This window comes from Ceratotherium simum, chromosome 20 (genome assembly GCF_057802395.1).
Source record: "Ceratotherium simum simum isolate JZ-2026a chromosome 20, ASM5780239v1, whole genome shotgun sequence".
In the NCBI taxonomy this organism is placed as follows: domain Eukaryota; kingdom Metazoa; phylum Chordata; class Mammalia; order Perissodactyla; family Rhinocerotidae; genus Ceratotherium; species Ceratotherium simum.
This window is the reverse complement of record NC_141919.1, coordinates 18,765,989-18,910,167: the sequence shown is the minus strand read 5'-3', so window position 1 is coordinate 18,910,167 and position 144,179 is coordinate 18,765,989. Positions and strand designations below refer to the sequence as shown.

General features: G+C 37.4%; 2 protein-coding genes across 6 annotated transcripts; one reads left to right on the top strand and one right to left on the bottom strand.

Annotated features, from left to right (window-relative positions):
• Positions 1-44,219: 44,219 nt before the first annotated feature.
• ABHD17B (abhydrolase domain containing 17B, depalmitoylase) lies at positions 44,220-90,604 on the bottom strand. 5 transcript variants are annotated; one of them, XM_087444484.1, is made up of 6 exons: positions 90,009-90,604; positions 82,079-82,218; positions 75,353-75,425; positions 53,166-53,635; positions 48,615-48,794; positions 44,220-45,768 (listed from the first exon to the last, which is right to left on the bottom strand). In XM_087444484.1, exons 3-6 carry the CDS (start codon positions 75,377-75,379, stop codon positions 45,549-45,551), a joined length of 897 nt encoding a protein of 298 aa, XP_087300610.1. In that variant the 5' UTR covers positions 75,380-75,425; positions 82,079-82,218; positions 90,009-90,604; the 3' UTR covers positions 44,220-45,548. The 5 variants fall into 5 exon arrangements, with proteins under 5 accessions (XP_087300610.1, XP_087300611.1, XP_087300612.1 ...); XM_087444485.1 differs by lacking the exon at positions 82,079-82,218; XM_087444486.1 differs by lacking the exons at positions 75,353-75,425; positions 82,079-82,218 and having other exon boundaries at positions 90,009-90,603.
• Positions 90,605-91,013: 409 nt separating this feature from the next.
• Positions 91,014-143,410, top strand: C20H9orf85 (chromosome 20 C9orf85 homolog). Its single transcript, XM_004440601.3, has 4 exons — positions 91,014-91,212; positions 122,094-122,200; positions 142,619-142,732; positions 143,242-143,410. The coding sequence occupies exons 1-4, from the start codon at positions 91,111-91,113 to the stop codon at positions 143,372-143,374; spliced, it is 456 nt and encodes a 151-aa protein (XP_004440658.2). The 5' UTR covers positions 91,014-91,110; the 3' UTR covers positions 143,375-143,410.
• The last annotated feature ends 769 nt before the right edge of the window (positions 143,411-144,179 follow it).

Here is a 144,179-nt window from a genome sequence, read left to right as displayed (position 1 = left end):
TTGAGAAACTCAGTGTCCCTGGTTTCTCCCATGTATACATGTTATTAAACTTGGTATTATTTTCTCCTGCTAACCTGTCTTGTTAATTATTTGGCCAACCAGAAGAACCTTAAGGGAAAGGGCGGAGGGAGATTCTCCCTCTTCCCTCACAGTTTCATGGAATGTTTCCATGATTCCAAGAAGCATAATTGTATTTTGCTGAAATTGTTGAAAGTATAAATATTTTAAGCTTGAAGACTATATCATAACCCAATTTTTTTTCTCTTTTCCTTTAAATTACACACTTAACTTCACCTATGGTGGGGCATTTATTTCTAAATTCAATCAAAGAGAGCTAGTTCAAGCAGTGCCATTTGAAGTAGAAAAAGTAAGAAGCCAACAGCTCTCAGCATGTAATGAGTTATGTGGACTTCAGCAAATTACTTGGTTTTCTTGAATATTAGTCACCACATTAGTAAGGTGGAGATGCTATTGTCTGCCCTGTAAATCTTCCAAGAATATTAAAGGATCAAAAGAATTCTTAGTCTCTAGAAATGGCATTGCTGATTATTTAGTGGCTTAAATCAGAAATGGAGGAGCCATCCTTGGCTTTCCACATCAGGTCCATCACCCATTACTATCAAGTTTATCATTTCTCTCAAAACCTTCCATTTCTTTTATCCTCACTGCTACTAATGTGGACCAAGCCACCACCATATTTAGCCTAAACCATGGCCTCCTCTGGGTGACCACTGCCTCTACTGCCCTTTAAATCATCACTTACCTTGAAACTAGAGGGACTTTTTTAAGAGCACAATTTTGATCACAAAATTCTCCTACCTAGAATTCTTCACTGGATTCCAGGGCCTTTAAGGGTAAGTCCCAAATCCTCAGGACTTATTCTGCCTTCAGATCTGGTCCTTGCCACCTTCTCTACAATCTCCTCTCTTGCTGCTCTCTAGTTATATCCATTTTAAAAATCAAGACTCATAGAACGTTATCAGGAAACAGCTTCATAGCTGTCTCTCACTGTCCCTTTAACCTTTCATGTGACTGTCTCTTCTCTCACACTTAGATGAAAGTGCCAGCAGTGTCAATGTCTTTTCGATCCCCTATTGGGTAATAGAAAATATGATGCCAACCAGTGTCAACCACATTCTCAGTTTAATATTTCAAAGTATCTAGTCCCACATAACACTGAAAACACCAAAAATTGATTTAAAATTAAATTGCACCCCTCCCCATGCTGGAGACCAATGTGGGCTGGCCACTTGTGGAGGAAGGGTCGAGTCATAGTCCACCTCCCCCAGTCCCCTCCATCTTGCAAATATGGTCTCTGACTCCACCAGAGGATTGAAGCTGGGAAAGAGAGAAGAGGTATGAAAGGATTAAAGTTCTTTTCTGGCTGATATTATAGAAAGATGTCACACCAAATGTAGAAGTCAAGCTGTTCCCACTGCTGGCCTCTCTCCTAGTCTGTAACTGCAGATAACTCCAGTCATTCCACCAGGAGACTTTTTAAAGCATGAGTTGACATCAGTCCACCATGTCCCCCAAACTCCTTAGGGTATATATCAAATTCTCCTACTGGTGCCTTCGAAGCTCTTCTCTCTAATCTTTTTTTGTGTGTGTGTGTGTGTGAGGAAGATCAACCCTGAGGTAACATCCATGCTAATCCTCCTCTTTTTGCTGAGGAAGACTGGCTCTGAGCTAACATCTATTGCCAATCCTCCTCCTTTTTTCCCCCCAAAGCCCCAGTAGATAGTTGTATGTCATAGTTGCACATCCTTCTAGTTGCTGTATGTGAGACGCGGCCTCAGCATGGCCGGAGAAGCGGTGCTTTGGTGCGTGCCCAGGATCCGAACCCGGGCCGCCAGTAGTGGAGCGCGCGCACTTAACTGCTAAGCCACGGGGCCGGCCCATCTTCTCGCTAATCTTGAGGTGAAAGGGTAGCACCTCATCCTCTTCCCATACCTTGGAGGAGTTGGAGGAAACAGCTCTCCCTCCAAAAACTCATCTCCACAAATCATTCTTGCATTTCCATTCTCTCAATCATTTTATATTCTTAAGTGGCTGAGGGACTCAAGAGCAGTGTAGCAGTTTCTGGATATCTACTTCGAAATTATTATGGGGTGTTCTCTCTCGGAACTTGCTTCAATTTCAGACCTATCTCACTTTAAAGTCAAAGGTTGCATTTCAACATCATGCTGCATGAGATTTCTGTTGGTTTCTCAAACACGCCACATTCTCGTTGATATCTGGGTTTTCAAATACAGTGTTTCCTCTTCTTGGAACACACATTCTGCCCCATTCCTCTTCATGTGCCTCACCACTACTCATGTGTCTGCAACTTCTCATCCTCGTTGTGGATATAAGAGGGTTGAGAGAGTAAAGATAAAGAGAGGATTTGTAGGCAAAGATATGAATAGTATTTATTTCATAGATGAGGAAATCAGAAAAGCTAATAAACCAATGAAAAGATGTTCAACCAAATTAATTATGGAGGAACTAAAAATTAAAACTGTAAAACACAATTTTTCACCCACCAGACTGGCAAACATAAAAAAGTGTGACAATAGCAAATGTTGGGAAGATATACAAACACATAACTATTGCTGGTAGCAATGTAAACTGGCCCAGTCTAAACTGGTCCAAATTCTTTAGAAAATAATTTGTCACTGCCTTATCAAGGTGAACATGTGCATACCCTACAACTTAGCAATTTACTTCTAGGTAGTGTATACCTAGAGAAACATACATGTGATCAGGAGACATATTCAAGAGCATTCATGGTGGAACTGCTGGTGAGGGTCAAAAAATGGAAACAATCCAAATTTCCATTGACAGAATGAGCAACAGATTATTGTATGTTCATACAATGGAATATTATACAGCAGTGAAGACGAATGAACCACAGCTCTATGCAGCAAAATGGAGCAATCTCAGGAACAAAATGTTAAATAAAAAAAAAAAAGTTGTAGAAGAATACTTGCAGTATAATACTGTTGGGGAAGAAGGGAGAATCCTCCCCTCCCCCACCTCTTCCCTTAAGGTTTTTATGGCTGGTCAAATAATTTAACAGGCAGGTTAGCAGGAGAAAATAAAACAAAGTTTAATAACATGTATACATTGGAGAACCTCAGGAAAAACTGAGCAACTCACCAAAATGGTGGAGGTTCTCATTTTAAATACTATCTTCAGCTAAAGACAAAGGAGGATTTGGGGGGTGGGGGTGATTCAGCTGTGGGAGAGTACCAGAAAAACACAGTAAACCAGAGTAAGGTTAATATGCATATTTAAGTCCTTGCCTTCCACACTGATAGGAGTTTCTAGAGATAAGATCATCCCCACCTTCTTCCTGGTAGAGAGAGGAAGATACCTTTACAAATAGAGATTTCTCTTACAAATGCAAATGTCTCTTACAAAGGATAACTTCTACTTTTACTTGATTTTCAGAGCTTTGATAAGAATGGGCTTAGCCAGGACCCTCCCAGTCTATCCATACCCAGAGTTATCTATGGTGATAGATAACTGTCTAGATAACTGTCAGATAACTGTTCCCTGGACAGGTCATCTATTCTTAAATTCTTTTAGGCAGTTAGTGAAGAGGGAGGTCAAAGTTTCTTTCAGAGTCTTTTGTTCTTGAAAATAATCAAGATAAAGAGACATATTTTGAGGTGGCCAATTCTGATCCCCCACAATACCTTACGTATAAAGTTTAAAAACAAAGTTAATAGTATGTTTTGTACATACCTCTACAAAAATATGTAAAAAAAAACATACAGCGAAGCAAAGGAAGGCTAAACAAAAAATTTAAGATAGTGGTTATTTCTGGGTCAAAAGATACAGTGAAGAAATTATACATACAACTGGGTGATGGGCACATGAGTGTTTGTTTTATTATATTTTTATAACTAATCTATATTTTATATATATATATGACATATCCATAAATTATTTTATATGTATAAAATATTTGATGAAACAAACAAACAGAAAGTATGAGTTTACTTATTTCCCCCTTTATCTGCCATAATCAGCTGTCTCTTTTGTTATTACAAAGTACGGCCTATGATTCTTGAACATCAACCTGTTTCAAGGCCACAGTCTGAGCCCCAATTCTGAGGAGGCATTTTACCCACACACTAAGTCCAGTATTAGATAGTGGGGAAAGTAGGAGGAGAAGAACTGTGTTCCAATTCCGACTCCGCCATTTATCAGCTGTGCGATTTTAGGAACCTCAGCCTTAGTTTTCTTGCCTACAAAATGGGACTAACAACTCCAACCTCACAGGGTTGCTGTGAGGATTAAATGAGACAACACGCGCCAAGTCCTCTGGGCTCAGTAAGTGCTCAGAGCATGTTAATTTCCTTCCCCATCCTGAAAGAAATAGGCAAGAGTGTGTGCTCCAAACGGTGTACAACCATCACTTTATTGACAAACCAAATTTAAGCTTGGGCACACTTTAGTCAACTCATTCTTTCATTCGACAGACGTTCATTGAATGGTTTCTATGCACCAGACATTTTGATGATCAATTGGTAGCTTCAACCTCCCAAGAGAAAAATGGCATCTTTTCTAACCTCAGGTCTAGGCTGAATGGAGAGATTTCTTTTTTTATTTATTTATTTATTTATTTATTTATTTATTTATTTTTTTATTTTTTTAATTTTTTGTTTATTGCAGTAACATTGGTTTATAACATTGTAAAAATTTCAGGTGTACATCATTGTACTTCTATTTCTGCATGGACTACATCATGTTCACCACCAAAATACTAATTACAACCCATCACCACACACATGTACCGAATTATCCCTTTCACCCTCCACCCTCCCCCCTTCCCCTCTGGTAACCACCAATCCAATCTCTGTCCCTACGTGTTTGTTTATTGTTGTTATTATCTACTAATTAATGAAGGAAATCATACGGTATTTGACCTTCTCCCTCTGACTTATTTCACTTTGCATTATACCCTCAATGTCCATCCATGTTGTCACAAATGGGTGGATTTCGTCGTTTCTTATGGCTGAGTAGTATTCCATTGTGTATATATACCACAGCTTCTTTATCCATTCGTCCCTTGATGGGCACTTAGGTTGCTTCCAAGTCTTGGCTATCGTGAATAAGGCTGCAATGAACACAGGGGTGCATGTACCTTTGCAAATTGGTGTTTTCAAGTTCTTTGGATAAATACCCAACAGTGGAATAGCTGGATCATATGGTAGTTCTATCGTTGATTTTTTGAGGAATCTCCATACTGTTTTCCATAGTGGCTGCACCAGTTTGCACTCCCACCAGCAGTGTATGAGAGTTCCCTTCTCTCCACAACCTCTCCAACACATGTTGTTTCCTGTCTTGTTAATTATAGCCATTCTGACAGGCGTGAGGTGATATCTCATTGTAGTTTTGATTTGCATTTCCCTGATAGTTAGTGATTTTGAACATCTTTTCATGTGTCTGTTGGCCATCTGTATATCTTCTTTGGAGAAATGTCTGTTCAGGTCTTTTGCCCATTTTTTAATTGGGTTGGTAGTTTTTGTTGTTGAGATGCATGAGTTCTTTATATATTTTGGAGATTAAGCCCTTATCAGATGTATGGTTTGCAAATATCTTCTCCCAATTGTTAGGTTGTCTTTTCGTTTTGTTGATGGTTTCCTTTGCTGTGCAGAAGGTTTTTAGTTTGATGTAGTCCCATTTGTTTATTTTTTCTATTGTTTCTCTTGCCTGGTCAGATGTGGTGTTTGAAAAGATGTTGCTAAGACTGATGTGGAAGAGCGTACTGCCTATGTTTTCTTCTAGAAGTTTCACAGTTTCAGGTCTTACATTCAAGTCTTTAATCCATTTGGAGTTAATTTTTGTGTATGGTGTAAGGTAAGGGTCTACTTTCATTTTTTGCATGTGGCTATCCAGTTTTCCCAACACCATTTGTTGAAGAGACTTTCTTTTCCCCATTGTATGTTCTTGGCTCCTTTGTCGAAGATTAGCTGTCCATAGATGTGTGGGTTTATTTCTGGGCTTTTGATTCTATTCCATTGATCTGTGTGTCTGTTTTTGTGCCAGTACCATGCTGTTTTGGTTACTATAGCTTTGTAGTATATTTTGAAATCAGGGAGTGTGATACCTCCAGCTTTGTTCTTTTTTCTCAGGATTCCTTTAGCTATTCGCGGTCTTTTGTTGTTCCATATAAATTTTAGGATTCTTTGTTCTATTTCTATGAAAAATGTTGTTGGAACTTTGATAGGGATTGCATTGAATCTATAGATGGCTTTAGGAAGTATGGACATCTTAACTATGTTAATTCTTCCAATCCAAGAGCACGGAATATCTTTCCATTTCTTTGTGTCCTCTTCAATTTCTTTCAGCAATGTTTTATAGTTTTCGATTGTACAGATCTTTCTTCTCTTTGGTTAAGTTTATTCCTAGGTATTTTATTCTTTTTGTTGCAATTGTAAATGGGATGGTATTCTTAATTTCTCTTTCTGCTACTTCGTTGTTAGTGTACAGAAATGCAACTGATTTTTGTATGTTGATTTTGTATCCTGCAACTTTACCATAGTCGTTTATTACTTCTAAAAGTTTTCTGGTGGATTCTTTAGGGTTTTCTATATATAAAATCATGTCATCTGCAAATAGTGACAGTTTCACTTCTTCCTTTCCAATTTGGATCCCTTTTATTTCTTTCTCTTGCCTGATTGCTCTGGCTAGGACTTCCAATACTATGTTAAATAGGAGTGGTGACAGTGGGCATCCTTGTCTGGTTCCTGTTCTTAGAGGGATAGCTTTCAGTTTTTCACCATTGAGGATGATATTAGCTGTGGGTTTCTCATATATGGTCTTTATTATGTTGAGGTACTTTCCTTCTATACCCATTTTATTCAGAGTTTTTATCATAAATGGATGCTGTATCTTGTCAAATGCTTTCTCTGCATCTATTGAGATGATCATGTGATTTTTATTCTTCATTTTATTAATGTGGTGTATTACGTTGATTGATTTGTGAATGTTAAACCATCCCTGTATACCTGGAATAAATCCCACTTGATCATGGTGTATAATCTTTTAATGTATTGTTGTATGCGATTTGCTAGTATTTTGTTGAGGATTTTTGCGTCAATGTTCATCAGTGATATTGGCCTGTAATTTTCTTTTTTTGTGTTGTCCTTGTCTGGTTTTGGTATCAGGGTAATGTCAGCTTCGTAGAATGAGTTAGGGAGCTTCCCCCCCTCCTCAATTGTTTGGAAGAGTTTGAGAAGGATAGGTATTAACTCTTCTTTGAATGTTTGGTAGAATTCACCAGGGAAGCCATCTGGTCCTGGACTTTTATTTTTGGGGAGGTTTTGATTACTGTTTCGATCTCCTTACTGGTGATTGGTCTATTCAAATTCTCTACTTCTTCTTGATCCAGTTTTGGAAGGTTGTATGATTCTAAGAATTTATCCATTTCTTCCAGATTGTCGAATTGGTTGGCATATAGTTTTTCATAGTATTCTCTTATAATCTTTTGTATTTCTGAGGTGTCTGTTGTAACCTCTCCTCTTTCATTTCTGATTTTACTTATTTGTGCCTTCTCTCTTTTTTCTTGGTGAGTCTAGCTAAAGGTTTGTCAATTTTGTTTATCTTTTCAAAGAACCAGCTCTTGGTTTTATTAATTTTTCTATTGTTTTTTTGGTCTCTATTTCATTTATTTCTGCTCTGATTTTTATTATTTCCCTTCTTCTACTGATTTTGGGCTTTGTTTGTTCTTCTTTTTCCAGTTCCTTTAGGTGCATTGTTAGATTGTTTATATGAGATTTTTCTTGTTTGTTGAGATAGGCCTGTATTGCTATAAACTTCCCTCTTAGAACCGCTTTTGCTGTATCCCATAAATTCTGGCATGTCGTATTTTCATTTTCATTTGTCTCCAGGTATTTTTTGATTTCTTCTTTGATTTCTTCATTAACCCAATCGTTGTTCAGTAGCATTTTGTTTAATCTCCATGTATTTGTGGCTTTTCTGATTTTCTTCCTATAGTTGATTTCTAGTTTCATACCGTTGTGGTCAGAAAAGATGGTTGGTATTATTTCAATCTTCTTAAATTTATGGAGACTTGTTTTGTGGCCTAATATGTGATCAATCCTGGAGAATGTTCCATGTGCATTTGAAAAGAACGTGTATTCTTCGGTTTTTGGATGGAATGCTCTGTATATATCTACTAGGTCCATCTGTTCTAGTGTGTCGTTTAAGGCCAATGTTTCCTTATTGATCTTCTGTTTGGATGATCTATCCATGGGTGTAAGTGGAGTGTTAAAGTCCCCTACTATTATTGTGTTACTGTCTATTTCTGTTTTTATGTCTGTTAATAATTGCTTTATATATTTAGATGCACCTACATTGGGTGCGTAGATATTTACAAGTGTTATATCCTCTTGTTGGATTGTTCCCTTGATCATTATGTAATGCCCTTCTTTGTCTCGTTTTACAGTTTTTGTTTTAAAGTCTATTTTGTCTGATATGAGTACTGCTACCCCTGCTTTCTTTTCATTGCCATTTGCGTGGAGTATCTTTTTCCATCCCTTCACTTTCAGTTTGTGAGTGTCTTTAGGTCTGAAGTGTGTCTCTTGTATGCAGCATATATATGGGTCTTGTTTTTATCCAGTCAGCCACCCTATGCCTTTTAATTGGAGCATTTCTTCCCTTGACGTTTAAAGTAGCTATTGATAAGTATGTACTTACTGCCATTTTTTAACTTTTTTTTTTTTTCCCTCAGTGTTTTAGTAGTCCTTCTCTGTTCCTTACTTCTTCTATACAGAATTGATGGTCACTTTAGTTTGACCTCTGTCTGAAAGCTGTACTCTTTAACTACCCTCCTCCCTCCTTTTATGTTTTTGATATCATATCCAACTTCTTTTTTGTGCATTTGTATCCATTACGTTCTAATCGTGGAAATAGATAATTTTTCCTATTTGTGGTCTTCTCTTTTCCCCTTAAATCAGTCCCTCTAACATTTCTTGTAACACTGGTTTCTTGGTGACAAACTCCTTTAATTTTTGCTTGTCTGGGAAATTTTTGATCTCTCCTTCCATTTTGAACGATAACCTTGCTGGGTAGAGTATTCTTGGCTGTAAGTTTTTTCCTTTTAGCACTTTAAATATATCATGCCATTCTCTTCTAGCCTGTAAGGTTTCTGCTGAGAAGTCAGCTGATAGCCTTATGGGGTTTCCTTTGTATGTAACTTGACATTCTCTTGTGGCTTTTAGGATTCTCTCTTTATCTTTAATTCTGGACATTTTGATTATGATGTGTCTTGGTGTGGGCCTCTTTGGGTTTATCTTGTTTGGGGCTCTCTGTGCCTCCTGTACCTGGATGTCTGTTTCCTTCCTTAGGTTAGGGAAGTTTTCATCTATTATTTCTTGAAATAGATTCTCTGCCCCCTTGTCTCGCTCTTCTCCTTCCGGGACACCTATAACACGGATGTTAGTGCGCTTGATGTTGTCCCAGAGGTCCCTTAGACTGTCCTCACTCTTTTTAATTCTTTTCTCTTTTACCTGTTCACCTTGGGTAATTTCTTCTAGTCTTTCTTCCAGCTCACAGATCCGTTCTTCTGTATCCTCTACTCTGCTTTTGAGTCCCTCTAATGAATTTTTCATTTCCAGTATTGTATTCTTCATTTCTGATTGGTTCTTTTTTATATCTTCCATTTCTTTGTTGACATTCTCACTGAGTTCATCTATTCTTCTCCCCAGATCAGTTAGCATCCTTAACACTCTTAGTTTGAACTCTCTGTCGGGTAGGTTGCTCATTTCTGTTTCACTTAGTTCCTTTTCTGGGGTTTTGTCCTGTTCCCTTACTTGGAATGTATTCTTTTGCCTCCTCATTTTGCCTCTTTCCCTGTGCTTGTGTCTATGTATTAGGTAGGTCAGCTACCTCTCCTGCTCTTGGATAGGTGACCTTATGTAAGTGATGGCTTAGGAGGCTTCCAGTGTGCTTCCCTCAGTTCTCAATGTTCCAAGGGTGGCCCCTATGTGGGCTACGTGTGTGCTTCTATTGTGGCCTGTTAGCTCTCCCTATAGGCGCCCAGGGAGGCTGAGTTATGCTCCTGGCCAGCTGTTGTAATGCTCAGCTGCTTGTAGTTGTTGTGGGCCCTTCAGTCTCTTTATCAGGTGTGAGGAGCCCCAGCACAGTTGGCTGCAAGTTCTAATACCACATCTGTGTTGCAGTATTTCTTTTAAGTGAGTAGGCCCCCAGCGTGGCAGGTTGTTAGGCTCAGGGCCTTAGAATTGCTGTAAACCTCTAGCCTATTAGGTCTCTTGTCAGCTCTCTGAGGATTGCAGCTGGGTGGGGCTGGCCTCAGGCACAGGAGCACCCAATTGTTTCAGGCTTTGGAAGGTGGGGCAAACCTCCTATGTGGGTCTTTGAGAAGCACAAGTCTTCTGCAGCTGACAAGCCCTGCCGCCCACAGGTCCACACACACAGTCAACACAGTCCTGCCCCGTGTGGCGCCCGACCTCCCAAGCGGACCCAGTCTCTCCACGGCGGGAGCCCCACACACTCCGCCACCACCCCACACTCTCCACCCGCTCCTTGTGCACACTCTGCCCCGCTCAAGTCAGCTCAGTTGCCAGGCTGCAGAAAATCCAGTCACCAATCTATGCAGGCCCACACGTTGCCTGAGGGTTTGTTGTTAGGTGGGGCCAGTCTCTAGGGTGGGCTGCCTGCCCTGGCTGAGCTGCATTAAATCGGTGCTCTAGCGGGTGGAGCAGACCCTGGGCTAGCAGGTCTCAGGGAAAACTCCAATGGCGTCTGTGTCAGCACGCTCACACCAGGCCACAACAATGGCCGCCGCCAATGTCCCAGTCCCTGGAGAGGTCTCACCCCTCACCGAGATGCACTCAGGGCCTATTAGGTGAGTCTCTTGTCACCAAAGCAGTGTGCACCTTTCTTTCTGGTGATTTTAGGATGCTTTCTGGAACGGGTGAGTTTGTGCGCGGGCCCTTTAAGAGCCAGTTTTAGTTTCTTTGTGAGCCGGGTTTTCTGGGGATGCTACCCAATGCTTTAGTAGCAGCAAAGTCAGATATTATGCTGCTGGTCTCGATTGTGCTGGGTCCACACAATGCCCACAGCGGGGGCGCTCCCGGCTCAGGGCCCCGCGCCTCCAGGGAGGCTGCGTACCTCTGAGCTGCTCCCGGCGGCCGTGAAGCTGGCGGCTTGTGAAGGCGGCGTTTTTCCTCTCCGGAAGGGAGTCTCTGCCTCTTCCACCCCAGTTAGGATTGTCCGTTGTTGCAGGAGTTCCTCTTATCCAGTTTTCAGCTCTGTCTCAGGGGTAATTTTTCCACGAGTAGTTGTAAATTGGCTGTGTCCACGGGAGGAGGTGAGTTCAGAGTCTGCCTACGCCGCCATCTTGACTCCCTCTGAATGGAGAGATTTCTGACCCAAGCCATGCACTACCTAAGAATGGAGTTACACAGACTTAGGCTGTGGGGAGGAAAAAATGTTTAATAAATAATGAAAATACGACCCTTGGCGCCAGTATGTAGTTAAGGCCATTCATACTCCCTGCCATCTGCTGAGTCATTGCTAAGCTGGGGAAACATGAGTCCCTGAAGCTACCTGGAAGGCTGGTTATGTCATCTCTGGTTGAAATGGATCCTGAAATAAGTGTCATCTCCTGGGGGGTGGGGAAGGGGTGAGAGATTTTACCTCCTGGGAAGTGAGATATTATTTTGTTCCAGTTTGCAAAAAAAGATCTATTAGACTCCATTGCCAGAAACTGTCTCCTGAATGACTTAAAGCAGGGCTAGGGAAACAGAATGCATATTTTTAATTGACTCTTTCTTTGAGCTGAGCTCCAAGTCATCTAATAAATTTTTAAATTCCCCAAGAGCTAGTTGCAATCAGAGTGACTCCCAAAAATATGTTCTAATTTGGGATGTCAGAGGCATCACTGCCATAAATCATCACACACAAAATTGCTGCTTTGACTAACTGGATGCTGTATGAAAAGCTGTCTTCTTCGTCCTCCTCATCTGCCTTCACCTTCTTCACTTTATTGGGTATCGGTTCTTAAAATTAGGAATATGAATCTGACCTATGTTCCTATTAATAATTAAGATGTTAGGTCATGGAAAGACCATAGGATTTCAGAGCCGGCACTGGAGCTCAGAGCTCTTGCATGCATTTCTCAAGGTCACACATCTTCATGCAGTGGTTCTCAAACTGTAGTGTATAATAGAATCACCTGGAGGGCTTGTTAAAACACAGATTGCTGGGCCCCATTCCCAGAGTTTCTGATTCAGTATGTACGCGGTGAGGCCTGAGAATCTGCATTTCTGGAAATTTTTTAGGTGTTAAGGGTCCTAACAGGGACCACAGTTTGAGAACCACTGTCTCAGTTAATTGAAGGACAAGGTATAGAATTCAACCCTTAAGCAGTCCAGTACTTTCTCCAAGGGGGCTCTTCTATATGGTATAAATTTTATGCTAAAGTTATGGTAACTAGAGTTTCTTCTCCTCTGTGCCTGAAAGGTGAGAAGGGGAGAATTGCGTTGGAGGTAGAGCTAAAATCTTGAGCTTCAGAGTCAGACAGACCTGGGTAAGAGATCAGCCAGTCCAAAGTTTAGCTTTGTGACTTTGGGCAAGTTACTTAGCTTGTTCAAATCCCAGTTTCTTCATCTGTAAACTAGGAATTATTAGTTCTTCTAATGATTTGAGACTTCCAAAGAATATTCCAAGAACCATTGGACATAGAGTTGTAGGACTGTAAGCCATTAATAGAGCATCTAATTTACCTTCTTCACTTTTCAGATGTGGAAACAAAGGTCCAGGGAAAGGAAGTGTCTCAGCTAAGATCTCATAGCATATGGGAGAATGAGGACCAGAATCCTGGTCTCTTAATGAGTTTTGTTTTATTTTAATCCTTTATATTGGGTGAATATTTCCAAAGCAAACACTTCAAAACTAAAGACTTTAATGGTGGAAGCCCATTCATACAGCAAGATGTAGACTTATAACAAGCATTTTAGAGAGCCATATTAGCCAAGTTCTGTGCTTTAATCTACTTTTCAAAATACTGTTTCTTGTACAATGTTACACATCAGATTTATAAAATGGGACACATTATACAGGAAGATAATAAAAAATTTATTCTGCTCACCCTTAACTACTGAAAGAAAACTCATAACCTCTCCAAAATTGATTTTATTTTTCTTTACAGTGGATTTTCAAATGAGTCTTCCGTGTGGGATAATAGTGTTTTGCACAGGAGATGTGGCTATTTATAGAATTCTTGTCTTTGCTGTTAGAAATGAGTACATTTGAAAAAGGAGAGTTTAATAGATGAAAAATCAATTTCTACATGAAGAAGAAAAAAGTTTTAAATGTGTTAGGAAAATTATAGTAAACGTTTAAAAGAAAAAAATGCCACTCAAAGGACATTATTCACTCAAGCTGTACTTGTCTGGTATGTATAAACATTAGAGTGTTGTAGAGCTAGCTACCATCCTCATCTCGTAGACATGGACCCTGGGGTGCAGTGGTGTTGAGAGATTTGCTGAACTGAGTGAATGGCATTGGCAAAGCTCAGTTCAGTGCTTTTGGCACTGTGACCAGCTCATCGCCAATTCCATTTTTGAAGATATTAATGGTAATTAATATCAAAATGTTAATTAATATCTTGGTGAAGCCAAGAAATAAAGGGTCAGAGCTGTGGATTAAGAAACCAAGGTATGCTTTGGTGCTCTCTTGTTATTTGTCTTGATGTGAGCCAACTGTTTACATCTAAATCACTACTTGGTTTATAGTAAGACTAGGACCAATGGTATATTTTATAAAGTTTATTTGATCCAAGGAATTTAAAGCTCTTATTCCGAGAAGAGAGATAGCCACTAAGTGGCCACTAGCTGGTTAAGTAGACAAGTAATAGGCCTCTTCTCACAACTCTTTAGTTACCTGTTTCAACCTTCACCATCCAGATTTAATCCATGATGCAGCCATTCCAAGATGGCAGGGATTTTCAGTTATCTTGGAAGAACATACTGATGTGTCACAGATCAGTCGGGGGGAGAGCTGTCCTCCTCAAAGCTAAAGGACAGGGGATTGTCCATATCAGGAGGCCTATCTTATCTGCCCAGCACATGATAGTTAACAACCCTCACTAATGGGATGGTACAGTCCCAGGGAGATAATGGAAAATCCCTTTAAAAAACCAATTTGACTCTGGCCAAAATTCGCAATGTGTCCTACCTCAGATGATCTGGAGCTCATCTTAACAGGCCTGAAAATCTGAAAATAAACAATTTTGAAGTGATGATATAAATTATGTATGAGTATCAATTGAATGTTCAAATATATTGAGTTTATGGAATACAAGAGAGTATTTCTTTTGAGATGCTGCAATACTGCTATTGTTAGGTTCAGAGCTCAGCTGATTGTTTACAGGGAGCCTTTGTGCAAATTTGAAAAAGGCACCCCCTCTGGGTGATGTAGACCTTTGGGTACATGATTTGGCAAGCAGAGCCTGGGCTGGATCTTAGCTCCCTTTTGTCCCACTGGCTGCATGCCTTTGTGCAATGCACAGACTGTACTTCCTTAAGTAGCAGCCCCAATTGCTTATTTGAAATGTGTGTCAGCAGAAAGGATTTCAAGGCTTGAAGTACTTGTGTTGGTTGTTAGAGAGTACATTTGAAATATATAAAAGGGATGGTTCCTTCTTTTATCCCAACACGGAATTTATCAGGAAGAGATAAATTGTCAATTAAGCTCTATAATGCCATGAAAGCAGGTGGAGCCTTCGTGATAGAGAATAGAGATCTTGTCTTGCCAGGTGTGTTCCCTGAAGAAGCACAACTGGTGGGGCCACACTTTCCAAGCCAGAAGCAAACAAGCCAACACCTGGGACATTTAGATTTCTGGCACCAGAATGGTCTCATTTGCCACCTGTTACATTGACACTGGAAGAGGAAAACTGTGTTGTGTTGGGTGTGGAGCTAAAACCCTTTACAGCCACCTAGGTGGACTGGAACTTAGGGGTGGTGAGTGTGGGCAATAAAAAGTATATGGGCTTGATTGTCCATTTTCCATCCTAGAACCATGGTCTTACGGTGTCATGGCAGTGAAAGCAGGACCACAGGAACCCGATATTGAGTTTCCAGTTCCGGGACAAAATGGAGTAGACACACATCTCCTTATTCCATGGCTAAGTGCAGCTAAAGCCCCTGGACGTTGTACATAAAACAAATATAAAGAGATTCTAAAGGATAGAGAGAAGAAAATAGACTTGCTCAGGATCTCAGGACCCAAGGAACGACATGGGAACATGGGTTTTCTTCCTGACTCATACAGCCTGGACTGGGTTCTGAAGAAGCAGGCAGCCTGGAAAAGCCAACAGGTGCAGACAAAAAAGTCCCAAGAAAAGTCAGCTCTCTCTAGCTACAGGACAAGGAAAGGAGTAGCCTAGCAAAACAGATAACTTTTAGATGATAATTGTTCTACTCAAGCCAAATACCACAGAAAAAATGTGAGTGGAGAGCCTAGACTTAATGCTCTTGCCCATCTATGCCAAGGCACTCCTCTTCCTCACTCTCTGGGTGGTGGTAAGAAGGCCGAGTGGGGTATCAGGACTTTTATCTTCCCCTTGCAATAAGGAGACCACCCCCAACCTCTGCCCCAGGTTGTCAGTAAAGACCATGTGGGAAGCCAAGGCTTCCACCCCTGCCCGGTGGTAATGAAGTGCCCATCCCTGCCAAGGTCATGTCAGAGAGGACTGAGTGGGAGGCTGGGAGTTTTACCACATTCCAGTGGTAAGTAGGCTTCTCTGCTCTCTATAGTGTCAGCAGAGGCCTAGTAGCGAGCCTGAACTCCCACCTCTGCCCAGCAATAATGAGATGCTCTTCTGCTTCCCTGGGTTCAGTGGACGCCAAGTGGGGAAACTGGGCTTCCACACCATTTGGCAGTAACATAATAGGCATCACCACCCTCCTCCCACTGGTGTCATAGGAGGCCTGCCAAAACAGAAGATTTAAATATGATCCAAATCTCACACCATATTAGCAAAAATGTCCAAGATACAATTGAAAATCACTCATATCAGAAACCAGGAAAATCTCAATAGAGGAGAAGAGATAATCAACAGACATCAATACCAAGATTATGTAGACACTGGAATTATCTGACAAGGATTTTAAAACAGCCATCATTAAAAAATGCTTCAACAAGCAATTACAAACACACTCGAAACAAATGAAAAAATCAAAAACCTCAGCAAAGAAATAGAAGCTATAAAGAAGAACCAAATAGAAATTTTAGACTGAAAAATGCAAGAACCAAAATAAAAACTCAATCAATGGGATTGATGGTAGAATGCAGCAACCAGAGGAAAGGATCAAGGACCTTCAAGAGAAACGATAGAAATTACCCAATTTGAACAACAGAAAGAAAATAAACTGTAAAACATAAAAAGACTCTCAGGGTCTTGTGGAAGTATAACAAAAGATACAATATTCATATCATCAGAGTCTGAGAAGGAGAGGAAAAAGAGGGCGAGGCTGAAAAAGTATTCAAGGAAATAATTGCTAAAAATTCCCTACAGTTGGCAAAAGACATAAACATATAGATTTAAGAAACCGACAGAACCCTAAACAGGAGAGCCTTGTCTTTGGAAGGGGCCCTAAAATAGAAGGCAACTACACAGTCACGTTAAAAAAAAAAAAGAAGTGTGAGAACAGTGCTTTATAGCATCACTGTCATAGTGTTAGGCATAGCAGGTTTAAAAAAACTTGAGGATCGATGGCTTAGTTTCAGAGAAGTTTACATCTGCTAAGCACACATACAGTACTATCATTCATTCAATCAGTTAGCCACTGAAGTGGTTTGGGGGATCGTTTTTGGGAAGAGACTGGTTTTCATAAGCCACCAGTATGACACTTCACAACTTTCAAATTTCTTTTCTATCCTCATAAGCAGGTTGAGAGCAAAATTAGGATGCAAACATTTAAAAACGAATTCATTGTTATGTATTTAATGTATTTAGTATTTAAAATTGTTCAAATTTAACATTCTAGTGAAAATACCATTCAGAATTATTTTTTTCCAACTAAATACAATAACCACACATACCATTAATTCCATCTGGAAGTAAGACCAGCCCCTTTGCCAGCTCCTAGAATCAAATGACCCAAAGGGATAAGATCTCTCTGACAAGGTACACTTGTTTATTTATTTTTCAATGTGTACTGAATATTTATTTTTCAATGTGTATTGCAAAGAGTATAGCTAATTTTCTCATAAAAATGACATATGAAAGTGCTTGTTGGTTTATAAAAATCTTTATTCAAACATTATTTCCTTTAGTCCTCATAGCAACCCAACAGGAAGACATTAACCTTCTCTTCATAGAGAAGAACAAAGAGATTCAGAAAGATGAAGGTTTGTGCTGGACCCCTCCCAGCTGGAACAATCACACAATTGACACAAATCTGATGCCTTTTCCACTAGACGGCTTTGGTATCGCATAAAGCTACAAACCTCATTTTGATTTCTTTATTCGTGTGTGTGAGGAAGATCAGCCCTGAGCTAACATCTGTGCCAATCCTCCTCTTTTGCTGAGGAAGACCCGCCCTGAGCTAACATCTATTGCCAATCCTCCTCCTTTTTTTATTTTTCCTTCCCCTTTTTCTCCCCAAAGCCCCAGTAGACGGTTGTATGTCATAGTTGCACATCCTTCTAGTTGCTGTATGTGGGACGCGGCCTCAGCATGGCCGGACAAGCGGTGCGTCGGTGCGCGCCCAGGATCTGGACAGGGCCGCCAGTAGCAGAGCACGCACACTTAACCCCTAAGCCATGGGGCCGGCTCCGTCATTTTGATTTCTTAGGTACTAATGTATGGAGAAAATATCACGCGATTTTATTTTAATCAAACGGAAGTCTTTCGTTGAAAGACATAGACTATAAATGAGAATAGTGTTCCAGAATATGTATTCTTATCCCAAAGCTATGTTTTATTCAATGTTTAATAGCTTTAAAGATTACACTTCTCGAAGATTTTCCCTCCTTTTAACAAACATTTGTGTTTACTATGTGCCAGGCGCATAAATGCTCCTTGCCCTTGAGGAGACTGAAAATTTGGGGGAGAATAGGGACTTACCATCTGTTGTATTTCTGGGCATATTGAGTCTTTTATCAGTTTTAGTCTAATATTCTCAGTAATGGGAGCTTTGACTGGATGTTTCTGATTCTTTGAATAATGTTCTTTAATTTTTCCTCCCAAACCATTAGGAATCAATTCCTCATGTGATCCCCTGTTTAGTATTCACAATACTCCTAAATACCTTCAACCAGAAGCCTGGTGAACAGCTCAGAAATCCAAATAAATCTTTGTACATATGTCATAAAACCTCACCTCTCCCTTCCCCAGCCAGTCATAATGGCCCAGCTAGAAACTGAGCAAGAACTTATCAATCCTTCCCTCCCCCAAGAATCAAAACTAACCTCTCTACTATATGTCTATTTCTTCTCTTCCTCCTCCCCTCCTCCTCCTCCTCTCCTCCTCCTCCTCCACCTTCCCCCTCCTCCTTCCCTTTCTCTCTCTCCTTCTTCTTCTTTTTTTTTTTTTTGTGAGGAAGATCAGCCCTGAACTAACATCCATGCCAGTCCTCCTCTTTTTTCGCTGAGGAAGACTGGCCCTGGGCTAACATCTGTGCCCATCTTCCTCTACTTTATATGGGACACCGCCACAGCATGGCCTGACAAGCGGTGCATCGGTGTGCACCCGGGATCCGAACCCGGGCCGCCAGCAGCAGAGCGCATGCACTTGACTGCTATGCCACAGGGCCGGCCCCCTCTGTCCTTTTTGGCTCTTCTTCCCTCTCTCTTCTCCCATTCAAATGAGTTTCGCCATTTGGTATTTCCCCGATGTTTTCCTCTCCCCATCCATGCCCGATTTGATAACAGGAATTGCAGGAACAGGCTGTAATCCGCAAGGTGTATGCAGAAGACTTTCACAAGGGTTCAGCTGGTTTCTCATCTTGTTCACAAGAGGTTAATCTGGGAGAGCCTTTGGTCCCTTCCAAGAGAGTGTGACCTGCATCTGCTGAGGTCTGTGGCAAACAGCTTCATTTGAATTTGATTTTGCTTTTTGGCATCTTCTTCAGAATCTCTTCAATCTCCAAAGTTATGTTTAAAAATGCTAAAGCTTGGGCATGGTTAATTGTGTTTGAATTAAAAATATGATGTAATCCAATGTTATATTGGACATGATAGTGAGAAGGAAATGTCCTTTTTCCTTTATTCACCAACCTAATCAAAGTTTGGCAACAGAAAAAAATGTATTCTCTTGGCACTGTGCCTACCACGTGTTTCTTAGAACATACTTTTTGGGGGACCCAAATTTCAGTAAGTTAATTTAAATAAACAGAACCTGGCTGGCCCCACCCCACCATCACAGCTGTGTCAGAGCATGTTGGACCCTGTTTAACCTCATGACGAATCAACAGATCAGTCAGTTATTTCCTGATACAAGAGATTTCACTTTTCACCGTGAGATAATAAGCATGCATTATTTAGTGGTTACTGTTTATTTTTATTTTCCAAGTTAGAAAGATATAACAGCTTGGTAAAATTATCTATTGTTGATTTAGGAGAGAAAATTTTGAATGGGATTCAAATGAAGGGAAAGAGAGGAAAGAGAAAGAGGAAAGGGATTGAGATACGGGGTAAAATGGTGAGGTTAAAGATGAAGCACACGGATTTTCATGTGTTTCAAGGGGAAAGTGGAAAGAAAACAGCTATAGAGAATAATATGGAAGCTAAGCCAAAACTTCCTTGATACAAATTATATGCCTTTAGCAGCAAAAATATATTTCTTTTTAACCTGATTAAAAAGCACCAATGAATCCTTCTTCACATGCATTTGAAATAGCTGAATAAGCCAAATGCAAAACAAATCATGCACCTGCCTGTAACATAGAGGAGAAAACACTTACAAGCTTATCTGCGACCTAATGTGTATAAGCCCCATGCCGTCCTACCTCCTCTGCAATCACGATGTAAACTAAGTTCTACAGCCACCTATCTCCATCTCTAAAATAGAAGGAGCGATTCTGAGCACAAGCTTATTTTTCAGATCTGCATTTTGATTTACGGTAGAAAGTTGACTATTTTCTTGTGAGCTCAGAGAAGGAACTCTTTAAGAGAAATTCAATCTTCTCTGGATTACCCCCACTTTTTCTATGGATGTCCTCTAGCAAATGATGAATCAGTTTTTTCCTGCCTTCATGTGCTGTTAGGTGGTGTGTGCTGAAGGTATACAATATCAGCCTCAAGGGAACTGGCATTAGGAAAGTAAATCGTTTGCCCAATTTGTATCTTTAATAGTTTTGATTTTCTTCTCATTTTATTTGTTTTCCTTTAAATCCTTGAACAAATTTATAATAACTGTTTTACATCCCTTGTTAGCTAATTCCATCATTTCAGTCATTTTTGGTCAGTCTATGATTTTTCTTCTGGTTATGGGCCAGAATTTGCTACATTTTGCAAATCTAGTAACTTTCAATTAGATGCTGGATATTATAAATATTGTATTGTTGAGTGTTGAGATTTTGTTATCCTCTTTGAAAAGTGTTGAAATTCATTTTGGTGGGCAGTTAATTTACTTGCACTTCACCTTGACTCTTTTGAGACTTGGCTTAAAGCTTCCTTACAGTGGGTCTAGTGTTGCCCTTATTCTAGGGCCAATGCAGCCCAATTACTACGGTGAGACCCTTCTCAGACCTCCTTTGATGGCCCCAAATGTTCAAAGAAGTCTCTCTGACCTGGATGGATAGAATTCAAATGTCCCTAAGTCCTATGTGAACTCTTTAGTCTCTGTGCTTTGCTTGGCCTTGTGGAATTCATCCTATGCATACACTGAGGAGTATTCAGCCAAGGCACCAAGGGGACCCTTGTGAAAATTTCTGGAGCTCTTTCCCTGTATAGCTTGATCCCCTACAATTTTCTGCCTGAAAATTCCAGCCACTTCAGCCTAAGCAAACTAGAATTTTGGTCTCCTCATCCTAGTGAAATTAGCATGCACCGTGCGAATTTCCTCTTCCTCTGTTGTGGTTTAAAAATCCCTTCCAGGTAGCATTGCTGATTTAACAAGTAAAAATCCAATGTTGGGGCTGGCCCAGTGGCGCAGCGGTTAGGTGCATGCGCTCCACTTCGGCGGCCCGGGGTTCGCAGGTTTGGATCCCTGGCGCGCACTGATGCACCGCTTGTCAGGCCGTGCTGTGGTGGCATCCCACATAAAGTGGAGGAAGATGGGCACGGATGTTAGCCCAGGGCCAATCTTCCTCAACAAAAAAAAAGAGGAGGATTGGCATCGGATGTTAGCTCAGGGCTGATCTTCCTCACACACACACAAAAAAATCCAATGTTGCATTTTTATACATACTGATACTAAAAAATTATTCATTATGTATCTGAAATTCAAATTTAACTAGACTTCCTGTATTTTATCTGGCAACCCTACTTCCAGGCAGAAAACCAGGAAAATTGTGGGGCTCCCTTCAATTGTTTTTCTTCTCTTGGGAATCATAATCTTGAACATACTGTGGTCCCAGTGTCTGAAACCAGTTGTTTCATACATGTCATCCAGTTTTCTAGTTGTTTACAGTGGGCAGACAATTCTGTACCAGTTATCCCTTCTTGGCTAGAAATGGAAGTCGTAGTGCATCTTTAAAGCAAGCAAGCAAACAAACCAATAGGACAGCTGCCCTATTTGGAATTGTTCAGAGGAATCATTAAGAAATAAATAAATAATAAATGTGTCACTTCTTCTACTCAACCTGAAGTATGCTACATAGAGTTGCTCATGTGAGAAAGAGCTCAATTATAATTCTAATCATCTGCCTTTCGTTCAAGGTTCTTATTTGAAATCACCATTTCTCTTCTGCTTTACGGTCTCCGTAGGCTTTAAATTTAACTCAGTTTCATCTGCCCTAAACCATGTCAACTTATCCCGCTGGGAAGTCACAAGCATCCAGCAAGGTGATTCCAACACTTCGCACATCCTGTATTGTAGAAAGAGCATTTCAAATATACCCTCCAATGCACTACGCAGGTGTCTTCACATAAGAGAGTTCATTTTATTTACATAGATTATTACAACAATGACTCTCACCTCTTGGGGAGTTCAAAGAGATAGTGTTTATCAAACAAGAGTTACATGACATGGTAGAAAGAACCTGTGCCTTGTGAGGATAAGAGGGCAACTAATATTTATTATTTACCATATGCCAAGTATTTCCATTCAGTGGTGTGCTGGAGCCAGCCTGTGCCAGCTCACATGGGCTTGAGAGAGGCAATTGTTAAATTTTCAGGATTCTTGCCAGCCACATTTTAGACTGTTGGAAGCTTGAAATTGACAACAGGAGGAATATTTACACCATGGAAATCATCAAATGCTACAAATCATGGCTCCTCCATCAATTCCAAGAGCTGATTGTTAAGCATTTACCAGCACATCGCTGCAATCATATTTTTTCATTTTATTTTATCCTCCAAATAACTCTGTAAGGTATTTATTAGGACACAAAATTTAAAGTGGAAAAAAGACTCAGATTGTCTAAATAATATGTCCAAATTTTCCCAGAGAACAAGGAACAAAACCAATTCTGTGTAACTCTATGTCCTTTCTACTTGTGTCCCTATACCTTTGAGCCAGGAGACTTAAACAGAGTTGTTGCCTTAACACTAACTGACTGTATGATCTTGTACCAATACCTGACCACTCTGGGTCCTTATTTGTTCATCTGCAAAGTTGGGAGCACTAAACTACTTAATATCCAAGGCCTCTTTTGGATGGAACAGTCTCTGCTGTCCACTAATTCTACCTCTGCCCACTTATGGCAGAAACACTAAGAACAAGCCCCACCAAGTGGATGCTAGAAAGTGGGGTTTGTACCACTGAGGGCTTCCTGGGATTTAAAACCATGATACTACCAGATTTTCTTTGGTCAAATGTCCACCATCAAGGAGATGTAAGAGAGAAAATGTGTGTAGCAGGTTAATTTGTTGTAAATTTTAGGAGTAAAGTTAGCTGTCTTATTTTCTTATCTTTGATTGACAGTTACCCACCAGCACCCTCTGGTCCCAGAAGGATAACCAAGACTTTGCGTCATTGATGGGCTTGTCCCTGAGGACAACTATGTAGATCTTTATTTTCAAGGAATTCATTAAGGAGATTAAAAGTGGAAGAAAATGAAGGAAGAGTACTTCAAAGGTAGAAGAGAACAATCCCATTTTAGAAGATGGATATATTCCTAAAAACTGGGGAAGGATTGCAGGTTTGTAAGGTTCACAAGCCTCAGTTTGTGGATTGTTTATGGGAAGGACTGTAGGGATGCCTGTACAGACCAGGCACTAAGAGCCTTGGCCTCAGGGTTCCAGCAAAGTTTCCAATAATGGGGCAGCAATAGAGTAGAACAACCACTAGCCTTTGAGCGAACCGAGAAGTGATTTCTGAAGAAACTACTGACTGAGAACCAGGACCTCCTTATGTAGCTTAGGAAAGAGAAGTGAGTACTGAAGATTGGCTATTATTTGACTTTGGTGATTGAGACTTAGATCAAGTTTAATCTGGTTGTCATGGAGAAATGTTTACCTGTTATATACAAATAGACAACAACTGGTAATATCCAAATATCAGCAAAGAGATTCCATGATATACCTGTGTAGCAGAGAGGGGAAAAATGATCTTAAATGGTGGCATCATAATTCTTCTTAGGGAGTATTTCAGTTCAGGTGTTCCAAGAAGTAGATGGAATTATATATGCAATAGATTTACTGGAGAGAAAGATGTGAAGGATAAAGGAGAGGGGGCAGAGTAAGCAAGGAGAGCTTTCAGATTGTGATGACGATCTGATGCCTGTGAAAGGAGACCAGAAGGAAGAATTTGCATGATGAGCCTCAGACTGCAGCACAGGTCAATGGGGAGTCCCTGAGCAAAGTTCCATGGGACTCTTGCAGAGAAGTCCCAAGTCAGGCAAGAATGGCCAGCTCTGGTAGCCTCACTGTGTGCAGTCCCTGGCTGGGGGCAGCTTGAGGGAAGCATAGCCTCAGTGGGAATGCCGCAGTGGAGACAAAGGTTTGGCAGCTGGAGACTATCAGTCAACTATGCTCCTGCAGCAGGTGCGCAAGGGTGCACCTCCATGCCTGCATGTTTCAGAAAATTATGTTTTTACAAAAATACCAGGAGGTGCTGATTTGGGGTAGAAAGTGAGACCCTGAGGCATGAGTTCATCAGAGAAAGAAGTAAAAGAGTGATAAAATTTTCACCTTGATAAGATCAGAAATTTGGGGGTACAATTCAAGAATAAAGGAGAGGCAGACTGAACAATACGGTAGGAAATGGCTAAGGGATTTTTTACAAAGAGAGATATCTAACATTCAGAGTTAAATTGTTCATGTCCTAATATAAATCCTCTTTGTCACTCCAAACTTTTAATAAAATCCAACGTATGTACAAACTCCTCATGGGAGCGTGTGGGTACATAAATCAAAGAAAAAGATTGAGTTCTATCTCTGGGTCAACAAGATATAAAACAGAGATGTTGTGCATGGCAAGGAAAGACAATCCATAATTGAATTAATTCTGTAGAAACAGGAGTTCAGAGTCAGGGTAGTCTCTAGAGAGCAAAATCTCCCAGGAATTCGCAGAAATCTCAGGGAGGGCATTGGAAATTCCACAGATTGTGAAATTAGAGCATTGGATCAATCTTATCCAGCTCTTCTGGAATCCATAAAGATTCACTGTGACTGCAAGGCCTTCATGCTTAGCCACTGTCAACGCACAGATGTGTATGGAGATGTGAAACAGTGCTAAGAATAGAGAAGAGAAGCCAGGAAATTATATTGCTCTGCAAGGTTCCCATCCCTCTTTGGTCCCTGTCTTGTAGGCAATTTCTAGTATAATCTCGTTAGTATCTCTTTTCTCTTTCTGTGTACCTCTTCTACAGCACATAATGGCTTCCATGGTCTATCAAATAGAACCTTACTCTTCAGACTAGGCAGAGTGTATAATCTGTAAATGCTATACATTATTTTTCCACATTCTGCAAACAAGTTCTTTGTTTTAAATCCAGTGGGTCTATTAGCATTACTCCCATAACCAACTACCTGTCTCAGACCTAGATTGCTTCCTTTTTACATTTATCCCAATTTAAACTGGTGTCTTGAAGCTTTCCTGAATTAATAAATAAAACAGTAATAATTTCTGTGTGAATTTCTATCTATCAATCTATCAATCTATCAATCTATCAATCTATCTCTCTATCATCTCTCTCTCTACCATCTATCTCTCTCTCTATCATCTATTTATCCTTTCACGTGTAATATCTTATCAGATCTTTGAGAAGACCCAGAAAAGAAGGCTGGACAAGCGCTATTTTGCTACCACTTACCGATGAAAATATTGAGGTTTGGAGAGGATTGCATAAAGTCACACAGCTAATGAGATCATTTGAATCCAGATATTTTTTGCTCCAAATTCCCCCTTCTTACCATTGTACTACTTTTCTAAGGTTCCTTCCATGTAAGCGAATTCCGTGATTCAGTGACTCGAGGAGTTACAACTATGTTTTAAGCGAGGGCAGTATCTTTTCAGGAATCCCCCCAAAGTAGACCCTGAGACAAAAATTGGAGTGCAAGGAGCCAGCCCCGATGGCCTGGGTTCGGTTCCTTGGCATGGAACCACACCACTTGTCTGTCAGTAGCCATGCTGTGTTGGCAGCTCACATAGAAGAATCAGAAGGACTTACAACTAGAATATACAGCTACGTACTGGGGCTTTGGGGAGAAGAAAAAAAAGAGAGGGAGATTGGCAACAGATTGTTAACTCAGGGCAAATCTTTCCCAGCCAAAAAAAAAATTGGAGTGCAAGTAGTTTATTTTGGGAGGTGAAGGAGATCTAGGAGGGGAATGGGGAAGTGAGATGGGGGGAAAAGGTAGCCAATAAAGTCTACGAAATCAAGCCAGCAAGGACTGTGGTGGCGGGAGCTTAATCTCTTAATCCCTCTGGGGAAACTCTGGGATCCCGTGTAGGACACACGGCTGAGTTATCCCACCTGGGAGGCGAGGGAGCTGGAGTGTGCCTGAGCTCCAATTAGTCTTTGCTGGGGGGCTGCTCCCAGTGAGTGTTTTTCGGTAGTACCTCCAGCCAGTTGGACAGCAAAGTTGGCTCAGGTAGCAAGAGAAAGCCCTCGAGGAAAGAAATACAAATGCTGGCAGTTGGCAATTGGGCCTGTGTGCACTGACATGATAAGAATGAGGGGATATGAGTGAGGCACCAACAGCATCTTACTGGAAGCATCAATGGAATATTTATACACAGTCATCATACTCCCTTTTCTCTAATCATGATCATCAGAATGGAATACAGCATTACAATTTTAAGAGTCCTTCACATACATCATCTCGTAGAATTATCAGATAGTCCTTTGATGTAAGCAGCATTGTGTGGGCGGAAGAGTCAGATATAAAAATAACTTTGTTAATTGTACTGAACACCTTAGGATGAATACATTTTATCTCCTCCATGAGAATTTCTCATAAATTCAAAAGTACTTCTTTTCTTAATACTAGTTGATTATTCTAAGTTCCAGTTTTCCTTATTTGGGGAATTTGCAGAGCTTTTTTGGTGGGGCAGGCATGGAAGTAGGAAAATTTATGAGGTGTGAGTGATAGAGAACATTTTTGGACCCCAATCTAAAAACTTCTTTCTCAGAACTATACAAGTTAGAACAGCATATTAGAACTGCATTTTAAAAAAATGTTTTTAAAAATTTTGTTGCTGTCGTAATAGTTTATAACATTCTGAAATTTTAGTTGTACATTATTGTTTGTCAGTCACCATATAAATGCACCCCTTCACCCCCTTGTGCCCACCTCCCAACGCCCTCCCCACTGGTGACCACCAAACTGTTCTCTCTACTCGTGTGTTAGTTTATCTTCCACAGTTCAGTGAAATCATGTGGTGTGTGTCTTTCTCTGTCTAGCATATCTCCTTTAACATAATACCCTCCAGGTCCATCCATGTTGTTGTAAATGGGACGATTTTGTCTTTTCTTTATGGCTGAGTAGTATTCCATTGTATATATGTACCACATCTTCTTTATCCAATCATCAGTTGAGGGACACTTGGGTGGCTTCCAATCCTTGGCTATAGTGAATAATGCTGCAATGAACATAGGAGTGCATGAGCCTCTTTGGATTGTTGATTTCAGGTTCTTTGGATAAATACTCAGTAGTGGGATAGCTGGATCATAAGGTATTTCTATTTGTAATATTTTGAGGAATTTCCATACTGTTTTCCATAGTGGCTGCACCAGTTTGCATTCCCACCAGCAGTGTATGAGGGTTCCCTTCTCTCCACATCCTCTCCAACATTTGTTATTTTTTGTCTTGATGATTATAGCCATTCTAACGGGTGTAACGTGATATCTTAGTGTGGTTTTGATTTGCATTTCCCTGATGATTAGTGATGTTAAACATCTTGTCATGTGCCTATTGGCCATCTGTATATCTTCCTCGGAAAAATGTCTGTTCGTATCCTCTGCCCATTTTTTGATAGAGTTGTTTGTTTTTTGTAGTTCAGTTGTGTGAATTCTTTATATATTATGAAGATTAAGCCCTTGTTGGATATATGATTGCAAATATTTTCTCCCAGCTGGTGGGTTGTCTCTTCATTTTGCTCCTGGTTTTATTTGCCTTGCAGACGCTCCTTAGGCTGATAAGTCCCACTTCTTTATTTTTTCTTTTGTTTCCCTTATCTGAGTGGACATGGAATTCGAAAAGATCCCTCTATGACTGATGTCAAAGAGTGTTCTGCCTATATTTTCTTCCAGAAGTTTTATAGTTTCAGGTCTTACCTTCAAGTCTTTGATCCATTTTGAGTTAATTTTTGTGTATGGCAAAAGAAAATGGTCTACTTTCATTCTTTTGCATGTGGATGTCCAGTTTCTCCCACACCATTTATTGAAGAGACTTTCCTTTCTCCATTGTATGTTCTTAGTTCCTTTGTCGAAGATTAGTTGTCCATAGATGTGTGGTTTTATTTCTGGGCTTTCAATTCTGTTCCATTGATCTGTGTGTCTGTTCTTCTATTAGTACCATGCTGTTTTAATTATTACAGCTTTGTTGTATGTTTTGAAGTCGGGGATTGTGATGCCTCCAGCTTTGTTCTTTTTTCTCAGGATTGCTTTAGCTATTTGGGGTCTTTTTTGCCCCATATGAATTTGAGAATTCTTTGTTCTATTTCCATGAAAAACATTATGGGGATTCTGATTCTGATTGCATTGAATCTGTAGATTGCTTTAGGTAGTATGGACATTTTAACTATGTTTATTCTTCCAATCCATGTGCATGGAATATTTTTCCACTTCTTTATGTCATCATCGATTTCTTTCAATAGTATATAGTATAGTATTCATTGTATAGTTCTTTCACCTCCTTGGTTAAATTTATTGCTAGATATTTTATTCTTTTGTTGCAATTGTAAATGGGATTGTACTCTTGAGTTCTCTTTCTGTTAGTCTGTTATTAGAATATAGAAATGCAACTGATTTTTGTAAGTTGATTTTGTACCCTGCAACTTTGCTGTAGTTGTTGAATTATTTCTAACAGTTTTCCAATGGATTCTTTAGGGTTTCTAACCATAAAATCATGTCGTCTGCAAACAGCAAGAGTTTCACTTCTTTTTTTTTTTTTTAATTTTTGTTTATTGCAGTAACATTGGTTTATAACATTGTATAAATTTCAGGTGTACATCATTATACTTCTATTTCTGCATAGATTACATCATGTTCACCACCCAAATACTAATTACAACCCATCACCACACACATGTGCCGAATTATCCCTTTCGCCCTCCTCCCTCCCCCCTTCCCCTCTGGTAACCACCAATCCAATCTCTGTCTCTATGTGTTTGTTTATTGTTGTTATTATCTACTACTTAATGAAGGAAATCATACGGTATTTGACCTTCTCCCTCTGACTTATTTCGCTTTGCATAATACCCTCAGTGTCCATCCATGTTGCCACAAATGGCTGGATTTCATCGTTTCTTATGGCTGAGTAGTATTGCATTGTGTATATATACCACATCTGCTTTATCCATTCATCCCTTGATGGGCACTTAGGTTGCTTCCAAGTCTTGGCTATTGTGAATAACGCTGCAATGAACATAGAGGTGCATGTATCTTTATGCATTGGTGTTTTTCAAGTTCTTTGGATAAATACCCAGCAGTGGAATAGCTGGATCATACGGTAGTTCTATCCTTAATGTTTTGAGGAATCTCCATACTGTTTTCCATAGTGGCTGGACCAGTTTGCATTCCCACCAGCAGTGTATGAGAGTTCCCTTCTCTCCACATCCTCTCCAACATATGTTGTTTCCTGTCTTGTTAATTACAGCCATTCTGATGGGCGTGAGGTGATATCTCATTGTAGTTTTGATTTGCATTTCCCTGATAGTTAATGATTTTGAACATCTTTTCATGTGTCTGTTGGCTATCTGTATATCTTCTTTGGAGAAATGTCTGTTCAGGTCTTTTGCCCATTTTTTAATTGGGTTGGTAGTTTTTTGTTGTTGAGATGCATGAGTTCTTTATATATTTTGGAGATTGAGCCCTTATCAGATGTATGGTTTGCAAATATCTTCTCCCAATTGTTAGGTGGTCTTTTCGTTTTGTTGATGGTTTCCTTTGCTGTGCAGAAGGTTTTTAGTTTGATGTAGTCCCATTTGTTTATTTTTTCTATTGTTTCTCTTGCCTGGTCAGACATGGTGCTTGAAAATATGTTGCTAAGATCGACATCGAAGAGCGTACTGCCTATGTTTTCTTCTAGAAGTTTCATAATTTCAGGTCTTACATTCAAGTCTTTAATCCACTTGGAGTTAATTTTTGTGTATGGTGTAAGGTAAGGGTCTACTTTCATTTTTTTGCATGTGGCTATCCAGTTTTCCCAACACCATTTGTTGAAGAGACTTTCTTTTCTCCATTGTATGTTCTCGGCTCCTTTGTCAAAGACTAGCTGTCCATAGATGTATGGGTTTATTTCTGGGCTTTCAATTCTATTCCATTGATCTGTGTGTCTCTTTTTGTGCCAGTACCATGCTGTTTTGGTTAATATAGCTTTGTAGTATATTTTGAAATCAGGGAGTGTGATACCTCCAGCTTTGTTCTTTTTTCTCAGAATTCCTTTAGCTATTCGGGGGTCATTTGTTGTTCCCTATAAATTTTAGGATTCTTTGTTCTATTTTTGTGAAAAATGTTGTTGGAACTTTGATAGGGATTGCATTGAATCTATAGATTGCTTTAGGAAGTATGGACATCTTAACTATGTTAATTTTTCCAATCCAAGTGCACGGAATATCTTTCCATTTCTTTGTGTCTTCTTCAATTTCTTTCAGCAATATTTTATAGTTTTCCGTGTACAGATCTTTCACCTCTTTGGTTAAGTTTATTCCTAGGTATTTTATTCTTTTTGTTGCAATTGTAAATGGGATGGTATTCTTAATTTCTCTTTCTGCTACTTCATTGTTAGTGTATAGAAATGCAACTGATTTTTGTATGTTGATTTTGTATCCTGCAACTTTACCATATTCATTTATTACTTCTAAAAGTTTTCTGGTGGATTCTTTAGGGTTTTCTATATATAAAATCATGTCATCTGCAAACAGTGACAGTTTCACTTCTTCCTTTCCAATTTGGACCCCTTTTATTTCTTTCTCTTGCCTGATTGCTCTGGCTAGGACTTCCAGTACTATGTTAAATAGGAGTGGTGACAGTGGGCATCCTTGTCTGGTTCCTGTTCTTAGAGGGATAGCTTTCAGTTTTTCACCACTGAGGGTGATATTAGCTGTGGGTTTCTCATATGTGGTCTTTATTATGTTGAGGTACTTTCCTTCTATACCCATTTTATTCAGAGTTTTTATCATAAATGGATGCTGTATCTTGTCAAATGCTTTCTCTGCATCTATTGAGATGATCATGTGATTTTTATTCTTTATTTTATTAATGTGATGTATCACGTTGATTGATTTGTGAAAGTTAAACCATTCCTGCATACGTGGAATAAATCCCACTTGATCATGGTGTATAATCTTTTTAACGTATTGTTGTATGCGATTTGCTAGTATTTTGTTGAGGATTTTTGCATCAATGTTCATCAGTGATATTGGCCTGTAATTTTCTTTTTTGTGTTGTCCTTGTCTGGTTTTGGTATCAGGGTAATGTCGGCTTCATAGAATGAGTTAGGGAGCTTCCCCCCCCCCTCAATTTTCTGGAAGAGTTTGAGAAAGATAGGTATTAAGTCTTCTTTGAATGTTTGGTAGAATTCACCAGGGAAGCCATCTGGTCCTTGACTTTTATTTTTGGGGAGGTTTGAGATTACTGTTTCGATCTCCTTACTGGTGATTGGCCTATTCAAATTCTCTACTTCTTCTTGATCCAGTTTTGGAAGGTTGCATGATTCTAAGAATTTATCCACTTCTTCCAGATTGTCGAATTGGTTGGCATATAGCTTTTCGTAGTATTCTCTTATAATCTTTTGTATTTCTGAGGTGTCTGTTGTAATTTCTCCTCTTTCATTTCTGATTTTACCTATTTGTGTCTTCTCTTTTTGTTTCTTGGTGAGTCTAGCTAAAGGTTTGTCAATTTTGTTTATCTTTTGAAAGAACCAGCTCTTGGTTTTATTAATTTTTTCTATTGTTTTTTTGGTCTCTATTTCATTTATTTCTGCTCTGATTTTTATTATTTCCCTTCTTCTACTGATTTTGGGCTTTGTTTGTTCTTCTTTTTCGAGTTCCTTTAGGCTCATTGTTAGATTGTTTATTTGAGATTTTTCTTGTTTGTTGAGATAGGCCTGTATTGCTATAAAATTCCCTCTTAGAACCGCTTTCGCTGTATCCCATAAATTCTGGCATGTCGTATTTTCATTTTCATTTGTCTCCAGGTATTTTTTGATTTCTTCTTTGATTTCTTCATTGACCCAGTCATTGTTCAGTAGGATTTTGTTTAATCTCCACGTATTTTTGGCTTTTCTGATTTTCTTCCTATAGTTGATTTCTAGTTTTATACCATTGTGGTCAGAAAAGATGCTTGGTATTATTTCAATCTTCTTAAATTTATGGAGACTTGTTTTGTGGCCTAATATGTGATCAGTCCTGGAGAATGTTCCATGTGCATTTGAAAAGAACGCGTATTCTTCGATTTTTGGATGGAATGCTCTGTATATATCTACTAGGTCCATCTGTTCTAGTGTATCATTTAAGGCCAATGTTTCCGTATTGATCTTCTGTTTGGATGATCTATCCGTGGGTGTAAGTGGAGTGTTAAAGTCCCCTACTATTATTGTGTTGCTGTCTATTTCTGTTTTTATGTCTGTTAATAATTGCTTTATATATTTAGGTGCACCTACATTGGGTGCGTAGATATTTACAAGTGTTATATCCTCTTGTTGGATTGTTCCCTTGATCATTATGTAATGCCCTTCTTTGTCTCTTTTTACAGTTTTTGTTTTAAAGCCTATTTTGTCTGATATGAGTACTGCTATCCCAGCTTACTTTTCATTGCCATTTGCATGGAGTATCTTTTTACATCCCTTCACTTTCAGTTTGTGAGTGTCTTTAGGTCTGAAGTGTGTCTCTTGTATGCAGCATATATATGGGTCTTGTTTTTTTATCCAATCAGCCACCCTACGCCTTTTAGTTGGAGCATTTAGTCCATTGACGTTTAAAGTAGCTATTGATAAGTATGTACTTACTGCCATTTTTTAACTTTTTTTTCTCAGTGTTTTAGTAGTCCTTCTCTGTTCCTTTCTTCTTCTATACAGAATTGATGGTCTCTTTAGTTTGACCTCTGTCTGAAAGCTCTACTCTTTAACTCCCCTCCTCCCTCCTTTTATGTTTTTGATATCATATCTAAACTCTTTTTTGTGCATTTGTATCCATTACCCTCTTATCATGGAAATAGATAATTGTTCCTATTTGTGGTCTTCTTTTTTCCCCCTTAAATCAGTCCCTTTAACATTTCTTGTAGCACTGGTTTCTTGGTGACAAACTCCTTTAATTTTTGCTTGTCTGGGAAATTTTTGATCTCTCCTTCCATTTTGAATGATAATCTTGTTGGGTAGAGTATTCTTGGCTGTAAGTTTTTTCCTTTTAGCACTTTAAATATATCATGCCATTCTCTTCTAGCCTGTAAGGTTTCTGCTGAGAAGTCAGCTGATAGCCTTATGGGGTTTCCTTTGTATGTAACTTGACTTTCTCTTGCGGCTTTTAGGATTCTCTCTTTATCTTTAATTCTGGACATTTTGATTATGACGTGTCTTGGTGTGGGCCTCTTTGGGTTTATCTTGTCTGGGGCTCTCTGTGCTTCCTATACCTGGATGTCTGTTGCCTTCCTTAGGTTAGGGAAGTTTTCATCTATTATTTCTTGAAATAGATTCTCTGCCCCTTTGTCTCCCTCTTCTTCTGGGACACCTATAACACGGATGTTAGTGCGCTTGATGTTGTCCCAGAGGTCCCTTAGACTGTCCTCACTCTTTTTGATTCTTTTCTCTTTTACCTGTTCAGCTTGGGTAATTTCTTCTAGTCTTTCTTCCAGCTCGCAGATCCGTTCTTCTGTATCCTCTACTCTGCTTTTGAGTCCCCCTAGTGAATGTTTCATTTCCAGTATTGTATTCTTCATTTCTGATTGGTTCTTTTTTATATCTTCCATTTCTTTATTGACATTCTCACTGAGTTCATCTATTCTTCTCCCCAGAACAGTGAGCATCCTTAACACTCTTTGTTTGAACTCTCTGTTGGGTAGGTCATTTCTGTTTCACTTAGTTCCTTTTCTGGGGTTTCGTCCTGTTCCCTTACTTGGAATGTATTCCTTTGCCTCCTCATTTTGCCTCTTTCCCTGTGCTTGTGTCTATGTATTAGGTAGGTCAGCTACATCTCCTGCTCTTGGATAGGTGACCTTATGTAAGTGATGGCTTAGGAGGCCTTCAGTGTGCTTCCCTCAGTTCTCAGTGTTCCAGGGGTGACCCCTATGTGGGCTACGTGTGTCCTTCTGTTGTGGCCTGTTTGCTTTCCCTGTAGGCACCCAGGCAGGCCAAGTTATGCTCCTGGCCAGCTGTTGTAATGCTCAGCTGCTTGTAGTTGTTGTGGGCCCTTCAGTCTCTTTATCAGGTGTGGGGAGCCCCAGCACAGTTGGCTACAAGTTCTAATACCACATTTGTGTTGCAGTATTTCTTTTAAGTGAGTAGGCCCCCAGCATGGCAGGTTGTTAGGCTCAGGGCCTTATAATTGCTATAAGCATCCAGCCTTTAGGTCTCTTGTCAGCTCTCTGAGGATTGCAGCTCTGTGGGGCTGGCCTCAGGCACAGAAGCACCCAATTGTTTCAGGCTTTGGAAGGTGGGGCAAACCTGCTATGTGGGTCTTTGAGAAGCACAAGTCTTCTGTCGCTGACAAGCCCTGCCACCTTCAGGTCCACACACACAGTCAACACCGTCCTGCCCTGTGTGCGCGCCCCGACCTCCCAAAGCGGACCCAGTCTATCCACGGCGGGAGCCCCACACACTCCACCACCACCCCACACTCTCCACCCGCTCCTTGTGTATGCCCTGCCCCACTGAAGTGGGCTCAGTTGCCAGGCTGCAGAGAATCTAGTCACCAATCTATGCAGGCCCACAAGTTACCTGAGGGTTTGTTGTTGGGTGGGGCCAGTCTCTAGGGTGGGCTGCCTGCCCTGGCTGAGCTGGATTAAATCAGTGCTCTAGTGGGTGGGGCAGACCCTGGGCTAGCAGGCCTCAGGGAGAACTCCAATGGTGTCTGTGTCAGCACGCCCACACCAGGCCACAACAATGGCCGCTGCCAATGTCCCAGTCCCTGGAGAGGTCTCACCTCTCACCGAGATGCACACAGGGCCTATCAGGTGAGTCTCTTTTCACCAAAGCTCTGTGAACCTTTCTTTCTGGTGATTTAGGTTGCTTTTTGAAATGGGTGCGTTTGCGCGTGGGCCCTTTAAGAGCCGGTTTTAATTTCTTTATGAACCAGCTTTTCTGGGGGTACTCCCCAATGTTTTAGTAGCAGGCAAAGTCAGATATTATGCCACTCATCTCGATTGTGCTGGGTCAACAAAATGTCCACAGCAGGGGCGCTTCCCGGCTCGGGGCCTGGCTCCTGCAGGGAGGGCTGCCTACATTTGGGTTGTTCCCGGGCGGCCGTGAGGCACTGTGGCTTGTGAAGGTGGCATTTTTCCTCTCCAGAAAGGAGTTTCTGCCTCTTCTACCTCAGTTAGGATTGTCTGTTGTTGCAGGAGTTCCTCTTATCCAGTTTTCAGTTCTGTCTCGGGGGTTATTTTTCCACGAGTAGTTGTAAATTGGCTGTGTCCATGGAAGGAAGTGAGTTCAGAGTCTGCCTATGCCGCCATCCTGACTTCCTCTTGAGAGTTTCACTTCTTCGTTGCCTATTTGGATATCTTTTATTCCTTTTTCTTGCCTAATTGCTCTGGCTGAAACCTCCAGTACTATGTTGAATAAGAGTGGCAACAGTGGGCAACCTTATCTTGTTCCCATTCTCAGAAGAATGGCTTTCAGTTTTTCCCCGTTGAGTATGTTGGCTGTGGGTTTGTCATGTATGGCCTTTATTATGTTGAGGTACTTTCCTTCTATACCCATTTTATTGAGAGTTTTTATCATAAATGGATGTTGGATCTTGTCGAATGCTTTCTCTGCAGCTATTGAGAGGATCATGTGGTTTTTATTCCTCATTTTGTTAATATGGTGTATCACATTGATTGATTTGCAGACGTTGAACCATTCCTGTGTTTCTGGTATAAATCCCACTTGATCATGGTATATGATCTTTTAATGTATTGCTATATTCAGTTTGCCAATATTTTTGTTGAGGATTTTTGCATCTATCTTCATCAGTGATATCGGCCTGTAATTTTTTCTTTCTATTGTCCTTTTCTGGTTTTTGTATCAGGGTGATGTTGGCCTTGTAGAATGTGTTAGGAAGTGTTCCATCATCCTCTATTTTTTGGAATAGTTTGAGAAGGATATGTATTAAATCTTCTTTGAATGTTTGGCAAAGTTTCCAGAGAAGACATCTGGTCCTGGACTTCTATTTTTTGGGAGGTTTTTGATTACTGTTTCAATCTCTTGTGATTGGTCTATTCAGATTCTCTATTTCTTCTCGATTCAGTTTTGGGAGATTGTATGAGTCTAAGAATTTATTCATTTCTTCTAGATTGTCCAATTTGTTGGCATATAGTTTTTCATAGTATTCTCTTATAATCCTTTGTATTTCTGTGGTATCTGTTGTGATTTCTCCTCTTTCATTTCTAATTTTATAGATTTGAGCCTTCTCTCGTTTTTCTTAGTGAGTCTGGCTAAGGGTTTCTCAATTTTGTTTATCTACTCAAAGAACCAGCTTTTTCTTTCATAGATCGTTTCTACTGCTTTTTTGGTTTCAATTTCATTTGTTTCTGCTCTAATTTTTATTATTTCCCTCCTCCTGGTGACTTTGGGCTTTGTTTGTTCTTCTTTTTCTAATTTTATTAGGTGTAATTTAAGATTGCTTATTTGGGATTTTCTTGTTTGTTAAGATGGCCCTGTATTGCTATGAGTTTCCCTCTCAGGACCACTTTTGCAGCATCCCATATGAGTTGGTATGGTGCATTTTCATTTTCATTTGTCTCCAGATATTTGCTGATTTCTCCTTTAATTTCTTCAATCATCCATTGGTTGTTCAGTAGCGTGTTGTTTAGTCTCCACATCTTTGTCACTTTCCCAGTTTTTTTCTTGTAGTTGATTTCCAGTTTCATAGCATTATTGTCTGAAATGACGCTTGTTATGATTTCAATCTTCTTAAATTTATAGAAGCATGCCTTGATTCCCAACATATGGTCTATCCTTGAGAATGTTCCATGTGCGCTTGAGAAGAATGTGTAATCTGCTGTGTTTGTATGGAGTGTTCTCTATATATCTATTAAGTCCATCTCATCTAGTTTTTCATTTAAGTCCATTATTTCCTTATTGACTTTCTGTCTGGAAGATCTATCCATTGATGAAAGTGGGGTGTTAAGATCCCCTACTATTACTGTGTTGTTGTTAATATCTCCTTTTAGGTTTGTTAATAGTTGCTTTATGTACCTTGGTGCTCCTGTGTTCTAAAAGTGGATCTGTGTCTAGATCCACTTTTAGAACATAAACAATCCTTTATATTTTTATATTCCTTTAGAGTACTGAAAGTACTCCCATTTAGGAATACCATTTAATCTTCATCATAAACCTCCAAGGTCAAGTGGATATTACCAATATCCCCCTTTAACTGAAGATGAAACTGTGGCTCCAAGAGATTAATTAGTATGTCCAAAATTTCAAAAGCTACCTACCCTCCATTCCCCTCTTGTACTGTTAATTTTGCTATTTTTTCTTTTCTAACATAATAAAGGTACAAAAGGAAGCTATAAAGTCACAGCTTTGAATTATGAGTCTATCCTATTGACTTAAAACTTTCAAATGAAGAACAAAAATAAAGTCTTACTTCTTGGGAACATTTTCTTCCCTGATATTAATTCAACTGTCAAGAAGCTTTCAGTTACCAAGGGAAGGGTAAAGACATATAAAGGGGGAAAGACACATTCTCTGCCCATCAGAGACTTTCAATCTAACATATGATGGTAGCAGATAGCTTCTTGGAGGGCAGAGCTGTAATGTGGGGGTCCTGTGTCTCTGGAAATCTTTTTCTACAGTACTCTGCATGATACTGTTAAGAGAACTATAGTTGCTTAGTGACAGGGATACGTTCTGAGAAATCGTTAGGTGACTTTGTCATTGTGTGAACATCAGAGTGTACTTACACAAACCTAGATGGTATGGTACTGATCTTATGGGACCACTGTCATATGTGCAATCCGTCATTGACTGAAACATCATTATGTGGTGCATGACTGCACCTAGAACTGGTAGGATTAAAAGGCATAGTACATAGTCCAGTATCTCTCGTGTCTCATTCTAAGTTTTCTTAGAGTAGATGACCTCTGGGAAACATTGGAAAGGATCCCAAAGACTGGTGCAGCCACAATAGCTCTTGTTAGGCTTTCCTTACTTGTCCTTTTATATTCTTTTAATCATTATTTTTTGCTTATTTCTCTTAGGCACTGAAGCACAAAAATGCAGAGACCAAATGTGACCAAAATAAGGGCTTAATGAGTGCCGAAGAGGCAAGACTAATTCCTAGCTATACTCCCACCATTACAGGCTGTTTCCAGCATTCCAAAAACAGTTCCACACTATGTACTCATATTCAAATTAACTATTAACCCAGTTTTCTTTTTAATATTGTACTCCAAATATCTCATGAATTGCAAAACATTCCTTAGTTGACAGGGTGTTTGGGCTGTATTTATACCTACCCTGCCTTTCTCTCGCTCATGTCTATTTGTTTGGATATATTAGTCCTAAGGCATATTGCATTGTTCCCCCCATTCTATGTCTTTTTGGCATTGAAGAACATGTTCTTTCATTTTCAAAGTCACTTGAAAATCTATTCCATATTCCTTGATGTTTGCAACTGCTCAACTTTTTGTCTTCATGATTCTAAAGAGAACATTTTCATATCCATCATTGGTCAATGATGGCTATTAAATAGCGCTAAGCTCAAGGCTGACTGATGTCTAATACTCCTTCAAGTGTTCCCCCTCAGTTTCTCAGATTGGTGATAAGTTATTTAGAAGCCACTGGTTCAACATTGGCAAAAGTTGGAAATGGTATGTTGCTGTTTCTTGAAAATTCATGACTTAAAAAACAAAACAAAACAGCAGTAATATTCACCAGAGAAGTAGGCCCTCTGCAGCCAGCACTAGAAATCCAGATCTTCTGGGCTGAACCCAATCTCCTGGGCAGCCAGAAACTAATTTTTACCTCAGGGTGGGGGTAGCGTTGGTCTTGGCTTTGGGGCTGTAGCTCATAGCATAGCCTTTCAGGGCTTAAGCAGAGCCATTTTGCTCTTAATTGACATAATTTAACGAGTTCAGTTATCTTGTTTCCTAGATCATCTGAATAGAAACAGAGAAGCAGAAGAAACAAGATCACGGTAGCAAGTAGTGACAGTTAACAGCGTGAAAGGACAATAGTGGAAACTGGAAAGCTAACATAAGAACTTAAAAAGCAAAGTAGGCCTGGGCCTACTAACATAAGAGCAGATGACTAATTCTGTAATCCTTGCAGCCCTTGAGCTGAGAGTACCAGAAGGAGAAGAGAGAAAGAAGAAAAAATATTTGAAGAATGGAATGCTGAAAGTTAAAGACAAGGAGAAAATCCTGAAAATAGCTAGAGAAAAACAATGTCACTTACAAGGGAGCCCAATAAGATTAACAGTTGACTTCTCATCAGGAACAATGGAAGCCAGAAGGCAGTGAGAAAACATATTCAAAATGCTCAATGAAAAATACTGTCAATGAAGAATCTTATATACAGCAAAGCTATCTTTAAAACATGAAGGTGAAGTAAAGACTTTCCCAGATAAACAGAAACTGAGCGAATTTGTTGCTAGCTAACTCATCTTACAAAAAATACTGAAGCTCTTCAGGTTGAAAGCAAGTGATCCCAGACAGTAATATGAATCCACAAAAACAAAGAAAGGTAATTATTAAAGGTAATTATGTAACTATAAATGCATATTTTTTCTCCTTTCTTAACTAAAAGCAATTTCACAAAATATGTATATAATGTATTGTTGAGCCTGTAACATATAGAAATATATGTGCAATATTTTTGCCAACAGCAGCACAAAAGAGGTGAATGTGAGCAATGCTGTAATGTGCTAGGGAAATGACTACAGATGGTAAAGTAATTATAACAATGCATTGTTGGGTTTGTGATATTAACATATGTAATATGTAGGCACTGCCCAGAAAATGTTAGACTTGGTACTCAATGAGAGTAGGTTTCAGATATTATGCAATTTGTTACACTCCCTGCCCAAACCTCCCCCTCACACAAAACAAAAAAATCACCCAAATATAATAAATATAAGGAATCCTCCTCTTCTGTCTACTTTTATTTGCTTCTCTGACAGCCAGGCTAAAAACATATTTGAGTTACTTCTCCTTGGTCTATCCTGGGATCCTGACTTCAGAAGCCCAGTGTTAAAAAGAGCCAGTTACTGACAGTGAAAATAAAAACTAGACTTTTTTCTTCTTTTTTAATCATAAAAAATAACAGCAACATAAAAGATACTTTTCTAAGAAAAGGAAAAAACTCACCCATAATCCTATTACCTCAACATAATCATTTTTCATTTTATTTATTCTCTTCTAGTTTAGCAAGTTTAATTATCATTCTTGATGGCATCACATGGTATTCAGAGATATATAAGCTATTTTCTTATATCTCTCTCCCACCTCCCCATTCTATTTTCTAGTGGTGGACTCAGAAGGTTTGGAACCCAGACTTTCAGATTCAAAAGAGCTAGGGGAAAAAAAAAGCTAAATCTCGAACTTTGGTGAAGTAATATACATGGTCTCTGACTTTACCAAAGTTTTAAACCTGAATTTATTTACACAATTGGAAATTCAGTGTTTAAATACAAACGTAAGTTTCAGCTAAGATTTATAAGTTTCAGCTAAGATTTACAATGTAAAATGCTAATTAGAAGTTTGGATTTACAGTCTATGAATCCACCACACTTTGCAGGTAATTTGGAAAAGAGCAGTATATTTTAAATTTTTGATGTCCCTATATCCATAAACCTACACACTACCCTTCTTACCTCCCCAATTCAATATACTGCCGTAAGCAGTAATTTTGGGGAAAAAAATTCAACTCTGGATTAATCATGTAGTATAATAGCTTAAATTTACATTTTATCAGCAGATACAAAACATCACAAATTGTTTAAAAACAGCATTCACTCCTATTTTTCAATATAAGGATTTCATTTCTTGAAGCGTACTATTAAAACTTTTTTTTCTAAAAGTGTTATAATAGTATTATGCAAGCATGTTAATGTTATGCAAGTTCAGTACATGGCCTACAAGAGGAAATAAGGAGAGGGAGTAAAATAATTTCAAGTCCATCTGGCTTCTAATGGAAGAACCAGTTTAACAACTTTCAGCTCACTGACATTTACGAAAACTTGAGCTTTACTTCCTGTTTTTTTTTTTTTTTTTTTTAATTCTAATGTCAAGGGGGACATTTCCAGGCTAGAGGTATTTGCTTGCTTCCTTAGTACTTACTCATTCAACCACTCAGTCAGAGGCATAATTCATCAAGATGTAGTAGACAAATGTCTTCTCTCTCCATTCTGCAAATTATAACTCAAGACACAATCACATGCATAGTTCTTTTTTGGTTACCGGACATTTGGAGTGTACATTATTAGGCTGCAACATGCTCTCATGGTATTTGAATATATTGCCAGTTTTAAACCAAAGCAACAAACTAAAAGGCCATCCATCACCAATTAGTTTAACTGCTCTGATACTGTTTTCAATGTAATTGCTGATTATTGGCATGTTATAATTTGTAGTAATATGCTGCTGAAGTAAACACTTGATTGTTTATTCATGTGGCTATAGTACCATCTTCACTAGGTTTTAACATAACCAAATAGCTGTTACTGAGCCTAGTAAAATGGATTAGTGTTAAATACTTTAAACATACAAATCATTAATTTGAGAAATGTGAAAGGTACCAATTTACTATTCAATGAATAACCAGCAAATAAAGATTCTAGCAGCCATTTAAAAAATAAAATTATGATTAACATTGGAGAGCAAATAAGTTTATGTTGTATTATAGTTCAAAAGGATCATTTGTATATTAGTCTAGCCAAATTTGGTGAAGAGAAGATAATGAGATAGTATAACCATTGACAATTAGATTGTAGAGCATGGCAAAGTCACTTCTCTTGTTTGGGTTTGTTTCCTCACCTGTAAAACTAAGGGATTAGGCTATATCATATCTAAAGTTTTTAAGATTTATGAGTTTATCTGGCTTTCTATAATACCTGTTCTTGAAAAATTGTTCTTAAGTTTTTGTCATAGTGTCTAAATGCACCAAGAACATCCTATCACATGACAATTGATGTCTAGTTTACAATTTTAAAAATTCATTTTTTTTTCAAGCTTGCTTAAAATGAGCAACACCTATATACTTATGGAAATCACCAAGGAAAAAACTACTGTGAGATATATTCTTAGGTGGGATATAGAACTGGTAAATTTGAATAAGTTAGAAGTCTGGAAAAGTGCGAAGACAATAAACCAATTTATTAAAGTGCTTATTGTGCTTTTTGTACTTGTAAGATATGCTAGAAGTTATGTACGCTGCAGACCATTTTCCCAGGACTAGCGTTACCGTCCAAATTGCATCTTGTTGGCATGCACCAAACATCAAAATAAGTTATCTGGGGCTACTCTCACCAAGGTTAAAAACTGATACAAGGGGCCAGCCCTGTGGCCTAGTGGTTAAGTTCGGCGTGCGTGCTCCGCTTCAGTGGCCCGGGGTTCAGATCCCAGGCATGGACCTATGCCACTTGTCAGCCACGCTGTGGTGGCAACCCACATACAAAATAGAGGAAGATTGGCACAGATGTTAAATCAACGTGACTCTTCCTCAGCAAAAGAAAAAAAAATTGATGTGAGTCATTTCATAAGAGGGGGGATGTGAGATTTTCATATTACATTAGAAATTGAAGTATTAATCAGTTCCATCTCTTCATTTCTAGTGAGGAAACTGTGGTCCAGAAAAGTGACTTGCAAAGGTCACAGATCTAATTAGTGTCAGTTGATGAGAGCCCAGAGGTGACTCCCAACTCAGTTCTTCTACTTCATTCTGTCTTCTAGATGCAATGCTCTGAGTAAGTAGAAGAAATCTAAACGGAATATAAAATCTTAAAGGGACCTTACACACGGTCCATCTAGTTCAACTTCTCATTAAATGTGGAATTTCTTCTGTAGCACTGTGACAGGTGCCATCCAGCTTCTGCAGCTCTAGTGGCAAGATACTCATTAATCCTTAGGAAGCAATACCTTTCCTTGACGGACAAATAACCGTTAAGTTCTTTCTTACACTGAGCTCTAATCTGCCATTTTGCCACTTTCATTAGTTCTGAGAATCAAAAAGAATCAGTTTTACATGCGTCTCAAATATTTGAAGACAGCTATCATTCCGTAGTCACAAAAACGTTCAGTTAGTCTTGGGTTTCAGTTCATGGGACTCTTTCCAACTTCGTAAAACACCCCAGGATTTGCTCTAATTTGTGAACATCCTTTCACTGCATGCTGAAATGAAATTAATATTGCAGATGTGGTTTGGCCAGCACTTTGCATATTAGATTATTTCCCCCATGATGACTTTTTCAGCACCCTAAGATTACATCAATTTCTAAACAGTTGGCTCGCATGTTATTTCTAGCAAGCTAAAATCTCCAGATTTTTCTCATCTATAAACTCTTGACAAATGCACTTTCATATTTCTATCAATCGCTTTCTGTTGTGGCTAGGATAATGATCAGGGTCCATGATTCCATGTATGATTGTGCCCGTAACTAGCTTGCCAACCTCACTTTTATGCCATCCTGTCCCTTTGACCTCTGGCCAGTCTTCTTACATTTCAAATGCACCATCCTTCCTCTAGGCTTCCACATACTGTTCCCCTCAGCCAGGATGTTTCTCCTGGGCCACCCAGGTCTAGTAATTTCTTAGTCATCCTTCAAAGCTCAGTTCAAATATCACTTCAGGGTGGGACTCTTCCTTGCCCTTCTCCCTGTGTTCCCCTCCCAAGAGTACCTTTTTACCTGTTATAACATCCCACAAATCTCCTTCAGCCCTTGTCTAAACAGCTATACTCATGGAATGAGGTGTTTGTCTCCTCAGCTACACTGTGAAGTCTATGAAGACATGGTCAATGTCTATCTTTATCTGGCATAGGGTTTTGCATGATTTAGACCTTCAATAAATATTTGTTAAATGAATACTGAATTAGTAAGATCAATATTTTGAATTTCCCAGGTAATCAAAGAAAACACTTAGCTAAACTCTGGGGTGCAAGTTGTACAAAGAAGAAACTGCATAGGCTCCAAGACAATAATGAAAAGGAAAAACCTCTCCAAAAGAAAGAAGTGATGATAAAATTTAGAAAACTATAGAACTATGTTCTATAAAGATGAATGGTAATTTTTTTTCAATCTTTATAGGAGGGGGTGGAGAGCATGGAAGAAGGCAAACAAGCACAGCTGAGTGGTATATTTGTTGTTTTACTGTTAATTTGACACATCTGAACCAAAGCATTCACAATACTTGATATACTTTGAAGAGAATCATATACTATAGTCGTAGACATAACCACAGAACAAGCAGAACAATTAAAACTACATAAGGCCTTAAAATATATCCACAGTGTGTATTATTTCAATATTCATTCATTTACAAATTAGACTACATACCGTTAATTTTATTTTTATTTTTCTTTCATTGTTTTATTCAGGCAGGATTCATTCAAGTAAAGGCAACTTAGTTTTTGCGTGAACTTTATTTTTTACTACATTGGTTAATATAAAAGTTATGAATTAAATGTTTTCTCATCTCCTGCATGCAGGAGTGAATCCATGAAATTCTCAGATAGTAATCCAAAACAATGGGTCCTGTTCTTAAAAATAGCCAAAGTGAAAAGGGACAAAATAGCCAGTCTGTTTGTGGTCTTGAAGAACATCTAAACAACTTTCAGATTTTCTTATAATGAAGAGTACTTCAATTCTATGAGATTAGTCAAAATTTAAAACAACATTGCATACAAAATCATTCTCGAAGCTCTAAATGCCTTTTAAATAACCAAAATGAAAATTTTAAGTCGTTGCCTCACAGTACCAAACTTATAAATCAAAACTCGTTAAAATTCAGTGCTATCATGACTTCTCATTTACAAGGTAACTAGTTGGTAAATTAACAGATGGCAAAGAAATTAAAGACTTAATTTTTTTAAAGGAGAAAATGTATGATAATCAGGGAATACAGAAAATTCAATGTATTTTACAATAAAATAACTATTTAAACCTCTATCCCTGTACAACAGGGTTTAGGTCATCTCTTTGAACTTGAGTGTTTTCTTACAATTTATTCTATTATGAGTACTTGAATTGTTTTAGATATACAGCTTTTTATTGAAAGAATATTACATTTGTATACCAGGATAAGATTTAGTACACTGAGATGTTTTAAAAATATTTATAAATTTGTTTCTGATATGCAAAAGCATTTGGCAATACTTTTACAGCATTTGATTTCATAGAATTAAAATTTCATACAGTACTCATTTTGATGTTTAAAAAAAAATTCACAGAAAAAATATAAATTACACAGCCTGACTGCATGATACTGTTATTTCCAGTTTCTAGTTCTGGTAATTAAAACCTTCATTAAGTCTGTTAACAAATCATTACCTGTACATTTATGAAGGCAACTGACATGATTTGCAAACAAAACTTTCAGGTTTTATGTTATTTACCAAAGAGTGCAGTTCAGCAAGAAAAGAAAACCCAGTATGCAAATTTACACAATATTTTACAAATTTACCAGTTCCTGTGACACAAACTGTTTCAACCTTTCAAGGTACTGTCCATAAAGTTCCACATCATTGTGACCTGCCCCTTCAACCCACAGAGGCTCCACAGGTCTTTGGCAACGCTCAAACAGTGCGAGGCCATGTGAAAAGTCAATGACTTCATCTTCAGTCCCATGAATTATTAATACTGGAGAGGTTATCTTAGAGATTTTGTCAATGCTGTAGGGAAAGAGGAGGGGGGAAAAGTCAATAAATTAACTATGAAAAGGAACGTAAAACAAATTTTCTTGTGCTTCATCAGAGAGAGAATTCAAACATCAGAACTGTCTATCTTTGAATCAATCCAGAATGAGTAGATGCATCTTGGATTTCAAATAAGATTCACAAGTCACCTTTACATACTCCGTCCCTTAAGATTATTTGAGGAAGTTAACTTCATGCACTTCTGTTTTGAGGGAATCACTCAATGGTTACTGTCACTCTACTGCAACCTTTCTACACTGTTGATGTTGAGCACAGAGATACTGAGTTGCAAGGAGAGGAGGAAACCAAGGACCATTTCAAGTATGTGCTAACTTCATACCTCTCTGTACTCATTATATTTTCCCCCCTCCTAATCTCCTACTAAAATGGCAGCAAAATATTGTTTTTGTTTTAGAGAATTAACTCACAAAAATAGGGATAATGTAACAAAATATAACAAAATTTTAGAGCTGGAAAACAGACCAATGTGTGAGATAACAGATTATAAGTGTAGGAGAAAACACAATTTTAAGAGGATAGAAGGTAAAGAAAAGAACCGACTCAATTTATTCCACGGAATACCTCAGAAGGCTAGGAACTGACAGAAGGCTAGGGATGAAGGCATGTGACTGGAATCCACAGAATTTGTTCAAAGTCTGTTTAAGAAATAGTTTAGTTCCCCCCCCCCCCCCGCCCCAGGTTCTTTCCTCTTCTTTTTGCAGCTGGGCAACTGCCCTCCACCCCAAACTAGAGGCTTTGTGGACTAGGGAGTCACCAGACACATTTTAGGGCAGAGGTATCACAGAGATCAAGTAAACAGATACATACTGGCTGCTATGAACCCATTTTCCCTACTGGGCTCACAGAATGCTGGCAGTCAGGCCTTCATCCTCCAAGGAGGAGTTTTATAAAGAGTATTCTTTTTTTTTTTTTTTTTGAGTCTCTATTCTTTTTTTTTTCCCCCCCAAGGCCCCAGTAGATAGTTGTATGTCATAGTTGCACATCCTTCTAGTTGCTATATGTGGGACTCGGCCTCAGCATGGCCAGAGAAGTGGTGTGTCAGTGCGCGCCCAGGATCCAAACCCGGGCTGCCAGTAGCGGAGTGCACGCACTTAACGGCTAAGCCACGGGGCCTGCCCTAGAAAGAGTATTCTTTGGAGACTGTATCCACCATAAGAGGAAAGATACATAAATACTGACATGGTGGGGTGGGGATCCCCAACTAATTGGCTTTACTACATCACTCTACAGTGAAGCTCACAGTCAACGAGCCTTAATCATCCGCTTCAGACCTGCTCTTTAGTCTTTCACTCTTACATATATATGAGGAGACAACCAAGAATTATCACACATCAGAGAACACTGTAAATATGACAGAGATCAAAATAATCAGAATCAAAAAAAGGCAACTCAGAGGAGACATACACTACCTGGAGAAGAAACCTTACAAACAAATAACAATTCTTTAAGAAAATCCTTAGAGAGAGAGATTACGTATTATAACCATAAATAAAATGAGGACAGAATCTTGAAAAGGAGGAAAATCATCAATGAGAGAATTCAAGGCTGCATTTGGTAAGGAAAAAATGCTTGGGTATATTATTTGTTGTCAAATGTTCAATAGTAGAGGAATTAACAAAATTTTTCCAACAAAAAATAAAACAAATGTACCATCTTTTTACAACGGTTTACTGGTAGTGCTGTCCTCTCTGTTGGTGCAGCAGAAATGAGAGAACAAGCTAGACAGATATACAAGTTGGCAACAGCATTACCCCAAATACATCCCTAGCATTCCCACCATTCAGCTAGACAGAAGCAGTATAATTAATGCACATACCTTCCAACATACCATTATCTAAAACACAAACAACTCCCAAATAAATGTAGAAAGCAAAAACCTCCCCACAGCCTGCTCTGGTGATAAGACAATACGCTTCCATAAGCTCCCCTACGAAAATCACCCCTTCCTGGCTAATGATGAAAAAATTTGTTTTTGAAATGACTCTTGCTGTTTTTATAAAGAACCAAGTGATGACTTGGCCTTTGGCCCATCTATCATTCACAAAAACCCTTTGTATTGCTGCCAGTTAGGGAAAGAAATGACTGAAATTTGCCAGTTTCTCACTTCTTGCCTTATCCCTTTCTTTGAGAACAACAGGCCGTCAATTTTTTCCAACTATGAAGAGGACCTGGTAGGAACTACCATCCTGTAGCAAGAGTAGTAGCCCTTCTTTCAAATTTGTCTAACATTGTATGTTTGCAGACTTTGTGGCAGCAATACTTATTTTAGATAATTTAACACTCAACTTTTTTGTAATTCACTCCTTTTGTAAATCAGATATCATTAATTAGACATCCTTCACTCATTTTTATGCGCACGTGTCTCATTTTCCCTCTCCTTGTTCCTCTCGTCCAGTATTATGTGTCTCGCTGGATGGAACCATCATCCATTAGCAGCTCAAGTCAGAAACCTGGGAATTATATTCCAGTTCTTTTGTTTAGCATCCTATATCCAGTCTGACACTCAGTTCTGTCAATTTCATTTCTAACATTCATTCTCTTGTCTCCATTACTAGTGTCAATGCCTGAGGTATACGGCCCCCTTCAGCACTTTTCACCTAGATTACTACTGCTCAAACATTTCAGCCTCCTGACAGGTGGCCTGCCTCCACTCTCTTCACAAATTAATTTTTCATAATTTCTATAATATATGTAAAATAGAAACTCATGGCTGAGTGAACTGTATCATGAATACCTTAAGTGATGGAAAAAATTCCCTCAAATATTTCTTTGAATAAACTATTTTGAATATTAATACTTACTTTGGGAATGCATCAAAACAGTAGGTCTTCTTGGTATCAGGAAAAGCAACTCGCATTCCCGAGGTCAAAGGAGAATGAAGGATAACAGCAGCACTCTCATACCGAGCAGCAAGATCCACAGATGGTACTGTCCCTATACTTTGGCCATATATAATCACATTTTCAGGGCGAATGCCATATCTACAAAGTTTAGAAGTTAAAAAAAAAAAAAAAATAGAGTTGGAGAGTTGGACCGGTATGAAACGTTCAATCATTCCTAAGGACTTAATCTTATCACAGAATGACTTAGAATGAGAAAATGTCAACAAACATATTTAAAACAAAAGTTTCTTAGTTATCACTACCATATTTAAAGCAACAATAAGACCTAAATTCTTAGCTTATTTTATCTGTTTCAATTTCACCTTTTGAAAAATAATTGCTGAGGTCTTTTAAAATTTCAATCCAAAGAAATGAATTTATTCAATCACTTATGAAATTCAACGTAGCATATTGTTGACTAAATTTGGAACATATATCACTAATATTTTAATGGATTGATGTTTAATAGATATTGGGTGTTTATTTTCCATTCAATATAACAAAAGTTCTTTATTTCTCTAGATATCAAAAGTGACTCATTTTACTTTCTGAAGTTGGTCATAGAGATGAAAATACTACATATAGTTTCGGTATGGAATGAATAAAATATACGTATGATTTTAGCCAAGAACAAATTACCATTTTTCCTGAAATTTGCCTTTACTCATAAAAATGGATTAATGATTGAAAAGATAAGCAGATAAAGATTCTAAATGCCATATGGTTCAGTCAATTATTAACAGATTTCATGCTAAAATCTCAACAGTATGCTTTACTTGCTTAAAAAATGCTTCGGGGCCTGGCCTGGTGGCAAAGTGGTTAAGTGCGCACGCTCCGCTTGGGCGGCCCAGGGTTCACGGGTTTGGATCCTGGGCACGCATGGACGCACCGCCACGCTGTGGCGGTGTCCCATATAAAGCCGAGGAAGATGGGCACAGATGTTAGCCCAGGGCCAATCTTCCTCAGCAAAAAAGAAGATTGGCATCGGATGTTAGCTCAGGGCTGGTCTTCCTTACCAAAAAGAGGAGGATTGGCATCAGATGTTAGCTCAGGGCTGGTCTTTCTCACCAAAAAAACCCCAGAAAAACAAAAAAAGAAAGCAGGTCTGGCCTGGTGGCGCAGTGGTTAAGTGCCCATGCTCCGCTTCAGTGGCCCGGGGTTCACAGGTTTGGATCCCCAGCGCGCACTAATGCACCACTTGTCAAGCCATGCTGTGGTGGCGTCCCATATAAAAAGTAGAGGAAGATCGGGCACGGATGTTAGCCCAGGGCCAATCTTCCTCAGCAAAAAAGAGGAGGATTAGCATCGGATGTCAGCTCAGGGCTGGTCTTCCTCACCAAAAAAACCCCAGAAAAACAAAAAAAGAAAGTGGGTCTGGCCTGGTGGCGCAGTGGTTAAGTGCGCACGCTCCGCTTCGGTGGCCCGGGGTTCACAGGTCCGGATCCCCGGCGTGCACCAATGCACCACTTGTCAAGCCATGCTGTGGCGGTGTCCCATATAAAAAGTGGAGCAAGATGGGGCACGGATGTTAGCCCAGGGCCAATCTTCCTCAGCAAAAAAGAGGAGGATTGGCATCGGAAGTTAGCTCAGGGCTGGTCTTCCTCACAAAAAAAAAAGCTTCAGATTTAAATATGTGAACTCATTCACTCAGTAATATTGGGTACACACTATGTTCCCAGCACTGTTACTTGTCTACAGGATAATTGTCCCAACTATAAACCACTGCAAGTGTAAATGAGATGCTACAGGAGCTAATGAAGGTGGGGTTAAGGCTTAGAGTGACATCAAATATGCCTTTCCACTTTATTTTTATTTTTTTGGTGAGGAAGATCAGCCCTGAGCTAACATCCATGCCAATCTTCCTCTTTTTGCTGAGGAAGACTGGCCCTGGGCTAACATCTATGCCTATCTTCCTCCACTTTATGTGGGACGCCGCCACAGCACAGCCTGACAAGCGGTGCATCAGTGCGTGCCCGGGATCCGAACCTGGGCCGCCAGCAGCGGAGCGTGAGCACTTAACTGCTATGCCACGGGGCCGGCCCTGCCTTTCCACTTGAGAAGTCTCACAGCAGTCACTTTTGGCTAAAGGCCATTTGCCTACCAGCTTCTAGTCTTTTGAAAGGGTAACAGAGTTTTTCCAAGGATGTGAATATTCACCAGGAAAGAGCAAGACAAACCCCACATGCTCCCTATGGCCCTTTCCAGGGGCACAGGGCTATGTGAATTATCCAGATAGTGACATACCACCCCATAGTTTCTTCCAGTCAGTCCTACACAAGCATTTGGATATGTCCCAGAGTTTGGGTTCCATCTACTCCAGACTGACTCTAAATTTAAGTAAACTCAGAAAAGCTTTTTTCTTTACAACAGACCTAGCCGTACACACTACACAGGAATGAAGAAATTATGAAAATGAACTTTTGCAGCATCAGCATAACTCTTGAGGCTGCACAGCTGCTGTCAGCTGAACAGCAGCACTGTTGGTGGCAGCTATCAGTTTTAGGCTAAAGCTAGCAATGGCAAGCCTCCAGAGTAGCAGAGGCAGCTGCCAATTGAACATAAGGACTCAAAAGCAATAATAGAATTTCAGAAGAGTAGAAGTTAGAAACGACTTTAGAGACCATCAAATCTAGTTCAGCTGCTTACTGAGCAGATGTTCAAAGTCAAAGTAAGTTATTGACAGACCTATAATTAGAACCCAGGTATCCTGACTCCAAGTCCAGTGCTTTTCCCATTACAGCACACAGATAATGAGCTCAAAGACTGTGGGGGAAGGCTGCATAGTGAACATTAGTCTCTTATTTTCTGTTGATCGACCAGAAGTTCAAAAACTGAGGTTATTATAGATATTCAATTATCCTGGAAAGGAGATCATTCAAATAATAATTATCTAAGTTCATTATTTTTCCCTTTCTGGTTATATAAACCCTAACTTTTTACTTTAATCAAGTAAAGAAAATGAAAGGCATGAATTCTAATTGCATACATTTTATTAGATGACAGAATTCTAGAACTGGAAGGGATCTTAGAGATTATTTAACTCATCCTCTTCATTAAACAGACAAGGAAACAGAGGCTCAGAGAAGGTAAATAAATTTCCCAAGACTACCTATACTTACTAACTCTTCCAACCATATTTAGAGTTCATGAGAGAAAACATAAGCCTGAAATTCTACACTAAACTAGTATGTGGGACTATTTAGGAATTGATCTATTCTGACTTTGTTGCTCATTCATACTGGTCATCAAGTAAGTGTGTTTAAAAAGACTAGAAATCATTTTAGAAAGTTTCCTTCAAACTGATAATCTGACAAGATTAAAAAAATAATAATAAAGCTGACCACTTACAAGAGGGGATTTTTTTTACATAAACATAGAACATTGAGCTAGATACTACTGTTTTACTTGAATAAAGTTATCCTTTTGTGTTACTTAGAAGCATTAATCATGAAAGCTATCTGCTTTACTTTAACATCCTTAAAAACTATACCAATCCACTGAAGTTATACTCTAAAAGAATGAATTATGGTATGTGAATTGTATCTCAATGAAAACATTATTAAAAAAACATATTATCATACTTTCCTGACTGTTATTATACCACATTCAACTGGCTGACTCCGAAAAGTAGGCACTCATTTTTGTTTGTTTTTAGGCCTGAGGGGACTGACATCAGTATATCTGAAGCAGATTTTGACTTTGGCCATTTAAGGTAGTTTTCAAGTTTATAAATGTTTACCCATCCCCCCCAACAAGTTCCTTATCTACTACTTATACTACTTACCATCTATTTTTTCTTACTCATCAGATATATGTTTTTATATCATTTCAGTTGATTTAAGAATCTCCTCGTATAGAACTTTGCTATGAGACTACAGTTTTATTATATATCTTGGAGGAGTAAATGGTTCTAAAGACATTTTCTAAAAAAGGTTATGCCTACTAATAAAACTGAGGAGGTTCTCCCTAATTAACTGAAACCATTAATATTTAAACATTAAATTAGGAACAGTAAGACTTCTTTAAATAACACAAACTCTGGCATAGGATTTTATCAAAAACTATCCAGACTCTTATACTGTTAATAATAAATCAAGTGAATGATTAGCTAAAATCACTGTTTTCTCTCATCCCCTTGAAATGTTGCAACTTTGAATTATCATTTTTATATCACACTCCAATAAGGTTATAAAACCAAACATTTGTTATTGGCTTAAATTAAAGAAAATCACACACATATATGCACTAACAGACACACAAATGTGACCTGTCTTACAAAACTTTTTCACGCTATTATACAAAATTTAAGATTACAATTTAAAAATTTAACTCTTCATAGGTATATATTGGTAAATATAATCTCTACTTAGTACTTCAAGACGTGTTGTAAAAACAGCTTTTATTCTATTCTTATACAAGACAATTTTAGTTAACCATCGCTAGTGTGGAAAATCCCCAATCACCATTTACCTTGTCCTAAGAGCAAGCCAAGCAGCTTCTATGTCTGCGTAGAGGTTCTTCTCCGTTGGTTTCCCAGAACTTGCACCATATCCAGAATAATCATATGAGAATATATTACAATTAATCCGTGATCCCAGTCCTATGTAAAAGCTGCTCATCTGACCAAGATCAACAGCATTTCCATGTGAGAAGAGTAAGGTGTATTTGGCATTGGGTGAGCAACGCACAAACATGCAGGCAATTCTGTTGCCTTTACTGGTTCTAGTCATGAAACACTCAATAGCATCTTTTTCTCTAGAAGAGTACTGCCAGTCTGCTCGTTCTGATAGGTGTAAAGTCCAGCGGCTTCCACTTTCATCACACATCAGCGTGTAAGTTGGATCAGGTGGCAAAAAAGCTAATTTTGAAGCAATTTTCCCTGGACAAGGTGGACAGCAGAAGAGGCAACATAGCTCACTAAATGAAAGATTATTCATCTTCTGAAAAAGAAAAGGAGACAGCAAATGTTTTAATCACTGAATGTGGATTCTGCATTCTCATACAACGCAAGGTTAAAACAAAGACACCATTAAATTCTACTGGCGGTCAGTGTCTACAACTATTACCTTCAAGTATCTTGCCCCAAACAGATTTTTGGCATCTTTCTAGAAAAACTTTAAATCCTGAGGTGAGGCAAATATTCCTGACCAGGAGACAGACTCAAATACTATACGACATGTTTCAAATAGTAGTAATTGTATCTTATAATATTTAACCAAACTATGAAAACTAATCCAAAGAATGAAGGTAAGATTTGTTATTTCTCAACAAACAACAACATAGGCGGTATGAAATATCTTTAGTGTAGTTTTTAATTTCTATGTAACTCAGTGAGAAGTCTCAGAATCTCATGGAGAAGCTACAGATTTAACATGATACAGTAAATTTATAATAATTGCATTTATGAAGCACTTACGATTTGTCAGGCATTGTGCTAAGTGTTCTCTGTGTATTTCCATTTTTAATCCTCAAAATAACCCTGAATGTTGCTCTGGGAAAAGAAACTTGCACAAGGTGAGGCAGCAGTAGAAGCAGGACTTGACACCATGCTCAATCACTGTCCTCCATCACTGGGCTACACTGCCTCAAGGGCTCAGAAGACTATTTGTGTCAGAAGCCTATCACTTCATCCATAGTGCCAGTGGCCCAAATAACCTATAAAACATTAAAATGTATCTATATATGTAATTATTGCACAAACTAAAAAGGCTACAATATGAAGTCCATTATGGAAAAAAGGTAGTATCCGCTAAAGGTAAAATTTCCCAAACGGTTAGATGGGAAGGAGCATAAGGTTTGAAGTCAGAGAGAGCTGAGGTGGAATCCCAGCTCTACCACTTACTAGCTGTGTGCCCTTGCGCAAATTATTTACCTTTTTGACCCTCACTGTCTTCATAAGTAAACGAGGCCAATGCCTACACTGAACCCAGTGGTTGTGAAGAACAAATACAATTTATATAGTTAAGGTACATAATACAGTAATGGTCATATAGTTGGCACATTCAGGAATGATCCACTTTCTCTTCTTTTTTTTCATTAATATTTTTAAAGTATCCAGCTCATATTAACTCAGGAACAAAAATAAAGTAATACTTGTTTGCCCTACCGGCATTTCCTTCTATCTTTTCCTTTCTCAAATTCCTATCTCTTTTTAGCAGTAGGCCATTATTGCTTAGTTCCAGGAAGAAGGCATTCACAACAAACACCTTCTAGAGGTTTGGTGGCACCTAATTTTCTCCAAAAAATCTAAATACAAGGATAGGAAAAAATGTACATCATTATACCAAAAATGAGAGGAAATCACTCCAAAGAGTGACTACAGAGGTGAGAATATGTGGCAAGAAAGGAACGCCTTTTCCTCACTACTGAATCAAAATCTAGTCTATACTGCTGAATACAAATGTGTTAATTTCCCAGTGTAAACTAGTTAGATAGAGAAACAAGGGTGGGAGTGACATAAAAGGCTTTAAAAGATGAGTAAAGAAAGGGCAGAAAAGTGTCTCTTGGATATTGGGAAACATCTTTACTTGTTATTCCACCTTTATTCTTTTTCAGCCTTCAAAACAAATATATAGCCTGAATAAGTTAATGTCTCAGTCTGGTTGGAACAAGAGTTACATAGAACAGAAATGACAACCAGGTATCATCTCTAGTGCTAACTCTAATCAGCTCCCCTAAATGTTGTGCTGAGAAGGATTCTGAGGACATGCCCAAGGTTTGGCAGGCAAAGAATGTGTGATAAATTAGAGATGTATACTACAGAATTTGGCTATAAATTTATTATCCTGCTCAGGAGGATAAAGGACCTGGTGAAGATGGCAAGGAAGGGAGTTCTCAAAGGGTCAGTTCCAGAGAATGAGATGATCTAGAAAAAGAAGATGAGGTAGAAGGTACAACATATCCATGCTGTCTGTTTAATCATCTGCCTACGTTTATTTCTTGGCCCCAATTACCTTACACGCCATCAAATGCTGACCCACAACAGCCTATTAAAAGCCTGATTAATAAGTAAACTGTACATAGCTAGACTACGTTCCTATAATTTACCTCTTGAACACGAAAACTTTTATATACTATAACAAAGTAATTTTGAAATAAACCTGGCTGACTGAACATATTTAATGCTGCAGAGATGCTTCCGGGGATGAACACTGAAGGAGAGAAGCAGATAGGAGAAAAGGTGCAGTGCCAGGGCCTAGTCTAACGAAAAGACAACCTGATTTTCTTAATGGTGGCAGAAGAAATTATTCCCACCTCCACTGCCTCAAACCCAAATAACTGGTGTCGATTTAATAACAAAAACTTGTAAATTATTGCTTTCCTAATAACAGGCCTTCTATAGGGCAGCAACACAGATGTTTAAAAAAAAACCTATTTTCTCCTTTTCTGTAAGTGTGAAAAACTTCACAATAAAAAGCATAAATGAAGCAGATAAACCTAAGTTTTAGTATGATTAGAGTTGAGCAAGTTACTGAGAGAAAACATTTTATTCTTGATAAAAATTTTAAAAATCATTGAAATACTTTGTTAAATTTAAGATAAGTTTTATATAAAACAAATTGGACTTAAAATTATCTGAATAAAAATACATCATTTACTAGCTATTTCTTGGCAACAAAATTTGAAAAGACAAGGCAGTGAATAATTGTAGGGAGAAAATGAGAGACATCTAAGAGCACCCAAAAACCATAAAAGATGGACAACAAATTGAATAATTTATACCAGAATTTTCGGACTAGACAAAAAAAGGATTTAAAATAAGTTACAATAAACTTGTAAAAAAAAAAAAAAAAGAAAGAGAGAGAATACAAATGAAACAGAAAAAAAGTGTCAAAGTTAAGGATGATAGAAATAGAAATACAATATCAATACTATAGGAGTCCCAGGAAAAAAATAGAGGAGAAAATAAAGATAAGACAATCTAAGAATTTCTCAGAATTATAGAAACAAAGAAAACTCAGATTGAAATAGCTCAGAGTGCCAAACAGGTATTTAAGAAAACTCTCATAGCTAGACAAATTACAGTAAATTTTAAGACTGCCAGAAATAAAAATCTGAAAATTTCCAAAAATGAAGGACAAATTACTTGCAAAAGAACAAAAATCAGATGAACATATGACTTCTCAATAGCAACACTAGAAACCAGAAGACATTGGAGGGATAGTTTTTAAGTAATGAAAAAATAAACTTTGAACCTAGAATTTTACAGAGACAAAATACCATTTTAATATGAGGATAAAATAAAGATACTGCAGGTGTACAAGAACTCAGAAGGATTAGCAAACCAACACCCTCTTGGAAAAACTCCAGAAAGGAAGAAAATAAATCCAAGAGAATTCTATATCTGAGATATGACAAATAAAGGAGAATAGTTAATATAATGTATTTTTTTGTAAGTAAGCAATAGAGTTAAAAAAAGCCAGCAAAGTATATCTCTAACAATTCAGAATCAAAAAACTTTGGAGAATACCAACATAGAAAAGATTGGAAGAAGAGTTAGGGAGTATTTAAGAAGTGAAAATGTGCTGGGACGCTGGTCACTTGACTTGTTCACAGTGATATTAACATTGATAAGCTTAACACATGGAAGAAAAACATGAAGATAAGTATATTTCTTAATAAGTCAGATATAACCACGATAGAAATTATAGCTTGTAGGATACACCTGAAGTAGTTATAGTTATTTATTACAAATGTCTAGCTTTGAATATTATTGTGTTATACCCAGGAAGGAGCACAAACACAAATAAATAAGAAAAAAGAAATTAAGGGCAGAGATCAACAAAACAGAGAACAAAAAGCAAGAGAGAAATTAACACACCCAAAAGCTGATTCTTAGAAAAGGCTTCCACGACTACTACCAGCAACTAGCATTAACTGAGCACTTACTAAGTGTCGGGCACTGTTCTAAACACTTTTCATATATTAACTCATTTAATCCCTTCAACAACACTCTGACATAGGAATTATCATTACACCCATTTTACAATTGAGGAAACAGAGGCACAGAGTAGTTATGTCACCTGTCAAAGGTCACAAAGCTGGTAAGTGGTGGAACTGGGAAGTGGCAGAATGACTCTGGGGCCTCAAGTCATAACCACTGTTTTGCGGAAAGAGTACTCAGACAAGACTGATCAAAAGAAAGAGATAAGCAAAAAACAAAATACTAAATGAAAAAGACAACCCTACATAGTTTTTTTAATTTTTATTATATTATTTTTTATTTTTTTAAAGATACTTCTTTTTTTATTGAGCTCATAATAGTTTATAACATTGTGAAATTTCAGTTGTACATTATTATTTGTCAGTTACCATATAAATGTGCCCCTTCACCCCTTGTGCCCATCCCCCAACCCCCTTCCCCTCTGGTAACCACTAACTGTTCTCTTTGTCCGTGTGTTAATCTTCCACATATGAGTGAAATCATACGGTGTTTGTCTTTCTCTGTCTGGCTTATTTTGCTTAGCATAATACCCAAGGTCCATCCATGTCAGATATAGTTTTTAAAAATAAAAAAAAGCACCGGGCCCAGCCCAGTGGCATAGTGGTTAAGTTCACATGCTCTGTTTCAGCACCCTGGGGTTCACAGGTTCAGATCCTGCGCGTGGACTGACACACCACTCATTAAGCCGTACTGTGGCAGTGTCCCACATACAAAGTAGGGGAGGATGGACATGGATGTTAGCTCAGAGCCAATCTTCCTCAGCAAAAAAAAAAAAAAAAAAAAAAAGAGGAAGATTGGCAGCAGATGTTAGCTCAGGGCCAAGCCTTCTCAAAAAAAAGTGTCAGTAAATTAAATAACTTGGATGAAATACATGAATTTCTTGAGTAATAATATAAAAGGACAACAATAACAAAACAATTAAAAAATAGACAAAGGATCTGAATAGATATTTCTCCAAAGAAGATATACAAATGGCCAATAAGCACATAAAAAATGCTCCACATCATTAGTCACTAGGGAAATGCAAATCAAAACCAGAGTGATATCCCTTCATACCCATAGGATGGCTATAATCAAAAAGTGAAATAACAAGAGTTGACAAAGATATGGAGAAATTAGAACTTTCATACACTGTTAGTGGGAAGTAAAATGGGGCAACTAATTTGGTAAAAAGTCTGGCAGTTCCTCAAAAACTTAAAAAGAGTTAGCATTTGACCAAGAAATTCCACTCCTATGTATACACCCAAGAGAAATGAAAACATATGTCCACACAAAAACTTGTACATGAATGTTTACAGCGGCAAAATTTGTAATAGCTAAAAGGTGGAAACCATCCAAATGTCCATCAACTGATGAATGGATAAACAAAATGTGGCATATCCATACAATGGAATATTATAAAGTCACAAAAAGGAATGAAGTATTGATGCATGCTACAAAGCGGATGAATTCTGAAAAAAATTGTGCTAAGTAAAAGAACCCAGTCACAAAAGATCATTTATCGTCTGATTCCATTTACATGAAATGTCTAGAATAGGCAAATCTATACAGACAGAAATAGATTACTGGTTGTCTAGGATGTCTAGGACTGTGAGGGATGGGAGGGTTGGGGAACAATGGCTAAAGAGTATGGCGTTTCTTTTGGGGGTAATGAAAATGTTCTAAATTGATTTGGGTGGTGGTTGCACAACTCTAATTTATATTAAAAACCACTGAATTGCATATTTTAAATTAGTAGATTGTACAGTATGTGAATTATCTCTTAATAAAGCTGTTATCAAAAAAAAGGTCTTTGGAAAGCTAGGTAACTTTGCAAAGAAAGAGCAAAAGTACGTATGTATTTGCGGGGTAGCTGGGAATTTTCCCTCCCAGGTATTAAGACAGACTACACAAAATTAAAATAATAAAGACACACTGGTGCTGGCACAGAAACAAATAGTCCTACTAACAGAAGACACAGCTCATAAACAGACCTATGTAGAAATGAGAACCTCCTATGACACAGTTGGTTTCTCAAAGCAGTAGGAAAGGATGGATTTTTTTACCAGACTACGCTGGAAAAACTTACCACATAGGCAAAAGTAGTTAGATCCCTCCACCCCTCAGTATGTAGAACACAAACTTCAGACAGATTATAAACTAAAATGCAAAACTAATACAATTAAAAAATAATCCACAAAATATAAACATTGGTAGATTTAGCTTCCCTCAAATAAAGGATTTCTATTCAGTGAAAAATGCTTTGGGAAAGATGATTTCTTCATCCAAAACTGTCAGAGGGTTAATATCTAAAATATAAGGAACTTCTGCAAAAACAAGAAAAAAACAAGTAACTCTAGAACAAATGGGGAAAAGATGTAAATACGCAATTTACAGAAGGATAAACAAGGCTAACAATATGAAGAAAGGTCACTCTCACCAACTATAAGACAAAAGCAAGAAATATCACTTCAAAACTATATGAAAAATAAAAGTTAGAAAACTGAGTAATATCAAGTACTGGTGAGAATGGGGGAAAACAGGAACCTTTGTGAACTGCTTGGCAAGCCATTCTGCTTACCTGCGACCCAGAATCCCACTCTAGGGTAAGTACTTCCAAAGAAATAATTGCACAGATCCTTAAGGTGCTCACAGCGGCATTATTTGTATCAGGGTGTAGGAAGCAACACAGATTCGATCACTGGGGAAATGAATACGTAAATGTGTTGGATGCATATAATAGAATATTATGCAGTCACATAGTGATTTTGATGGCTAGAGCTTAAAAATGTAGTACTGGGTGAAAAAAATAAAGAATAAACTGAGATCTATAATACCATTAAGATAAATTTTATGCATCTTCAAGGACAAATATCTAAACACATGTATATCTGAGTGCATGCTTTTGGAGGGGGAAAAGGAGGAGGAGATTGAAGGGAAAAAAATAAAAACTAAGTAAAACAAGAGCAGGGCCTATGTTTATAGACTGATGATGATAAAGTGCCATAAACGAGACTAGAAGTTCCAGAGGGCAAGAATCACATCTGCTTGCTTACCACTGGACCTCTAATGCCGAACAGAGTACCTGACACATATAGGGTTTCTAATATTTTTTGGAGGAATGAGTTATTAGTAAATTAATAAGATTAACTCAGATCTCTGCACTTAAGAAGCTCTCACACAAACGAAGAAAAAAGTTTACTAAATCACACGTTAAGAAATGAAGCAAATATTTTTTTGACAATCACAGGTTTCTTGTATGGGGGAAAAATAGAAGCAGTCAAATAAAAATCTATGAACCTAAGTTGGGGGTGGGGCGTGGGTTGCAAAAGCACGGCTAGTTACTAAAATGATTCAGTGCATTACGGAGCACAGAACAGGACAGTCTTCCAGGGAGGAGGAAATCTTGTCCCTCCTGAAATTAATTCACAAAATGGAAGGTCAACTCATAAACAGATGGCCCATTGTGAAAATTAAGGTTTTCCTTTTGGCAGGGGACTTTTAGGGTTACTTCACTTATAGCAGGAGGAATTTCCTAAAATTGTATGAAATATAATTTAAGAACCTGCTTCTCCTGGTGACTTTTCCTGCTCAATGACAAAGGAAAAAAGATGAACATCTGAGTTCTTTCTCAGCAAAACAGGAAGACTAGTGTTAAAAAATGTCCCTAAATAGAATGACCTACTATATCTCCTTCCTCTCTTCTGAGAGAAGAAATTACTGAAATGACTCTTGTCAATTCTTAATGTAATAACAATTTACTGAAAAAAATCTCCCTTCAATCTCCTTTCTAATAGTTTCTTGGTAATGCAGATCGACTCATATTACTACCGTCTACAAAGGACACCTGACACTTTTAGGGTTCACGATTTTGTTGTAATGAACAGAACTAGTACTCAAGTCTTTTAAAGGTTTTAGAGAAAACATTTAAAAAACGCTTATATCTTTTCTTCATGTTGTGTGATATTTTGACAACTGTGCTCTATATTGTATTTATGCTGATTTAAAGTCTTAGCCAATTTAGAGTGTTGGTGGTATAGGATAAGTCACTTAAATTTTGATATACTAGATTTCACGTTAAGAACTACATTATAATGTCCAAGATGAATTACTTTGAATTTGGCTTCATTCATGGATAAATCTGGGGAAGTAATATCACATATTCTATTCTGTGGAATGTCAGAATTTATCCTGTCTCCTAGAGAATCTGCAACAATTTCCAGTTATTTATAGGCTCATCTATTTAGCATTCCGGCTTCTGGAAGTCCCAATGATTCACAATAACAGCAACATTTCCCAGAGATTATTTTTTAAAGTTACAAACAAATCTCTCAGCATTCAAAGACAAACATAATTGAAAATGGGAAGACTGCACAAAATGTAGAGATTGGTCTGTTTGCTATCATAAAAAAACCAAACAAACCCACTTTTGATGCTTACCTTTGGTAATAAAAATTAAAGTCTGATGTTTTTTAGATAAACTGACAGAAGAAACCAGAAAAATAAAATAAAATTATATTTACAGCAGAGCCTGACTAAAACCAGAAATGGACAAATGAGGTGGATGTTTATTAACAGTAAGAGGTAGCAAAGATCAGAATGGACTAAAGTCAGAAATGACAGCAGAGAAGATATTCAACTATGAAAAAGCAGGAAAAAAAATCAGATTTTAGGTCAGTTCTGTACAAGGGGGCCAAGGGCCCAACACATCCCAATAGACTAATCAAAAAAAAAAAATTCACCGTAATATTACTATACAAAGGTAGTCAATTATGTAACAGCTCAGTAGCCTACTGGTATATCATTACATAAACAAGGAAAACTAAACTTACTTCAGTATCCATTGAGGACATCAAGCGAGTTAGGCACTCCCACCCTAAGATCCAGTATGTAATCTGCAGCAGCATTTACGGAAGTAGAGCAACAGGTGAAACCAAATAGGTCTCAAATAGGAAAAACTTACTGGGCAATGTCAAAATAAGACTCCTTTCCCACTGGTGAGAAAAGTCTGAGTTAGACACTGAAAAAAAGTTGAGGTGAAGATGGCAAGCATCTACCAAAGATATCAAAATAGTCTCAATCCTAGTGTTAGCTATGAACTTACTTTTTAGTAAAAAAAAAAAAAAAAGTTAAGCAGTAAGGATCACAAGTGAGGAAATGGGATCTATGACAATATTACAGTAGAAGATGGAAATTAAGGCTGAAGAGCCTATAAGCTGTGCCAAGCAAACTAATCTGGATCAGAAGTCCTACATAGGCCAATGTAGCCATTTCTATACTTTTGTTTTCCCTTAGTTGCTTAATACTGAATACTTACTGCACTGTCGAATACAGGCACCATTAACTACATGGTTATTTAAATTAATTAAAATTAAATATTCAATTCCTCAGTCACACTAGCTACATGTGACTAGTGGCTACCAAACTGCACAGTACAGAATGAACATTTCCATCACTACAGAAAGTCCTATCAGGCAGTGCTGAACTAGAACGTTTCAAACTTGGGCAACACAGAATCAGAGCATACATGCTTTATATCCATACTAGCTTGAAATGCTGAAGCTCCTTCCTTCCTGCCCTTTCCATCAAAGTACATACAGGCAATCTTGATAGATCCTCCTGTGGAACACTGAAAACCACATAGAACTAAATGAGATTACCTACACAATACTGTCTTAGAAGAACGTATCTTGACAAATATATTACATCCAACCCAATTCTAATGTAAAAGATATTTTAGTAAAAATCAGCAATGCAAGTAAATCAATTAGGCTATCTATACATTTTAATGCATGGTTTGGATGTGTCAAAGGGATTCAGGTTCTTAAAACGTTCTCTGTAAGCATGTGTTGCAACCAAACCATAAGCTATAAAAACATTTGTGACTATTAGCCAACTAATTTCTGAACATAGCCCATACAGTACTCTAAACACTTACATTCCCAATGATCCACCTAAGTAATGCCCTAACAAGTGAATCAAGTCTTTCTGAATAGGCAGGACAGGTTGTGGATTTTTGCATACGCTAATATCACAGATTCCCATAAAGCTTTTTGTGACTGGTAAGTACCATAAGCTCAGCTTTCCAAGTCACACCTCTACATGTTGCTGAGCATAAGCTAAAACATGAACAGACACAAGTTCTCCCCCACTTAATCATCAGTTTTTGGTAACTCTATTGAAAGACTCCAAAACACACTCATCCTCAAAGTTCACAGAAAAGCTGTCATAGCACATCGGTAGAGACATTCCACAAATACACATTATTCTCTCCTCCTTTGTAAGAAGTAAAATTTGTTTCTGGGAAGCTTTTCAGGTGAACACTTAATACATTCCACACCACATAACACCCAGCTATAGCACAATATAATATAATCAAAGTAGTCATAAATTTCAGAAAATTTAAGGATTATTGATGATAAATGATGAACACAATCTTTTTCAAAAAGAGGGCTCATACTACTGTATCCCAATTTGAATTTCTAAGAGTTATAAAAAAGACTATAAAACCATCTATGGTCAACACTGCATACGAACAAGTACCCAATCAGCCATTCCTTACCAAGTAGTAAATAAAATACGCTGTTCCAATAAAGTAAAAAACTACCAAACAACAGCAAAGCCTTTGTTCTCAGGCAATTGAAATTTCTGTAAAATATGGAGCCAAAAGACAGAAATATAAATGGTGATAACATTACAACTACATTCAAATAATTATTAAATAAGCTGCATAATTAAGATTTGATATAATATTTTTAAAAATAACATTGTAATTATAAAAGTATTATAAGACATGGTAAAAAAAAATTCCAACCACATAGGGAGTTACAAAATAAAAGTCTTTCCACCAAGCTAATATAAGACTGGTTAAAAGTCAGTTTAAGACTTCAGTTTCCTGGATATTCTACCCAACTCAGAAGACCAGAGGTTTACACTGGAAGAACCTTCTCTGAGGAATCAGACTAATCTGAAAGAAAGATCCAAAGATACTGATATGGGAGATTACATAAGGAAGTGGGGGGAATGGGAAGGATGTGAGAGAGAGTTATATCCTCTTCTATAAGTGGGATGTCAACATGTAAGAAGCAGACATATAATACTGTTATCCAGAGATATAAACATCAAAAGAATCTTTCAAAAGCAAGTAAATGCCCCTTGGAAGGGATATATGAAGGAGATAGGGGGGCCTGAGTTTGCCAATTTTCATAACAATCTTTGTAGAATCATTTGGCCACATGCTTGTATAAATTTGACAAAAATAAAAATTTTAAAACAAAAAGTCTCTTCCCTAATTCCAACTCCAAGTCAAATCAGGCTCAATACCAGAAATTACAACTGTGGGTCATTTGTTTTTAGTTCTGGTGTTTGCTACTGTATATTTATCTTCTATTATCATAGTGTATCTTCATTATGAAAGATTCAGATTTACCCTATTTTTCTCCCTTCGCTGCTCATTCTGACTTGTTATTTTTAGTTTTTTATTGGTTATTTTTATGACTTTAAATATTATATTTGAATCTCCATTTCTTGATCCATCAACTTTAGGAAGTTTCTACTGGCTCCCTATGTAATCATATACCATTATTGTTGGCTATACAATCATCTTCACATTAAATTTTACATTATTTGCAGTTTGTTTTATAACTATTAAGTTTTCTGTGTTTTAGCTATAGGTTGATCTTTAAAAATTGGGCAACAATAAAAAATATTTACAATATTGTTCACTGCCATTCAAGCAGTAGGATAAAACCCAGAGAATGAGTAGTTATTTCATCACTAAATTCCAAGTGTTAAGGTGTTTATGCTCCAGTAATTGCTCAAAAATAAGGCACATTTCAATTTCCTTCATCTACTGACTTTCTGAAGAGCCTTTAATTTTCCTGGAGTTTCTGCCTTTTTTTAATTTTAAGAAAATTCATAAGCTTTTATTATGTTTAACACATTCCAACTTCTTGCTTTTAGAATTTGTGCAACAGAATCCATGATGTTTTTGAAGACATTAGACTCCAGTGAGTTGTTTTAATCTCAAATAATTATGTTCTGGGCCAGTTCAGAGCCCAGCTGTCTGTCTACCCAGGATTTCTTTTCATCACATACTTCTATTGTTTCTTAATCTCACGCTTTAACCTTTTTATATGCTTTTTTGTTTGGTTTTGCTGGAATACATCTCCAAGCACTTTGCCCCGCCTCGTTCCCAAGGATCTGGGAAAGTAAATCACATTTTTATGCACACTTTCAAAATTTCCCTCAAAATTTAAATTACTGGCCCACATCTAGCATCCAATGTTGATGTCTAATACCAATTTTGATTTTTGTTTGTGATTCCCAACTCTCCCCCACAAAAAATTTATCAGATTTTTCTGTATCCTTAGCTTTGAAATTTTGACACTATATCTAAATGTGTGTTATTTTTCATCCATTCTGTTTGGCGTTTAACAGATCCTTTTAATCTAAACTGAAGAATTTGCTTCAGCTCAGAAAATTTTTCTTCTACTATTGCTCTGATTATTTCCTCTCCAGCTGCTTCTCTGTTCCACTAGGAATTACTATGTAGGAATCCTATAACTATCCAATATACCTATAAACGCTTCTCTCCTTTCCCCCATCTCTTTCAGCTCTATGTTCTAGGGAATTTCTTTTAGTTTATCTTACAGATTACTACTTTAGCATTCTAGAGTGTAAAATCAACTTTAACATTAAAACTCTTTATTTTATGGGTACAGTAACCTCTCAAATCTCTCTTAGAATATGAATTAAGACAAATTTTTGTTCTTGTTCTATCCATATGTGTTTTTCAGATAATGTTTGTTCCTTCTGTTTGTTCATCTTGTATTTTCATGCTGTTGGACTGCTTTTTCATTGACTGTTCATATTTATAAACAAAGAACAAACCGAGTTCCCTTTACATTTGTGTAAGCCTGTTGACTCAGAAGACTTCTAGCCTGAACAGGACTGACTGGCTGCAGGCTTGGAACTCCTGTAACTACTAAAATAAAGAGAATTTCTGGGGATAGAATACTTTATTTAAGAGTCAGTCTCAAGTCTCTCAATCTCTCTCTCTCTCTCTCTCACACACACACCCCCATCCACCTTTGCCTATGGAATAAACAAGTCTGTTCTGTTTACCATCTTTAGTGGGAACACAAGATACTTAACAAATATTCAAGAACATGGTACAGCTTTATTTGGTCCAGTAATGCAATGAGAGATTCTGCTCAGTAAATTCTTCCAATGAGTACAGTGTAGTACAGAAAACACAAAGCTAAGAATTAGGAGACTTGGCTTTTAGTTCTACTTTCACTACTAAAAAGTTGGTGACTTTAGGGAAATCCATTTTTTCTACTAAATTTTACTTTTCTATAAAATGAGAAGTTTGAGCTAGATATCAAGGTTTCTTCTAATTCTAAAACTTTATGACTAAGATTCTTTTTTCTTCTCGTAAGCTTCAGATTCAATCTTCCACAGCTTGTAAAAGAAATTTATAATTTGAAGAACTTCAGAGATTTTTAAAGTTCCCCCTACTACTAAAAACAAAGCACCTTAACAAGCACATTAACTTATACTTAGCAAGTTAGAGTTAATGAGCTGTAATGGGGGGTGGGTGGCAGGGTGATGAGGTGGGGGAGGGGAGGGCAGGTATTCGTGAGGGGGTAACAAAGATTTCCATTTCTCACAGCTGTTTTCCAAAATGAGTGATTTCTATATCTCCTGGCCTGTGGGGAAACAATGTTTTGTTTTTTTAATTGTGGTAAAATATACATAACATAAAATTTATCATTTTAGGCATTTTTAAGTGTACAATTCTGTGGCATTAAGTACATTTACATTATTGTGCAATTATCACCACCAGTCTTCTCCAGAACTTTTTTATCTTCCCCAACTGGAACTCTGTACCCATTAAGCAATGACTCCCCATGCCCTCCTTCCCTTCTTTTTTTTTTTTTTTTTTTTGGGTGAGGAGATCAGCCCTGTGCTAACATCTGCCAATCCTCCTCTTTTTTTTTTTTCCGCTGAGGAAGACTGGCCCTGGGCTAACATCCGTGCCCATCTTCCTCCACTTTATATGGGACACTGCCACAGCATGGCTTGCCAAGCAGTGTGTCGGTGCACGCCCGGGATACGAACCAGCGAACTCCGGGCCGCCACAGCAGAGCACGCGCACTTAACTACTTGCGCCACCAGGCCAGCCCCCACTCCTTCCCTTCTTTCCTCCGTCCCTGGCAATCACCATTCTACTTTTTGTCTCTATGAATTTGACTACCCTAGGCACTTCATAAGTGGAATCATACAATGTTTGTCCTTTTGTGACTGGCTTATTTCACTTAGTATAATGTCTGCAAGGTTCATCATGTTGTGGCATGTGTCAGAATTTCCCCCCTTTTAAAGGCTGAATATTATTCCATTGTATGTATATATTACATTTTGTTTATCCATTAATCTGTCGATGAACACTTTTTGGCTATTGTGAATAATGATGCTATGAACATGTGCAAACAAACATCTGTTCTAGTCTCTGCTTTCATTTCTTTTGGGGGGGAACAATGTTTTGAAAAGTCTAAAAATATTTTCAGTTTTACTCTAATGTAATTTATTTTGCTTGAATTATTTCTTACTTCACATCAATATGAAACAAAATAAAGAGATGCTATATCTAGCAACTTAGATATTTAAACAAAACAAAACTGAGTTAATGCTTCAAAGTAAATTTTAAAATCTGAATTAAATTTTAATATATTAAACATGAAAACTATGAGCAGTCAAGTATTCACAATAAATTTCTAAAATAAAAACATATTTCAATTTTTCAAAAAATTTAAATTTAAACATATTCTCTAAATTTAAAAATGTTTAGACATTTTATATCTGTAGAACTCAGTGAAGTATCACTGAAAAATTAAACTCCAGTCTGTACAGATTATTAAAAGGTATTTTCTAAAAGCACGGAAATGTATATGAAGGGCCCAGAAAGGCCTGTTTCAAAAAGAGCTAGACTTCTTGGGCTTAAAGGTGTTTCCTCTTTATTGTACAATTAATCAACTGAACCATTTTGTAAATTACCAACTATTTACCAACCACAAGGATGTGTCTGTCCTTACTGTCTTGAACCATATCACGCACACAACCTTCACTGCATACACTAAACATTCAAGAATATCTACTTCTAGCATGGCTGTGACACAGAAATCACTCAAAAGCCAATGTTAGCTGAGATGAAGGTTGTAAAACAAAACAAATCAAACAGTATTCTCACTAAGTTTTGACATTAAAGAATTTAAATTTGCATATTTGAAATTTTGCTAGGTTATGAAAGCCAGGCTAGTGTTTATTTATCAAAATATACTTATATAGCTAGACCTTGTTGTAAAAACTTCATAAACATTAACCTTATTTAATCCTTGTAACAACCCTATGACATAGATACTATTATCTATCTGGCAATGAAATATTCTTCTAGAGTGTAAACATGGAGAGAGTATAATGAGTTCAGTGTAGAAAGAAAAATTAGGATAAAAGATCTTCTTACTTCATATACCAAAAAAAAAAAAAAAAAACCCAAAACACAATTTTTAAAAAAACCTAAGACTGGATGAAAAAAATAAAGCTGAGATAGTTGTTCACAATGTGAGAATATCTATCTGGAGAAAGAGGAAGGAAGTGGTCTTGGCCACCAGATGGCAAAAAATAAGTAAAACCTAGACTGGCATCTATAAATTCACAGCTTTGTTGTTCTCTTCTGAAGATTCTGAAGTCACTTTTTCAAAAAGGCAAATTTTACTTGTTACATCGAAGAAAGTGGTATATTTCAGTGGTCTTCAAATATGTAAGGATTCTAGGAAGTCTTTGGATTTATGCTTCAATACCGTCAAATTTTTATTTCATAAAATGTACCTGAAATGGACCCCCTAACTGCTCTCAAAGGTGGCATCAGTTTGCAGTAACACCTACGTAACCACCCCATGTGGATTTGTCATTTGGATTTAAACTTTGATACCTTAATGAATGCAAGTGATACTCTGTTGGGATGTTGATAAGTGGCAATGAATCTAGAAACCTATTTGGGAAGAACTGAAAATCTTTTAGTGTTTGTATTCCTGAACAAGGTATCTCTATTTACTTAAATCTTTTTAAAAATCTCATTTTCAAATCCTTTGTTGATGTACTGACTTAGTATACAACAACTTTGTAAATTCTTATTCTCTCATTACCTTTTCTTGCTTTACTGCACTGGCTGGGATTCCACTACACTGCCGAATAAGTTCCCGGTCTTAAAGGTGAAACACTGACAGTATTCTTTTTAAATAAAACTTTTTCTATAGAATTTTTATGGATGTCTTTTAGAGATTAAGGATGTTTCCTTCTTTTCCTAATTTTCTAAGAGTTTTTAATGGGACAAATTCCACAAAACTAACCTGGCATTCCTGGAACTGGTGATAATGTATAATTTTTTTATACATTGCTACACTCACTTTGCTAATATCTTGCATAGGATTTTTTCATCTTTATTGATGATTGAGAATGGCCTTTAATTGTCCTTTTCCATATTTCTCTTGTCAGGTTTTTTAATTAAGGTTATGCTAATCTCATAAAATTTAGTTGGGGATTGTTTCTAAAGAAAAATCTGTTATGTTGTCTAATAGCCAATTATTAGATTTACTATTACATTTTTTCCCTAAAGATTTTCTGCACTCTCTGTTGTCTCCTGCTATTCTTTCCCTCTATTTTAACTCTTTTTTAAAAACACTTCTCCAGTAGCTGTTCCAATGAGGTCAGAGAAATGAATGATACCTCATAAACAGCGCTGCCTACTGCACAGAACTACTAATATAATGAGTCCTAACTGAACAATGCCTGATACACAGTAGACTTTTGGAGTTCATAGATTTAACATTCAGTGTCAACTACTGGAGGACAAATGAAGCAGTCTGTCCTTGCAATAATGTATATGGGAATACTACCCACCTCACAGGATTGCTTTGAGAATGAAGTAAAATAAACAAGATCTAACACAAATCTGAAATTCAAGTTGAGAGGATGTTGCAAAAATGAGTTAGAAGTGAGGTCCTATCAGCCATTAGTAACAGAATTCTACCCCCAAGCTTTAAATCTGACCTTGATTTGTTTCTGTGAAAGCTTGGCAGGCTCCCTGGGGTATAAGTTAGCATGGACACGGGGATGAGAGTGGTGTTGGTGGTATACAGATCAACTTGGAATCTGAGCCAGCTTAGAGCCCTTGAAGAGCTCCTTCCCGACCTGGGGATGTGAAGGTACTTGTGGCCATTGCTGCTATATCTCAGGGACTATTTCAGGATTTTACATTTTACTCTTCTTTTTGAACCCTCTTGCTCTAGTCTATATAATATTTCTGAGTTTTCTTCTGTTACCTTCTATCTGAATTCCTAGTTTCTGTCTAGTTGCCTTATGCCTGGATTCTCCCTTTAATATTGAGGGCTTTGGTTATATGGTTTATTTCACTTTCAAATCATCCTCAGCTCCATTCTTAGAAGCACATAAATCATCTACTTGACCCCTAAACTAAATCCAAGCTTCTACTTGGGTAGAGAGGGGGAAAAAGAGAATGATGCACAGAGGGCACTGGACAGAGTCAGGCAAACTAGCTGTCTAGTGTACCTTGTTAGAGGGGGGACTAGTCACCAGTCTGAGAGCAACCAGGGCCAGTGGGGACCCTGGCAGCTTGTAACAGAAAAGGATCTGAAGCCAATGTATATACTTACTGGGCTTACTGGCAGGAAGCACGATCACAATTCTGCTTGTACTTCAGGGTAAAAGGTCATTTAAACAAGGACAGGCCACCCGAAATGCCTCAATTCTAACCAGGAAATAACCCAGCATGGCTGGGTCCAAGTCCATTCCTCTTTTTTATGTTTCATCTTAGACTTTTCATCTCCAAGAATAGCTTCTCTTGGAATTATGAGGAGGCATGGACATGGTAGACTCTTGAGCGCTGGGAAGCTTTGTAAACCCTGTGCTAATCCAATGGACAGATTCACAGTGAGACTAAAACTCATCACTGTCTAACAAGCTACTGTCAGTGAGGGATAGTGGGTGGATAAGCACATCAGGATGTTACATAGGATCTCTGCCCTAGAGGTCTGAGGGGCTTTGAGCAGCAGCGTGTATTTGTGCTGCTCCTTATCATCTTTTAGTGCTGGGGCTGAACAGAAATCATCAATCCCATTGCTTGCAAGTTCTACTCTATCTCTCCACCCTGCCAACAGCATATTTGTGAGTTTCAGTGGTTACCATTAGGAAGGTGTTCTTAGATTTGGAAGCCAAGAAGTTATAACCCCTCAAGGATTGACTAGACCAGTACTTACATGCCTAAAGCCTATATCCTGCCCAAATGGGTATATATATTGTTTCTCAGGGCTGAATTATCTGTTTTTGCATCTTATTCTCAAGATTTTTCTGCCTTTTGTAGAATGCCAGTGTAGAGAATCTCAGCTCTCTGCCAACCTTAATCAGGTGACAATTTAGGAACTGTTCTCATTGCTGCTCATTCGGCCCTCTTATATAAACTTAGACTGAATCTATATAAACTTTGACTGCATCTAGGGGTGGGTAAGGAAGTTATAAGTCAATATAAATCTGAGAGGTACAGAAGTTCCACGTTACCTTTCTTTGCAAAGTCTGGGCAATTTGAAGGCTGTATCAAACACTTTAGCCTCTATAATGCCACTTCGTCAATGTTCTAATGCTTAATGAATTGTTTCTTATTAACTCTACCCAAAAATGGTAATGTATCAGGATAACATCTTATCTGGATGGTTCTGAGCTAGGTACTATTTAACCAATTCCATACAAAATCAGTTAATGTGCTATCAGCTTGGGGTCAAATCTGAAAATTACTTTTGAGAGCAAGAGCACTATTAAGTACATCTGTGGTTCTATGACCCCCGAAACTATACGCAAAGTTTTTATGAAAAAGATCCAAAACATTTAATAACAGAGTTACCTGAAAACTCTCTCCTCAAAAATCTGGAGGTTCCTGAGTTAAGATTTTTGTTACATATTCATTTTATGCTTCTCAAGTCTTACCACATACCCAGTGTAGAACAGCTGCAGTATATTAATTTCTACAGAGGTATCTGGAAAGGTAAAAGAATGCTTCCCTTTTGTACCTATCTGATTTGTGGTTAAGATGGTTATCTCCAATGCTGCACTGAGGCATTTCTGTCACAAAAGGAATCAACCTGGATCTTATCCCACCTATACTTTGATTCTGTAAATGCTCATTCTGTCCCAAACTTCACTCCTATATGATTAATATTCTCAGGTCTAGTCAGGAATTTCTACTTTGTATTCCTGATTTCAATTTCTTTTTTCCCTTTTGGCACTGTACACTATCCAGATTACAATTCTGGTAGCAGACTTCTTATTCCTGGCCTGGGGTTATGCCTTCACCTGGGCATTAAGGAATATCCCTAGCTCTGTCACCCACCCAGTGGAGGTTCCAGAGAACCTGGTCAAGACATACTTCTAAAAAAACACCTTAAGTCCTTACTGGAGGTAGACTTACAGATATAGCAGAGGAGAGAGGGTTGGAATTTTCATTTGTGAATATAATGAGATGCCAGAATTTTAGGGCAAGGCTGCCAGCTTTTCCTAGTAGAAGATCTGTAAAAAGGTATTAAGATTATCATAATAATGACAACTGAAGAAACAGGGGATATACACATTTTCTTCTCCCAAAATACACATACACAACACTTTATCAGGACATGGGACTATCCCTCTCTCTATCTTTTAAAAAGCAAATGTCAAGAGTAAAAAGAAAAATAGAATAAATGGATATAGAGAAAATTGATCAAGTTTATGTATACATTTTTATGTTCATGCAAAAAGGGTCCTTTTTCTGAGCTGAAGAAGCCAAACTAGGTTAGGAAATGTATCTCTTCTAGCAGGCCTGGGGCTGATTATATGGAAAATTTCTTAGAATAAGGCTTAGAATGTTCCCTTGTAGGCTCCCGAGAGGAAGTAGGGAACAATAAGAAAACCTTTAGGTCTCTCACAGAAGACACATGAATTTATAACTAGAAAGAATTTTCAGCACTGATTAATGCTAATAGATATCCGCCCTTCTTAAAGATTAACCCAAGAAAAGCTACAGATCTCTCCCTCCCTATAAGCAGCAGCTCCAAGAATAAGCTATAACATTAATTAATAACAGTTGGTCTAGAGGGCTTCAACGGCTCTAGATTATTAACTTCTTGTAACCTTGTTCTACATGAGCTATGAAGTCCTCCCGCAAAGAAGAAATTATTTCCTAAATTATAAAACCAAGGCTATAACAACATCAAAGGCTGGAGAAAATCATGTGCCCCTTGTTTCAAGTGAGGAAGAAATGTCAACTATCATTTATTTTAAAAAACCAGAAAAACATATAAAAGTATAAACAATGACTGTCTGAATTTGACAATGTATCAGGTTTCATCCTCTCCACTTTTTTTTTTTAATTTCAGAAACTGGTCTGTGGTATAGACTATAAAGAACCCCAGTCCATGACTTAGGAAGGCTGGATTCTAGTCCCCACTCTGATACTAACTAGCTCTGAGACATTAGTGAAGTCATTTTCCCTTCCTGAACCTCAGCGGCCTTATCTCTAATATCAAAGGTTTGGGTTTAACAGCACTTGAATTACATTCCGGCATAATGGCTTCTTAATTTTGAATATAAGTATAAAGTAGCTAATAAGGACTAATAGAGTGAGTGTCTAAAGCGAATGAAAACAAAGTAATAATTTATTCCTTTCAAAATGTTCTTTGGATTCTTGGGCTTTCCTCTCATTAAATGTACCTAGGCTTTCTTTTCTCTGCCAGTTACCTTTTTCTTGCTTCCTTTAGCTTTTACCTTCTACTTTAGCCTTTTGTTCAGAGACTCCTTTTTCAAAGAAAAGAAATTTCAACTGCCTTCCTTGTTACGATGACATTCTGCTGCCTTATAGAAGAGACTGAAAATGGAAGTGGTCCAAATTTCCATGCAAATATTAAAGATTAATTCTCAAAATACTAGGCTCTTCCATTAGACCAGTTTTGAGATGTAGCCCCTTAAAAACGTTTATTTAGTGAAGGAGTAAAATTGAGGTAATTAAAATTAAGTCAATTTTACCCTACCATTTATTTAATAAAGCAGTACAGAGAAGTAGAGTAGATATAAGTCTATTTAAGCATACAAGAAAAAACACAAAACCACATGGCTTCAGAGTGGATCAGAGTACAATTTCAACTGTTCCTATAGGTATTATTTTGAAAGAGGTATTTTTATCAACCATCAGGACAACAGAACCACAGAAATGCATGATAAGAAGCATACAAGCATATTCCTCTTATCTATCAAGCCCTTCTCCATAATATAATACCTTTTTAGTAGGGATACAGGGGGAATTATGGTTTTATGCAGTCTCAATATAAGTATAATATTCCTTAACAAGAATCATTACCTCCCTTTACACAGATTGTGTAACAAGCCAGTCCATCTTCACTAATATGGCCAGTTTGTCTATCTACATAAACTGCCATCTCCACCACTTCCTTCTCTTCCTGTTGCCAGTTGCTTCCCCTTAACTATACTCCCCTCTAAGTAAAGGTTTGAAGAAATACCACTACTCTGAGAAAATGTGCAACAAACACGTGTCACTGTCACTTGCGCTTAATACCTTTCCTGGCCTCAACAAACCAACATTTTGCCAGTATTTCTTCAAACATGGAAATTTTACCTTTTGTGCATTTTCTTCGGGAGGCATTAACAAGAAGTACAATAATTATTTTGAAGAAGAAAGGTTTAAACGCCTAAGAAAATAAGAACAACATAACAGATTAGGAATCAGTTTTAATTCTTTACGACATTGGGAAAATCATTTAACGGCTTACCCTGAGTCTGTTTCTTCATTTGAAAATATAAGATAACTGGCCTAATGTTCCTTAAAGTCTCTTTGAATTCTATACTCATGTGCTCTTTTGTAAATTGGTAGTCAATATTTAAATGTATTATAATGAATTAATTTATAACTTATTATTAATAAATTAATGCTCTATACAGTCTTTTCATCTTATAAAAAATTGAGTGTCATATAATGTGGGGTAGATTTTAAGCTTCAGAAATCAGAGAAAAGTAGATATCAATAATTAGAAAAGACTTTGTGAAGAAGTTATAACTTTAGAGTTAGATATGATTTCCAAAACCAGAGGGAAAACCCTCCAGGTTAGGAGAGTAATACATGTAAAAGTACGACAGTGAAAAAGAACTAAAGCAAAGGGTGCAGGTGGAAAGGAGGAAAAAAAAATTGGGAAAGAGCAGGACCACATAAATGAGAAATTTAAAAAGAAATCTCTGTTCAGTAATGTATAGAAAACCATGGTGGTTCTTTACACGTGAAACAGAATGATGCAGTCATTTATGCGACTGCACATCAGCCTACGCTGACTTGGATTTACATTAGAATTTGATAGTACTGATGACTTAAATAAAGCACAGTAACTTGGTAACTCATGTACTGCTGAAGGATTTTATGTATTTAAATTTTAATTTTCAAAAACAAACCTCAAACAGGCACACATTTCAACCTGCTACATGGAGGTATGTCAAACACACATTATTAAAATAGAAAATTAAAACAAATGGCTATCATTTATATTGCAAAATGTATAAACCACATTCTTCAGTTAAATATCAATACTTGACTACTTTTAAAAGTAACTGGTTCTCCAAATTAGTAACATATATAACTTCCTACAATGCAAAATAAATTAAAGAGCATCTTGATTTACTGGATATTTCAGTTAATAAAAATTTTGTCTTATATTCTCTTTTTAAAGAGACAAGTAGCAAACAAGTGAATATTGCAGACTTTTTTGTCTTCTTTTAGAGACAATTTCTAGAATAGGTCTGAAAAGTAAGTATCTTAGGTGAAGCTGACAGAGAACAATACAGAGACTGACCCTGTATTCCAAATAACGCAACTGGAGAAGAGTGGGATGGAGGCAAGGGGAACAGAGGTTGCAAACAACTGTTGAGGCAAATCCTTGATACCCGACTTGAGAAGAATCTGATACCTAGGTTTTGGCAGTCTACACATCTAGCGTACCTCACATCTGGTGTAAATAGTTGTTTGGGATGAGGAAGCAAGCAAGCATTAAAGATGGGTGGTCCATTCATCCTTCCAAATGTCATCAATTGAATTACTAAATATTATCTTACCACTTTAGGCATGAAATATTAAACTCAAAGTTAATGATTTTTGGCATTGCATACAATTTTTACCTTTTGAAGAAGTCCTGTTTCATACTATACATACCTCATTTTTATAAAATAAAATAAAGGAATAGTAGAAACAGTACCAGTCCAGGAGTTAGGAAACTCAGGTTCTGGTTATACTATTTAAAATGAGTTCTTATGTACCTAACTGCCTCAATTTTAATATGAGAAGACTGAAATATAAGATCTAGAGCTTTTCCAACAAGAATATTTTATCACATACTAAATCTTCTCTCTCCTCTGTAACCTGCCTGGATTTTTTGGGCATCATATCCTATGTTCACATTATCTTTCTTTATACAACTAGATATGGTTCTCTTCCTTTCCTTGCCTCTACAGAAAGATAAATCTGTAAAAATTAAAAATACCAAGAATATAAAAATAGCCTCTAAATATGATATTTCTAAAGAAAAAAAAAAGTAAAACCTGTGGGAGCAATACTAAAAAGAAGTCAAAACAGTGTGAAATAGTTTTCATTGACCTCAATATCTTAAAAGTCTAAATACAAAGAGAGTTCAATTGGGAAGTCATTCAATTTGCCATCCTTAATTGTAGATGAGCACACATGTAATTCTCTTGATTTACTGAAGTTACCTTTTCTCTACCCTTTTATGGTAGTTCCCAGGTTTTACAAATGAAAGGACTGATCAGGGTTACCTAGAATAAGACAGAAGGAACACCTCAAATGTGTGAGTAAACAAACAAATGGAAAAATACTTGAGAGTATGTGTAAATTTCTTCCATTGATATGTTCTAATCTACAATTTCTTTTCCACATAGCCTACAAGGTGATCTCCTGCTTAAGAACTTAGTGGCTTCCTTCTGTACTTGTAATAAAATCTACTTCTCCACAGGTCCTTAAAGGCCTTGCATGATCTGGCCCTTGCCTACTCCTCCAAGCTTATCCTGATCCTCTCCCCTTGCATCACTATAGCTGCAGTTTTCCCTCACCATCTTTCAGTTCCTTGTGAGCATGAAAGCTGTTTCTACATCAGGGTTTGCACACATGCTCTGCTCTCTCTCTACCTGATTTCTCATCATTCCAAGTCTCAAATGGCACTTTTCAGAAAGATCTTGTGAACTCCAAATCTGAATTAGGTTATTCTTTCTCAGAGCACCCAGTTCTTTTCCTTTACAGTTGAAAGTTCTGATCTCTGCCATGTATTCACCTATGGGCTTACTTGATTAATGCCTAATGTCCTTATTATGAGATCAGCGACCATGTGTGTTTTCTTCAGCAGTATACAGGCAGCTCCTGATCAATAATAACCTACTAACTAAATGAAAGAGATGAGAGTAAAGAACATAAGAACCCAGCTGATAGCATTTAGTAACCCAATTGATGATGCAGTTATACCTAAAGACCTGACAGAATATAAACTGAGAAAATGCTACAATCAAAATAGGTTTTGTTTTGTTGTTTTGAACCAGGATTCACAACACTAATGTATGTAATTTATGACTTGAATCTTTCTGGAAACCACAATAATTAACGAATTGTTTCTATTTACATTGTACTCCATGAATTAAAAAACCACCTTCTGATATACTTATAAATCTCTAAGAGAGGCAGTTAAATAAACAGACCATTAAGTTGAGAATAATTACTACATGTACAATTTACTAATTTGCTAATTGGAGATGTTTTATCTAGTTAATGCCCATTAACTGCAACACAGCAAATCAATTTCCTGATTATAAAGCTATAATACTATATTTTTATGTATTAAGTTATATCATGAGCATCCTTTTGACAAGGCTGGGGAATCCTTTTTTTAAAGGGTTATTCGGATGGTGGCAAAAAAAAAAAGTTGAAATGCTTCCCAACTGATTAACTTGGGAAGCCATTTTAGATAGCCTAGTTCTCATGAATTATTTTGAAGAGATAATTTAAGTTCTGGCAAAAACTGAACATTCTCCTATGTTTGACTTAGAGTTTCTTTTGGGATGAACTGTGTGCTAATGGGAATGATTTACATCCTTGAAGCATTCATTTTAAAACATTTGGGCATTTAAAATAAATGACGGATTTGCTCCTGTAGCCCCCAGGTGCAGCAAATACTGTCCCAAAGTGATAAGGTATCAATCAAGGCCCTAACACCACCATAAAAGAAGCAATTTTGTTTGTAAAAGTGCCTTGCCTTGTCACCTAGTCAAGGCAGGCAACTGCAGCTGCTGAAGACCTCAGCTGGTGGAGCCCATCCTCACTTAAACCTAAAAGTAGACCACCGAGTGACTGGGATATTCAGATGGCAAGAACCGAAGTTCTTCCCTTTTACTCTACCTTTAGCATCAACATCAGGGGATATTAGTGAATGCCTTGTTAACCATCTCCATATCCTTCAGGACTCAGAGAAGGAGAATGTTGGCAATAATGGTGGCTGTAAGTCCCTGAACATTGATTTGTTTCTGTATTACTTGCACTACTTTCCAGTGCCATCACAGGCAGAGGCAGAACATCAGACTGAAAGAGAAGAACGTGGACCCTAGCTCAGTTCTTCACTGTTATATATATGTGTTGATTAAAGATATACTGTTATAGTTGGTTAGGCAATCTTTACATTTCTATAATAGACAAATGAGTTTATGCATACAGGATAATATCCCCAAACCGGGACAGGTAGGGTGGTAAGCAATGGTACAAAATACTGTCAGAGCAATCTGATTTCCTATTTCTGAAAATACTTAAATTTACAATGACTTTCAGCAATTTTTAAAATAGGCCATGATAAACAAAATTCAAAGTATCTAATAAATTAATAAAAGGAAATAGGTTGTGAATTAATGCTACATATTTCTCAAAGTTGCTTCAGCTTATCGGTCAGTTTATTAATTTCTTAGAAGTTTAGTAATGAGAACCCTTAGAAACCAATTTGCAGCAAACCAAAATATGAAAGACGTTTCTAATGGGGGGAAATACAATATTTAGTTGTTTTTGGAACACAATAAAATGTTCAGCTATAACAACTGAAGTTTGTTATAGAACGATAATAATGTACTATATTTCTGTATATAGAGTTTTCATTTCATGAGTCTTGGCAAGGGTGGTTTCAGCACCAATGCTAGTCTATGATAAAGTTTTTACCATTCTTTGGCAAAACGAGAAAAGCTAAGGACAAAAGCAGTGGGTTTTTAAGAAATTTAAAAGTTTGCCTTCTATTCTGAGATTATGTTCTTTCTACTTTTCTAACATTAAAATATATCTTTTTGTAAAAGAGATATTTGTAAAAATTTTTTACATAAAATAAATAAAACTTTTGTAAAAAATTTAAAAATGGTAATAGGTACTAAGTTTTAATTTTTTTTTTGTGAGGAAGATCGGCCCTGAGCTAACATCTGCCAATCCTCCTCTTTTTGCTGAGGAAGACTGGCCCTGGGCTAACATCCATGCCCATCTTCCTCTACTTTATGTGGGACGCCGCCACAGCATGGCTTGCCAAGCAGCGCGCAGGGGATCCGAAAAGGCAAACCCCGGGCTGCTGCGGAGCACGCACACTTAATCTCTTACGCCACGGGGCCAGCCCCCTTAATTTTTTGGAAATAATTTTACTGGGCAAAATTTAAATTGGTAGCCTCTTATTATTCTTCTCTTTTTTTGGAAATTTGACCAGTCCTCCCCAAAATCAAAAGTTTTAAAACTAATGGGCTTTGAAACTAGACATAGATGCAATCAAATTACCTTCTAGTTGTGTGGCTTTAGACAAATTACTTCTCTGAGCCTGTTTTCTTTTTTTTGGTTTTGTGAGGAAGACCAGCCCTGAGCTAACATCCAACACCAATCCTCCTCTTTTTTGCTGAGGAAGACTGGCCCTGGGCTAACATCCGTGCCCATCTTCCTCTACTTTACATGGGACGCCGCCACAGCATGGCTTGACAAGCAGTGCGACGGTGCGCACCTGGGATCCGATCCGGCGAACCCCGGGCTGCCGCAGTGGAGCGCATGCACTTAACCGCTTGCGCCACTGGGCTGGCCCCTGAGCCTCAGTTTTCTTATCTGTTGCTGGGAACATTAATGAAATATCTAAATTCCTGGCATTACTGCATATAGAAAAAGATGTTCTTTTACTTGGAACAGGCAGGCATGTATTTGATAATCTCCTTCTAGACCCTAGAAATCAATTAATCAAATCCTGATTGCCTTTTCACTCCTGAGAAGTCTCACTCCCTCATGACCAGTCCCTCCACACATATTCTGGAGGGTTCTAATGCCTCTTCAGAGACCCCGCCTAATAATTATCTTTTCTGTATGTTTCCTGTATCTTCAGCCTCTCCTGTTCTACTGGTTCATTTCTTCTGTTATAAACATATTCAAGATGCTCCTCTTTTAGAAAAAAAAGGTATATGTATATCTAGATTCTAATTACCATCTCTGAGTGTCCTTCAGAATCAAACTCCTTTACTTCTCACTTCCCAACTATTCCCCATCAGGCCCAAAATGAATTGTGACCTAACATCTAGGTTGATCCATTTAGGACCACTGATAACCTTTTATAATTTCAAAGTGCACCAGCTATTTCTTAGTTTTCAATTTACAAGATCACTTGGTGGCATTTAAACACCACTGTCCTTTCCTTCCTTCTTGAAACTAACTAACTTCCAATCTTGGTTTTTCTGGTGACCTCTTCAAAGGTTTGTTTTGATTTTTTTTTTTAAACAGACTGACGTCTTTTGTCTTCCTCTTATCTTTTAACTCACCCAAACCCATGGCTTTAACTACCGCTTTGGTCTCTTTTGTCTTCCTGTCTTTTTATCTGAACCATACCTAAGGCTTTAACTACCATTTATTCACTAATGATGCCTAAATCTAAAAAACCTAAATCTCTAGCACAGACCTCTCCCTTAAACTATAGACTCTGAATATCTCCATCGGTATTTCCCTCTCTCCTCCTTCCTTCCTCTCCCTCTTCATTCCATTCTTTCAATCAAGGCCTATCTCCTACATATCTCTCTCCACTCCCTCAGCCACATCTTGGCTCAACGACTTTTCTTTTAATGTTATAAAGTCACTCACTAATATAGTATCTCATATCCCTCGAATCCACACTCTATACTGCTGCTGCCGGGTGATATCACTTTCCTGTTTAAAATCTTTCAATGGGCCTTACAAGCCCTCTTGAGTAAATCTAAATTCTTGAGCATGTCACACATGAGTCCCCCACCCTCTCCGCTTCCTGGTCTCCAGCCTTACCTCTGAGCACTTTCCTCTTCATTCATTCTACCGAGCATACTGTTCCTCAATAAGAGAGACATTCTTTCTTGCTTCTATGCCTCTGCATATATTCTATACCGTTCCTTCTCTGTTGGTAAAATCCTCCTCACCACTCTCCCCTACAAATAAGTGAAACAACTTTTACCATTTTTTTTTTTTTAAAGCCTCTGTTTAAGTTTTACTTCTTTTTCTAGGGGTGAAAAAAAATCTCGTGAAGTATGCTCATGCTGACAGATTTAGATAATCTCTAGTGAAGCTTTTTTGTGTGTGCATATGCATGTATTAGGTCATGAAACAAATTGTCTTTCTTATGAATTCTAGCAAACACAAAATTGAAAGCCATGACCCTAGGGAATTGTATCAGAAAATTAATGTATAATTTTAAAAAGTCCTCCTCACTGCCTTAACTTTACTACCCTAAATCTTTATTAATAAAAGTGACATTGAGGTCTGTTAAAAAGCTCTGAACAAAATGTAACCTGTAGTGTTTCAGATATAAGCTCGTCAAACCAAGTTACTGAATGGCATTATTTTCTTGCTACTAACTGATGTGCAGAGAATGATTTTTACTTATAGGGGTGGGGATGGCAAAGTTCAAGAGTGAAAAAATTATCAGTACACCAAGCAGAATGCTAATCAGAAACAAAATATCTAGGTCATGGTCTGCAGATGGCATTTTGGGGAAAAGTTTATTACAGGAATTATTTCAATTGATTTTAACTTTCAAAACAAATTTAAGAACAATCTAAATTCAGAAGCCAAACAAGTTTATTGCAATTGATAAACTGATAGTCTTCTATTTTAGTTCCCAGAGACATTTGCTTTACTTCAGGTTTGTTTGGATTAGAATGGAGACTTGCCTATACCAAGTTAATGAGGCTATTTCAACTCCCTTTCTTCTTCATCATGGCCTACATTAAGCATATACTTATTTTATTAATTCTATTCTTTTAATGTGACTACATCCTAAAAATAAATCTTAAATATTCCAGGACAGCCATAGTAAAAAGAATTTCTTCGCATTATATATTTTAAAGGGTAAAGACCTCTAACACTATTGCCAATTCTAATTATCACTCGTTAGACGCTATCAGAAGTTCCATGGGGGAAAACTGAAAATAAAGTCATAATTAAAATATTGTTTGTGTCCTAATGATTTTCCAAAGGCCATGATCTAACAATACAAAATAAGCTACATATTTTTGCTTGTATACTTTAAAAAGAGTCAATTTCAGCAATATCACAGAAAGAAAAAAAAGGAGAAGCATAGGGAAAATATAACCAAATGTAATCAGATTTGATCCAAATTCTCCTTGACTTTCCATGTCACTTTATGCCATTTAGCAGTTTCAGTTCCTTCAAGTGCAAGATGATACATATTCACTGCTTCCATCACAACAATGATGTGTGGTGATTAATGAGCTAATGCCTATAACACAATTTGAAGCTTTAGCATAAAGATGCTCTATAAATACAAAACATTTTCTCAACAAATCTGCATGAAACGATTTTCAAATAAAAGGAGGTTTAAAGGTAGTTTACAAATGACTATGTGTTAATGAAACATATTACTACACTGATTGGTTCTTCCCATTAATATTTCAGAATGAGTGGGATAAAATTCATTAACTAATGACACATTATTATACACTGGGATAAATGCTATGAAAATAAAGTACAGAGTGCTACATGAGAACTAGGTGGGGGGCAGGAGGTAGTTGCTTTCACTCGTTATCTCCCTTAATCTTAATAATATTTTTCTCAAGTTATCATCCTTTTACACACGAGAAAATCAAGGCTTCAGGTTATTAAGCCAATTATCTTGTTCAAGTTCACACAACTTATTAAGTGGGAGAGCCAGGAACACAGGCTTAACTTAAAGACTATATTCTGTCCACTCTTCCAAGCTTTTGCTAATAGCTGCATGTCTAATGCCCTCACTGCACATCTCTGCTCCTCCTTCTCTTCTCAATGAGGCCTACCTTAACCACCCTATTTAATAGGTCAAACTGCCTCCTTTGATTCTCTTTTACCCTTCTCTTTTTCTTTAGAAGTATTTATCACTTTCTAACATATTAGATATTTTATTTATTGTGCATATTGCCTATGGTCCTCTGCTAGGCGGTAAGCCATAGGAAGTTGGAGATCTCTGCTTGTTTTGTTTACAGATGCACCTCGAGAACCTAGAATGGTGACTGATACACAGTAGACACTGGGCCATTTTTCCTTTTCCATTTTTCATCTTTAACTGTATGCAAGAACTTGTTTAACCATTCTCACTTTTAATTCCTGGGAAAACAAAATAGTTAAGGCCTATATCTAGGCCAACTAACATTAAAATAATAAATTTAGTCTGAAATTCTGTTAAAAAAATTAGGGTCATAAGTATCATTTAAAAAATTCTAGCCTCAGGGTTAGTCCTGTGGCCTAGTGGTTAAGTTCGGCATGCTCCACTCTGGTGGCCCGGGGTTCAGTTCCCAAGCGTGGACCCACACCACTCCTTGGAGGCCATCATACAAAATAGAGGAACATTGGCACAGATGTTAGCTCAGGGTGAATCTTCCTCAAGCATTGGGGGGGGGGGGGGAAAAAGGGACAACTGGCAACAGATATAAACTCAGGGCAAATCTTCCTCAACGACGAAGATGACAACAACAACAACAAATTCCAGCCTGAATAAAAAGTGATGAAAAAACATGTAAAACAAACTGAAAAAGGGAGGATGCAAAATAATGATGAGAGATCAGTACGTAAGAGGGCTTGCTCACTTTCTATTACACTTTAGAGGCTGATTGCGAGTCACAGAGGAAACATAGGAGTCAGAATACTCTAAAGCAGTGTTTCCTAAACCTTATGGACTTCAAAAACCAGTACAATTAAAAAAAAAAAAAAAGGTAGAAATGACAAGAGTTGCCAAATTTTAATTTTGCCACAAAGGAACGTTGCAAACTAAATACAACCTACTATCATTATAATTTCATCGGAACACATTAACATAAAACAATGACTAATTTCAGTATAAAGGGTAGTCATTTTTATTGAGTAAATTTAGACTCACAAACATCTCACTACATAAAAATAGTTCCATGTGAATTTAAGATTTAAATGTGAAAAAGTAAAACTTTTAAAAGAAGCTATAACAGAATCGGTTTTTTTTTTTTTTTGGTGAGGAAGATTGGCCCTGAGCTAACATCTGTTGCCAATCTTCCTCTTTTTGCTTGAGGAAGACTGTTGCTGAGCTAAAATCTGTGCCAATATTCTTCTATTTTGTATGCGGGATGCCATCGCAGCACAGCTTGATGAGTGGTGTGGAGGTCCGTACCCAGAATCCAAACCCCAGGCCACTGAAGTGGAGTGTGTGAACTTAACCACCACACCACTGGGCCAGCCCTATAACAGAATCTTTATAACCTCAGGATAGAAAAGACTTCCTTTAAAGAGAAAAAGCATAATCATAAAAAAATAAATTTGACATTAAAATTAAGAACATTTAGTCATCAGAAGACACCATATTTAAAGACAAAAGACATGCTAAAGACTAGAAGACATTTGTAAAGCTTACCCAGTATTGCTATCCAGAATACATAAAAAGCATTTACAAATCAATAAGATAACCCTATAGAAAAACTGAATAAGCAATTCACAGAAAAGGAATGTGAATGGTCAAAAAAATTAATGCAAGTGTTCTCAACTACAGGACTAATCACTGACACGTAAATGAAAAGCTATGAGGTACCATTTCATCCTCCTCAGAATGGCAAAACTTAAGAAGTCTAAAGTATTTGGATGGAGGAAAAATAGACCCTCTCATATCCATTACTGATACAAACATTTTGGAGAGACAACTGATAGTTATCTAATAAAGCTGGAGAAGCAGCTCATACCCTGTGTTCTACCAATCTACTAAAAGATTTATAAGGCTGGGCACTTTCTCTCTCTTTTTTTTTTTTGTGAGGAAGATCAGCCCTGAGCTAACATTCATGCCAATCCTCCTCTTTTTTTGCTGAGGAAGACTGGCCCTGAGCTAACATCCGTGCCCATCTTCCTCCACTTTATATGGGACGCCGCTACAGCATGGCCTGCCAAGTGGTGCGTCGGTGTGCACCCCAGATCCGAACCCGAGCCGCTAGCAGCAGAGCGCGCACACTTAACCGCTACGCCACTGGGCCAGCCCACTGGGCATTCTTTCTCAAATGACAGTTTAGTTGTTATAACGAATGAGGGGACCACTGAACAGACGCTAGGGATGCCAGGCACTCTTGGTACTAAAGATAATGCTGCCCCTATCACATGACTTTTGAATATTCTGCTGGACACTCAATTTAAGGGAACGGGGGAAAAAGTAAGGTCAGATACTTATAAACACGACTTAGAGTATATTTGTATTGTTTTAACCTAGATGAAGATTTTTAAGAATGCAATCACTATGTAAGAGAGAAGACTGCACTTTCATTTTTGTTCAAACTTTACTGAAAATAGTTCGTTATTTCAGAAACTCATTTATCAACAACAGTGCTACCACTGGTACTTGAATAGTCAATTCAACACACCTGTTTTAAACTGCATTCGTAGCTGTACTATTCATGGTATACTACCCATTGGTGCAAAGTACTGGCTACTGCTATTTCTTCTAGCAGTGCTTCTTAGGCTTTAACACACACACAAATAACCGGAGAATCTTGTTAAAATTCAGCATCTGCATCAGTAGGGTAGGGCCTGAGGTTCTGATTTCTAACAGGCTCCCAGAATTCTGATGTTACTGGCGTATCATTACACTTGGTAGCAAGACTGGAGTGTGGCTGAGCCTCAGCATTTACACAGTGAAATACATCACTTTGCTACAGATTACTTCTTATATTTTAGTAAGGGCATTATCTTCTTTAAAATATGAATGTAAGTTTATTACTATGAATTTCATTTTAGGACTGTATTGAGAAAGTTGTAAAATATTTCTATAAAAATGGGATATGGGGTCAAGAACCACTGCCCTAGAGGAAGTCCTGCACATGTGCTTAGTAAACATATACAAGAATATTCCCTAAGGCACTGTTTAATAAGCAAACAATTGGAGACAACTAAAATGACCAACAGAAACCTGAAACAGTCACATAATGGAACACACACCACATCTCCGTAAAAATAAACAACTGGAGCTACCTGAATAAACGTGGATAAGTCTTGTCGAACTGAGGTAAGAAAGAAAGCTACAGATACAAACATCATATCTAAGTAGTCTCAAAGCAATCAAAGAAAAATTATATAACGTTCATGGATATAAAGATATGTAGCGAAGTATAAACACATGGAGAAGAAGGATGCATATCAATTTCAGGTTAGTGGTTGGGCAGGGAAGAGGGAGTAGGATTTAAGAGGGTACAAAGTACAGAGAAGGCTTCATTTTGTTTTGTAGTTTTATTTCTTCAACTGGGTAACAGGTGCATGGATATTCATTATATTGTATGTTGCCAATACTTATATTGCTATATTATTTCTCACTTCACCTGAATTGGCAAAAACTGTTGGGCCTAGACAGTATTTCAAAAACACTGCTCCAAAGCAAAGGATTCAGGACTACAAGTCTGAAGATCCAGGCTCAAGTCTCACTTCTGCTCCTTACAAATTTTTAGCTTTAGGCAGTTCAAACAATTAACTTCTCTGGGTTTTATTTATTTCATCTGTAAAAATGTCATAAAACATCATTTTTTCTCTCAAATTCACAAGGCTGGGTTTGTTTCCCTATTATAACTGTTTCATTATGCTCATTTATCACCAAGGAATTGAAATTCTTAATACCAAAACGAGAGAGATGCATTAAAAATTACTCTTATTTAACTAAAACAATCAATGTCACATAACCAGAGTAACTGTTGGTTCTCACTGCTCTTTGTATAAAGTGAGCATGTGGCACATTTTATTAGCCCTATATTACAGATGGAGAAACTGACTCAGCTGTGGGATAGCTTGCCTGGAGTTACAGACCAATTCAGTGACAGAACTTGGAACAGACACTAATTGTCTAGTTCTGTGTTCATTAAGCTACCAAAAACATTACTTTGCCATGATGCTTTATGGTAATTTTATTTGTCACAGGAAATACAAAATTCTTTGTCATGTCATTTCATACACATTTCAAAATGGGCAAAGATACTCAAGGAAACAAGCCACTTATCAACTACAGCACTGCACAGCAAGCGACAAAATTAAAACTGCCTAGCCTGCTAAATATCTAATCCCATCCTTGCCAATTAACCTTATTAATACTGGAGTAGGAGAAAAGACAGGTCAAAATATGCATGAGGATGCTATTCACCTCCTCCCGGATCTCAAATAATATAGCAATTATTGCACAACAGGGATTTTATTTCTTTATAAGTTGAAACATGCCCATCTCTATTCTTCGTTAAGTAAGCCATCGCCCCTACTCCCAAAATAAAAATTTACCAACAAGCAAAGAGGTGGGCAGTCCCAAATTAGAACACTGGCAATTATGATAATTATCAAAATACTGGCTATGCTTGGATATTAGATATGTCACCCAAATGAGTTTATGCTATAAACATATGAAGAGATAAACTCTTTATGGAGAAAAGTTTATTTTATTGTAAGTCTCCCTGTTAATGTAAATAGATGAATGTTACTACAACATGTACCTACTTTTTATTCAGACTCATTAGGTAGTTTCAAATGCTGACACAAGACCCCAAAATTCTTTTTATTAACTGCAACCTTTAAAAATAATCAATGAGGGCCGGCCCCGTGGCTTAGCAGTTAAGTGCGCCCGCTCCGCTGCTGGCGGCCGGGGGGGGTTCGGATCCCGGGTGCGCACCGACGCACCGCTTCTCTGGCCATGCTTAGGCCGTGTCCCACATACAGCAACTAGAAGGATGTGCACCTATGACATACAACTCTCTACTGGGGCTTTGGAGGAAAAAAAAAAAAAATCAATGAATCATCTTGCGAATCAAGTATTATATATCACAGAAAGTATTAAACAGGAATACCTTTTCATAAACTAACAGCCAAAATTTAAAGGTCACCCTGTCTGTATTCCGTTATCCATCCTTCTACTTACCAAATTCACCTCACACTGATTTAAATCAAAGCACCGTGGGAAAAAAAAATCGTTTCCTGGCACTGGCAGCAATCTCACCATGGATCAAAGCGGTGAACATTTTTTTTAAAACAAGAAGCCGGGGTTAAACTCTTGCTTTACACAAGCCCTCCACAACAGTACAATCTAACTTAACAGAACTTTGGTTTCAGGGTTAAAAAAATTCCAAACAAAAACTCTAATTTTCCAATTCAAAAACAAGTTCTGATAAGCCTACCCTGGAGTTCGAAAACAGGTAAGATCAAAGTTCAACCATGTACTGAAGAATCCCAGGGCGGCCCGAGCGGAACACACAAATCACCGGGCAGATTCGATCTAAAATCGAGGCTGGCACACACGAGGACATTCAGGAGAGAGCTTTCAGGCATCGCGAACCTCACGGCGAGCCAGGGAGGGGACAGGAACCTGACCCCATCTCCGTCCACGGAGAGACAAGCAAAGGACGGGACACGAGACCCTTCTCCGCAAGGAACACCCACGACCCTTCCCAGTCTGTCTGTCCGACCGTCCTTCTGTCCCTCCCCCGCCCCCAGACTCCCGCAGCCTCCCCGACCGCAGGGACCCTGCCCCGCCTCCCGTGCCCGGAACCACCGGAGAAGCCTCCCCCGAACACTGACCCGATCGGGGGCGGCTTCCCCGCGTTTCCCCGGCGCCGAGAGGGATCCCGGTCGCCAACAACAAAGACGCCTCCCGCTCCCCTCCCCCGCCCGGCCCGGGCTCGTCCCTCCCGCGCTGCGGCTCCGGCCCCAGCGCCCCCTCCCCGCGCCCGCCGCAGCCGCAGCGCCCGGCCCCACGCACCTGCACCCGAGGGGCCGCGGCCGAGGCGTCAGGCGGAAAGGGCCGGGAGAGAAGCTCCGCCGACGCGCTGTCCTCCACACGGCGCGACCCGCGCTGCCGCCGCCGCTGCCGGACTCTCCCGAGCTGCGGGCGGGCCCGGCCGAGGAGCGGGGCCGAGGGCTGCAGCCCCCAGCGCCGGGACGAGCAAGGACCGCGGCGCCCGAGGGGGCCGGCTCGCGCTCCCGGGTCTCGCCTGGCGCCGGCCCTGCTCCTCCACACGGGCTCGCGTTCTGCTGACTAACGGCCCCGGCGCGAGGCGCTCGAGCGGCCGCCGCCGCCGCCGCCGCCGGCTGCTCTCGGGCCTCACGTCCCGCGAGGCCGTGGTCGCTGCCGCTGCCGCCGCCGCCGCTGCCGCCACCTCCCTTTCTGGCACCGCAGACACCACCCAGACCCAGCCAGGTCTTTCTTCTCTTTAATCCTCCCTTCTTTGCTCCGCCTCAGCCTGCCAGCCGCGCGGCTCGCTCTCGTGGCGGGAGGGAGGGGAAGGGAACAGAGGGGCCAAGCAGAGCCCTCCAGGCCTGGAGTTGGTCACTGACTGGAGGAAGGTGCCAAAGCTGACCTGGGCTCCAGCCTGCGAGCGGGTCGGGGGAGGGAGGCAGCCCAGTTTAGCCCAACCTCCACCAATCACAAGCCGCCCAGAGGCGTAGGCCGCCCGGAGAGGCTGAACCGAGTCGGCAGGAGGCGGGGATTGCGGAAAAGAAGAGCCAATAGAAGCAAAGGTTCCCCGCCCCTCCGCCTTGATGGACTGCCACGTTCGGACCAATGGGGGAATTCTCGCTTCGAAGAAAGCGGGATTTACACGCCGGGTTTGAGAGAGAGGCTGTGCGGAGGGGGAGGGGTCGAGGCTGGGCCGCGTGGAAGAACCTTGGCGGAGCAGAGCGGCCGGACGGTCTCCTTTGACCTCCGCTAGCAGTCACGTGGGCTGTCGGGGGCGGGGACGGAAAGGCTGGATAAGTTCCTTCCGGGTCAGTGACAGAAGCGTCAACTCCGTGGGCTAGTTCCTGGCATCTTGGTCTTCCCTGCATCTTCTTTTTCCCAGCGCAAGCTGATTGTGGTTTCGGCGATGAGCTCCCAGAAAGGGAACGTGGCTCGTTCCAGGCCTCAGAGGCACCAGAATACGTTTAGCTTCAAAAATGACAAGTTTGATAAGAGTGTTCAGACCAAGGTAGGAACCTGCCTGTTGCACTAAATCTGAGTCCAGGAAGAAGTAGTGCAGTGGAGGGGAAAGAGGAAATGAGAGGAGTTGGCGAGGGCGAGTGTGGACCGCAGCCCAGAGTTAGTTTTGGCTGCAATGCAATCCTTTCTAAAATAATATTCCCACGCCCTTTCGTTGACCTGAATGTGTTGTCTGCTTGTAAATATTTTTGGCGGCTAACACTTAACTAATTGCGCCAAGAGTGAAGGGGACCCTCAGCAAACCGGAAATGCAGATGGGGAAACTGAGTCGTTGAATGCTCCCATCTGGATCACATAGTTGCGGTAGGAAAACGAGGATTATGGAACGAGTGTCTCTCTGAAATTTTGCACCAAGTTTATGCAACCACCATTTCTTTTTGGAAAACCCTAAGCTCATGGGTTTGTAGGGAGAATGTGAAGTATTAAGCGCTCTTAGCCACTGTCCTCACCAACGTAATGGGAATATCTGTTTCTCTTATAAGATGTTTTGAGGATCAAATTATTTGATTCAAGTAAAATGCTTGTTTTGTTGTTTATAAGTCATTTACCTCTTTAGTAGGATTTCTGTAAGCTGGAAGAAAATTCAGACTGTCTAAATAGCCGGAGGTCTTGGGTTGTATACAACTACTAATTTGCTGTAGGTATCTCTCCCTCCTTCCATAGCTGTATGGAGAGGAATAATTGAAGAGGAGAGCGTTGTGGGGGCCGCCATCACATCAGATAAACCTGATAATTCACATAAACTGGAGTTTAAATTTACTAGGTGTGTGGCTTGAGTTATTTAATATTTACTTTCTCTGAGCCTTACTTTGATCTCAAATGAGAAATCTACCAGGATTGTTCTGTTGTGAGGCCAAACTAAATGAGGTATGTAAATGGTCTGGATGGTAATAAATGTCCAAAATCTCTCAACATTGATTAAGAAAGCAAAGTAAACTGTTTATGGTAACCAGTGGTCTCCTTTTCCTCTTTCTGTCTTCACTAACTCGACAAATATGTAATGAGCACCTTCTGTGTGCAAGGCCCTATGCTCATGTGTATATGGTGTTAAAAAGAGTTGACTCTGCCTTCAAGAAGCTTATAGTTTTCTATAAGCAAGCACAAAGATATATAATTACAAATTATGATAAATTCTGATGAAGGGGAAAGATCGTTCAGTAAAGAAGAATAAGGAGAGATATTTTCATTTGCGTGCTCAGAAGGCCTCTCTTTTCCCTTAGTTAGATTCAGAAAGAAAACCTGGAGCAAAATTTGGGAAGACTTTCCTGTTTATGCCTATTATCAATAGGTAAAACAGAATAAAAAGCTGTGCTATTCCAAATAGATGTCTGTCTTGTCCTGTATTCTTACTCTAAGTTTTTGCACAAGCATTTAATTCTGATTGTTTTTCATGAGATGATAAAAAGCAGTTTTAATAAATATTTAGCCACAGTGTAGCTTACTGTACTTCTTGTAAATGTCAGAATTCTTGAACTTGTAATTCTTATACTAGCCCTTCTTCCTAGACTTCTTGTACTTGTTCTTTTCATTATGCATATACTTGGTGTTATCTAACAACCATGTCATTATGGTCTTAAATCTTTTCTTGGGTCTCAAGTTGAATCACTAAGTTTCATTTTGTTTATCATCTTATCATTAATGCCTTTGCCTTTTTTAAATCATGAGGAAGTCTTATTTGTCTGTTGGTAGGACCACCAGGTGCTTTATTGTTGGAGGTTCTGACAAAAACAGCAAGAAATATTTTATTGAGGAAAGATCATTAGGTTGATTGTTCATCTGTCTAATGGAGAACTAATAATTGACTGTGTTCCTAGCAGATTCTTGAACCAGCTATGTGTAGCTATCTAAGCCAAGATTTTGTCGGAAGCATCTGACCCTATCTTCATTCCTATGCTTTACACCAGAAAGCTGTTTGATTCAGTGACATGTAACAAAGAGGAGTGGTAGGAAGTGCATGGTTCTCTGTAACTCTCCTTAAAGAAGTGTAGTAACAATTAACTACTTGTACCTCATTATTTTGTGAGAGTCCTGCATGATAGTTCCCCTTCTCCTCCTCTGCCAAGCAGTTTGTCAGGACTTCACTGAAATTAGAAGTTGAATAAGGACTGATGTTTTATTGGGAAATTTGTCTAGAGAAAGCAGCCATTCCCAAAACGACACAGGTGATAGCCGTCTTCATACACTTGAGTATATTCTGGAAGGGGAGAGAAGCTTGTTCTGTGGCCTTCCAAATCGCCACACTTGGACCAAAGGGTCAAAGTAACAGAGTTAGGTTTCAGCTTAATATAAGGGAGTTGCTTAATAGTGAAGAACATACACTAGGATTTTGTAACCCCCCCTTCACTGGCATTATTTAAAAGAGGCCTCTATGGCCATTGGCCTTCTCTCATGACTTGCACAGGTGGGTGGAGGTGGGAATAGGTTTAAATCTCTTCTAATCATTTGGTACTAAAATGTTGATGGTATCAAGACGGGCTTGTGTCTCTTACTAGAAAGGCAGTGATGTGTAGTGAAAAGAACACTGGACTAAGAAAAAAGTGCCACATTTTAGCCCCAGTTCTGTCATTTATTTTGCTTTGTGATGTTAGGCAATTTACCTATAGCTTTGAATCTACAATACGGGGTTAATACTATTTCTTGTTTTACTTCCCTCTCAAGATTGCTGTGAGGATCATTACAAAAATATTTTTAAGAAATAGTGATATAGATATGAACTGCATAAAGCATATGGTAATTTATGTGGACTTGCAGTTGCTCAAAATCTAAAAAACTTAACTAGAAAAGAAATGCATACTGTTGAAGAATATTGAAACAATAGAGAAATGTATAAAAGTGAAAGTACCTTTTTCCAGTTCTGTTCCGCTTTGGGTATAGACACTTTTAACAATTTGATGTGTATGTTTTTAGACATCTATGCACAATATAATACATATGTAATAAAATATATTTTTTCTTTCTCATTCAGTAAAGTGGGTATGTCAGAACATAGAGATTAAGCCCATTCTTTTTAATGGCTGTATAATATTCTATAATATAAATGTAGAGTAACTTATTTAATTACTTTCCTATTGATAAATATTTGAGTTTTCAGTTTTTCACTATGACAAATAAAGCTGCAGTGAAATTCTTGTATTCACATATTTGTTGCACATCTGTTATCTGGTACCAAACATTGTGCTAGATGCCTGGGTATAGTGTTGAGCATAATATACAGCCATAGCTTTAATTGAATCTTACAGTTTGGTGGGCAAGGTAACAGACATTAATCAAATAATCTTTCAAGTACGTTAATACAAATGGCAGTAAGAGCTATCAAGGAAAAGTCTAAGGGAATGCCGCGAGTATCTAGCAGGAAGTCTTGATTAAGTTTGGAGGGTTAAAGAAGGCTTCCCTGAGATCTGAACGATAGCATTTAACTAAATGAAATGGGAAGAGCTTATATCATCTTCTTAAGGTTGCTATTTATTTTATATGTGTAGTCAGCATTGTTTTTACTAGAATTTCACCAAGTGTTAGAGCCCCAGGATCACATGATCTTTTCAGTAGGGCAGGAGTCAAGTTCATGGTTAAATTACTTTGGAAATACTGTATGCTAGATCTCACTTTTAGAAAGTCATAGTGTACATTAGCATAAAGCACTGAGATGTTTTGCAGTGTAAAAAAAGTTATTTAACCAAAACTTGCTTGACTGTGGTACCTTTCGGTTTACGTAATACCTGTTGAACTTGAACTAATTAGAGGGGAACACACTCAGTTTTGGAAACTCTAGTCTTTACCATGAAATGGAAAAGGAAAGGGAAAATATCGGCTATACTCTCTAAATAGTTTTGGAAATACAGTTTTGTTAATAATAGCTAATACCTCTGTACTTAAGTGTGTTAGCCACTATGCATACTTGATATACATTGTCTAATTTGATCTTCAAAATAACCCAAAGATAGATGCTATAATTATCTCATTCTGTATATTGGGAAATTAGGACTTAGAGTTGAATGATGTGCCCAAAGTTACACAATTAGCATGTGACTATTAATTGATTGGGTGAGGTCTGTGCTGGGAAACCTCAAAGGACAAGTAAATCAAAAGCCCCTTTTTTGTATGTGTGTGTTGTTTTTTGATACTGTATTTTTGGGTGAAATAGAAGCAATGTGACACCAGATTAGGTCGGATCAGAGATGAGCTTTATTACCATTTCCCCTAGACACTACCTGTTTGAAATGTTCCAGGAAAAGAGTCTCTCCGCACAAGGTGTGGCCCCCTGCTGTGTCACATATCACAGGTGTGGGCTGGTAGGAATGGGTCCCATCTAATCAGCCAGGGTTCTGTAGCAGAGGCGGGGCTCCTCTTGCTCACTTACGTGGAAGCAGATGCTAATATAGTCAGGTCCCTCAGCTGCTGGTTAGGTAGAAAGCTGTCTTAAGTTTAAGGTGGTGTGATTACATTTATACAGCAGAGCAGGATTCTGTGTTTACAAGCACCTTTATTCACAATAGCCAAAAACTGGAAAAAAAAAAAAACTCCACAATCCAAATATCCATCAACGTCAACAGGGGAATAGATAAGCAGTTTGTGTCAATCATACAATGGGATACAAATCTGCTATTAAAAAAAAACTGAACTACTGATAGATGTAAACGATGTGGATGAATCTCAAAAACATTGCGTGGAGGGAAAGAAACTAGGTGCTTCTTCCACGGATAGAGATCTCAGAGCAGTGGTTGCCTTGAATGGTGGGGGGATTGACTAGAAGGGGCTCACGAAAACTTTCCGGAGTGATGGAAACGTGATCACAAGAGTGAATACATTTATTGAAACTCATTGAATGGTGCATTTAAGATCTGTGCGTGACATGAATGTAAATGTTACCTCAATTAAAAATAGGTATCACAGCGGCCGGCCCAGTGGCGTAGTGGCTAAGTTCCCACGCTTTGCTTTGGGGGCCCAGGGTTCATGGGTTTGGATCCTGAACCCAGGCGCGTACCTACCCACAGCTTATCAAGCCATGCTGTGGCAGCATCCCATATAAAGAAGAGGAAGATTGGCACAGATGTTAGCTCAGGGCTAATTTTCCTCGGCAAAAAGAGGAAGATGGGCAATGCATGTTAGCTCGGGGACTAATCTTCTTCACACACGCACAAAAAAGATATTACAGCAAAACAACTGATTAGCTGCTCAGATGTCATGAAGTTTTGTTTTGGTTTGTTTGCTTTTTGTTTGGGGAAGTTGTAGAAACACTATGTCTATCAGTCCTTTTACAAAAGAAAACTATTAACTTCTGCAGAAAGAAAACAAACAAGTTGACATTCTAACATATTGAATATCTTCGCTAACCATGAGTCAAAATAATTCTAATAATTGTCTTTTAATATTTTCCCTTTTTGTAAGCCTTTATCTACAAACCCCAGTCATGACACTAGAGTTTATTTATCTCTGTAAGAAGAGTACAGATGATCATTACAAAGTCAATTTTGTGCATAAAATTACTGAGCCTGGATCTGATTTTTCCTTCTTTTACTCCAGGATAGAGTCATAATAATTTAGTTGGCCATGATGCCTGACACTGTAAGATGAATGAATAAAGTCTTGCTTTGGAAAAGGATGCCCCACTGTTGATAAGGCTCATTTTGTCTAGATAGCTTGGAATCAAATGATACGGGATCTTTGTCCTATCTCCCCCAGCCCAGAGATATTGTGCTTTAGGGAACAGTCTCAGATTGGTTCAGGTAATCCCTGGTGTGAGTAATTTCGTGTGAGTGATGAAGTACCAGTCATGGGAATAAATGTTATTTCTCAATCAGTGGGTGTCAACAATTAAGGGTTAAACAAGTGGGTAGCCATTGAACAAATCTGTGGCTGGGGAGATATAGAATCCACTGTAGTTTCTAGGTAACCATCTCTGGTACTCCAGAGACCACTTGGGACTCCCTTTGATCTTTTTTCAAATTAGGAAATGTTCTTTGATATATTTCACCAATGCTGCCTATTAAGTGAGTTTATGTCAAATTTATCCTCCCCCCCAGTTGATTTGTTATTTAATTCAACTTGCTTTTTCAGTTGACAAGGTGACAATCTGTGGTGTGCTTGGCATTATGATATACATAAGAGTGTTATACCTAATAAAAGTCACAGTGCTAGTGAAGCTCTTTACTTCTGCTTTGTGGTCTTTTCAATATTTGAAGTATTGTCTTCTCTATTTTTTATTTTCTCACCTTCCTTTCACACAAAAATAATTTCATCTGTGTCTAAGGGTATTCCATATACCTACATTCCCAAGGATCTTCCACTTGAAGCCAATAATGTGATTCTGCATGTTTCTCAATGTTGAGGCCTACTACAACATAATTGATTTTTTTCTACATCAATCATATATTTTAGACATTTTATTTTATGTACAATGACAACTGAGATTAATTTGTCCTGATTTGATCTATTGTTTTAGGGAATAGTACTAAACTCACTGTTGGATTATGAAATTTTATAATTATATTGTCGATACTTCTTTCTACACAAAGTTAAATACTACACTGTTACCTCAGAATTCTTCATCCAGGTAAATTAGTTCACCTGAGAGAGAGAAAGTCGTAATTTATATTAACCCTCCCCCACATGGGTCATTTTCTGCTTAGAGAAACACTGTAGTAAGGAGTGGGTACAGTTGGACAAAGAACCTCGGGGCTGAGAGTTACAGGCTGCTGCAGCATTTGTTATTTTAAGCTGAAGGAGTCTTTCCACACCTGCACAAGTGTTAGTGTGAGGTCACAGGCAGGTGTACAGAGAATCCCGCTTGTCCTCAGAACAACCCTGCTGCCACTCATTCCATCCTTAATTGTCATTGCTCTTTTTCTTACCATTGACTTGTGAAAGGAAGAAATAATATGAGAAGGGGGTAAAGGAATAGCTAACATGCCTAAGCTTTCTTTCTGAGATTTTCCTTATCATTATCATCAGGATTCTTTCGTTGCTAAATGTAAGCAGAAAGGGAATTTACTGGAAAGATACTGAGCTGCTTTCATGAAGCTTACAAAAGGTGTTTGTTTAGGTTGCTTTTTTTAAATCTAACTAAGATTCCCAGGTTAGCCACTATTCCTGGGAAATTTTGTCCTCATTTGGCTTTGTGCGGATCCTAAGCTGATGCAATCTTCCAACCTTTCAACGCTCTCTCCTCTAACCCTTCCGATTTGCCTCCTAGAATTGATAGTTTATTATCATCAGATAGAGACATAGTGTTGAAAATAAAATTTCTTTGACTTTCTTGCCCTACCTGACTATTTCTGGGAACTCTGTTTCCCTATAGTCCTTAAGTAATGATGTTTTTTTCTCCCCACATCTTCAACCCCCCATTTAGAACCCTTTCTCCCATTTGCTGCTTCAGTCCATTTCTTTCTCACTCAAAAACCCCAGCCCTTCTGAAACACATGCCATCAGACTGTTATCCCCTCCAGATCTGTCATTACCTCCTAGTTATACCTCCTCATTAGTACCTGGCTCACTGCCTTTCCAGAGTTCCTGTCATCATACTTAGTGATTGCTATGTCCACATGGGTAGTCCAACATCTGCTCTCAGCTTTTAGACCCCCCACCTCAGAAATCCACTCCCATGGTCAAACCTTAAACTTTCTCATTGCTGATAACTGCTCCACTTATGAACTTTTTAAAAAAACTGATCTGATTTACTTATTCCTCAGATAAATTTTTTAACTCCATTGGGTGCTCCTGTACATTAACCGTTCCAATTTTCACTGTACCTCATTCATGTCCTTTTTTCCCCTCCTTCTCTGTCTTGGAGTCCATGTTCCATCAATATAACTGCTCTTTTACATATACTTCAGCTCCCTTATCCTTCTTTCCCTCTGTGGTACTTGCCTAACAATCCTAACCCTGCTTAGATCCAACTTTCTATTATTCCACCACCATCACATCTACCATACTACCTGCGTCTGTACCCATATACTCTGCCTTCCTATTACAGTGGATGAAGTGCCTGTCCCTCCCTAAGACTAGTCCCTCTACTTGTACCCTGGAGCTCATTCCCTTCTGCCTACTTAAGGACTTAAAGGCTGAAGGCTCCTCAGTTGTCCATATTCTCTTTCATCATCCATCTTTCCATCTCTACTGGGTTATTTCAGTTTCTTCAAAAGCCCTCCTTGGAGAGAACTCGTTTTCTTTTCTTGCTCCACTCATTTCTTTCTTCCTCTTTATAGAAAAGCTCCTGGTTCTCCACTTCTTTACATCTCATTGTTTCTATCCCCATCCACATAGTTTTTGTATGCACCATTCTACTAAAACCACACTCGTCAATGTCATTGATCTCTGTGTTGCCAAATCCTTGGTTAATAATGTTCAGTGCTCATCTTAGTCACTCAGCAGCATTTGCCCTTCAAACACTGTCCTAAAATTTCTTCATTCAGCTTAGGCCATGGCTTTAAATACCATCTTTATGCTGATACCTTCCAGATCTGGAACTCTAGGCCAACCTCTCTCCTGAGCTGCAGAGTTGTTGTATATTTAACTACCTACTTGACCTCTATTCTTGAATATCGAAAAGGCACCTCAAACTTAGCATGGCAAAAAAGAACGCTTAATTTTTCTCTCTCAAACCTTCTCCTCCTCCAGTATTCCACAATGCTATAAACAACTCCACTATTTATCCAGTTCCTCAAACCAAAAATATAAGAATCACCCTTGACTCTTGGTCTTTTCTCATATTCTGTGTTTCAATTTATCAGCAAAACTGTGAACCGTTAAATTATTTTAATTTTCATAACCTTCTCATTACTTTCTGACATATTGTTTGTTTACCTGTTTGTCTTATTTATAGCCCACTGTAGAATATGATTTCCGTGAGGGCAAAGATTTTCTTTATATCCTCAATATCTGGACCATGGGTTGGTACATAGCACATATTTAATAAGTAGTTGGTGATTGAATGAGGTAAATAAATATAACAGTGTGTTAAATGCTATGACAAGGGTAGTACAGGGGAGTACCATAATAATTCAGAAATAAAGGGTGAGAAAGGGAATAATTGTTGTAGTATTATCCTCAATGAGATAGTACAACTTGAGGTTGAAGGATCAAGGAAAAGTTGAATGGAATGAGATAGAAGAATGGAATAAGGCAGAAAAGAGTGGGTGCTAATGAGTTTATAGGTTATGGGTCAGGAAGTTGAAGGAGTTTAATCTGAAAACAAAACAAAATGAAATGAAGAGGGTCAGGTAAAATTGTTGTTACACTGGGGAATCTTTTGAAAATAAGACATCTCTTTTATTCATTTTCGAGGGAAGAGTGCCTTACACATTGAAGTCTCCTCAGTAATGTTTGAGTGAATGAATAAAGGTCTTCTTAAAGAGAGAAGGGCAAGGGGCCGGCCCCGTGGCTTAGCGGTTAAGTGCGCGCGCTCCGCTGCTGGCGGCCGGGGTTCGGACCCCAGGTGCGCACCTACGTACCGCTTCTCCGGCCTCATGGCTGCGTCCCACATACAGCAGCTAGAAGGATGTGCAACTATGACATACAACTATCTACTGGGGCTTTTGGGGAAAAAATAAATAAATAAAATTATTAAAAAATAAAAAGGGCAAGAAGAGGCTAAGAGTATGCGGAGGTTTTTTTCTCAAAGAATCTAAATTGGGATTCTTATTGCCAAAAAGAACATTTCACATTATGTGGTGGCAAAAGCATAAGAGTGAAAGCCTCTCATAGTAATAGACTCCCTGGTTAGAAGACTGTAGTTGACTAAGACTTTTTCCGATTGAATGGATTGATCTCAAGCTGTGAACTAAAATTCCAGTACTATCGATTTAGGCCATCATTCTTGTAAGTCGATGTGGTCTGTTTTGGTTTGGTTTTGGTCAGGTTACTTTAAAGAATAAAAATATTTTGAAATGTATGTATTGGGTAGGAATGCCTTTTTTTGTCATTTTTTGTCAGATTTCAGATGTGTGTTTTTGGATTATTCACTAAAGGCATCAAGCTCTTGTTCAAGACAGTGGCAACATGGTGTGGTAGAAAGACATTGATCTTAGAGTCAAAAGGTTTAAGTCAAATTCTCTGCTATTAACTGACTGTATGATCTTAGACAAATTTCTTAACCTATCAGAGTCTTAGTGGGTTTAGCTGTATTGAGAGGGTTAAGTAAGTTTATAAAAATGCTCTCATGGTACCTGGCATGCAGTGTTAAGCATTCTGTAAATGCTAGTCCATTCCTTCATCTTACTAAGACGTTCATCATGCTCACATGCTGCTTCCTCAGTTATGCCTCTCCTGGTTAATCCCACTGGAATGTCTCCCTCCTTCCCTGTGGCATTTATTGCCCTCACAACACATATGGTTCATGTCATAGTAGTTATTAGTGTGTATATATGTCTTGGCTTCTTTCTCTTTCACACATACATGCACAAATACCATCTCAGAGGACAGGGAATCAAGGGTTTTAGAACTACTCTATGATGTGGTACATGAATTACTTATGCATCTGTAGCAGCAGTTCTATGACATGGGATAAAGGAATGGAAATCAAGTAGTTCTTATTGACATTGTACAATTGATTACTGATCTGTGTTAATTAACCTGTCTTTATTAACTCCCTATTATGTATGAAGCACTGACAAAAGATGAAGATGATATGAATCTTTCATTCAGGAACCTCAGACTAGTAACTATTTTAAAAAGTGGAAAAAAGTTAAATATGGAACATTTTTATTTAATAAACTTTGGTTGAAGTATAACATACAAACATATAGAAAAATGCAAAGATCATAATAGAGTTCAATGAATTTTCACAAAGTGAAGACAGTCAGTCACCAATACCCAGATCAAGAGAATGTCACTGGCCTCTCATAGTGACTACTGCTCTCCTCCTCAAATGTAACTATTATCTTGATGAATATAAAGTATTTTAGAATAACCTTGAAGTCACGGCTTTTGGGGGCAAAGGAGAGAGACGTACAAGTACCTGGATGACCAGCCTCTCTTTTCAGAAATAGTGTTAGTAGATGTAGAAAAGCATCTTGATGGATCATCTTAACTACTTAAATATACAATAAAACTTCATATAATATTTCTTTGGGCTGAAAGCAATCGGTGTGATTTGATTTTCTGACAGTGATTTTTTTTTGGCTGTAGGATTTCTGGCTTCTGAAAATATCAAGAGTAAATTTGAACTTTTCCATAGCTTTGGAGCTAATTATTTCAGCCTCTATCCTAATTCTCTTCCAATTTATCTGCTTATTCATGAGGTTGAATGACACTTTTAGAACTTTAAGATGGACGTTTTCTTGGATATTTTATCAAGTTCATTTTTAGTTGGAATAGTGGGTTTACATTCTAAAGTTAATATAATTATTCACATTGTCCTTTTGGAACTAAGTGGTATGACACATTTTCTTTTTTGTTTGTTTTTTCTTTGCCAGAGTCAGGTCATTAACAAAGAATTATTTCTTCTTATAGGTGATGTAACTATGTATGTATAATACTGTTCAGTGATTGTCCATCAGTGGTAAAATTCTATTGTAACCTTACATTAATCTGATCTGGTTTTGAAGGTCATTTGGGGTTGTAGACCGTTTACAACATCATGAGTATGAACTACCAAGCTAAGCTAGGGATTATTTTAAATGCTTTGTTGTTCTGTGAAGATTTATATATTATTAAATGCTCAGCCCTCTCTTACCAGGTGGCTGACTTGTTTGTTTTGAAATTACTCATGTCACTGAAGTCATTAATTTGAGTAAAATATTTGACATCATGGTATATACTTGTATATGTGAATGTTCTGTATACCATCATTTGCCTTTCTCATAAGATATTGTAGTAATGTGATATCATGTTTCCTGTAAACGTGAATGCTTACAGGACATAATGCGAGATCTCGTTTTTAATAAAGCTAGAATAGTCATGTGGGATAAGTTGTCATCTATCATTTATATTCAAAAAATGTTATGGTTACTTTTATATATGTGATGCTGTTGCCTTATTTAAACTCTTTATTATTGAACCATGGGCAGTTGCTTGACCCTCATATGATGATTTCAATGTCAACTGTTCTCTAGTGTTTTTAAATAAAAACCTCCCTGGTTTACTGTGATAGTTAACTCTAATTATAGGTATTCTCCAGGGAGACCTTTATTAAGGCCTTCTTTTTGCTACCCAGTAAGAAAAATCCGTCAAATTTTACTAAGTCTTATAATTCAATATGGCTGACTGAAAATGTGCATTTATCTTTCTGTTTTCCCCAAATTTCAGTGAAATGACAGAAGAAAAAAATAAAACTACAATATTAGAAAACTGAAAAAGCAGAAAAGGACATTAAGGAAATTTAAGATATAAAATAGGATTAGCCTGATGCAACTAAACAATTTATGCATCTGTAATATAATACAGATGGAAGTCAAGATTTTTGCAGTAAAACCCTAGAATAATGCCAATATCAGAATTAACAAGATCTGTACCAATCCTTTGCACCAAGTGGCTTTCTTTGACATTTACCCTCAAGATAAAGTCTGAAAAACAGCTCTCTAAAGTGGGGAAATGCCATGGAAGACGAAGGCAGAGCAATATTCCTGATCATTTTTGGTCTCGGAGTTTAACAAGGAACCCTTATACTTGTTAGCTACATGCTTCCTGTGCATAAGCAAAAGCTATCAAGCTGTTAATTTTTATCCTAGTAGCCAGGGCCAAGGATTATATAATTAATATCAAAATTGATTTCCGGAGCAATAGTGATTCTCAGTTCTGCTTTAGTAACCCATTCTGTATCAGATATGGATTATTCTACGCCAGTGCTGTCCAGAAGACCTTTCTGTGATGATGGAAATATTCCATAGCAGTGCTATCCAATATGGTAACCACTAGCTACATGTACCTGTTGAGAATTTGAAATGTTGCCAGTTCAAGTAAGGAACTGAATTTTAATTTTATTTATTTTAATTTAATTTAAATAGCCACATAAGGATACCGGCTACCATATTGAGTAGTGCAGATCTAGGCCCACATTTATAAATATGAACAGACTACTGAGAAGCACTAAACTTTTTAGGAAAACCGAAGCCATGAGATGGGCAACTGAAAACCCTACCTCCTATGCCCAGGTAACAGAGGTAATATAAGATACAGAAAGGCCTTTTAAAGGTGAAATTGGTATCCATCCTTAATGATTCAAGAAGCTCTCAAAATCCATAAAACAAGGCTAGACTGCTGGTTTGTTTGTTTTTTTTAAAGCCTATGACATTTCTTAAAAACTACACTGTGGTTGCAGAAATGTAAATAAACATTAATAGGACGGCTGAATAGCAGTATGGACAAGAATGAAGACTAAATTAATAATTTGGCAGGTCAAGCCAATGGATTCATATAAAACCTAGTCTAAAAGTCCAAAGTGATAAAAATGATGAAATTAAATTTGAGATATGGAAGATTGAGCCAGGAAAGCCACTATCTGTCCAAAGGAAATCCAGAAGGCAAGGGAGGTCAGGAAGAAATGACAAAAAGTAAAGAAAAAGCCTCCAAATTTCCCAAAGTTGAAGAAAATCTTAGGCTTTCAGATAGAAGGGTTCTAGACCTATCATGGTGATATTTTTGAACTCCAACGAAAGAGAGAAATTCCTACGAGCTTCCAGAGAGAGGGAAAAAAGAGGTTACCTATAAAGCAACTGTAATCCTGTAGGCATCAGGCTTCTTATCTGCTACTTGTGAAAAATAGGGCAAGGTTTACAAAGTGCTGTAAAGGAAGTATTTTTAACCTAGAGTTCTTTATAGAGCTAAGCTATGGCTCGAATGTCAGTGCAAAAGGATCATCCAGACTAAAAGTTTGTTAAAAAAACGTGTATATACCTAGGGATGTACTCCAGTATATAGGAACATAGGTGGTAGAAGAAACAGTGGTGAACCAAGAACCTAGTTAAACTGAACTAACATTAAATAATCATTGATAATATGGCAATGAAAGTTAATGCTGTAGTTATATGTGAATCATAAAATAGAATAGCTAAAGTTTTTGGAAGACAAAATCTATACCCATAGTTCCAGATTTCAACCAAACCTGGGAATTAAAAATAAAAGCAAGCTAAAGATCTTGTCTTGTTTGGGATGGTGGAGAAGCCATAGAGAAGAAAAATCAATATCACCATCAAAATTTTAAAGTCTGAGTACCTAGTATTTGCTTGCTGTCTGTGCCAGGCAATATGGAGATGAAAATAAGACCTTGTTCTAGCCGTCATGGTGTTGATAGTGTAGCTGGGGAGATAAGGCCAGTGTACAAGAAGGAATAGTGAGCAAACTATTAATTTTAGTAAGACCTTCTTATAATAAAGAAAAGGCTTTTGATTTAAAATAACTAAACTGAGGGTTTGAAATGTCTTTGTAGTTCAAGTAAAGTAAAAAGTTGAACTGCAATATTATTCATATAATCTAGCAGTAAAAATATGGAATTTCTCCTCTCTGTAGAATAAGTTATCTGAATCATCATATTCTTTGTCGATTATCAAGTCACATACATTTCAGGAAAGGCTGAAACACAATGGCTTATGTGAATATCTGTACATCATCTCTCCTGCTTCTGCTTGTGGATGAACCCTATTTCTGATTTTAATACATGACTGGAAGAGGTACAAGGAAAGTGTGAAGGAAGATGAGCTGTTGTTGTTTTAGATTGAACCTGTGTATCACTTTAGATTTTGATCTGAAGCCTTTTGAGGACTTACTTTACTTAAGATTACCAATGGTCTTTGAAAACATAACATGCCTTTCCTATTCTGTGACACCTTTGCAAATTTGCCACAAGTAGTAGATATGCATGACTCCCTCACTTTGTCCCATTGGGTTGGGGCTGAATGAAATGATAGTTTTTGAATATGCAAGGCTGTCAATTAGCCCTGGATCTCTGGTGATTCCCCCTTAGTCCAAATCCTCCTGAAAGCCCAGTTTGAAGAAGCCAGCCAGTTAATCTCTTATTTTAAACACAGTTTTAACTCTAACAAATATTGCTTGCTCTCCAGATTTACTTCATGCACATTACTTTTGTCTCTCTGACTAGATTTTAAGCACCATGAGGAAGGGACTGTGCATCATAGATCTTCTGAATCCTTGAGATGCTTAGCGTAGCCCTGAGTACGTACCAGCTCATACTTCTTCAAATTGTTCCTGTAGACAGCAGGGAGACAGTCATGATACATGCTGTATTTAATTCTAACCTGTGACACTTTTTATAATTTGACATGTTGGAAGGATGCTAAACTTGGAGTCAGGGCAACACCAGGAGTAGACTCCTCAGACTCCTGGTGTAGCTGAGTCACCCTCTCTATCACTGTGGATATGTTATATCAACTCTACAAATTAGAATACCAATAAATAACAAAACTACTTTCTTCTTTCCACACAGGGATGATGTGAGAATAAAATGAGAAGCATCATACGACAAATTCAGATTTTTAAAAAACCGCATAAATAAAATGTAGCAATATTTTGTTATAGGTGATTTGCATCCTTCATTCAGAACATACCTTAATTTTATCCCTTAGCTTTTTATATTCTTGTCATCGAGGACATCTTTGTTTTCTTTTTTATGAATGAGAAAATGCTCTCACCTGAAGTTAGGTAAGTCATGTGTGAATCCTGAGCTCTAACCTAAAAGAATCATGGCACAAACCTAATTTTTTCTGATGTGACTTGACTCCTGAATCAGTTGTCAGCATACATAGGTTATTCTTATGACATTAATACGACTAGAACAAGGCAACTATCTTTGAAGAAGCTAACGAGCTTCAATATGGTAATTGTCCTGGTATACCTGCCCCCAAGTAAATGACTTACAATGTTGATTTATTTTAAAAGATCAGATCATTTGGTTTGTGGACATTACCAATTATTATGCTTGAAAGAGTTAAATCCATGAATTCCTAAAATGTGCTATTAAGAAGTGAATATCATTCTTCTTTTTTGTTTAATACACGTTACACAATGGTCAGTCAGCAGTTTGTCTCTTTTAAGATCAGTAACTTGGGGCATACCATACCGGTTGGACAAGATCTCAAATTGTGACTAACTTACCGAGTGCTTATGAAAACATGTGTTGCCTCATGACACCACGCAATTGCTGCTTGAGTCGGGCTTTTTGCATTCCAATTGAACTGTACCTAGTTGGCCCATGCGGCTCACCACTTAGTTACCCTTTATTGTTTAGGTCTCAGTGTATTGAAAATCTGTGAAGAACATGATAGAAAAGTAAATCCTTCTCTTTTAGAACATCACTTAGCAAGGATATTTTTTTCCCTAAATGAATTTTTCTAACTTTGGAATTTTGTTTTGTCCTTTTAAACAAATATTGTATAATACTGCAAGGTTACCGTAGGAACAAGCCAGCAGGCTTGGCCCTATTTGCAAAACAATTAATACACCACTGTTAGAATTTGAGTCAAAACACAGTACAAATTGAAATGTGTACTCTGCAAAATTGTGTGCTCTTTTTTTTTCTTTTAATATTTGGAAAACCTTGAAAGCTGTAAGGGAACACTTTCTACTTGTAACTTTAATAGCATGCCCTAAACTGAAAGGCATCTTTTTATGGATTCTGCCTCTGCTGTTCCTGATTAATTGTGTGACCTCAAACAAATCTCTTAATTCTCTGAGCCTCAGGTTTCTCATCTGCAAAATGAAGATAATTATGCCTGCGCCTAGCCACAGGAATGTTCTAAGAATAGCAGCAGGGAGAATTTTTATAAAGGATTAGGCATGTGGTTTATAGATTTATGATAGCAGTCTTTTGTGTAAAAATTTAGTTTGCTATTATTTTTATATTGAAAACCAAAAAGACCTGTTTTGTAATAAGTGATGTAAATAAATAACTCTTCTCTAAGCATGCTTTTGTCTAGACTCCTGGCCAAAGTACAGACATGTCCAATGTGTGTGAAATCACTCAAGGACTTGAGTAAGCAAAAGAACACTGACCCAGAATTGTAAACAACTAAGCAGGAAGTTAAATGATACGTATGGTAGAAGATCTCTTGAGAAGATAGAAACACATGCGTTTAGTTCTATCTCCTTTAATTTTGATATAGACAACCTCTGCTGAAAGAGAATGTATCAGGATCTCTCTTCCCGTCCTTCCCCCAAATACTCGTTACTCTCCTCCTGTTAATTAAGGTATACTATTTTCTATATTTGATGATGAGAGTAACATGGAGATGTGAACAGTAGAGGGAGAAACAAAGGTTGAGAATCACTGATTTCTCGAATTACCCAGATTTCCTAGTATGTTCCTAATTTTAGATTCCCTAGCTAATTGAGATTTAGTCTGACATTTGATCTCATAACTAAAGCAGGGAAAGAGTGAAAAAGAAATAATTTCCCAGTTTTCGACAGGTTTAGATTTGGCTTAAATTCCAGGAATAGGAATAAAGGCCAGAAACTACTGATATAAATTCTATTTTTCCTGACCATGAGGATATCAGAGTAGAAAACAGATGATTTCTATACAGTGCTATACCAGTGTGAACCATGTCTGAATTAAGGGACTTTAGACATACAGAGTGAGAATCTAGAATAAAGTATATTTTGGGGTGATATCTTTTTTTTTTTTTGCTAAGGAAGATTTGCCCTGAGCTAACATTTGTGCCAGTCTTCCTCTATTTCGTATGTGGGTCACCGCCACAGTGTGGCTGTCGACAAGTGGTGTAAGTCTGCATCCGGGAACCAAACCCAGGCCTCCAAAGCAGAGTGTGCCAACCTTAACCACTAGGCCACTAAGGCTGGACCCTGGGGTGATATTTTTTAATATAAAATTTTGGACAAGCTTCTTAAATAACAGCTCTTCTAGATTTCAGATTTATGTCTCTAACATACCTTTTCCCTTCAGGTCTGAGGTTGTTCTGGAGACTGTTTTAGCTATTTGATACATTATAAGAATGTATCAATATAGGAACATGCAGTCTAGTCATAACACTGTATATTTCAAGGTTTTCTTTAAGTCACTTGGTTATGAATCAAAGTGCATCTTCCCACAGAAGTGATGCTCTCAATGGTGAAACTAGCAATCAGACTGAGATTTAGTTTCTGAGGGAGAGCACTATGAAATAGTGGGGTAGGATATAGAATTTGGAGTCAGAGGGCATGGTCTCTTGAGCCCTGGATGTATTACTTAGTAGATGTGTAATCATAAGAAGATTATTAAGCCTATCTGGATTTGTTTCTTCATCAGTAAAATAGAAATAATACTATTTATTCCCCAAGGTAGTTGTGCAGAAATGATATAATTCATTGTGAATATTGATTTTTAAGCAGAAGATACTGTATAAATGTCATTTATTATCATTATTATTTCTCATCTACACTAACCACTGGTGCTTCAACTATAATAACCATAACTTTCTTTCTAAGGAAAAATATATCACCTCCTTAATAGTAATATTCCCAGTAGCAGAGGTGAGGTAGGAAACATATTCTTCTCTCTAGAAATGTCAACTTGCTTCAGCTGCCTAGGGCAGTGGTTCTTAAACTTTGACATGCTTAAGAATCATCTGGAAAGCTTGCTTAAAATGCAGAATCCCAGGCACCAGAAATTCTCAATCAGTAGATCTTGGAGTTGAATCTAGAAATCATTATTCTTAACAAGTCTTGCAAGTGGTTCTAACGTACATGGTCTTCAAACCACACATGGTAACACGTACCACTCCTCTGGTAATTACCTTCCCCTGTGTTTGATACTCAGACCAATTTTATAGTCTACATGACCAACTGTCCAAGGATCTTACTCTCTTGGTTTGTGCATTTAGGTCTATCTTAGGAAGGTGGGGGTGGGGAGGGGTTGTTATCATAGAAGCCCACCCTGTCTGAACTCTTTTCTGCTCTAGAACGTTTTCCCATCCCGTAACCACAGGTTCTCAAAGTGTGGTCTGTGCAACAGAAACTCCTGAGTTACAAAATCACAATCTCAGGGAGTGGGCCTGGAAATCTGATTTTTACTGTTTTCCAGCTGGGTCATATATACCCTAGAGTTTGAGAACTGGCTTAAAAGTCACTCTTCTCTGGAGTCTTGGCTTTGCCCCAGCTCTATACTAGTTATCTTTTCTTTAACCATTTACCAAATCTAAATCATTTCTTCATCTTTATTTTCTCTCATGTCTCTGCCTGTCTTTCTGTCCCCATGGCCACAGCCAAATTTAGTGTTTTAGTATATCATCTCTAGATTACTGCGGCAACTTCCTTACTGATCTCCGTACTTCCCGTTAGTCTTGTCCTTAACTTCGGCTTAGGATCTTGTCCAGTCAGGTCCCTTCCCTGTTTAAGAATCTAAATTCTTTAGCCTGACAAGCAAGTTCTCTTATAATTTAGCTCATTCCTCGAATTCTTCTCACACCCTGTTGTTCAGTCCTTCCTAACTGCTTGCAATTTCCCGAAAGCGCCATATACTGTCTCATGCTTCCATGTGGCCTTCCCTGTGCACTGGCGCTTGGACTTTGTTAGGTAGAGGATGATCCCAAAACACCCTTTGTTTATCTCTGTCATAATAATTTCCACACTGCCAAAGCTGTCTCTTTCTTTGCTTGCTTACTAGCTCAAGGGCAAGGACCTTACCTCTCTCTCTTTTTTTTTTTTTTTTTTGGTGAGGAAGGTTAGCCCTGAGCTGACATCTGTTGTCAGTCCTCCTTTTGCTGAGAAAGATTGGCCCTGGGCTAAAATCTGTGCCAGTCTTCCTCTACTTTATATGTGGGACGCCACCACAGCATGGCTTGATAAGTGGTGCATAGGTCCACACCCGGCATCTGAAACTGCAAACCCTGGGCCGCGCAAGCGGAGCACGTGAACTTAACCACTATGCCACCGGGCCGGCCCCGTTACCTCTCTTTTTAAAAAACTGTATCCCTAGTATCAAATATATGGCTGGCCGTAGGAGGTGTTCTGTACATCTTCTGAATTGAATGAGATGGGAAATACTGCAAGGGATTTTGGAGGATTGCTTGGAAGACAAAACTGGAATTTGAGTGAAGAATTAAACTTTAACATGCAAATATTGAGCAAAAGGAGATGCACTGTAGACAGAGAAAAGACTTGGGAGGAGGCAGAGGGCAGTTTCTGTTCTACCAGACTTGTTTTCTTGGGAGTGCTTAGATGATTAGGAAGGAGAAACAGGTTATAGAACCAGAAGGGAAAGTAAGGATCAAATGGTGGAGAGTTCTGAATATCAGTCTTAGGTGTGCCTTCAGGAATGTAAGTTTCTGACCAGAGGAGGGGTAAGGACAGATGTCTATTAAAACATAACTGTTGGCAGTTTGGTTTCCCTTTCTCGGTCTTTTTTACCCTCCAATCTGTCTATTTGGGAGGCTACTTGAGTAATACAGATCAGAAATGAGGACAATATAAGGAAGTCGAGAGACATAAAGTAGAAGACAAAGTTTGGGACACTGTGGAGAAATTGATTTTGTCAGCATTGGCATTTTGGTAAAAGGAGAGGGAGAAGTCAAAGGTGACCTGAGATTTTGTACCTGAGCCTACAAGACTTTTCAAAGATAAAGTTTGGGACAAAGGAGGAATAGATTTTATTGCTAAGATAGTGATTACTATTTAGTCCATGAATTTGAAGTGTTCCAAGGATCTCCATGAGGAGGAAGATGGATATCCCACATGAAGTCTGAGACATCCAGACTTGCAGAGAGATATTGGGACTGGGGACACAGTTTGGATGTAATCTTCATTAAGCTCGTTGCTGAGGCTGTAGTTACAGGTTTAGTTGACCAAGAGTAAATAGTATGAAAAGAAAGGAGCACTGAACAGGCACCCATATTGAAGAGACAGAGATTGAGAGAGAGAAAGAGAAAGAGACTGAACCGAGGACTAAATATTGGGGAATGGATATTTTAAAGGGTAGGCAAAGAAAGAAAGATTAGCAAAGGATCTTGAAAAGGAGCAAATGGAGTTGGAGGTACAATCCTACTTTGTTAGTCTTTTTGCGGGAAAAACAAAAATTATTCCTAGATAAAACCATTGACATTTTGACCATTTGCAGCAAAATTTTGAGGAAGAAAAGGCTTACTTTCCACAGAACTGCTCTGATAATAACGCTATTTATTTCTACTTAGAGAAGTTGTTCTAGGGTTATTTATTTGCTAAAAATGTCCCACAGTTTATAATGAAGATGCCTCAAAGATAATTGAAAGCATCTTGTCTTAAAATACTGAGTGCCCGTGTTTTAATCGTAAGGCAAAATTTCCCTTGTCATCAGGAGATTATTCCTTCTATGTTCTGCTTATAATTTGTTTTTAGCATTGCATTGTGGGTCCTTCCATAAAAATATTTTTTTAACGTTCATAACATGCACTCCTGAATTGTGCCTTTTAGAACAAAAAGGAGAGAACTGAAAGCCTTCATACCAGAATACTCTTTGCTCCAACTGACTAGAACCTTTTAAAGATTGCAGTGTTTTGGTTGTTAGACTCTTTCAGAAATATTTACTTGTTAAAATACACGACACCAACTTATTTTAATTTTTCCTTAAAAGTGAATGAGTGAAATATACTTTGAAAAAAAAATTGCTTCCTTAATAGGTTTCTTTATTGTCAGAAGAAGATACTGCAACAGCATGTTTCTGCCTGTAGGCAGGTGTGGCTCCATTTAAGTGTCTGCATTGAGTTTGTCAGTGAAAATCTGGGTAGTTGGCTTGGCTGCTGAAATAAATCAGTAGGTAGTTTGGGTGGTTTGTACATAGACCCTCTCTGTATAATTGCAGAGACAATAGCTCTACCCACTTATTGAGAGAATAGTCCTCTGTTCGGGATGTTCAGAACTCATTTTATATTCAGTCTTTGGATGAAAATGCAATTGTTTATTTTCGCAGATGTCATTTGTTCAAGATTCCAGCGGTAACAAAGAAAGTGGGAGAGGGAATCAAATATTATTTCTTGACTAGAAAAAGCTTATGTTGTAAGTATATTGAGCAAGAGTAGCATTGTGAGTATTTCTAGTATATATTTTCACTTTCCTCAATTTGTTATTGGTATTTTAAGGACTCATGATCAATATAGAGTGAATGGGAGGAGAATGGACTAGACTTTAGGGAAGAAAATTAATTATTTTAGCTTACAGTAGAAATACACCTCACTTTATGTCTTAGGTATCTTTTAATTAAAATTTTATACAGTAAAAAATCAAATATTGGTAGCTTTTATATGTTTGATGTCTATACATCAGGCGTTTTAGAACACTAGGGTAATATTTTGCTTAAAGGAGACAGGCTGAATTTTTTGTGAAAAATTCTTATAAATGTTCACAACTAATCTGTAATTAGCTATGTTGAACAAATGTAGTTCCCTACAGAGAAGAAAACCCATAGCAACTTTGATTTTATATTTTTCCTTAAATGACAATAAAACCAATTTTACTGCTAGAACTCATTTCAAAAGTATTTCTAGGCTATTTATATGACTAGCACATTTTGTGAAATAATAAAATACATAAAAATAGTAAGACTCAGAAACTTATCCAAATAAGGTATTTCTGAGAGTAATAGACATTCAGACTATTGCTTCTTATCACATTAAAACAGATTTTGTAGATTTGAAAGTTTTAAGTGAATAGAATTCAATACTGATATCCTGGATTGTGTACTAGTGGTGTTCTATCTATAGTAAATGTGATATTAAGTTGATCATAGCAAGAATATTTTTAAATTCTCTTTTTGAAAAGGAAAATGGCAATGTCTTAAAATTTTAAGTGCTAGAATAAAAAAACAAAGCAGGGCCGGCCTGGTGGCATAGTGGTTAAATTCGTGTGCTCTGTTCGGCAGCCCGGGGTTTGCAGGTTCAGATCTCAGGCTCAGACCTACACCACTCATCAAGCCAAGCTGTGCTGGTGTCCCACACACAAAATAGAGGAAGATGGGCACAGATGTTAGCTCAGGGACAATCTTCCTCACCAAAAATAAAAAATAAAGAACACAAGTGCTTTAAAAAAAAAAAAAAGCAAAACAAACTTTTATAAACAATATTAAAAAACATTTGCTTCAGTTGTCCAAATAATGATGTACTTGATTCAAGGAAGGGACAATTATTCTTTACTACGAGTTTTTGGCTCTGATAAAATTCCTGTTATTTTTACTCTTATTGAAATGGGTCTAGAACTTGTTATGTGTAAGTATATCGTATGATGAGAATTTGCAAGTTCATTAGAAGTTTCCTGATGTTTATAATCTAATACATTTAAAAAATATGCTTTCAGTCAGAAATTGGAAACAACCAAACTGTCAAATAATAGGGAATAGGTTAGGTAAATGATAGTATTACTCTGAGAGAATATAATGCAGCCAATAAAAATATGCTTTAAAAGTGTATATATTATATGAAAAAATTAATGACAGGTTATAAAACAACATGTACAGAAAAAAATGCAAATTTATGCAGATATATATGCTTGAAATGGTGGAGAGATAGAATCTCTGAGTGATGAGACTTGTCTTTTTTTCTTTATCTGTATTTTTATAAAATTTCTATAATGTGAATATTTAGATGTAAATACTTGTATTGTCTTAAATCTATAATATAAAGTTGATTTTTCATCTACAAAAATAGTAAATTCTTTTCATAATAAAATCATAAAATATAGTGTACCATTGTTAATACACAGTGAAAGAAATATATTAAAGGGAAAGAACTAGTTGCAAAACTAAGTGACGGGAGTAAACAAAGTTTACAAACCACTGGACAAAATATAAAAGAGAGTTCTATGTGAAGTTTGAATCGTGTCCTCTCCCCTGCCCTATTCATATTTATCTACTTATAAAGTTGATTTCTGAGAGTGTTCTGTAAATATGATCAAACTGAAAGCTAGCTATAAGAATTGAGCTCCATCTAGTTAGGATAATTTTTTTTCTGGATTTGTGACAAAAAGCACTTTTAAACATGTAACTGTACTTTTAAATATTTAAAAATATGGATTTGATCTTACTGTATGAGATTTTTAATACTCTAATGTTCTTCTAAGACATAGAAAATCTTTACTTCTATTTTAAGTCCCTTACACGTGAATTCTTTAGCAACTGAGTAGACACCAGGACCAGACAAAGACATTATAAGAAAAAAACCCAAACAACTATGGACTAATATCCTTCATTGAACATAGACACAAAAATCCTGAACAAAATATTAGCATAATGTATTCATCAACAAATAAAAAGGACAATACATCACAAACAAATGGGGTTTATCCCAGGAATGCAGTGTTCGTGGAATGGAAGACTAAATATTGTTAAGATGTTAATTCTCCCCTAAATTGATTTATAGATTCAGTGTAATCCTAATCAAAATCATAGCAGTCTGTTTTGTTGAAATCAACAAGCTGATTCCAAAATGTATATGGAAAAGCACAGGAACTAGAATAGCCAAAACAATTTTGTAAAAGAACAAAGTTGGAGGATGCATAGTATTGATTTCAAGACTTACCGTAAAGCTACAGTAATCAAGACAGGGTTGTACTGGTGAAAGACTAGGCACATAGATTAGTGTGATAGAATATTGAGTTCTGAAATAGATCCACATATACTTAATTTTTGACAAAAATACAAAGGCAATTCAATGGTGCTGGAACTTGGACATCCATATATAATAAAAAAAGAACTTTTACCAGTATTTTGTATCATGTACAAAAGTTAACTCAAAATGGATCATAGACTAAATGTAAAACCTAAAATTACTGAACTTCTAGAAGAAAACATAGGTGAAAATCATCATGATTTTTTAGAGACTGCTTAGATTTGACACAAAAAGCATGATCTGTAAAAGAAAAAAATGATTAATTGTTCTTCACTGAAATTAAAAAGGTCTTCTCTTAGAAAAACACTGTTAAGATAATGAAAATAAAAGCACAGATTGGGAGAATGTATTTGCAAAGCATGTATCAATAAAGGCCTGGTATCCACAATATGTACAGAACTCTCATATTAATAAGAAAACAAACAACTCAATAAAAAAATAGTCAAAAGATTTGAACAGACACTTCATCAAAGAAAATGCATGATGGCAAGTAAGCACATGAAAAGATGTTCAATATTATTAGTTATTAGGAAGATGCAAATTAAAACCATAGTGAGATTAACACTACACACCTATTCAAATGGCTAAAATAAAAAAATATTTACAGTTTTAAGCACTGGAAGGGGTGTGGAAAAATTGGATCTTCATACATGGCTGGTGGGAATGCAAAATGGTATAGCCTCTTTGAAAAACTGTTAGGTTCTTATAAAATTAGGCATAAAATTATCATACAACCCAACAATACCATTCTTAGATATTAACCCAAGAGAAATAAAAACCTGTCCACACAAAAACTTGTATGGAAATATTTATTAGCACCCTAAACTAGAAACAACTCAGAATGTCCTTCAAATGGTGAATGAATAAACATTATATAGTACAATGGAATACTATTCATCAATAAAATAAGCTCATCAGATAGCTATTTACTTTGTCATTCCATTTATATGACATTCTGGAAAAGGCAAAAACTGTAGGAGCAGATTAAAAAATCAGTGTTGGGGCCGGCCTGGTGGCACAGCTGTTAAGTGCGTGCGCTCTGCTTCAGCGGCCCGAGGTTGATAGGTTCAGATCCTGGGTGTGCACCTACGCACCGCTTGTCAAGCTGTGCTGTGGCGGCGTCCCATATAAAGTAGAGAAAGATGGACATGGATGTTAGCCCAGGGCCAATCTTCCTCAGCAGAAAAGAGGAGAATTGGCATCGGATGTTAGCTCAGGGCTGAGCTTCCTCACACACAAAAAGAAAAATCAGTGTTGCCTGGGGGGTAGTTGAGGAGATTGACAACAAAGAGGCACCAGGGAACTTTTTGGAGTGATGAAGAAAATGTTTTATATTTTGTTTGTCATTTTCACAGAATTATGCACCTAAAATGGGTGAACTTTACTGTATGTGTATTATACCTCAAAACTGACTTTAGCTGGCAACCTTTTATTAAAATTTGAGTAATGTAGAAAGAATGATAGAGTTAGCATTTAAAATGATTGATTCAGGCAAAGGATCTTGAATGGATGCTAAAACCATGAAGCGAAATGTTATTGTGGATGGAATAGTATATTGACATAACTCCCATAAATTACTGCTAATCTTTATAATTTGAAGAAATATGGGCAGTCACCACCTTAACTAAGTAATCAGTCAAATTTCGCATTGCGAACTAGGTGATAATTAGTGGACATTAAGTGGACTAGTGGACATTATGTGCCTACTGGATGTTATGAACTAGTGGACATCGTGACTCCTGACTTGGAGTAATATGAAGTATGCAGCACATATGAGACTATTCTTGTCCAAAAATATTAAACCTGAATCGAATCAAGCCTTTAAACCTAACTTCCACTTTATAGGAAATATAGGAGATAAAGCAATGGGTTAAATTACACCATGAGAAAACAATCTGACAAATACAGCATGTGGGATATTCTCTAAGACAGCTTGCCTGGTATTTTCAAGAACGTCAGCTTAATAGAGGATAAAATAGGGAGACCCTTCTAGATCAAAAGAGAGAGAACAAACAGTACTTGAATACTGCTTTGATCCTGGTTTTGGGGGAACAGCTCTAAAGAACATTTTGGGAGCAGTTGAGGAAATTTCAATCCAGACTGACAGCATTCAGTGACATTAGGGAATTATTTTTCATTTTTCTGAGATGTAGTAATGCTATTGTAGTTAAGTGAGGAGAAAGTATTTCTAGGATATAGATGATTAAGAGGTGAAGTGTCTTGATGTCTGCAACTTATTTTAAGTATACACACACATAAAAAGCAAATAGGTTAAATGTTAACAGTTGTCTCTAGATGGTATGTATATGGCTAATCATTAGTATTACTGTTTTAACTTTTTTCTGCATGTTTGAAATTTTTCATAATAGAGGTGAATGTCAGAATTCAGTTGAGAGAAATAGTATTTATTGAAGATGGCATTATGATATGCAGTGCATTCTTATAGATCCTATGAATATCAGGCATCTGTACCTACATTGCACCCTGAGAATAACTTTTTTACCACACTGTGTTTTGGCATTATATTACACTGGCCTACTTTGAGAACCGGTATAGAAAACAGCTCTGTGAAATGCTTTGTATTGTAAGTGTGTCTTTGAGAGCATTGCTTACTGTATCGTATGGTGTCCTTTTGGGGAAAGATGAAACTTTGGATTTCAACAAGAATAGTTGTGCTGCTTCTGAGAAACTGGATTTTTGGCTGTTACAGACATTGAATCAGGTAAGGGAGCAGAGCTTATGTTTTACTGGCTGCTAGAAAGCTCAAATCTCACTTGTGGCCCATCTCTAGCAAGTGTACCTCCCAGCTATACTGCTGACTGCGTCAGAATATTTCCTGCCTACTCTCAATTTTCCCTCAATCTGATTCCCTCATCTTTTTTTTTTTTTCCCCTGGGGAAGGTTAGCCCTGAGCTAACGTCTGTCACCAATCCTCCTCTTTTTGCTTAGGAAGACTGGCCCTGGGCTAACTATCGGTGCCCATCTTCCTCCACTTTATATGGGACGCCGCCACAGCACGGCTTGACAAGCCGTGCATTGGTGCGCACCAGGGATCTGAACCTGTAAACCCCGGGCTGCCGCAGTGGAGCTCACGCACTTAACCACTGTACCACTGGGCTGGCCCATCCCTCATCTATTTTTTGGTTGTATTTATTTTGTAAGATGCTTATGCCAACAATGTTCTAGTCATATTAAAAGTATTTAAAATAATATAGTTTATGATTTGAAAGTCCCAACCTAAAAGACAGATTTTCACATTGTTATTGTTAGTCTTATAAGTTTTTGCTCCAAAATCCAGAAATCCTTTATCCTCCAACCATCTTTAGAATAAGGGAGTGTTACCAGAAAATTAAAACATATAAAATTTTAAATATAATTAAATAAGATATAAAAATGATATTTTCTGGAGTAACATTGTTGTAACTTTATTAGTGTCAAATACCTTATGGCGGCGAGGGGTAATGCAGGGGAAAGAACAAGGAAATCAAACATGGAAATGGATTTTCAGCGATGGTTAGAATTGGCATTTTCCTTGAGAATTTCATTTTTTTATGCTATTTTTTTTTCAGTAAATAAAGGGAAGTAAAATATGCCATTGTTTCACCTTTAGCATTTCTGAAAGAATTATGATGCACAAAAAATTCCTAATGAAAGATTATATTAGTTGGTCTTGAATGGTGTCCAAATTCCTTTTCTCCCACAGTAGTATCTTCCTTCTGTTAAATAACTTTATATTTTATAAAATATTTTTCAGTATCAGCAAGTTGATATAGATATATTTACAGTTTGCTCTTGCTGCCTTCTTGGGAGTTGAAGTCCTCACCCAATTTCTTTTTTAGGATTGCTGTATTATATTATATGCATTGTCTGACAACAGAATGTTTCAAGCAGGGATAACAACATTCACTGTAAAATATGTTGTATGAATTAATGATGTCTAGGACATTTTTAAGATTTTATGTATAAAGTAGGAGTGTCTTTTGATATACCTTAAATTTATTCTAACTTTTTAAAAAAAAATTATTCACTTGATAAATAAGGTTTTCTTCTGTAGCTAACATTCCTAAGTTCAGTGGAATCTTCCACTGAAGATTTTTTTCCTCCAAAGATCTGGAAAGTAGCTTGTTAAACTAAATGATCTGTAAAGGCTTTTGTATTTATGAAATTAAGTTTTGGCTTTATATTTGGACATGCTTAAATCTTAACCTTAATCACCTCTGATCTTCTGCCATGAGAACCATGCTAGAATTGTGGTTGTAACATAGGTGTGAGTGAGGTAAGACTGCCATCTCCTTTGCTCCAGACGGAATGATTCCTAGAACTAGGATTTAGCTTTCATTGCTCACATCTCTGGAATTCACTTTTTCTAATTTGCCAAAATACAGTAAAACAAGATGCACAGTTTTCTTTCTTTCTGCAACTATTTTTAAGTGAAAGTACTATTCATTCTCATTCATTTCTTAACACATGACAATCAAGTTTGATTTTGCAGTAGTGCCTGTTAGTCATGTGAATCCTGTACAACATCTCCTTTATGCTGCTTCACACATCACTCACAGGACAAGTTCCCACAAAGACCTGTTTTGTTCTACTGTCGATCCACCCTAAAGAAACCAGTTTCCAAACTATGTGCAGCTTTGTAAATCAAGATGAACTGGTCAGAAATTGGATACAAAAGCAAACAAGAAACCAAATAATACTTCCTAGTTAACAAGCAGAGTGTGTTATACATAATAAAATCGCAGGTAATGAAATATTATGCCTTCTAAGAATATTCTAATTAAAAAGTTTATATCACATTCATATTGTAATCATAGTTCAAGTCATTAGCTTGTTCCCATTATTGTTAGAGTTAGGAAAATATAAGTAATGCTTTAGTAAGATATTCTAGGCAACAGAGGGCAATGAGAACAAATGATGAAATGTGAACTTTAGTTCTGGATATTTCTTACAAGCCCTATACGTGATAACTAACTCCCAAGTTTGATAAGAAGAGGAGTTTGGTATTAGACACAGATTTCCTTCTTTCTGACAACAGTTAGCAGACCGCATGAGGAGGGAATATAGTAGCATGCAGGATTTATTTTCCCAGGAACTCTCGTAGGTCAGAAAGAAAGGAACACCTACACACAATTCATAAGTAACAGAATATGTTTTTCACCATAGTGTTAAATTCAAACATAGTATATTCACAGCTTAATTTATGGTTTTTGAAAATACCCTTGAAATATTTTCTCTTTGAATAAATGTTTTGTCAAGTTATTTTACCTTCTTGTTTAGAACTTGAAAGAATATATAGCACTGTTCAAAAGTTTTGTTTCCTTTCAGATGATCTCTAAACGTTGTGCTTTTAACTCAGTATCAAATAACCTTCCAAAGAATCTGCATCTTTCGTGGTGCTTTTCTTTTCCTCTTGAGAAATTAAAAAAGGAAACAAAGCAAGCAAAGAAAACTTAAAATGTCCTCTACTCATTATTCCAACAATAGGCAAAGACCAGGCTTCCACAGCCAAAGTTAGAGAGTTCTTAGAGTACTTAGTGGAAATATATCATCTAGGTCCTGAATCAAATAAATATATTATAAAATATAAACCTATTGTGGCCGTCACATGACACACTTAAAAATTTCCCATCCTCCTTATTCCCCAACACATTTTGAGAAGAAAATTATAATAAAAATTTGCGGTTGTTTTTCTTTCATAAAGCACTTTTCCACCAGATATTCACATGCACATAATTTATTTTCTGTTTTGAAGAAACCGGATTAGCAAGATAACTTTTCTAAAACATTTTTTTTTTCACATAAGAATACAAAAGGATTACATTGAATAATTAAATGCCTTCTTGCTTCCAGCTGCTTCTCCCTGGCACTCCTTTCTCAAATTTCATAGTCTGCTCTCCCCTACAGACTGACAATTCAGGACTCTAATGTCTCATTTCTCAATAGTAATATTTGAATTGTTGAATCAGTAGTCTTAAAATATGAATTTGGTTCTCTAAATGAATTTAGTTTTTATTGAAATATGACTTACAGTAAAATGCATATATCTTAACTGTACTGTTTGAGTATTAACATAGGTACACATCAGAGTCCATGGAAAGGACTTTCTCAGAATACTGCCAGGAGGTTAAAAAGTTTCCTAGATGGTTCTGAGCTACACTCAGTTAAGAATCTTTGCCTTTGTAAAGAACCAAATCAAGTGATATACATAAAAATACATAGTATGTCATAAAATGTTACACAGGTTAAAGTTAGGTTACTGTTTTTAAAACACTTAAATTTCTCATGTGCCTGTTTCATGAGGTTTGCAATGCTGGCTCACAGGTGAAATGCTCAATTCATTTTTCTGTTTGTTTTTAAGAAAATTAATGCAAAACTTCATGATGGAGTCTGTCAGCGGTGTAAAGAAGTTCTTGACTGGCGTGTAAAATACAGCAAATACAAACCATTGTCAAAGCCTAAAAAATGGTGAGTTAAGTTTCTTAATTACCTTACCAGTAATATCTATATCATAGTTTATTATTTCATTCCTAGATTTTCAAAACTGTATCCAAGTAAATATTAAAGTAAATAGAGAAAAAATTCCATTCTCCCCTGTAGAATTTCATCTTACATGCTGAATCCTGGCTTGTGAAGGCAAGTAGGTGGAAAAAGTAGACTCATCATTCCCTGCCCCATTTTTTCATAAATAAATAATACACCGTTTTTATAGACTCTTAAAAGGTAGGTTAGGGCAGAGAGGAGAAAGTTTGTTTTGCAAAATTCTGATGAGATTATGTTTACGATGGATCATCTTTACCAAAGGGGTCATAAAAGGGGTCTGACCTTTTAGTTCAACCCATGAAGATTACTAAAATGGCTTAGATTGAGTGTCACAAATAAATTGCTAGGTTGACAACTTATAATTTCATTCCTTTGAAGATTTGGGTTTACATGAAAAGATACTGGACTTTGTTTCTCATCCCTCTGTCCTCACCCTTATTCTGTAAATCTGGGATTCTGTCTTATCAGCCTTATGCACATCCTGGTGCTGCTCTCCTACATCCTTTGGCTCAGCTCAGTAAGGACCATATTGGAGGGTAATTGTTGCCTGAAAGAAAAGTGATAATTTTAAATATAAAAATTAGCTTTAATATATGTGATAGTATTTTTAAATTATAAGTTTTAATTTGATAGTCTGTAGAGTAGCTATTTAGAACACATTTGTTCATTATTGCTTTATTTTCCTTTTATTCAGTAGTGGCATCTTCATTAAATGTATTTCCTCTTCCTTTATGGGAGGAAATTTTACTTAAAGTTTGGAAGGTCAGTCTAAGTAATAAATACAATATAACCTTTGCTGTTTATTTTTATTGAAAAATTATGTCAGCCCTCTTGCGAATCTTTAACTCAAGCTATAGGGGGATTTATTTTCTTGAGAATATTTAACAGTTTTGAATGTTTTAGTTAGGATGATTTATTTTGCTTAAGATACTGAAAGGTAAAAGCCTCAAGGAAGGATAGACTAACTTTAGCTGTTTAGTTTTGTTTTCCTGTGTTACTCTTTCAGAGCAGAATTTTTAGTATTTATTATAGGTATAATTGACCCCCTTTTAAATAGATAAACTAGTTTCTCTCTCCTATTTTTCAGTCTTTTCTTCATGTTCTTTAGCATTTCCTCCCAGACGAAAACACTTTTAAACAAATCTGATGAGTTTTATGCTCACTGGCCTAAATTATCAGTGGGGATATTTGGCAACTGTTTGTACTATGCAACGCTCGATTTCCATGAATGAATTAACTGTGGTCTCTACCATAAAAATTAGATGCTGGTTGTGCTATAAGCCATGTAGTTTTAGTTAATAGGCTTAACATAATATTTGTATCTTTCTGAATATTTTCAACAAGTCTTTCTATAAAGGTATTTTGAGATTTTATCACCAATCTCCATTTTTCTCTTGGTAGCATTATTTTGTAAAAGAATTTGTAGTATAGGTAATAAATATTTATTATTTAGCCATAGAATTTTAACAGGTAGTGTTATGACAAAGGAAATCATTTAAAAACACTCCTGCCTTATCCATTATTTGCATTTTAATCTCTTAGCTTTACTATGTGCTGCCTCCTATATATTTATCTTCCTTATGAATGTGCCAGTGTGTAAAAGATCATATCAATCATTATAAATTTTCTAGATGCTATGATTTGCTGTAGAATTTCTGAACTTATTTATTTTAAACAGCTCTTGCATTTTCCCTCTTTTTGCCTATTACTTATGGTCTTAATATTTTTGTGGCTCCAGAAGAATTTGCATACTTTAAATCCTAGAAGAACAAATATTTTCTTGAGAAGGAAACAAAGACTCAGTTAAAACCAAAAGAAAAAGGAAACAGTGTTAGTAGCAAATCTTATATTTAGTTCCGGAAAACTTAGAAGGCAACAACCTTTAGGAATGGTTGGATATGACAGAATAGAGGAAGATTGGCACAGATGTTAGCTCAGGGAGAATCTTCCTCAAGCAAAAAGAGAAAGATTGGCAACAGATGTTATCTCAGGGCGAATCTTCCTCAGCAAAAAAAAAAAGAATGGTTGGATGTGGACATGTGGAGCCAAAGGTCAGCAGCTCTCTCCTGTCTTGGAGTCATTGAAGTCATTGGAATCAGGGAAGCTCATGGTGATGTTGCCACTACCTAGGCAGTACAATGACCCAGAAGCCTTCGAGAGACCTCAGTTGGGTCAAGGAGATGAGGGCTAAAGATGACCTCAGAAGCCGTTGTTCCATGTTACTGAGGCAGATGAGGTTAGCCATGGAATAGCTCATGATGAATGCAAAACGAAGGAAGTATAATATAGTACAAACACCAAAATACAAATAACAAGACATTAACGCCTAAAGGATCTAATGCAAAACTAAGGATAGCTCATCTCATGAGATGAGCTTCGTCTCATGAGAGACGAAGAAACACTAGCCAAAGCAAGATCTGAGCGATGTTATTTAGGAGGTCACCTGCCTAGCATAGAACATCTTGAATTTCAGATTACCCTGAACACATGGCACATTAGGCATTTTGGACAGCCTAGCATGCACACTCCAATCCAGGATTGAGCCTGTTGTAGAAAGTATAACTCACCTATATCCACCTTGTTTTCTTTGCATATTAAGACTTGACCAACATTGTAAGAGATATAAATCCACTGATGAAAGGTGCTGATAGTAGTATAACTTGCCCTGAAATTTCAAATGTTTTGTTCAAGCCAGTTGCTTATAAATTAAATTTGTCCTTATTGGGATTTGCATAAGAAGTTTACTTTGATGCTAGATGTGTTTTTTGTGTAAATAAATACCCAGTAGTGGAATAGTTGGATCGTAGGGTATTTCTATTTTTAATTTTTTGAAAAATCTCCGTACTGTTTTCCATAGTGGCTGCACCAGTTTGCATTCCCACCAGCAGTATATGAGGATTCCCTTTTCTCCATATCCTCTCAAACATTTATTATTTTTTATCTTGTTAATTATAGCCATTATAACAGGTGTAAGGTGATATCTCATTGTAGTTTTGATTTGCATTCCCCTAATAATTAGAGATGTTGAACATCTTTTCATGTGCCTATTGGCCATCTGTATATCTTCTTTGAAAAAATGTCTGCTCATATCCTTTGCCCATTTTTTGATTGGGTTGTTTGTTTTTTTGTTGTTGCATTGTATGAGTTCTTTATATATTTTGGAAATTAACCCCTTGTGGGATATATGATTTGCAAATATTTTCTCCCATTTGGTGGGTTGTCTTTTTGTTTTGTTCCTGATTTCCTTGCCTTGCGGAAGCTCTTTAGTCTGATGTACTCGCATTTGTTTATTTTTTCTTTTGTTTCTCCTTCCTGAGTAGACTAGCAGTAGACCGTTAAGACCAATGTCAAAGAGTGTACTGCCGGCTGCTGGCCTGGTGGCATAGCAGTTAAGTGTGCACGCTCCACTGCAGCGGCCCGGGGTTCAGATCCCGGGGACACACCAATGCACCACTTGTCAAGCCATGCTGTGGCGACGTCCCGTATAAAGTGGAGGAAGATGGGCACCGATGTTAGCCCAGGGCCAGTCTTCCTCAGCAAAAAATGGAGGATTGGCAACAGATGTTAGCTCAGGGCTAATCTTTCTCACACAAAAAAAAGAGCGTACTGCCTATATTTTCTTCGAGGAGTTTTATGGTTTCAGGTCTTATATTCAAGTCTTTAATCCATTTTGAGTTAATTTTTATGTAAGATAATGGTCTGCTTTCATTCTTTTGCCCATGGCTGTCCAGTTTTCCCAACACCATTTATTGAAGAGACTTTCCTTTCTCCATTGTATGTTCTTGGGTCCTTTGTCGAAGATTAGCTGTCCGTAGATGTGTGGATTTATTTCTGGGCTTTCAGTTCTGTTCCATTGATCTGTGTGTCTGTTTTTGTGCGTCTGTTTTTGTGTATAGGTGGCATTTCTTTTGGAATGAAGTAATATTCTGAATATTGGGAAAATTAAAGCCTTTTTCTCCCATTTGTTTTGCTTGTAAATTACCAGAAACCACATACAATTAGCAAATTTCCGTTGTCCATGGGATTTGATACCAAACATTAGATCCAAGAAAAAGAGTTTGACATCTAACTCTTCCGACTTACCTATTTTACCATGGGGAGCCAAAATCATACTGTGTTTATACTTGGCAGAAAATATTTCATGTTTCTTTTTCCTTTTTCAGTGAGATGACATGCTGCAGGATTTTTATAAGCATATTTTCTATGACAGTTTCTCCCAGTTACTGAAAACAACCCAGACTATCCCTAGAGACTTTTTAGAAAAGAATAAACGTCCTAACTTGAGTTGCAAAAGAGAAGAGTTGAAAACTCTGTATTTGCTAGAGGGGGATGGGATGATGGCCGGAAGAGGGAAGAGGATAAGACACATGTCACCTGCTTATTTGTTTTTTAGACACATGTATCTAGACAAATAAATTTTACATTCAGGTTTGAAGCCTAAGCTGGTACCTAGAAACTTCTTATGCCTTGTGTTTCGGGTAACAAAGCAACCTTTTTCTTCCATTAATTTAGAAGTGTGTTAGGCAAATACCCATATTTGTGTTAGAATCTCTAGCCTGCTGCTTTTCTCTTCCTACCCATAAAAAAAAAATCACCAATAATCTAGTGTTAGCTGATGTTTAACATTGCCATAGTAGTAGAAGAGAAAGGAGAAGCTGATAGAAAACAACAGCAGACCACAGATTGGGGTCTGAGCTTAGAATCAGACCGATAAGTCTTCTATATGAGCAGTTCTTCACTGGGAAGGGAGGATTTTATCCCCCAGGGGATGTTTGACTATGTCTGGAGACATTTTTCTCATGACTAGAGGATGTGGGAGTGATGCTAGTGGCATGTAGTGGGTAGAGGCCAGGGATGCTGCTAAGCATCCTGCAGTGCATAGGACAGCCCCCCAACAAAGACATATCCAGCTCAACATGTCAATCATGTCTTGGTTGAGAAACCCTACTGTGTACAAAATAGATGGATACTCGCAGGGTCAAGCCACTGAAACTTCATATGGATCTTAGTTAAGTGGTTTTCAAACTTTTCAGCTGCGGAATTCTTGAATGAAACAAAAGCTTACCCAGGAGTCCATTGAATACAGCGGGTCAAAACAGAACTGCCTGGAATGGGGAGAAGGGAACCTGGACCTTAAATGCTGCAAGAAGAATGTTGATTGAAAGTAGATTTCATCCTAAAAATATTTCAAGTGAAGAGGGGAAGAACTGGTATAACATGCCTTGGAACCAACATTGCTCTAGGGATGTCTGGCATAAGAATCTCATGACATGTGGGTGCTTCATGCCTAAAACACTATTTGCTTTTCATTAAACAAAGTCACCCCCTCCCCCGCCCCCGCACTGCCGGTCCTCACATCCAGGTATTTAGCACTTCCTAATTGAAAAATTTTAAATTTATTTCCTCTTAATTTTTATTCCCACTGACTTCCCCAGGGCAGACCTGATCTCTTCATACTTCATTACATTAAATAAATAAGTTTTCCTCTATCTCACTTCTACTCAAATACCTCTGTTGGTCCAGAGTTTGAATAAACTAGTGTTTTAAAAACAGCTTATTTCACATAAATGTTTCAAGGGCTCCTGTGGGGAAGAGTTGAGTCTGCCAGTAGCAGGAAACTCTGTGGAGCTTTGTCCCCAGAGAAGTTCTGCTTTTATATGTCTACTATAATGCGGGGCGGGGCGGGGGGGGGGGCTCTAAACTGGGAGAAAACAAAAAGTAATAAATTTGGGAGAAAATGAGATAGAGGGGATGAGATGTTGCTAAACAGGTCAGGCCACCATATGGCCTGACTCTCTAACCACTTGCTCCCTCTTTACCACAAAGCTTTTTTCTAACCAAATTAGCCAAACCAAGACCTTCAAGATAACCTTTTATAATGTAACCCCGTTCTTTTCTAAGTTATCTATATATTTATTTTTGTGGTGGTGGTAAAAAACACATAACATAAAATTTATCATCTTAACCATCTTTTTTTTTGCTGAGGAAGATTTGTCCTGAGCTAACATCCTTTCCTAGTCTTCCTCTTTTTGCTTGAGGAAGATTAGCCCTGAGTTAACATCTGTGCCACTCTTCCTCTATTTTGTATGTGGGTTGCCGCCACATCATGGCCACCACCGAGTGGTGTAGGTCCTCGCCCAGGAATGGAACCTGGGCTGCTGAAGCGGAGCATGCCGAAATTAACCACTAGTCCATAGTGGTGGCCCCTCATCTTAACCATTTTTAAGTGTACAGTTCAGTAGTGTTAAGTATATTCACATTGTTGTGCAACAGATCTCCAGAACTTTTTCATCTTGTAAGTGTGAAACTCTATACCCATTAAACAGCTCCCCTTCCCTCTCCCCCAAGCCCTTGGTAACCACCATTCTACTTTCTGTTGCTATGAATTTGACTACTTTAAATACCTCATATAAATGGAATCATATAGTGTTTGTCTTTTTGTGACTGGCTTATTTCACTTAGCGTAATGTCCTTAAGGCTCATTCATGTTATAGCTTGTGATAGAATTTCCTTGCTTTTTAAGGCTGAATAATATTTCTTTGTATATATATACACCAAATTTTCTTTATCTACTTATCTACTGATGGACATTTAGGTTGCTTCCACCTCTTGGCTATTGTGAATACTGCTATGAACATTGTTGTGCAAATATCTCTTTGAGGCTCTGCTTTCAATTCTTTTGCATATGTACCCAGAAGTGGGATTGCTGGATCACATGGTAGTTTCGTTTTTAATTTTTTGAGGAATCTCCATACTGTTTTCCATAGTGAATGCACCATTTTATGATCCCACCAACAGTGCACAAGGGTTCCTATTTCTTCACATCCTTGCTAACATTTGTTAATCCCTTTATTTTTAAAAGGAATAAGTATTGTACTCTTAAAATTCTGCTAATAAAGAGTACCACTGGTCTCATTTTTCAAAGAAAGCAAATTAATGCACAGAGACCACCAGATATATCCACAAGCTCATGGTTAAATTCATGGCAGTAACCTTGCACTTGTTCCTCGGCACTGGGTTATTGTATTGTCTATCAGTTGGCATTCATTACTTGCATTTGTTCATTGAGCAGACACTATAACATGAATCTCCTTGAACCAGTTGTAATCACATTTTAGCTAGTTAGATCCCATCTATAAGTAGCCTAGCTGTATTGCTTTCAGTGCTTAGGAACTGAACATACCACTCACCTCTCACTATGAGGTACCTGAAGAATAATGTTTGCTATATGCAATGATCAGTCCAAATTGAGCCTTTATTCTCCATATAATCTGAATTTGTAGAATTGAAGTGAAGATCCATTTTTTAATGGACAATTCTATAATCTACATGACTTGCCTCCATTTTGATTGTAAAAGTGAGCACATTTACTAGCTATTTGCATACTAGAATCATAGCTTCTTTTAATACAATACACGTGACAAGTCTCTGAGCCATCATTGGCGTAAAGCTATATTGCATATGTTGGAAAAATAAGCAAATTCAAATGAAAAGGAAAACTAAATGGATTTTTTAAATGCATTACTATGTAAAGAACTTTTGCCAATTTTTTCTTTAAATTTGAAGAAAATATTTATGTCAGGACATCTGAAAATTAAATGCTTTATTGTAGAATCTTCTAATAGAAAAACTGTCTCAATGCTAATAAGCATTGGTGCTTATTGAAACTGATAATTGGGATGGAAATGGAAAAGCTTTATATTTTATAATAGTAGGACCATAGCCAGAGAAGACTCTTGACTTGGTGATATTTTATATAGGGAAATGGCTAAAGAGTAAAGAACAAAGTTGACTTCCTTAATAATGAAAGATATGACAGGAAGAAACAGTAGAGACTGTAAAAGGTGTTGGTAAAAATTGGATGTTTATTCATCAATGGATAGATCATCCAGACAGAAAATCAATAAGGAAATAATGGACTTAAATGAAAAACTTGATGAGATGGACTTAATAGATATATATAGAGCACTCCATCCAAACACGGCAGATTACACATTCTTCTGAAGCGTGCATGGAACATTCGCAAGAACGGACCATATGTTGGGAAACAAGGCATGCTTATATAAATTTAAGAAGATTGAAATTATAACAAGTATCTTTTCTGACCATAAAGCCATGAAGCTAGAAATCAACTACAAGAAAAAAACCAGGCAAGTGACAAAGCTGTGGAGACTCAGCAACATGCTACTGAACAACCAATTGATCATCGATGAAATTAAAGGAGAAATAAAATTATATCTGGAGACAAATGAAAACGAAAATGCACCATACCAACTCATATGGGATGCAGCAAAAGTGGTCCTGAGAGGGAAACTCATAGCAATACAGTCCCACCTTAACAAACAAGAAAAAGCCCAAATAAGCAACCTCGAACTACGCCTAACAGAATTAGAAAAAGAAGAACAAACAAAGCCTAAAGTCAGCAGGAGGGAAATAATAAAAATCAGAGCAGAAATAAATGAAATTGAAATCAAAAAAACAGTAGAAAGGATCAATGAAACAAAGATCTGGTTCTTTGAGAAGACAAACAAAATTGACAAGCCCTTAGCCAGACTCACTAAGAAAAAAAGAGAGAAGGCTCAAATAAATAAAATTAGAAATAAGGAGAAATTACAACAGATACCATGGAAGTACAAAAGATTATAAGAGAATACTATGAAAAACTATGTGCCAACAAATTGGACAATCTAGAAGAAATGGATAAATTCTTAGACTCATACAACCTCCCAAAACTGAATCAAGGACAAATAGAGAATCTGAATAGGCCAATCACAAGTGAAGAGATTAAAACAGTAATCAAAAACCTCCCAAAAAATAAAAGTTTAGGGCCAGATGACTTCTCTGGGACATTTTACCAAACATTCAAAGAAGATTTAATACCTAGCCTTCTGAAACTATTCCAAAAAGTAGAGGAAGATGGAATACTTCCCAACACATTCTATGAGGCTCACCCTGATACCAAAACCAGACGAAGAGAATACTAAGAAGGAAAACTACAGACCAATATCCCTGATGAACATAGATGCCAAAATCCTCAACAAAATATTGGCAAAGCAAATACAACAATACATTAAAAAGATCATACACCATGATCAAGTGGGATTTATACTGGGGACACATGGATGGTTCAACGTCCGCAAATCAATCAATGTGATACACCACATTAACAAAACATTTTCCAAATTCTATTGGCTAATAGAGAAGGATTAGAATTTTTAAGTGGTAATTAAATTTTGCACCAAACTCCATACAACATCCCAATCAATTTTATTGAAATAAATACATTACTAGAAATAAACACATTATTAAATATCACATTACCAGACCAGTGAAAAATTGATTACTTACTGCTACAAAGGATGTAACAAATTAGGAAGAAAAAATTGTTCTAAAATACAAGAGAAAGGGATATTTAATAATTAAACCTTCATGGTCAGCCAGTTCCTCTCTTTAGATGTGTGTACCTGTGTGTAGTTTATTTGAAAATTCAAGTAAGTTTGTGATGGCAGAGGTGATTGGGATGAACATAGTTGAACAATGTAAGCTATCTGGCAGAATCCGAGCAGAATTAAAAGATAGTAAAGGGGCCGGCCCTGTGGCTTAGCAGTTAAGTGCACAGGCTCCGCTACTGGTGGCCCGGGTTCGGATCCTGGGCGTGTACCGACGCACTGCTTGTCTGGGCATGCTGAGGCGGTGTCCCACATACAGCAACTAGAAGGATGTGCAACTATGACATACAACTATCTACCTGGGCTTTGGGGAGAAAAAGGGGGGAAAAAAAGGAGGAGGATTGGTAATAGATGTTAGCTCAGGGCAGGTCTTCCTCAGCAAAAAGAGGAGGATTGGCATGGATGTTAGCTCAGGGCTCATCTTCCTCACAAAAAAAAAGATAGTAAAGACTTTTAACTATAGTTCAACTCTTTTCCTCTCCTTCCTACCTCTGTCCCCCATAAACCTGGTAAAGGTCTACTATAAACAGCTGAGAAACCCCTGCAGTTGAGTACTTTTTTCCCATAATACAGCATGACTTCCATGAATAGAGACTAAGAGTGGCATTGCAGAGACTATGTCTTAGATCAGTAAAGTACTTTTAGTACTCTGGGATGCAGAAATAGCTTTGTTATTATAGAACCTTCTCCTTTACTGGTATTTTAGAAATGCAATTTTACTTGTACAGTTTGGCCTCACAAATGATATCTTCTTTCTGATTTGGATTTTAACTGTAGAAGGTAGAAGCCAGAAGTCCCTCAAAATTAGAAATTAGATTCTGTTGGTGGGATTTGTGAGAATTATTGCTGGAATTCTTCAGAGAATTATCAGGAAGCTGGTATTTGTATAGGGAATCATGGTAAAAGGAAAGGAGAAGATCTCAGATACTTGAAGTTGGCCTGTCTGAGGTCACGTATAGCTAGATTTCACTTTAACCCCAGAACTATGAGTTTTTCCATTTTCTGATAGCATCTTAAGCAAGTAGATCATTAAGATATTTGTATTGAACTTTACATTTTTTCCAAAGCTCTGTAACCTATATTGGATTCTAATAGGAACCCTGTGAAAGCAGGAATAGCACATGAGAAAATGGTCTTAGCAAAATTAGTGATTTACCCTAGGCATAGCTAGTAAGCAGTAGATTCAAAATTAGAATGCAGGGTTTTTTCCTTCATGATCTCTCATTCCTGGCTTTCATTTTAATGTCAGATCCCTAAGATTTGACTCAAAGTCATCCACTATGACTTCAACCATTCCTATATCTTAAATTAACCAAAACAGGAGTTTCCCTTATAGAGTGAAAATACATCTGTTAGAAAACTTTATTTTGTATAACCAGATTTTCCTTAACCTACAAGAACCAAGAAACTGGACCTAGATTTGAAAAATAATTTAGTATAATCTACTTGTTTTATTACGAACAAAATTGTCTCTAGGAGGAGTTTAGGGTAATGATGGGGGATATTATCCCAAATATAGCTCTTTTGTGAGCAAAAAAGATGGGATCGCTAGGGACAACAGATAAGAAATTTGGTTCAATTTGCAATTATTTTAAATAGCATCTCCAGTATAGAAGACACTGTGCCTTATATTATAGAAGATACCAAAATGAATCTCCAACACCAAGGAATTTACAGTCCATTAGGAGAGATGGGCAGATTGTAGGAAGTGCTAGGTATAGATAAAAGGAGAAAGCGACCCAGAGGGCACAAGGTTAGACTACAGAGGAGTAATAAGGTGAAAACAGGCGAGCTAGATCTAGAAAGGATATAAATTAAAGGTAGAAGAGTGCTGTCAACAATGTTTACAGGAAACCCTGTGAGGAAGGCACTAGGGAATGGAGGGAAAATGAACAAGAATCCCGTTTCCTCTGGTAGACAATGAGGATAATCTCGTGCTGTCTCTATATGTCTTGTCTTTGGGTTCACATAAATTGTCATTTGTTCATTCATTTGCTCTTGTCAGTTTTTCTTTCCTCTTGTTACATAATCTTGGTGATCCATTAACATTAATCAGTGTTGCTTGTCAAAAAGAAGATTTTCTGTCTGCTCTGAATATACATTTAATGAAGAGAAAAAAGACTGAGAATTTTGGTTTAGTGGTTGAGTTGATCATTTTTTTTGTCGTTGTTCTTTTATCAAACAAAAGTAAACACTGTTAGATACTACAAAATTATCAGTGCTTCCATGTATACCAGTGTGTGACAATAAACTGATAATTTGGCCTCTGTGGTTATGCCCTTCAGCTCCAGTATTTCTTATAATAGGTTGAAGCTCTGATGGTTAATCATTGATATGAGAGTTGTGTCACCACATTCCGGGAGTATTAAAATGCCCTACCTAGAGTGAAGTTTTAGTCACAGGTCACTCTCCACGTCATCCTGTAGTGTATTGTGATTGTGTACCCTGGCTTTATTCTGGCCCGGAACTTGAGTCCTTAATGTTTAAGGGTAAAAGTGGAGAGTTTTCATTGCTGTCATCAATTGTTCACCTGTGTGTGAAGCCTACTTTTTTTTTTTTTTTTTTTTTGTGAGGAAGACCAGCCCTGAGCTAACATCCGATGCCAATCCTCCTCTTTTTGCTGAGGAAGACGGGCCCTGGGCTAACATCCATGCCCATCTTCCTCTACTTTATATGGGACACCACCACAGCATGGCTTGACAAGCGGTGCGTCGGTGCGTGCCCGGGATCCGAAGCGGTGAACCCCGGGCCGCCGCAGCAGAGCGCACGCACTTAACCGCTTGTGCCACTGGGCAGTCCCCCTGAAGCCTACTTTTTGACGTTAATATTGATTGACACAGCAAGCTTTGGTTTAAAATTGCCTGCCCTAAAGGGTAATAATTTCCTTTTTTTTTTTTTCCTAAACTACTCTTGGTCAGAGGTGAATATTTTGTACTCTTTTAAGAATTATTCTAATCAAATCTACTACTGCAATAAGAAGAGGTAGTATAAGCTCTCCATTTATTTTCAAACACATCATTTAGGGACATAGGGAAGTGAATTGTAACTTCTTCTACTCCAGGTTCTTGGAATTTGGGGATGTTGTTTCCTTATATGACGTAATTTCTTAATTTGGTTTCGGAATCTTTCTATGTTAGCGAAGATGACTTAGAGCCACTGCAGGAAGTGTGACTTATGGAACTGTGTCAATGTTGAGTTTCTGTTGTTTGTGCACCAAGGGTGGGGTACCACAGCTCACTGTTTATGAAAGCACCTAGTCATCACATATGTGAGATTATCACAAATGGAGCTTAATTATGATAAAGGTTAAAGTGTTATAATATAACTGGGAAATGAAGGCAGTGCCAGAAAAGTTGTGGCAGAGTAAAATAAGCCTTTTACTTCTAGCAAGTACTAGAAATATAAGATCAGTTCTTCTCCCCTGGGTATTTATTGTCTGGATCAGTGGTTCTCAAATCTTTTGTTCTCAGGACCCCTTTACATTCTTAAAAATTAAGAGGACCCGGGAGAGCTTGGTTTATATAGGTTATATCTATTAATATTTATTGTGATAGATATGAAAACTGAGACATTTTAAAAATAATTATTTAATAAATAATATGAGTATAAACATATGCCCATTCAGTATTAATATTAAGAATTTTTTTATGAAAACTAACTTCTGAAACAAAAATATTAATGAGACTAGTGGCATTATTTTACATTTTCACAAATTTCTTTAGTGTCTGGCTAGTAGAAGGAAAAGGAAAAAGTAGATTTTAAAAAGAGTGAAAGTAATTTTAATAGCCTTTTCTGGATAATGGTAGAAATTCGTCTTTGATGCTATACCAAATCTCAACAAGTGGTAATTTCCTAAAGGTTAGTTACTATGTGGAATCTGAAATCACATCAGTGAACACTTTATACTCTGTTATACTAAAATCTATAGGTCTGTCTTGCTGTTTGAATGGATCTTTCAGCCATACATGATTTTGTAACATCATGCATTTGCTCATTTGGAAAATGTTCTTTCAAATGTTGATATGTTTTATTATACAATATAAAAAGTCATGTTAATATCACAATGATGTCATTAAAATGTCTGTGAGTTTTTTATTTTTGTTTCTTAGCTATGAGTTTGTAGAGGTGACGAATACAGTGATTAGTTAGTACAATTTGGTGCCTCTGTCTTTGCTCAAGCTAAGGTGCCCGCACTTTTAGTATCCGTTATGAAGAATGAGAACCAAAGAAGTTAAAGTGACTTTCAATGATAATATGGCAGCGACTTTTCAAAGCTGGGCTAGAATCTAGGTTTCCTGTTTCCCAATCAGTGCTCTTTTCAAAATAATATTTTCTAGTATTTACAGTGGTCCATTGAAAACTTCAAATTTTGTCCCTGATTTTCATCCTTAAATATGCAGTGAACATTTTTTAGCTTTTAATTGCTTTTTCTTTCCTTTTGTGTTTTCCATTGTAAAAAAGTAACTATGGTAACAGTTTTTGAAAGTGTACTACTCTCTCCTTTGTCAGTAAACATGGCTTGTAGGAGGGACCTGCGTTTTTATTTGACCACCTTTTCCACTAAAATGAGTAGTTGTGGTATATGCGTGGTCAAGATTGTTTGTTTCTGGGAATTGTATCCCATGGAGAAATAAAAAGAAGGCAAAACCATCATTATTTGAACACCTCTGAAGTTCTGTTAGTAATGGACTCATAAAATATTCAAAATGTAGCCATTTTCAAGGAAATTAGGTAAAATTTATATTTAGGTGAATTTAAGGTTTGTTCTTCCTGTGCATTTTGTAAGAAAAAATACTCAGGAGTGATCAAATAATTTGCAGCTCTTTTTAAAGATATTTCAGGATACTTCTTAAGATTTATGACAACTTGGAATGCATATCTCTTTTATCATTAAAATAATATCTAAACCATCCCATGCTTAAGATCAAGATTCTTTGGCTAGAAAAATGTAGTACTGAGGTGAAAAAAAAAATGCAGAAACTCAATTACTTTCAGACCTTTTCTCATTCTACTCCCCATGAGGACATAAAGCCTGGATTAAGAGTTTTGAAAGAGAAAACACACAAAGGTCCCACTTCTGTGACAGAGTAACTTGAAGATTGTAAAAGTCTAAAAATTTAGGTAATTTACATTTTCACAATCATATTTATAAAAAGGAAACATGTCATTTAAAAAATGTATATATGTGTGAATCTGCTTATAAAATAGATATATTTATATTCACAGAGCAACTGGCCTAATAAAATCTAACTCTTTTTTCAGAATGAATTTAATTTTGAAAGGAGCATGATTGCTTTCAGCAATAGAATTCCTTCTCTTCTGTGAATTGGCCGTTACAGTCTCAACTAGTAATAGGAATGCTGGAAAACCCCCATATCAAAGCAGTATTGCTTTGATCTGGTCCAGAGTTCTCAAGTGGTTGTGTGCATAAGAATTTCTTGAAGAGTTTGTTTAATAGATAGATTCTTGGAACCCATCCCCAAGACTCTGATTATGTAAACACTGGGTGGAGCCCAGGAATCTGCATTTTAATAAGCTATGCAGGTGTTTGAGCCAGTGTTAAGAGTCACTGTTTTGGGGACTAGGTAGGCTGGAGAAGGTAGAATCTGACATCTTATGACTCCAGAATCCAAAACAGGATATCCCATTTTTAAGCCTATTTTACATGTAAATTTTAACATTAACAGTTCTGTAAACACAGTTTTATCCCTGAATTAGCAATTTGAATACTTAAGGATTGGTTTATCCCAGGAGTCCTTGGTATAAAACGACATATTGATAGAAATGAAAACATATTCTAATTTCCTTGATGCCTCAGATGAACCTAACCAAGGCAGACTTTCTTTAAAATTATTTTAAAACTTTTAGAAATTGAAGCCAAAAAAACACTATGAAAATTTTCCTTAATCCATTTGGATTATTAGAACTTGATCTGTGTGTGTTCTAATGGTATAGATTTTTTAATCTATTTTTTATTGCAGAGTAATTAAGTAAAGCTTTTTGGAAAGCAAAACACAAACATACCAAATAATTTAACAAGAAAAATTTAATAATTATTTTCGCTTAGATTGTATATAATTTTTTTTTTAATCCTAACTTATTTTTCCCAGTCAAGTCTTCTGAGGGTATAATTTACATGCAGTAAAATTCACTCTTTGTAGTATATATACAGTGTTAAAAAACAAAATTCAACTGAGTAAATTTTAAAGATCTTATTGACTTTATTCAATAATTCATGGATCGAGCAACATCCAATCTAGCAGATGGGAAGGAGCTCCGAGGAGCTGAACAAAATGAAAGACTTTTACAGGCAGAAGGGGGCAGGAATAAGGAAGTTTTACTAGCCAAGAAAGCTGGTCGCTTATTGCAAGGTCAGTTTCCTTTAGGTGATGGTAGAGATCTGTCAGGCAGATGGTCTTTTTCTGCTTTCTTAAGGTGGAAGTAGATCTTGTTTAATATAAACATACATATATAATCAAATGGTTTTCAACACAGTACAAAGGGAATTCAATAGAAAATATAAACATTTAATTATATAATTATATAAATTTCTCAAGGACTTCTGTAGCTGTATTCTGCAAATTTTGATGCTGTGTTTTCACTGTTATTCAATCAAAATATTTTCTAACTTCCCTTGTGACTCTTCTTTGACCTATAGGTTATTTAGAAGTGTTTTGTTTAATTTTTTTTTTTTTAATTTGTTGAGGTTGGTTTTATGGCTCAGAATATGATCTATTTTGGAGAATGTTCCATATGTACTTGAAGAGAATATATTGCTCTGGTTGGGCAGAGTGTTCTATAAATGTCAATTTGGTTGATAGTCCTCTATCAACCAGGTGTTCTATATCTTTACTGATTTTTTTGTCTACTTGTTCCATCGATTACAGAGAGGGAAGTGTTGAAGTCCCCAGTTGTAAGTGTGGATTTGTCTATTTCTCTTTTTAGTTCAATTGTTATGCCTCATTTATTTTAACATCCTGTCGTTAGTTACAAAAACATTTAGGGTTATTGTGTGTTTTTAGAAAATCGATCCCTTTATTGTCATGTAATGTTTTTTATAGCTGGCAGTTTTCTTTGCTTTGAAGTCTATTTTGATAATAATGTAGCCACTCCAGCTTTCTTTTGGTTAGTGTTTGCATGTTTTTTTTTTTTCTATTTTTCTACTTTTGACTATCTGTATGTTTATGTTTAATTTTAATTTTTATTTTTATTTATTTTTTCCCCCAAAGCCCCAGTAGATAGTTGTGTGTCATAGCTGCACATCCTTCTAGTTGCGGCATGTGGGACGCGGCCTCAGCATGGCCGGAGAAGCGGTGCGTCGGTGCGCGCCTGTGATCCGAACCCCGGGCCGCCAGCAGCGGAGCGCGCGCACTTAACCGCTAAGCCACGGGGCCGGCCCTATATGTTTATGTTTAAAGTGGATTTTTTTTAATCTTTCACCCTATATTTTTCTTATTTCTGACATTTCCATTTGACTTTTTAAAAACAGCTTTATTAAGATTTAATTCACATACTATACAGTTCATTCATTTGAAGTATACAATTCAGTGGCTTTTAGTATATCCCAGAGGTGTGTCCCCCACACAACAATCAATTTTTCATCATCTCAGAAAGAAATCCCATACTCGTTAGCAGTCAATCTCTATTTCCCCCCAAACATCCCCTCTCCTTTGCTTTCTGTCTCTATAGATTTGCCTATTTAGGACATCCCAGATAAATAAAATCATATAATATGTAGTCTTTTGTGACTGGCTTCTTCCACTTAGCGTAATTTTTTCAAGCATGTTGAAATATTTATCATTACTTAATTCTTTTTCATTACTAAATAACATTCCATTGTATAGCTGTACATCTTATTTATCCATCAACTGATAGCCATTTGGATCATTTCCACTTTTTTGGCTATTATGAATAATGCTGCTATGAACATTCATGTACAATTTTTTGTGTACATATAAGTTTTCAATTTTCTTGGATATTTATTTAGAAGTGGAATTCTTGGGTTATATGATAACTCTTTAACCTTTAACCTATATCTTGAACCTTTTGAGAAACTTCCAAATTGTTTTCAAAAGTGACCATACCTTTTTACTTTCCACCAGCAATATGAGGGTTCCAATTTCTCCACATCCTTACAAAACTTGTTTTTGCCCCCTTTTGTGATAATAATCCTCCTAATGGGTGTGAGGTAGTATCTCTTTGTGGTTTTGATTTGCATTTCCCTGGTGGCTGGTGATGTTGAGCATCATTTCATATACCTGTTGGCCATCTGTGTGTCTTCTTTGGAAAAATGTCTATTCAGATCCTCTGCCCATTTTTAAATCAGATTGTTTGTTTGTTTGCTATTGAGTTGTATGAGTTCTTTAGATATTCTGGATATTAACCCCTTATCAGATATATGATTTGCAGATATTTTCTTCCATTTAGTAGGTTGCCTTTTTGTTTTGTTGATGGTTTCTTTTGCTGTGCAGAAGCTTTTTAGTTTGATGTAGTCCCTCTTGTTTATTTTTGATTTTGTTGTTTTTTCTTTTGGTGTCAAATCCAAAAAAATTATTTCCAAAACTGATGTCAAGGAGCTTACCACCTATGTTTTCTTATAGAAATTTTATGGTTTCAGGTCTTACATTCAAGTCTTTAATCTATTTTGAGTTAACTTTTTTGTATGGGGTAAGATTGTGGTCCATTTTCATTCTTTTGCATGTGGCTGTCCAGTTTTCCCACCATTTATTGAAGAGACTGTTCTTTCTCTATCGTATATTCTTGGCTCCTTTGTTGTAATTTAATTGACCATATGTGTGTGGGTTTATTTCTGGGCTCTCTGTTCTGTTCCATTGAGCTATGTGTCTGTTTTTATGCCAATGACATACAGTTTTGATTACTGTAGCTTTATAATACAGTTTGAAATCAGGGAGCATGATGCTTCCAGCTTTGTTGTTCTTTCTCAAGATTGCTGTAGCTATTCGAGGTCTTTTGTGGTCCCATACAAATTTTAGGATTGTTTTTTTCTATTTCTGTGAAAAATGCCTTTGGAATTTTGATAGGGATTGCATTGCATCTGTAGATTGCTGTGGGTAGTATGGACATTTTAACAATGTTATGCAGATATATACAGAACATTCTATCCAAAAGCAACGAAATACACATTTTTCTCAAGTGCACATGGAAGATTCGCTAGGATAGATTATATGTTGGGCCACAAAACAAGTCTTAAAAATTTAGGAAGATTGAAATCATATCATATCAAGCATCTTGTCCAACCACAGTGGTGTGAAACTAGAAATAAATTACAAGAAGAAAACTGGAAAATTCACTGATTTGTGGAGAATAAACAATATGCTACTGAACAACCAGTGGGTAAAAAGAGAAATCAAAAAATACCTTGAAATAAATGAAAATGGAAATACAACATATGAAAAGTATGGGATGCAGCAAAAGCAGTTCTAAGAGAAAAGTTCATAGTAATATATGCTTACATCAAAAAACAAGGGAAATCTTAAACAACCTAACTCCACACCTCAAGGAACTAGAAAAAGAAGAACAAAAGAAGCCCAGCGTTAGTAGAAGGAAGGAAATTACAAAGAGCAGAATGGAAGTAAGTGAAATAGAAACTAAAAAGACAAGAGAAAAGATCAGTGAAACTAAGAGCTGGTTATTGGAAAAGATAAACAAAACTGACAAACCTACAGCTAGATTCACCAAGAAAAACAGAGAGAGGACTCAAATGAATAAAATCAGAAATGAAAGAGGAGATGTTACAACTGATACCACAGAAATACAAAGGATCAAAAGAGACTACTATGAACAATTGTATGCCAACAAATTCGACAACTTAGAAGAAATGAATAAATTCCTAGAAACATACAACCTACCAAGACTGAATCATGAAGAAATAGAAAATCTGAACAGACTGATTACTAGTAAGAAGATTGAATTAATAATCAAAAACCTACCAACAAAAAAAAAGTCCAGGACCAGACAGTTTCACTGGTGAATTCTCCCAAACATACAAAGGAGAATTAACACCAGTCCTTCTCAAACTCTTCCAAAAAGAAGAGGAGAGAATGCTTCCAAATTCTTTTTATGAGGCCAGCATTACCCTGATGCCAAAACCAGAGGACGCCACAAGAAAAGAAAATTACAGGCCAATATCCCTGATGAACATAGATGCAAAATCCTCAACAAAATATTAGCAAATCTAATTCAAAAATACATTAAAAGGATCATACACCAGGCATTTATTCCAGGGATGCTAGGATAGTTCAACATCCACAAATCAATCAACATGATACACCATGTTAACAAAATGAAGAATAAAAATCATGTGATCATTTCAATAGATGCAGGAAAAGCATTTGACAAAATTCAACATCCATTTATGATAAAAACTCACAACAAAATGAATATAGAGGGAATGTACCTCAATGTAATAAAGGCCATATACGACAAGCCAACAGCTAACATCATTCTCAATGGTGAAAAGCTGAAAGCTTTTCCTTTAAGATTGGGAAAAATGCAAGGAGACCCACTCTTGCCACTTTTTTTCAACATAGTATTGGAAGTCCTAGCCAGAGTAATTAGGCAAGAAAACGAAATAAAAGGTATTCAAATTGGAAAGGAAGAAGTAAAACCATGACTATTTGCAGATAACATTTTTTAAAAGCTGTAAGAAACTAGATAAATCTCAAGTACCGTTATATTCCAGTGAAAACGTTATGTAGAAATGCTACATAATTAATCTAAAGTGACATAAGATAAATATCTAATTGAGATTACAATCTAGCAGTTTTGATTTGGGGGCTTTTTATGTATACATTTAGCTACATCACCTTATTTCATCAAGTAAATCTTAGATAATTAGTAAAAATTAATATTTGATTTTCTTTTCCACTTTTAGTGTTAAATGTTTACAAAAGACAGTGAAGGATTCTTATCATATAATGTGTAGACCATGTGCCTGTGAACTTGAAGTTTGTGCAAAATGTGGAAAGAAAGAAGACATTGTTATTCCGTGAGTATTTCTTTTTATGTTTGGGTTTTACTCTTTTAGTAATTGATACATGAATTTTCTTTTAAGGAAAACATTCAGCAGTTCTGAGAATCTCAGAATTGCAGTATATCACACTAATGTAGACATTTTTTTCTACCTGACAGGAAAAATGTCTTAATTATTTGTAAAATTTTTCTATTATTACAATAAAAGTGAAACTTTATATTTTTAGGAAATTAAAATATTTATCTGAGTTTCACATTCATTACTCGTTACAAAAGAATTACTCATTATATAACTACTTTTCTTTAGTGGACATCATGTATTAATGTCTTTGAGCCTACTTTATTGACGACAGTATTATAATTGTTTAGATCTTGAGTTAAGTTAGTCTTCGGGGATCTTTTTCTCTGTACTTATTTCATTAGGCTCCTGTTAATCAAGAAATGTAGTGTAAAGGTCTTTTCAATCTACACAGTTAAATAATGAAAGCCTGAGAAATAAAGAGAAGTTTTTTCTTCCATCTTTAGGTTTAATAAAGAACCAGAAAATTTTGAAAATAATCTACATTCTAACCATCAAAGAAGCTGCAGAAGAAATGAAGAAGAAAGTGATAGTGATTTGGATTTCGATATTGATTTAGATGACAATCAAGTGGATTAATATAACCTTATTAAAAGTCAGTTTGAAAACATGAAATTCTGAACAGCTTTTGACTTTGAGGGTTTTACAAAAAAATATTGTGAAATCCTAATGAGGAAATCATAAAAACCTGTAGAAAATAGGCAAAATTTATGGATGGACATTGAGGGTATTATGCTAGCGAAATAAGTCAGAGGGAGAAGGTCAAATACTGTATGATCTCACTCATAGACAGAAGATAAAAACAGCAACAAACAAACACATAGAGACAGAGCTTGGGTTGGTGGTTACCAGAGGGGAAGGAGGGAGGGAGGAAGGTGAAAGGGGTGATTAGGCACATGTGTGTGGTGATTGTAATTAGTCTTTGGGTGGTGCACATGATATAATCTATGCAGAAATAGAAGTATAACGATGTACGCCTTAAATTTATACAATGTTATAAACCAGTGTTACCACAATAAAAAAAATACACATCACCAACAATAAAAAACAATAGGCAAAATTTATACATGGACAATATAAATTGTGCGTGATATTTGAATAATTATAATACTTTATCCAGAGTTTTCTTATAATAAATTTTTAAGTAGCATATGCTAGGATATCTGCAAAATTGGTGTTGGGTTATCATATTGCAGTTCATGGGAATTATTTAGAATTCAGATATACTACCTATATCAAACTAAGCAAGATACAAAATTGATGGTTGTGAAAGAACTATCTCATGGAGATATCAGATGACATAATTATATTACCAACCTCAAAAACTGGTCCTCAGTAAGTACCTTGTGATAGATTGATCTCAAGTAAATGGCCCACATAACAA

Bases quoted from the DNA above. Each gene is read 5' to 3' on its own strand.
- ABHD17B (XM_087444484.1), bottom strand. From the start codon at position 75,379: ATGCCTCCCGAAGAAAATGCACAAAAG. The intron at 48,795-53,165 runs GTAAATGGTGAT...TAAACTTTGTAG, and splicing joins TGGCTTGCTCTTAGGACAAG to ATATGGCATTCGCCCTGAAA. The intron at 45,769-48,614 runs GTAAGTATTAAT...CTTTCCCTACAG, and splicing joins TGTTTTGATGCATTCCCAAA to CATTGACAAAATCTCTAAGA.
- C20H9orf85 (XM_004440601.3), top strand. From the start codon at position 91,111: ATGAGCTCCCAGAAAGGGAACGTGGCTCGTTCCAGGCCTCAGAGGCAC. The intron at 122,201-142,618 runs GTGAGTTAAGTT...TTCCACTTTTAG, and splicing joins TTGTCAAAGCCTAAAAAATG to TGTTAAATGTTTACAAAAGA. The intron at 142,733-143,241 runs GTGAGTATTTCT...TTCCATCTTTAG, and splicing joins AAAGAAGACATTGTTATTCC to GTTTAATAAAGAACCAGAAA.